Source organism: Amphiura filiformis, unplaced genomic scaffold, assembly GCF_039555335.1.
Source record: "Amphiura filiformis unplaced genomic scaffold, Afil_fr2py scaffold_29, whole genome shotgun sequence".
Classification (NCBI taxonomy): Eukaryota; Metazoa; Echinodermata; class Ophiuroidea; order Amphilepidida; family Amphiuridae; genus Amphiura; species Amphiura filiformis.
In genome coordinates this window covers 361,674-481,920 of record NW_027305493.1, presented here as the reverse complement: position 1 = coordinate 481,920, position 120,247 = coordinate 361,674, and the positions used below count along the sequence as shown (strand labels likewise).

General features: G+C 37.4%; 3 protein-coding genes across 4 annotated transcripts; 2 read left to right on the top strand and 1 right to left on the bottom strand.

The window, feature by feature from the left end:
* Window positions 1–5,517: 5,517 nt before the first annotated feature.
* LOC140143849 (rhodanese domain-containing protein CG4456-like) lies at window positions 5,518–61,692 on the bottom strand. Of its 2 annotated transcripts, none has more exons than XM_072165663.1 (5): window positions 61,604–61,692; window positions 41,238–41,428; window positions 39,322–39,483; window positions 35,542–35,704; window positions 5,518–6,171 (listed from the first exon to the last, which is right to left on the bottom strand). In XM_072165663.1, exons 2-5 carry the CDS (start codon window positions 41,416–41,418, stop codon window positions 6,108–6,110), a joined length of 570 nt encoding a protein of 189 aa, XP_072021764.1. In that variant the 5' UTR covers window positions 41,419–41,428; window positions 61,604–61,692; the 3' UTR covers window positions 5,518–6,107. The 2 variants fall into 2 exon arrangements, with proteins under 2 accessions (XP_072021764.1, XP_072021763.1); XM_072165662.1 differs by lacking the exon at window positions 35,542–35,704 and adding an exon at window positions 36,990–37,152 and having other exon boundaries at window positions 5,521–6,171.
* LOC140143817 (uncharacterized) lies at window positions 50,703–54,936 on the top strand. The gene is made up of 4 exons (XM_072165627.1): window positions 50,703–50,750; window positions 50,939–52,439; window positions 53,460–53,795; window positions 54,503–54,936. Exons 1-4 carry the CDS (start codon window positions 50,703–50,705, stop codon window positions 54,934–54,936), a joined length of 2,319 nt encoding a protein of 772 aa, XP_072021728.1.
* A 363-nt stretch (window positions 61,693–62,055) lies between the features above and the next one.
* On the top strand, window positions 62,056–117,584 carry LOC140143816 (uncharacterized). The gene is given in 19 exon segments (XM_072165626.1): window positions 62,056–62,100; window positions 62,102–62,186; window positions 68,472–68,563; window positions 69,331–69,426; window positions 71,142–71,273; window positions 79,669–79,745; window positions 98,798–98,943; window positions 99,498–99,701; window positions 107,310–107,620; window positions 107,676–108,458; window positions 108,533–108,853; window positions 109,363–109,467; window positions 110,969–111,109; window positions 111,910–112,210; window positions 113,579–113,774; window positions 114,847–115,070; window positions 116,293–116,321; window positions 116,354–117,090; window positions 117,092–117,584. Coding segments are annotated over 19 exon segments (4,203 nt in total). The 3' UTR covers window positions 117,270–117,584.
* The last annotated feature ends 2,663 nt before the right edge of the window (window positions 117,585–120,247 follow it).

Sequence of the window (120,247 nt, the reverse complement as noted above, 5' to 3'; positions counted from 1 at the left end):
ACTGGCCGTCTGAAATGACGGCCAGACGGGTGGCTAGCTAAGACCCTGATTCGCATTATTGTTGATTACAATGTTAAGTCATAATGGTCATTTCAAGAGGATCCAATGTTGCATTTGGAAGAAACAGCCTTTTCAATAAAGATCAAAACTGATGGGTACCAATCATTTTGATACCCATCAAAAATGATGGTACCAATCATTTTGATACAGCTTGAGCTTGTAATGATAAAGCATACAATTGGTTTTGGAATGCATTACAGGCATGATTATGCCCATATATTCAAAACCAATTGCTGCTTTGTCAATACATGCTGTATCAAAATGCTGTATCAACACACAAGTATACCCACATTTTGGTTGCAGTCTCATACGACAGCTATCCCAACAACAAATAACTACTTTTTTAATGCTAAGACCGTTCATTGCTTGATTTTATGAGTGAGATGAAACAAAATATATTTTAGCTGTTTATAATCATGATAATCACTCGGTGAAAGATGTATTGTTCAATTTTCCGGCTCATGAAATGGAACAACCCATCTCACCTTCATAACCTCCGCGTATCACGCCATACGTGCGTCCCAATCACATTGGTCCTTAGATGATTTACGCACACCGCGATGTACCGGCGCGGAGGTTATTGATATCCATCAATGACCTGCGCGTATGTTTACGCGGTACAATGACTTCCGCGTGTGCACATATGTTGCGCCGGAACACTTCACGCGCACGCAACTACCATATTTGCACATGGCGTGATTGCGCAGTGCTGTAATTGGCAAGTCCGTTTTAGCCTGTTCGACTTTTTGAAGGGCGAAATATAAGTTTCGATAAAAATTCTTTATTTCAACAAATTTTGAAGAATAAAATCTTGAGATTTGGTTGAGTGATGAGTTCAAAATGACGGTTATGAATTTGATTAATAACTTTGCATCAGTTATATGTCGGGCATTGTGAAAAATCTAAACATTTTGCTTTGGACCTCGGAATATCGGGATATTCCTCGGTTCCAAAGGCAAAATGTTTAGATTTTTCACAATGTCATCCAAATAACTAATGCGCAGTTATTAACCTATAATTGTAATTACATTTCGACCATAACACAGATAATATTGCCTCTTCCAAACCCACCGGCCACCACTGGATAGTCTACTCTATATGGTGTGTTTGGAGTGGACGGAAGAATTTTCATGACCACCAAAAATAGATGGAGAAGAATAGTTTGTGAACAAACTCTTTTGCTCCCAAAATGCCTTAAAGGGGCATTTCGTGATCCACAGCCTCATTCCCCCACTTTTCTCAAAAGTTGAGATTTTTATATCACTGGAAACCTCTGGCTACATAATGTTTATGTACAAAATATTTCTTGCAGATTTAATTCGTTTTGCAAAGATATCGTGAAATTTGAATTTCGTTCTGGTGCACCAGAACGAAATTACAACGCATTGCCTATGGAGCAGTGTAATACACATAATCATGCATCACTCGCAAACGCAAAATCGGAATCAACTGAAATTTTGGGAATAGGCTTTTTTTCGTGGATATGTACTGAAAAATGTCATAAAAAGAGGATGCTAGGATCACGTAAATCCTCCTTTAACTCCCTATTCCAGAAAAATAGAGCACTAATTTTTTGGGAAAAAAATATTATCCTGTTTTGCCAAATTAAAAAACAGCTAAATCCTACTCCTTTAGTTAGTTTTAATATTTGGCCAATTTTCGGGGTGTTTTTTTGTATGCTATGACAGTCAAGCCCAAAGACTTGTACTAAGACTAATTTCAGTTTATACATTCTAATTTTTGGAAAAGACATGTTTCATTTTAATAACCAATTTAATTATAGTAACACAAAAAAGTGAGAATTAGAGCAAAATTTTGGCAAATATGCTCAATATTGTGAATGCTTAGACTTGTTCCAAGTCCGATTTTTGTGACCCGATTGTCAGAAAACATGCCAAAAATGCATGCTATTGGCTCTTTTTTCAAGAAATTAGTAAAATAGTGAACTTGTTCTATTATCTACAGTTTATACTAAAAATGAATGATTAGGATTGAGCAATGTTTCATTTGGCAGGACCGGACTTGATAATATTTTAAATTTAAATTTTCAATTTAATATTTTAATCCCAAGAAATTAGTGCTGTATTTTTCTGGCCTTGTTTTTGCAGGGCATTTAGTGTTTAAAATACCAGTTCAATATAATAGTTTACAAATCTGAATTTTGAAAACAACTGAGGCCATCTGCACGCATAAACATGAGAACTAACAACTGAAACAGAAAATTCCTGTGTACAAATTCTTTATTTTTAATATAATTTATAATATGAGGCAATTGACATATTGGTACATATTTTCTAAAAAGATATACATATCTTTCACATAAAATACACCCTGAAGTATCACCACTTACTTTTTTTCAAGGTTTTCATGTCAATTTTTTGAAAATTATATTTGTAGAGCTGTGATTTAAAACTACTTGGTACTCCAAAAATCTGTGAAACAGAATATTTAAAAAAAAATGCACAGTATTTTTGTGGGACCAAATTGCATTCTGAATACAAGGAATGTGCTTCTGATATCATTTTTTTTAAATTCATGATATACATGTAATACAAATTTTATGCCAAATAATTAAAAATGTATATATTTTTGATAATTTAAATTTTTTAGGTCTTTAGAGGGAAAAATGTATATCTTCAATACAAACTTTAAGTACAATGTAGGCCTACATATCATTAGATTAATAAAATTTACTTCAAGGACTGTTATGTCAAAAATATCAATTTTTAATAATTTCCCATAAAAGTTGAATTACATGTATATGATGTCTGATGTGCTCTCGTATGTCCCACAAAAAATACTGTGCAAACGTTGCTATCCGATCCCTTAAACACCCAAAAACACATAATTTGCGACAACAAAAAATAATACAATAACATGTTTTTCCCCAGGTACTACGAGATTACGGTTTTGAGACCTTCAAGTCCTTGTGAGATATTGGGAATGTTTCTACTTTAAACATCACTGTAGTAGAATAAGATTATAGAACACAAAATTGACAATGGTGTGAAAAAAAGTGAGAAAATATCTTTAAATGATTTCTTTAATTTACGTTAATTCAGTATCAAAAATAATAATTATGGCTATTCACAAAAAATACAATTAACACTTGTGATCAATCCCAATGGTTGCTATACAAACTCCTCAATAAAAGTTTGGAAAGTTTTTTCAAGTATCTATATCTCGGAATCCGCGGATATTGTGACAAATTCATATTGTATTGCTCAATGGACACCTAATTTATTCCCCTTTGCAATGACACCACTTTTGAAACAATCCCCCTTTTCACGGACGAGTAAACATCACACCTTTTGAATGTAGTGCGTCTCAAACAGAATGTGCCCAACTGACCATTATTCTGTGCTCAAACCACACTAGTCACTATCCACAATAGTGGGTGGAAAAACAATACGCAGCCACAACAGCCTGACACCTTCTCCTCATACTGCTCACCAGCCTGGTCACACGTTGCTGTGGGATGGCATTTCATTCTTCAACCAGGATTTGTCGCAGGTCATTCAATGTACTTGCATTGGGTACTATGGCACGCACAGCACAACCAAGCTGATCTCACAAGTGTTCAATCGGGTTGAGGTCTGGGCTGATGGCAGGCCATTCCATTCTTGCGACTCCCATATTCTATCTGTATGTGGTCATTGATTACCCTGGTTCTATGGGGGCAAGCGTTGTCATCTTGGAGGATTGCATTAGGTCCCAGATTGCAAAGATATGGGATTGCAGATTGCTGCACAGAATAATGGTCAATTTGGCACATTCTGTTTGTAAAGAGGAATTAATTAGCTGTCCATTGCAACACGATATGAACATGTTTTAAATCATCAACTTTTGTTGAGGAATTTATATATCCAACATGTGGCTGTGCATGGTCTTTCAAAATGTGACTGTTGTGCATGCAATTTAATTGCTATCACAATTCAACAGAAAAAAGATCTGCGCTTCAACCAGTACTAACAAGTTTACCCTGGGAAGTTTACATACATTTATTGTGCATTTTACAATCCATTAAGCAAAAATAACTGGAATTCATAACAATTTGATTGTGATTGTGAGAAAATCAGATCTGCCAGCATGAAAGAATTACACTTGAAAAGTACATGTACAACAATTTTACATAAAATTATTTGGGAGTTGATGCTCATTGTCTATTTCATAGATTTTTATTACATCATAACGTAACTGAATTTAAAGTTATGTTAACAACACTACATAATTATATATTTTTTTTCAAAATTGTTTTCTTTATAATATCACCCGCAACCATATTTCATACTTTTTTAATATTATGATATGATTATTATAATTCAAATGATTATTACAGTAATTATTATGCAATATAAAGACTGCAACAACTTTTAGGTTGCATCATATGCTAGTTGTTGCAGCTATGGGGAGACATTACTCAGTTATCAAATGCTGAGCCTGTTAGCAATTATTGTGCAAATGTAATAGAAGTGATATTCTTCTGATTAGCCGATCATAGCCAAATTAAAGTCATTCGTAATCAAGTTGACTTGGATGCCCATATATAATACTAGCAGCTGCAGTAAGAGGCAGAAAAATTGGGATATTCCAGTTGAAATCCACACTACCCCCGTGGAAGATTTTGGAAATATCTTCCACATTGGTATTAGTCTGGGTTAATAATTTTGAAACCGGCCATTTTCCCACCCCCTGTATTATGGCTACCTATAATCTTCTACAACTGGAGTGAGTATTTCAAATGGAAGTTACCCAATCTGCCTATTCTAATCAAAACTCATACTCTCTCTGTGGAAGACCTCAGCTAAATCTTCCACAGGGGTAGTGTGGATTTTAAATGGAATTGCCCAATGGGTTATGGGGTTAGACTAATATACGATGGGTAAAAGGATTTATGACACATACGTAACTCGAGTGAAGTCCACCACTGGGCACTCATTATAAGCTGTTTGGCACATCATGTGAAATCACTTCCTGGACACACAGATTTACAATTATTACAAGTTCATTTTGTATTTCAATTTTACATCCTTCAATTACTATATACACCATTCATATATATTATAACTGGCAGTCAAATATGTTGTATCAAATTCCTAACACACTCTTATGATGTATAATATGTGTTAGTTCCAAATATGTGACACGGTCAAAAGGAATGAATAACATTGAACTTACAATATTGATTTTTGTTCATTAAGCAGTATGCAGACTTTTTATTAGACGTACAATATTGTATGTTACATATCTACGTTATTTAATCTATTGCCATTCTATTACCAGTAATGTTTAAGTTCTAACGAATGTTTGATGACGTAAAATTGATAATATATTTCTACCAGATATTATACGTAACATATTATCAATTTTACATCATCAAGCATTTGTTAGAATTAAACATTACTGGAAATAGTATGGCAATAGATTAAATAACGTAGATATGTTACATACAATATTGTATGTCTAATACTCGGAGTCTGCATACTGCTTTATTCATTACACACTTTAAAAAAAGTATTAGGCCTATTAATAGTTCAAGCCCCATTTAAATTGGAGTTCTGAGTGATTCGAAAAACAAAGTAAATCAAAAACACTGTAAAAATTACCAGAAAACACCTTTTTAACACTTCACCACGTTTATTTCCGTATACATAAGAAGGTATAGAAGGCATATTGCTTACCATTAACACTACAACACGTTTACACAGGTATTTTGCATGTATCAACATGTTTATATTGCTACGGAGAGTACAGAAATCAATGTGTTAAAGTGTTAAAAAAAGGGTTATATGGAAATTTTATATAGTGAATTTTAGTGATTGTATCACCTCCGAGTCTTTTTATTAACAATTCAAATCGATAATTATTATTAGTGACTTTTTGGTTTCATTCCAAATCAATCGCTGCAATCAATATAAAAGAATTTGAACATTTTCTTTGCCAATATCTCAAAATCTATATCAGCGACATCTGACTCATTTCCCTTGATCGTGTTACATAATACCATGCAAATCCAGATTACCAAACTGTGAAACCATGGTGGCATCTTATTCAGCTGCTAAGTTGTTTTCCTTGGCCCATTCTAGCCACCCTCCAGGGAAATGCCTAGCCCTGAAAGAAAAAAAAAGCAAAGAAATATTGACATTGTCATTTAATGACAGCTACGATGTAATTTTCATGAGCATGAATTGAAGTAGTAATGATAAATTACAAGATTTATATTAGGCTAAAAAAAATTGTTTGGTTGCCCTCAACCGACCGAAATTGGAAATCTTGGTGGTTTGTTTTTTTCAAACACTTTTTTAGAAGAAACCTTAAATTTGGACAGAATCAAGGACTTTTATATTTGTTATCCGTTCATTTTATTTATTAAATGCATATTTGACTAAAAACAAGAAGTATTTCCAATTAAATTCAGTCCAAAACTGCACAATTTTCAAACCGTAGGGAAAATGGAGGAAGAGCCCATGAAAAAAAAAAAAAAGATCAACCTACCGACCCTCCTAATTATTGTCTTGGAAGGGCAACCAAGCAATTTATTTTTGTTTTGGCCTATAAGCACTCCTACAAAATGTTTAACAGGGGAGCTAATGGAGATGAGTCTTTGTTGCACTGAACAACCAAGACGGGGGACACCCTCTCCACTTGGTAACCATGGTAACATCCCTTGGATTGGATTAGGCTATTCCAGTTGAAATCCACATACCATCTATGAAAGACATGACCTTTATCTTCCACACAGGGGGTGCAGATTTTAAATGTAGTCGCCCATTCAGGTAACCCCATTTGAAATTCACACTCCCTGTGTGGAAGATTAAGGTCACATCTTCCTGAAGGGGTGTATATATTTCAACTGGAAAAGCCAAATATACATTTGTTTCTACTGACAGAACTCTGGGAGCGATTATCGAATAGGGTGCAACTCTGCTACTAGTCTTATTACAAGACTGTCCTACCCCAACTCTAACCCTACACTCTGTAAATGAGGACTGGACTCAAGTCTAGCAAGTATGTTGCACCCCATTCGGTAATTGTACTGAACTCTGACTGTGATTACATTCAAACAGTGCAGTGTAGGTAAACTTTGTAGGAGTGAAAATGAATAGGCAATATAAATCTTCAAAACCATGAGATCAAAATACTGGGAGTGAAATTGTTCTTGTGGATGAACACCAAGTCAAATGGGAGTGAATCACTCTTGGGGTGAAAACCAACAGTCAAAGGTTAGTGAAATTACTCATGGGGTGAAAACAAACAGTTAAATGGGAGTAAAATCACTCACTTGGGATGAAAAACAACAGTCGGAATGGGAGTGAAATCACTCTCTGGGATGAAAACCAGTAGTCCGATGGAAGTGAAATAACTCGCGGGGATGAAACACAATAGTCAATGGAGTAAAACCACTCTTGGGGATGTACATGTAGACCAACAGTGAAATGGAGTGCTATTACTCTTTTAGTGAAACCAACAGTCAAAGGTTAGTAAAATTACTCTTGGGGTGAAAACAAACAGTTAAATGGGAGTAAAATCACTCACTGGGTATGAAAACCAACAGTAGAATGGGAGTTAAATCACTCTCTGGGATGAAAACCAGTAGCCCAATGGGAGTGAAATAACTCTTGGGGATGAAACACAACAGTCAATGGAGTAAAACCACTCTTGTGGTGCAAACCAATAGTGAAATGGGAGTGACACTACTCTAAAGGGTGAAAACCAATAATCAAATGGGAGTCAACCCACTCTTGAGAATGAAAACCAACAGTGAAATGAGAGTGATATTACTCTTAAGGGTGAAAACCAACAATCAAATGGGAGTAAAGCCACTCTTGGGGATGTAAACCAACAGTGAAATGGGAGTGACATTACTCTTAAGGGTGAAAACCAACAATCAAATGGGAGTAAAAACACTCTTGGGGATGAAAACCAACAGCCAAGTGTGAGTAAACCCACTATTGTGAGTGAGTTTTATGTTGAATAGTCCCACTCACTCAGTCTTCCCTCTACTTCACTCACTTAGCACTTATAAGCTCTTATTCTATGGGATGTACCATACCGTGGAAACTTGGCATGTTGCCCAGGGGATCGACGCTAAGTCAGGTACCGCGTGAGCTAACTCAAAATAATCCAAATAGCGGCGTACACAAAAAGAAACTTCAGCGATGTCGCCAGGTCTGAACGCTGTACAAGGCGTCAGCTGAACTCGAAATACGCGTGAGAGGGCACAGGCATGAAAAATTCCAATCTGTGTATTAATAATCTAAGGGATGTACATTGTGTATGTTTAACTTTTACAAGCTTTTATTTAACCAGTTCAATCATCAGGGTGAAAGGAGAATACCGTAAAATTCTGTCTACAAACATAAATGCCTCTAAATAAGGGGTTTATTTCGACGAAAGCCAGACATCGTCCCCAAAAAACATAACAATAGATTGGTGTACAATAATATATGTTTGTACAACTGCCTGTATCAGTAATATAGTATTGTTGCTCAAACTCCAATTAATGTTTTTGTGGATACGAAGGGTGTCTGCCTTTCATCTCTTTTGACAAAAACCCATTCATTTAGAGGCATGCGTGTAAACAGAATTCTATGGTATGAAGAGTAAAAAAAAAACTTAGAAGAGGTTTTGATCATAACCTGCACTTGAAGTTTTCTTCAAGAGGGTGCAACGGTGCAGGGGAATGTTCTGATGAGGAGCATAAACTAAATTATATGATGACGATACAGGAGAGAAGGGTTGCACAACAAAATACACTATAACCATAGTCGCAACTTTTGGTGATAACCGACTATCTAAGCATTTAAGATCGATATTTATATACGAAAATGTACAGCTAGTTTTACACTACAAATTGTTATCACATCAATGTCAAAGTTGTTGGTCAATACTAATTACTAAACAAAATTTAACAAAAGTATTGTGTTTTGGTTGTTTATACTTGCAGTGCACTTATACATTCTTCAAACCATACCTTATTTATATAGCCTGGATCCAAACCAGCCATTCACATGTCCGTTCCGACCTAGGATTTATTTAAGCTACAAGTGAGTGCACCACCTAGTGGCAGTGTTGCCAAAACTTTTCAACATCAATTCACGGTACATTGGCTTGCCAGGCTGCCGTAAAGGAGTCTCAAGTAGCCCAATTTTTAAGCTTCCAAAAAAAGTGCCCAACACTGGATATTTGGGCGGATTGAACCAAATTAAGAACGCAAATCATCCAATTGGGCAGAAAAGCACTGTCTTGACTTAAAAACTTCCGGTAGTTAATGGGAAGTTACAGACTGATCAATAAATGGTCACAAAAACCTTTGCAATTGAAATTCAGAGCTTCAGAGACTCAAAACCTTTATAAATCGGCAACATTAAAAGGAAAATACATCAAACCACTGACCCAACCTGACTTTTGCAAAGTAGTCCAATTTTAGTATCGGCAAAGTTTTTTGAGTAGCGGCAATGGATCGCCAAGTAGTCCAATTGTGCGCCTAAGGCGCGGTGTTGGCATCACTGCCCAGTGGCATATCTGCGACAACGCAAATTTCGCAATTCAAAACGGCACCTGCTACTTCTACTATAAACATCAGAAATTGCCTTCTTATAGACATTTAGAAGCTGTTGATTGTACAAAAAATTATTTAAGACTGTATTTATATTAAGACTTATTAATATTATTAATATTAAACAAAACTGTACAATACAATTAACTAAAGATTTTTATCAGACAGGTTATGGATAGCCTGGACATTTTTCTGCCCGTCCAAGTTCTCAATTGCCCGGGTCACTAAGCTCAAGTAAGCCCTTGCCTTATAACATAATTATTTAGGGGCTATCATTTTCTTCGGAAGGGGGGTCCCAAATGTATAAAAAGTCGGTGTCAATAAAATTGTGACCCCCCTATTTCGACAACAAAACTATTATGACTCCCCCCCCCACCACCGACACACCTTACCCCTAAACAGGCTAAAATTGTATTGAAATCAGTCTTTTTTGAATAAAATAAACACACTATCTGTGGTCGTCTTGTGACTCCCTACATTTTGGTCATCAAAAATTTTATGACCCCCCAACAATCAAAATTTACCACTTTTGCAGCAATTTTGTGAAAATTTCAAGATTTTGATCCCTCTGAAATTCACTTTGCCCACCACCATAGAAATTTGATCTGGTGCCACCACTATGGGGGTATTGTGTGGGTACATTGGCAGAAGTGACTTCTTAACATCTCTATGTTGGAACATAGGCCTATACAAAAATATTTACTATATCATTCAATAGATAGTTTTAATAGACAACATCGAATATGTTTTATTACACGTTTTGCAGCTTAAAATATATACATTACTATTACATGTACACTAATTAGAATTTTTATCAAAAGATAATGAAGAGAGTGTTCAGAAATACTGGGGTCAAAGAAAATATTCAATTCAATTTTTTTAAAATTCAAAGTAGATTATTCACATAAGTTTTTCCATCTAAAATATGGAGGGGGGGGGGAGTCAGAAAATTATTACAGAAAAAAAAAATTTGGCCTATTTTTAACAAACCAAAGAGGTGATATGGCAAGAAAAGTTTCCAATCTGCATTACTTGAGTCCACCTTGTTAAAGTTTGAATCAAGCCCCATACCAGTCCGGAAGATCAGAAGCATTTGGGTCCATTTTACATTTCACTGGACATTTTGGCCCACTTTGCAAACACATTTGGAAGCAGGTCATTGGATGAATTTGCCATTTTGCTCCCCTTGTACATGTTGCCTCGTACGTCACAGAGGCCAAGTCCTTTAAAGGCTGAACCCTGACTGAGGCCAAATACATCAGAGCCTGATCGAGTTCATGTCGGCAAAAAAGTGGAGTTTCCGGAAAGGGGGAGCACTCCCATACATTATATTGGTACGCATCATGTGCCTATCAATTAGACCCCCTTTTTTGAGGAAAACTCTACACCCAATGACCCCTTTTTTAAATAGAAATTTATACCAAATCTGTACACCAAAATTGTAATTGCTTTAATCTGGCTAACCAGTATTGGAGCTATATAGGGAAGGTGTTTGCTATCTTTGAGCACTGTCGTAGGTTCGCTGATGAAGGTCTGCCTAAAAATAAGCGAACACAGTCATTAATCCCTCCTACGAGGCATGGTCGCAATTTACCTAACTCCTCAATTTTTCCAAATTCCGCGCCAGGAACGAGTGCTTTCGGCTGAGCCCTATCCCATATTTTGTTGATCTTTTTTAACCAGTAATCTCCTCTTGGAATTGTTCTTCAGTGCCATGAATGCCTTTTTTTTATAGTGGTGCAGCAGCAGAAATTTAATATATATTTTGATGTTTTTCAATACCTGCATATGTGCAATATTTGGTCATAGTTAATATTTTGTGTGTGCAATTTGGTGCTTTTCTATTTTTTATAGTATTAACCTAAAAAAATTAAGCAGGAATTTTTTTCCTGCTTTCCTGAACAATACCTTCCTGCCAAGATCCTGCAGAATCTGCTCAAAATTTGTGTCAAAATCCAAGAAAAGTTGGAACAAATTCACATATAAGCAGGAAAAAACCCAGGAGAGGAAAAAAGCAGTGAACATCTTTTCTGTCCAGGGTATAATATTTTCATTTGTTAGGCAAAATACAATTATTTGCTCACATCAATCTTTATAATACAGAGATTAGATAATGCAATTAAAGAAAGCCATCACATATTACATATAAGCTACAAAGCATTCAAATTTTGTTTTTGGTTTGTTTGTCTTTTGTCATACCAGTCTGATATAATAGTTGTCAATGTATACAGAAACGGGTTTACAGAAGAATTGATTGGCAAAATTAAACCAACTGTCCAGGCATACATCTCCGGTCCAACTGTGAACACACCACACTGCACAAATAGACATATTAAAGCTAACGGCACCCAACACACAAAATCAGTTAAAACCACAGTCGATATTTTAATAGCCATTCGCGTTTCTCTCTCAGAGGCTGAACTTCGAACTTTTTTGGATGATGTTTGCGCAATTTGAAATATTCTGAGATAGAATACGCCTATTGCAATGAAACATATCAAGTTTAAGCCTATAAACACGATGATTGACAGGTAGCTAGCGACTCTATGACCAATCAGCTTTGAGGTTGTATAAGGAATGTCCCGTGTATGACTATAGGTCGTTATGTTAAAAACCAGATGATAGTCTACACTAGGCCTATGCAGATCTATTGCCTGTTGGATTTCTATATCATAGGAGTTGAGTACAATAGGGTGTGACACACTCTTTTCCACAGTGAGTTTTCTTTTGACAATCGGTAATCCAACGCACACTTCGGAAATATCATACGAAATAATTCCCGGATAGAATACGTCTAATACAATAGGCCCAACGGAAAGGAAAATACACAACAACCAAGAAATTGAAACGCAGACTTTCATGCGTAATTTGCCAAGTCCTCGATGAATACCCAACGGATATCTAACTGCCACATATCTATCTAAACCAATAAGTGCGATTAGACCTATTGAAGCTTCACTCGCAAGGGTTGATAGCGTAGCGGCTATTTTACATAGTGGTCCCTTTATCCAATTTTCTGAGTAACTAGGAAAGTAACCCGCATAATAAACATCTGCAGATGTCAATGTGAGCATATTAACACCCATTAAGAAATCAGATAGCGCAAGATGAAATATTAGTTCATTCTGTACTTTATTTTTACCCATATCCATGGCTATTCGACTGAGGATTACACCAGCATTAAAGAGGACTGCGGCTAAGCCTACAACCCACATTGTCAGTCGCAACATCAGATTATGCAACATACGTTTGCACGTTAAGTAAGCTGGGCGAGCATCTATCGATATGCAAGTGATGTTAGCATTCATAAAGCAACACGCCGAATACTCATCTACCAAAAGGGTCAAATTACTGATGGTATTTAAAGATTGTGTCTGAAGCAAATGAAGCGGGTTGCCAGTCAGGTCAAAGGTCGCATTTTCCGAGGTCATGTCGATGTCATGGATGTCAATTACTTGAATGAGATTGTACGATAGATTCAATATTTTCAAATGAGCAAACTGCTGTACGAGCTCTTTATCCAATCGCGTAAGTTTGTTATGTTGAAGGTCCAACAAAAGAAGACTTTGCAAACCATGGAAACTTTTGCTTGATATGTATGAAATATTATTGTCCGAGATGTATAGAATTTGTAGACTGATCAGAGTTTTGAAAACATTGTCTTCAACACGAGTGATGTTGTTTGAATTTAGAAACAGAATTTGCAAGTTACTAAGTCCTAGGAACGCATCATCTGGCATCAGTACGATATTGTTGAAATTTAGTGTTAACTGCTTTAAATTGTCAAACTTTCCGATCCTGTCAAAACTGGTTCCAGGCAAAACATTTACGTAGAGCACAATATATATCAAATTAGTACAAGACAGAAGAGACGGCAACTCTATTAACATATTATATGCCAAATCCAAGTATTCTAACCAAATTAATGGTGTAAATATTTCCAACGGCAATAAACTTAACTCGTTACGATAAAGGGATAAATGTCGCATGTCTACTGTTGCACCATACATGTTGTTGTGAAGGTCAGAAAGTTGATTAGCTTGGAGATCACAAGTACTCAAATGGATATTAAAATCTAGGAGACCATATGGCAGCTCTTGTAAAATGTTTCCGTTTAGCCATAATATCTTTAAAACAACAAGTGTGTCGAAAATCCCCGCAGGTAATAAATAAAGTTTATTGTATGATAAAACGAGATATTCCAATTTTCTGTTTGCCACAAAAATGTCATGTGGAAGCACTGTGAGGTTGTTATACTCTATTTGTAGAATATTTAAAAGTGGCAAGGATTGAAATATCGTATTGTTTAGTTGCTTGAAATTTGGTTCGAGAGAGAGTAAGAGAGGTGAGACCTTTCGTAAATTCAAATATTCCATATGGTATTTCTGATAGCCTGTTGTTATCAAGCTTCAATATCTTTATATTATCCGAATAAAATGTGGACACATGAATCAAAAGAAGTCGGTTGCCTTCGATAAAAAGGTATTTCAAATTAACATTTTTATGAAACAGATCACTGGTTAGAGTAGTTAAAAGATTTTTCGAGATATCCAAAATCCTCAAATTTATATTTTTATAGAATATGTTGTCTTCAAATGATGATATTCTGTTATTGCCAAGAATTAAGATTTCTAAATGCATGGAAATGATTGAAGTTGATCGTAAGTTATCGACATTGTTATGTCCAATGTGCAACAAATACAAGTTTGTTAACGATAAAGTGATGGGAAATTCCATGATACCATTGCCAGTTAAAACAAGAAGTTGCAGGTTTGTTAAACCATCGAATACACCTTCTGGTAAACTTGTAATTTGATTGTACTCCATGTATAGTCTAGTAAGTTGTGTTAAATTATTGAAAGCATTTGAAGACAACATATTTATCTTATTATGATTAAGGCGTATATCTTCAAGGTTCAAAGTCAAGCTAAAATGTTTACTAGTCACTGAATTTATGTCATTCCCGTCTAAATCTAAATAAATTATGTTAAACTGATATTTCATCGTTGGTATCTGTTTCAAATTATTATCAGCCAAATCAAGAATGTTCAAATTTGCAAGATTGTTGAAAATGTTTTTCGGTAAATCTATAATACCATTGTTTTTTAACTTGAGTGAATACAATTTGGTCAGATTGGTGAAAATATTGGGTGGTAATAAAACAAGACTGTTGTCGTTGAAATTCAATGAAGAGAGTTCCAAATTGGAGCCAAAAATTCCATCTGGTATTGCACGTAATCTATTGTACGCAAAGTCAATAACTTGTAAATTTTCAAGTCCTTCAAATATTCCATGGGGCACCGCTGAGATTAGATTCCTATTCAGATACACCGCGATTAACAGGGTCATGTGTCTGAACAGACCAGAAGGTAAAGAATACAAACTGAGATGTGTCAAATATAACCCTTGGAGATCAACGTTTGAGCTGAAAACTAGATCTGTCAGAGTACTGAATGGGTTGTCAGTGAGGTCAAGAGTCTCTAAATGTACAAGATTGTTGAAGATACCACTTGGCAGCTCGGTTATCTGATTTGAAGCAACAGTTAACATCGCCAGGTTAGTTGTGTTACTGAACAGACCTACCGGCAAGTAAACAATTTTATTTTCATCTAAAGCCAAAAGGTTTAGATTCTGAGTCGAGAGAAAAATATCATCTGTCAGAGAGCTTATCAGGTTGCCCGACAAGAGGAGACCTGACAAATCGGCCAGCCCGTCAAAACTTGCATGATTTAATTCCGTGATCTCGTTATAACCCAATCTGATGAGCGTCAATTGACTTTGGTTGCTGAGAGCACTTGACGGCACATGATTGAATCGATTACTCATGAGATCAATATACGATAACTTTTACAATTATCAAAAATATTATCTGACAAACTCGTCAGCTCGTTATGCGCCATTTTGATGGTATTTAATTGCAATAAAGTACTAAATAGTTCCGATGGTATATGGTTAATATGATTGCTGCTTAGGTTAAGAACGCTTAGATTCAATGTTGAATCAAACACTTTGGCTGGAAGCGAAGTCAAGTTATTATGCGACAAATCAAGATATGTTAACTGTCCAAGTTCATCGAAAATGTTAGTTGCCAAATCTGTAATTTGATTAAATTTCAGACTAAGACGCGATAATAATGAAAGACCATTGAACACGCCTGGTGGTATTACTTTTAATTTGTTATACTGCAAATGAAGCAAGTTAAGCTTCCTGCTTGATCGGAACATGCTAGGTGATAGAGAACTTATTTTGTTGCCTACCATGTTTATTTCTAACAAATTTACAAGACCAACAAAAATACCAGGTGGTAGTTCTATAATGTGGTTACCATTTAAGAAAATAAACTGCAATTGCGGAAGGTTGACAAAAAGGTCGGACATTAGTTCAGTCAGATTATTTCGGCCTAAATTCAATATCTTGAGATCTGCGAGGTTGAATTGGAAGTTTCAAAAGACCGAGAATTCAATCTGTTATCATCTAGATCAAGGATATTTAAATTTACAAGCCCGATAAAGATACCATCGGGTAATTCGGTAATATTATTGGAATTCAAATAAAGTTCCAACAATTGTTCTTGGTTACTGAACAGTAGGGCGGGTCATAAATAGGAAGGTTTTTATTTCAAATCGGCCATGGCCAAAAGGTGTTCCACTTGACCCCACTTGAACAAATATGCACTTTAAAAATAATTGAAGTGGGTCTTCAGACCCCACCACCACCCTTATTCCCCTATATACTGAAATATGCACATTTTGTCAGATATTCAAAGAACAGATACATAATGAGAGGACATGTTGCTTAAAAACGTACATTTTATCCACCTAGAAGCACTTTTCAAACACAAATTAATCATCTACTATAGAAAATAGTCTATATACGATACTTTTCTCTGGATTTCGTTAAACACTTTGTATGCTAAGATGTCCAATATTCACCAATATCGCATAAATATTACACATACAAAACTCGGTAACTTCTAATAACATAGTCATGACAAAATTAAATTGATGTATTATTACCGGACTTGCTTAAAAAGGAATTAAATGAATCTGTAGCTGCTTATATGTGACCCATCATGACAAAACCCGTCATACGTTGCCACTTTTGAAGATACATCCCAATAAACATTACATTAAAAATAAGAAATTTTGACGGGAAAATTTTATATTTTCATGGACAAAAAATTTAGCAAATTTGACAAATGATATTCCACTCATATTAGCGGTTTACTGTTTACCTTCAGGAAATCAAGTCTTTTCAACCATTTTTGTGTATATATACTGGACCTTATAAATCATCCTTGTATATTTACCTTTCAACACGTTAATGTCACTTGTGATGCAAATTATTGTCACCTAACACTACATTTGAAAGTCTTTCTTTGATTCAAATACTGGCATTAACCCTAACAGAACGGGTACTACAAAATACTACTTGATATATGCGCTGTTAATGCGTGCATCCCACGTGGTGGACTTAATCGCCCTAAGTGATATATAGGCACGGTTTAGCTGGCCAGCGAAGCCCAACACCCGTGGCAAAGTGTCGCCGACCCAGCGCTTGGCATGCGAGGGGTCGCGGGTTCGAATCCCACCCAGAGCAAACACCCTCTTTCCTTGTTTTCTCTCTTTATTCCTTCCTTCTTTCCCTTCCGTCGCCAAAAAGCCCTTAGGCGGTTAGGGTTAAAGCACGTGATCGGCAGATTTGACGAATGTAACCATCCCTTGCCTTCTGCCCATATACCTTCTCACTGGCTTCAGACACCAACTTTATCGCTCTTTCCACTGATTGTGTGTGGCATGGATATTTGGGTACATTTATTGGGACATTTACTATATCTTTAACCTGCTCATCAGTTACGTGCTTTGTCAGAGGTGGCTCAGTGACAGACTCTTTGCGCCAATCAATCATTTTGCTGTAAGCCGATGCTCCAAACTTGATCTGAGGGACTTTGAAAAAGCGTACCGTCTCATCTGTTGGGTAGACTTCATCAGGAAACGTGTCTCCTTCTGCTTCATCATCACTATATCCCTCTACTGCTACATTGGCAAGCTCGTCTTGTACATCTTCACCTGTGCCGTCAAAATGCTCTGCAACATTGACCGCGTGTTTCCGTGCAGAAAGTATCCATCTAACAGCCTCTTTACGAATGATGTGAGTGCTGTCAGCTGCCATTGCAAGGAGGAGGTTTTCTGGGTGAGCAGAAAAGGCATTTCTTGCATTGCCCTCTTGGCTATGTTCTTCTCAGTGGTTGTCAAGTGTCGCAAAAGTTTTATCATCTAAAAGAAGTTTCTAGGTGCATCTGTGATAGGATTGCTTTTGATTGTGAACCACATAGGGGCGTAGAATTTGACAACAATATTTGCCAATCTTGTCAGTCCAACAGAAGGCTCAGGTGTTCTGATATACAAGCACAGAATTAGTTCTGCAGTTGTTAGCCAACATGAATGATTTAGACCACCTGGTTCATTGAGTAGATCTTCTGGCCAGTTACCTGAGATCACTGCCATACAAAATTTGTACAAGAGTTTTTGATCCTAACTTGGGGGATAGGGAAGTCTGGATTGCGGATTGGTTTGAAATCAACAATGTCTCTTGAAGATAGGTGCTCTTTGAGTTGACTACCGATTTTCCACCAAATGAGGTTGGGCCTGTGGTAGGCCCATCATAGTGAGTAAACAAGTGGTCTACCAAGGAACATCTGTAGGTAGTGGGTTGCACCTGCTCGCCAACCAACAAATGTTCCTTGGTAGACCACTCCAATGGCAATTTTTTTCTTTTGCATGGCAATGAGTTACCATTCAGAGACTGACAAGATTGTTGGACTGACAAAATTGGCAAATATTGTTGTCAAATTCTACGCCCTATGTAGTTCACAATATATATGGGCAGAAGGCAAGGGATGGTTACATACGTCAAATCTGCCGATCACATGCCTTAATGCCAGTATTTGAATCAAAGAAAGACTTTCAAGTGTAGTGTCAGGTGACAATAATTTGCATCACCAGTGACATTTAAACGTGTTGAAAGGTAAGTATACAAGGATGATTTATAAGGTCCAGTATATATACACAAAAATGGTTGAAAAGACTTTTTGATTTCCTGAAGGTAAACAGTAAACCGCTAATATGAGTGGAATATCATTTGTCATATTTGTTAAATTTTTTGTCCATGAAAATATAAAATGTAATGTTTATTGGGATGTATCTTCAAAAGTGGCGACGTATGACGGATTTTGTCATGATGGGTCACATATAAACAGCTCCAGATTCATTTAATTCCTTTTTAAGCAAGTCCGATAATAATACATCAACCTAATTTTGTCATGGCTATGTTATTAGAAGTTACCCAGTTTTGTATGTGTAATATTTATGCGATATTGGTGAATATTGGACATCTTAGCATACAAAGTGTTACGAAATTCAGAGAAAAGTTTTGTATATAGACTATTTTCTGTAGTAGATGATTAATTTGTGTTTGAAAAGTGCTTCTGGGTGGATAAAATGTACGTTTTGAAGCAACATGTCCTCTCATTATGTATCTGTTCTTTGAATATCTGACAAAATGTGCATATTTCAGTATATAGCGGAATAAGGGTGGTGGTGGGGTCTGAAGACCCACTTCAATTATTTTTTAAAGTGCATATTTGTTCAAGTGGGGTCAAGTGGAACACCTTTTGGCCATGGCCGATTTGAAATAAAAACCTTCCCTATTTATGACCCGCCCTACTGAACAGGGTGTCTGGTAAAATATGCAAATTGTTATTATCTAAATTAAGAATCAAAAGATTCCGAAGAGGATGAAAAACTAAGTCCGGCAGTAACACCAGATCATTTTTTGACAAAAACAAGGTATTAAGATTTACCAGATGAGCAAAGATACTATTTGATAGCTCAGCAATATGATTTGAATTTAAATAGATATGCTGTAGATAGTTTAAGCTATTGGTGAGACGTGGTAGAACGGTGAGAGTATTACGTTCAAATGTTACATATCTGAGATTCAAATTAGAACTGAAAATATCATGAGGTATAGAGGTCAACTTATTGTCCGTTACCATAAGATTTTCTAAATTTATGAGATCTTCAGCAAAGTCGTGGGGCAAAGTTGTCACAAGGTTGAAATTTAAACGGAGAATAGTCAATCGTACTAAATTTCTAAACACCTCTGGCAGTAACATCGTCAACTTGTTATGACTCAAGTCAAGTTGTGCCAAATTTAAAGTTTGCTGAAAAACTTGATTATTTAGGACCTCCAAACTGTTGAAAGACAAATCAAGGACGTTCAAATCAATCAGACCATGAAAAGTATCATCTTTTAATTTGTTAATGTTATTATGGTCCAATTTGAGGTCCAATATTTGGGTACTGATGTTAAAAATACTTGACGGTAAATGTTTGAGATGGTTAAAATCTAACCACAGGCGCTGAATAATCATGTTATAACTAAATATGTTATCTAGTAAAGAAGTCAAGATATTCTTTGTTAGATAAAGTCGTGATAATGACATAAGACTGCATGTCAAATATACCAGCAGGTAAATCTGATATTTGATTATGATCTAGAAACAGAGTAATCAATTGTCGTTGATGATTGAACAGGTCTGGCGGTAAATCGATCAAGCTGTTACGTCCCAAGTCTAGTGCTTGAAGATGCACGATGTTAGCAAAAACATCAGAATTTAAGCGGGTCAACATGTTGTCTGATAAAATAAGGATTGCCAAGTTTGTATGCTCGGAGAAAATATCGCTAGGTAGATGTTCAAAATTATTATAATCTAGGGAAACATACACCAATTCCCGCAGGTTACTGAATAATCCCGATGGTAAAATAGTCAGATCGTTATTGGTCAGAGTGAGAGAGTAAAGTTTTGACGTCAAATTAAAGACCCCGTCAGGGAGAGTGGTTAAACTATTGTATGACAAGTCCAGGCGTTCTAAATTGACTAGGCTATCAAAAATGTTACCTGGTATCTTTTTGATGTTATTTATCTTTAAATTTAAGGTAGACAACTCAGTAAGGTTTCTGAAAATAACTCCAGGCAAGATTGATATAGAATTATCTGCCAAATCTAAGCCCTGCAATTTGCGTAAAGAAAAGAACACGTTACTTGGCAACGTACTAAGACGGTTACTACTGATCGAAAAAAATTTCAAATTCACTACAGAGCCAAACAGAAGATTTGGGAGTGTCCGTAATTTATTATGATCCAATACCAAAGTCTCCAAACTTCGTAACTGAATAAAAGAACTTTCAAGAAGGGAGGGTATTGTATTGATGTCTAACGACAAGGTTATTAGTCGAAAGAGCGAAGCAAATATATTATGCGGTAATCCGGCAAGGTCATTGTCCTTTAACAGCAGAGAGTCTAGTTTATTCAGTCTGTCAAACACCCCCACAGGTAAAGAGTCAAGGTTGTTATTACTTAAATCTAAATATCTCAAATTGTCAAGTTCGTGAAATATCCCCGCAGGCAGCGAGTCAATTTTGTTCGAGTTCATTATCAGTTTCCTCAAAGATGGAAAACACCGAAATGCCCCGGGTTCTATGTGTTTTAGATTTCGTTCCACGAAAGAAACCCCCGCTATATTGGGATTGCAGACTAGTAATAAGGTTGTGCTATTACGTATACCCACTGATGATGCGCACTTTGTATCCCACTTTTTATGACTTAATGTACAAGTACATTTATCTGGGCAAACCGTATCGTATGTATAAGTCGATATTCGAACAGGAAACTCCATATTTCTTATAGTAACATACGAGAATATATGGTTTTCCTTATAATACCATCTTACATCTTGATATTCGGTAACATTACATGAACTTAAACCAGAATTATCATTACCATTTACCTTAATCATACTACTTATCTTAAAATCAACATATGTCATCATCAAGTTTATTACTAATATTTTCCCCGCAAGTTCAGTCGAGCAAGGATTGAATGGCAATGATACAACTTTATCCACAATTGCTGGATTCGTATCATCACCATCATCATCGGTGTACTGTTCAGCGAAAAATAACGAGAAATCGTCATTTCCTTCAATGTGCTTTACTTCAATTTTAAACCGCGCAAATGCGTGTGATATAAGATGAATTTGACAGTCCGTTTCAGCGACTGCACGTAAGGCAAGTGACGTGTTTGACGACAAGAAGTAGCTTTTCGAACACGAATTTTCAGTGGTTGGAGGCAAAGTGTAACTTGTTTCGTAGTTGTCAAACAGATCTACATCCCAAGACGGCCCCAATCCAGGTTGGGATGCGACTGATGATAAAAATAAAAGTGGTAGCAAACACCATGAAAGGTGAATGCTGGAGAAGTCGCGCAACATATTAAATCGTACTCCGCTCAGCGCGGCATGATGTTATGAAAAACTCTAAGTTGATTAGCCGGGGGATTTTCTTTGCTTGTTAGTTGGTGTCTTTGCAAGGTAGCATCCAATTAGTGCCGTACTATTACGCTGACTTTGCTATTCGGCGAGGATGACAATTTCGACCTCCTCGTCTGTTTACAAACAGAGAGGTAGACAAAAGACGTTCCGCTTGTCCAAACACTCAACTATCAGAAGGATGGTCCACAATAGCTTGATTCACGTAACATGAATAGGGATTAAAAAGCTGTCAAGTAGAACCATGTGCTTCTTTTGTCCAATTTGCCATCAATATTTCATATGGAAACAGTTCAGACCCAGAACACGATCATGTCAGAAATTAATAATTTGTTCTGGGACTGATTATTCGGACTAGCATCCAATTTCATGTGGAATTACAAAAATGTATAATTGCCTGTGTAATATTCACTTCTGATGTTTAACCATGTTTTAGAACATCTGCATTATCTGTAATGACGACGATATAAGAAAAATTATAATAATTATTATACCATCATCATCATGTTATTCATAAAATTAAAGGGGCATTTCGTGATCCACAGCCGCATTCCACACTTTTCTAAAAAATACCCTGAAATTTGTATACCACAAGAAACCTCTAGTTACATAATTCTTGTGTGCAAAATATTTCTTGCAGATTCATTCACTTGTCATATATTTGTGTTCTGTTAAGGGATCTGGAATGAGCGTTTCGACAGTATTTTTTGTGGGACATGAGAGCACATCAGACATATCGAATTGCATTCTGAATACAAAGAATGTCTTTCTGATATCAAATAATTTTCATTTTTGGAAATTCACGATGTAAATACAAATTTTATGACAAATTATTATTAAAATTTGATATTTTTCACATTTTTGATATAACAGTCCTCAAAGTAAATTTTATAAATCTAATGATATATTCTTAAAGTGTATGTAGCTGGGAAGAAAAGCCGATGATCAATTGAAAATTTTGACCTTTCATATCGAAGATATGGATTTTTTTTCCCAAAAGACTTAATTTTTTTGGTGTTTTGGGGGAAAAAAATCCATATCTTCAATAGAAAAGGTCAAAATTTTCAATTGATCGTCGGCATTTCATCCCACCTACATACACTTTAAAGGAGTGTTTCGTGATCCTAGCATTCTCTTTTTATGACATTTTTCAGTACATCCACGAAAAAAGCCTATTCCCAAAATTTCAGTTGATTCCGATTTTGCGTTTGCGAGTTATGCATGAGTATGTGTATTACACTGCTCCATAGACAATGCGTTGTAATTTCGTTCTGGTGCACCAGAACAAAATTCAAATTTCACTATATCTTTGCAAAACGAATTAATCTGGAAGAAATATTTTGTACATAAACATTATGTAGCCAGAGATTTCCAGTGATATAAAAATCTCAACTTTTTTTGAGAAAAGTGGGGGGATGAGGCTGTGGATCACGAAATCCCCCTTTAAGCTGCATGGAAGCCGCTCATAGAGAATGGAACAATTTACCTCAGCATGTCAGGCTTGCCTCAGATCATCAATTGACGTTTTTAAAACAAAACTGATAACCTTTCTTTTTAATCAATGATTGCCTTTTGTATATATGTATGGCATCTTTTATATCAATTTTTGTGTGTCATCGCCAGCCCTCGAATTAAGGATCTCAAGGGGAATAGCAACTTTTTTAGGGCAACTTGATAATTGCCTTGGATTTTCACTGAAAAGACAAGGCAGCACGGCAGTTTGTAATATTTCAAGAGGGCATCATGGCAACTGTTGAAAATTTGAGAAGGGCACCAAGGCAATTTCTCAAAAGTGAAAAAACACACACAAACATATAGATAGAAGATTTTATAATGAAGGGGCAGGGCTGGGGCACCGACGGCAACTTCATTAGAGGGCACGACAAGTGACTGCCTTGGGTAAAGGACATATTTTGAGGGCATTACGGCGGTGGGGTGGGCACCCACGGCAAAATGCCATGGGTGCCGTGGGTTAATTCGAGGGCTGGTCATCGCTTCCGTGCAATTTGACATTATTTTCTTAGTGTTTCACAGCTGGTTCTGTGTACGGTTCTAAATTTAATATGTTTTAATATGCATGCATCTTACTAGTTATTTGATTAATCCTCATTGCTTGTATGTAATATGTAATAGGGATGCTGGAGCGAGGGTTCCTGCCATTCCGTGATGCACTCTCTTTTTTTTTTCTGCGTTGGCGCTGCGGTCTGGCGAAATCAGTCCCTCCGGTATTTCTGTTTCTTGGAAAATATTTTTGTGTAGTTTTTAAGACTGTATTTTAAGTACCGGTAGTAATTTGTAGTTTTAAGATTGTATTTTTCATGGTTTGTAAAGCGCCTTGAGACCCTGTTTGGGTTAAAGGCGCTTAATAAGTGCGGCTTATTATTATTATTATTATAAATCATCAGATTTATAAATTTACTTCACTACTGTTAAATATAAAAAATATCAATTTTTAATCATTTGCCATAAAATGTGTATTACATTGCGAATTTCAAAAAAAATCAAAATTATTTGATATCAGAAGGACATTCTTCGTATTCAGAATGCAATTAGATATGTCTGACGTGCGCTCATGTCCCACAAAAAATACTGTCGAAATGCCATAAACGCTCATTCTAGATCCCTTAACAGATCGAAATTACAACACAAAAATGTAATATACATAATCATGAATAACTTGCAAACACATCAACTGAAATTTTGGAATACACATTTTTGTGGATATCTACACATACCATAAAACGAGGATGAATCACAAAATACTCCTTTAAGGTGGTACTACACGCCTGGCCAATTTTGTGCCTATTTTTATATTTTTCTCAAAAATTATAGTGTATTGATGGTGGCAAGTACGATATGTATATTTTAGGGGCAAGGACTACAATTACTGCAATGGAAATTTTATTTCAGCACAGACAACAGTTGTGGAGTTACAGTCAAAAATGAGGGAAAACCAATATTTGATCAATAAATGTCTTGAATCACTGAAATTCCAGTGTAGTAACTGGATCCCTTGCCCCTATATACATAACTTTTGTTACCAGTGGGTTATTAGTTTTTGAGACAAATGCAAAAAAAATCACAAATTTATCAAGGGGTGTAGTACCACCATAAGTGGGTATAAAACACAGCAAATTGAGTGTTATATACTCAAATTGATTATTGAATTCAAATTTTTAAATTTTGTTCCAACACGCTACAAGAAATGTATTAATAGAAATAACATTGATTTTGGTGATTGTTAATTGCTTTGTAGATTGAGATGTTTTGTTCAAACAATGCATTAAGCTGGAGGAAATTGATTACTTTTACAGAATTGGTATTTTGCTTTTAAAAAAAATCTCGAGTGCACGTACAATGCTTATGCCATCACTCGGGCTAAATGATTTTTTTTGTATTGTAATACTTATGCTATGCCTGAACTACTTATATTATAATGGGATTTTAGTTATTTACAACCCATTTACACTTACTGTGTAAAGTTTGGTTGTTATTTTCACCATCATTACTTGATGATGAGTTTATACCTAACCCACAAGGCACATACATTGTATCTTACAAATGTATATATTATTATTCTATAATTTTGTTCATCATATAATAGGGGCTGTGCAATAATTATGAGCCCCCCGGGCAGTAAAATTTCCAAACGGCTTGCCAAAATTGCTTGCCCCCCCCTCTCGGCCGGCCAAAACCCCCCCTTTGCACATGCTAACATGCAAAATTTTTTTGGATCCCAATTTGTAAACTTTAAATGGTCTAGATACATGTTGCATATTTAAGCCTTTCCATACTGTAAGCGTTTCCGTACTGTTTTCCTCAGCCTTTTTAGGGGTGGTGCAATAATTATGTGTACCCCCGGGTGGTGAATTCTCAAAATGGACTGCCAAAATCGCTTGCCTGCCCCCTTTGGCGGTGCCAAAAAATCTTTGCCCCCCCTTTTGACGTGCCAAAAAACCTTTGCCACCCGTTTTGATGTGCCAAAAAATCTTTGACCCCCCTCCTTTCACATGCAAGATTTTTGGGAACCTGACTTTAAAACATTAAATTGTCTTATCATATAATGCGAGCGCAGTGAGCGAGCAGGAAATTTTGCATATTTGAACGTTTTCCTACACCTTTTTAGGGGGTAATAAAGAAACGGTGCCCAAAATATCTGTGCCAAAAATCGGTTTCCCTCCCTTTCGACCTGCCATGGACAGTTATTACTAAATATTTTTTTTGTAATTTTTGGTAAAGAATAACAAAATTAACATGTCAAAGATCGTATATTATGGCTTTAAATAAAAACAACAATCCAACCATGGTGTAACATTTCTTTTGTGCCATAATTTCTCAATATACTTGATACTCAATGAAACGCATCTATTACCAGTACTTACATATATACACATGTACTATCCAGACTTTTCAATCATTAAATTAAAATTAAAATCCTATCTATAGGGTCTAAAACTTATAAGTTCCCCTATACAAATATTTTACGAAATGTAATTTAATGTTTACGAAATGTAAAAGGGTATGTATAGCTATTTGTTTTACACATGTGGACCAATTTATAGCCTCACACATCATTGGGTTAAGGGGTGGGGTATGAACGTTTGGACAGTATTTATTGTGGGACATTAGAGCACATTAGACATATCAATTGCATTCTGAATACTGAAGAATGTCCTTCTGATATCAAATAATTTTGATTTTTGAAATTGCAATGTAATACACATTTTATGGCAAATGATTAAAATTGATATTTTTGATATTTAACAGTACTTGAAGTAAACTTTATAAATCTGATGATCTATACTTAAAGTGTATGTAGGTGGGATGAAAAGCCGACGATCAATTGAAAATTTTGACCTTTCAGTATTGAAGATATGGATTTTTCCCAAAAACACACAAAAAAATAGGTCTTTTGGGAAAAAAACCCATATCTTCAATATGAAAGGTCAAAATTTTCAATTGATCGTCGGCTTTTCCTCCCAGCTACATACACTTTAAGAATATGTCATTAGATTTATAAAATTTACTTCGAGGACTGTTATATATCAAAATGTGAAAAATATCAAATTTTAATAATTTGTCATAAAATTTGTATTATATCGTGAATTTCAAAAATGAAAAATATTTGATATCAGAAAGACATTCTTCGTATTCAGAATGCAATTCGATATTTCTGATGTGCTCTCATGTCCCACAAAAAATACTGTTGAAACGCTCAAAACGCTCATTCCAGATCCCTTAAGTCACAACGGTTAATTGTGTTAAGGTAAGTGGTCGTTTTAAAAGTTGCACCCGAGTCCATGTAGCAGTCAGGTTTTAATAACAAACACATGAATAACAGACCTGGTCTACTGTATTTTTGATATGGACTCAGATGCAACTTTTAACATTGTTTAAAATGGTTTTTTTTTACAAAATGAACCATTGTGACTGAATGTAATGATGTGTGACGCTATAATTTGGTTCATAAGTGTAAAACAAATAAGGCTACCATACCATTTTTACATCTTTGCATTTTTTCAAATATTTTTCAATTTATTTAAAAAAGTATTGAGAGGGGAACTTATAAGGAGTGGAATATATTATATTTGATATTGAGCATGAAGCTAATACAAAGAGATTTTATATTTTAATATCATGAATTACTTACTGAGCATCAGTTCCCCTATCCTTATAACAACAGTTTCTCCCTTTTCCGTCAAATTACGTGATACGTCAAATTATAATGTCACTTTCAACAAAAGTTAAGATATTGTGTCCACTTTGGTCCATAGAAGGAACTTTAATTTGTGAACCCTCTAAGTTTAAGTTCAATGCAACCGTATAGGCTGTAAATCCTTTACATGTATATATCATCTGAAACTATTTGACTACCATAAAATGTCTTTAGTATGTATGTTATATATTGAGCTATGAGCTTCCAAGTGATATATGCAGTGTTGCCAAAACTTTTCATCGACAAGGCGCGGCACATTGGCTCGCCAGGCCGTGGTAAAGGAGTCTCAAGTAGCCCAAGTAGATCCTTTTAAGGTTCCAAAAAAAGCGCCCAATACTAGATATTCGGGCAGGTTTGGGCGGAAAAGCACTTGACTTAAAAACGTCCAGTAGTTAATGGGAAGTTATGGACCAATCAATAAATGGTCACAAAACCCTTTGTAATGGTAATTCGGAGCTTCAGAGACTCAAAACATTTATAAATCGGCTAAATTGAAAGGAAAATACATCAAACTACTGCCACAACCTGACTTTTTGCAAAGTAGCCCAATTTTAGGCAAGTAGCGGCACAGTTTTTTGAGTAGCGGCAAGTGATTGGCAAGCAGCCCAATTGTGCTCCTAAGGCACGGCATTGGCATCACTGGATTTGGTGAAATGAATTTGTCTATTGATTGAAACTTGGCATATGAGCTCTTCCATTTAATATCCACACTACTCCTGTGGACAATTTTTGAAATATTTTCCACAGAGGGAGTATGATTTTCAAATGGAATAAACACATTGGGCAATCCCATTAGAATTTCATACACCATCTTAGATTCAACCTCAATCATCCACAGTGCATGAGTTTCAAATAGAGTTGGTTATGTGCTACATGAAATTCATACTCCCCATGCATGTGCAAGATATTTCCAAATCTTCCACAGGGGTAGTGTGGATTTTGAATGGAATAGCCCAGTATTTACAATGCGCAGAGACAAGTTTGTGTGTGTAAATTCTACTCTCACGTTTACACAGCACATGTAATCTAGATCAAGACGGATTGTGAATGAGATTGCATGTGCAGCGCCCACCATTTATAATCTCATTCTGAGTGCCACAATCAATGAATGTCAATATGCATTGATTCACATTGATGCACATATCTGAGACTTGTATGGATGGATATCTCCATTATACACTTGATACAAAGATAATTTCTTTTAATAGTAGGCATATCAATGAAAATTTGGAGTTGCAGATAGGTTGAATTTCTCTACTGAATTGAACTGATCTTTACTTCTTGCGTAAAATGACACCAAGATCATCAAATTTGGTCAAGCGGATCTGGAGAAATGATTTTTTTTCGATGCAAAATCATTACCAATTTTCTGTAGAATTATATGGGAAAATTTGGAAAAATTACAAATTTGTATATTTTAAAGTGTATAAAATGGTAATTATGTCCTTTGTTCAATTTTACCAAATGGATCAAGCTTTTTTTCTTCCGAAAAATGACTCATTAATATGCATAAATGGAGAAACAATTTTTTTTATAAATTTAAGTTAATTTTATACTATAACTATACAAGCTTCACCATTTCATGTATCAACTTTAAATTATGCAAATGAGATGCATAATTAATTTCCTTAAATACAATGACTATGGGGAATATTAAGCTTGTTTTGCTCTGAGTTTGATGAGTTCTATTTGAACTTGTCTTCAGTTTTTGACTTGAATTTGTTTTTAAACTACAACATGTAGTTTTGTTGTTTGCTTTTACATTTTGTTGTCTGTCCCTGAAGAAGAGCGGTTTATCTGCTCGAAATGTCAGTGTTTATTTGTCTGTTTAGATTTGTTGGTCTGCTATGTGCACAGTGATTTTCACCCCTTGCCGTGTACTTTTGTACTGTTTTCCTGACACTTAGGCTCTGGAATTGGCAATTTTTGGCCATCAAACTTTGCCTGTTTGGGGCCTACATTGGTTGTTTGGTTTATGTGCACAGTGATTTTCATCACTTGCTCTAGTGTACTTAGTATTCCCATTGATTCATGTTGTTTCTACAGATTTAACAGTTCTGTGGGCCTTGGAACTGGTGATTTTTGGCTATCAAACTTTACCTACTTCTAATGCCTACATTTTGCTGTTTTTGTCCCCCTCTGCATACCGTCTAGTCTGTATTTTACTTGTTTCCCCACATCAAGTTGGTATACCTTGCTCTTTTTCTCTCTAAGTATATATATATATACTTTGATATACTTTAGACAAACAATTTAGCAGTTATGAGGCCCGAAGGTTTCCGTAATTCCAGGGTTAACATTAAGACCACCCTTAATTGAATATTCCAGACAATATTGAGTGCAGTATTGACATCCCTATTAATAGTTTGCTGATGTTTTAAGAAAATTCATAGATAAGTAAACACAACTAAACGGTTCCAATTACTCAGTAAAAGGTGATATTGATTTCTGCATTTCATGTTTTATCGGCATCGCTAAAAGACAACTGTGACCACTAGACTAATAATAGAATGATAAATATTTCTCTTTCTTTCTTTATTTTCTCTCCATCATCCTCTCTGTATCTATAGCAATATGGCTAAAAAATTTGTTGTCTCAAAACCCACGCCCACGTTCCTTTTTTCTTAGCGCATCCACATGTCAGCTGAAACAGCAAATTCATTTTTTATTTCCCTTTTTTTTCTAATTTTTTGCTGTGAAATCATGAAATTATGTGACAAATTTGGAAGAAAGTATCAAAATAAGTATTTTGATAATACGATAGTCGCATTTGTTTCAATTGTGTAAATCAACCTCAATTTTAGGCAGTGTACTTTTGAACACTCGAAAATGACATCTTAATTCAAAATTAAGTTTTAAAAAAATCTTTAAAAAAAAAAATTAAAATCTGTAAAAAAAAACCTCATTCCGCATTTGCCTTTGAAACTGCAATGGGCTTTGAGACATAGCATTATTTTATTTTAGCCTAATAAACTGGCCTCAAGAAGAAACTTATAATTTTTAACAAGGTTATATTTTAAAATCCTCTCCATAAAAATGAACAAACATGACACACAGGATTACTTCAATACTCTACTCTAAGAACAGCTTCAGAGACCACATTCACCCAGCAAAAGAAATCTGTGAGAATGCATACAAGATCCTTACACAGGTGATTTTTTCAAAAGAGTAAGTGGAATAGTGTGGAACGGGGCTGCACTATTCCATTTACTCATAGCCTTGATCAAGTCTTTCTCCTTACTTTTTCTCTATTCATGCTATTCTTAGGACCCATGGTTGAAGTATCATAATACTGTAACTGGATTCCCTCAGATTTTTAGTCCAGTCAGAATTTTTGTGTAGGACGAAAGCCTTGACGGGTTTGTAATTGGATTAAATCTGGCCCTACACAAATGAATGGGAGAGCAAATAATCTGCAACACAGATCAGAAGAAACCAATCACAGGCTTCCCTTGTTTAAGTCACTGCTATTTGGGAATCATAACTTTTAAAAAGGACCAACTTTGAATTTCATTTAAAAAAATTAATGGTTTTGTTAAGAAATGTTCAACTATAGGAAGAACTATATCCCATTCTCAGGAAATCAAGCTTAACCATCATTAAGGAAGTGACAATAATTGTATAAATATTATATATTTCTTTTTACATTTTGTGAATAATTTGCAGTACAACCCTACTAAAATAAATGGACTTTCCCAGATTTTGAAAAATAACTGAAAGCCTCCCATGGTGTATTATGTAATCAATTACCAACTCTACAAGTCCTTGGCGCTGGCAACATGAGCTAGGGAGGAAGTATACCTTGTGGGCGTGTGTATTTTACTCAAACACTACCCCTGCAGTGCACAGTATGCCTGGGGTAAAGTATGATAAGAAAGTCCACTCCCGGAGTCCACTATCTAGCAATTCAAATGTCAAATAGATTTTCACAAAGTTATGATGGTAAATAATTATTTTGAAAGAATAGATATTAACTTCAAAACTTTGGAAAGAAATAGTAAGATGTGGCCGGGGATGTGGCAAAGCTTCCATGAATTTTACATTCACTAACTATGGACGCCAAAGGACTTGAAACAAGTCTATTTACTCACAGATTTCTTGTGTTGGGTGCCAATTATTGGGCTGTGAATGTGGTCCAGGAAGCTGTTCCATGTCAGTGCATTTTGCTGTTGTGTCAGTTGGACAACTGTTTGATACTGACCAGTGTTCCTCTCATCACTAGGAACTTTTAAAAAAGCAATTATCATTATTGCATCAGAGTTATTATCAGCAACATATAGCACTGGGTCTGAATAACTATTTTCACAAGTTGTTCCTGCTGATTTCTATATCGAGTTTAAAACACTAAGAAATAGTAGTATGCATTTTGTGACTATCTACTGCCTGGTCGAAAAAAACTTTGGATCAATACGGATATTTCAGCACAATAGTGGTATTGTAAAAGTGGAATATTGCAATTCATCGTACCCTAGACTTCCAAGTCGATTAAAGAAAAAAAGTGTTTTTGTCCTCCCCCATGCAAAATTTAAATCTACCACATTTAAAAGCAATCAATTTCCTCCCACTTCGATGCACTTTTTGTACAAAACGTTGAAATCTTGAAGCAATTAAAGATCACAAAAATCAATGTTTATATCTATAAATATATATATTTCTTATAGTGTTAGAACAAAATTGTAATTTCTTTAAAAATTTTAAATTTTAAATAATCAATTTGAAGTACATTAAATATTACAGGCACCTTGACATGTTTTATAACCACTTAATTTCATGATGATGATGAATCTTGGCCAAAATTGGCCAAAATCAGGGTCAGCCTTTTAATTTTTTTAGTTTTTAGTTCATAATTTTAGTTTTTAGTTCATAATTTTTTTTACTTCTTCTGGGTGTAAGTTTTGTTTCAAAGCTAAATTTGGCCAACAACATTTTCTTAAGAAGAAAATCATTACTCTAAACTTATATAACATTTCATAACTGTCATTAATTGCTGCATCCATATTCCAATAAACTTTGCATCTTAAGTATTCAGTCACCCTAATTGAATCTATTTCTATGGTGTGCCATACGTATTGACGGTCTGAAGTAGGCCTATTGATTTATCTTTCTACATGGCCAATGTTCATTGCCTAGACCTACATATATACAGTAGGGAGTCATTATCATTAAAAAAATATTTTTCCAACCTACCGACCCACCCCAAAAATCTCACTGGAGGGCAAGCAAACAATATTTTTTTAGGCCTGATAATTAGTTTAATATCATCATCATTGCAGATCATGCTGACGTTCTATGAGATGGATATGTACATCATTTAGGGATTCAATCATGTTTCACCGTTGTTCATCACCGATTAACAACGATGCGTCCGCGTCGTCTGCGTGGTTTACTTCGCGAGGACAGCTTTAGCTGCCCGAGCGAAGTAAACCACGCAGACGCGCGCGGACGCGAGTTGTTAATCGGTGATGAACAACGGTGAAACATGATTGAATCCTTTCAACAACGAAAAGAAGCTAAAGATCGTACCGGTGATCGTATAATTCACGATTATTTTACAAGGAATGTCAGTTAATCATTGTCACTCAGCCTTACAAAAACTTCGATGATTTCTCTGTTGATATCAGCAATAAAACTACAGAATAAAACGGCAATGTTTAGCCGCTACCTGTAAAATACTGAATTCAAATTGTAAGCTTGCATACGCACAAAGGTTCCAGTCATGATGAATTTTACACGCTCTCGCGTAACGCGTAGTCTCGCTCGCGTTCGCGTATACGCTACAGTAAAAGTGTGGGTTCATCACGGATTAACAACGGTTGGCTCCTGTACAAAGGTATAGGAAGAGTTGTTGAAAGTATAATGAATATAACATAGGGCACCTATTATGCCATGACATTGGATACTACTACCTTATGCTTAGCAAATTTGTACTGATTTAAGATCATGCAACTTTCCTAGCTATACTCAACTCTGTTTGAGAACTAAGAAGTTACGCTTAACATCTTACATCCAAATTTGTGTTTGAAAAGCTCCTTTGAGTCCTCGAACATGTTATTTGTGTTGCGTGCAGTCGCTGAATGGATTGTAGAATTTGCCTTTTGTCACACACATTTGCAGAGTTAAACATTGGGGGACTTCGACAACTTTTTACTGCCAGATGCCATAACCGATTTGGCTTCAAATTGTAGTACATGGAGAAACTTTGTTGTTGCCTGCTTTGCAGCCGAATGAATGAAAGCACATTGAAGGAAATGAGGATTTCTTGTTATTTTCTGATGATAATGGCAATGATACGAATCCAGCATTGTGAATAAAGTTGTATCATTGCCATTTGATCCTTGCTCGACTGAAATCACTAGTGATTAAACTTGTGAAGACGTATGTTGATTTTAAAGGCCAACTTTGTTATAAAGCCTGGCAAAAAGTGGGAAAGTTATAACCATGTACCTACCATACTGCAAGAAATCTAAATCCCGATGATCCAATCTGTCATTCAGTTGGACATTGCACATATTCTGCAAAGTGTAAACACCACCTACACCTGCAGATCACCTGTTAGTCTCCTCCGCAGCCAGTTTGGTTACGCTCCCTCCACACAAACAGTCTGCCAATGATAACAAACTGGTCCATTTTGATCGGCTAACGGTTTTCTGACGACGTCATCCAGCTTGACGTCAAACAAGGCTTTCAATTGGTCGATCGGCTACTTCAATATTCATGAGCAATTTTGACCCGCCATCTTGCCAGCTGACTGAGGTTAATCAAGCTCCCGTATGTACAGCTCTATGTGTACATACGTGTAGCCATCAGAAACGGCGTTATAAGTGGCCATTGGCAGATTGTTTGTGTGGAGGGAGCGTTAACCAAACTGGCTGCGGAGGAGACTGATCACCTGTATCAACTTGCATTGTGCGATATGGTGTAATCAATCCCATGTTTAACCTATAATCTAATAATTAATATGAATAAGGTAAACGATAATGATAACAAGTATGTATAGTCTGTCCACATTGAAGTACAAAGTAAATAGACCTCGGAAACTGGAGGTATGAGAATGATTATTTCAGTGCAATGCTTCTATGGCGCGCCAACTGTTGCGCGATTTGTGCACCACGCTCTCTACGCGTCGCGTCGCGCTCGCGTGTGACGCAAAGCATCAACCTCCGATGCCACAGATTTGGTTTGTACTTCTAAGTGGACAGACTGTAGGCCTACATGTATGAGATAAGAGGTTAATGGATGGAGTTATGTACGTCAAATTGGACGAGTATACTCAACTACAAAAAAGTTGTACAACCCTACAAGAGTATACTCAACTACAAAAAAGTTGTGCAATCCTACAAGAGTATATTCATCTACAACAAAAGTTGTGCAACCCTACAAGAGTATACTCAACTACAAAAAAGTTGTGCAACTCTACAAGAAAAGTGTCATGCAATGATGATCAGGTAGGGAAAGGCAGAGAACATAGGAATGAACAGCTAAAGGTCATATTGTAAAGCTTAAACCTAACACTGAACACTGCTTTTTGCTATCGGGAGTTAAAGAAGAAACTAAAAGGAGAGCAGATGAACAAATGATGACTTCCGGTAGAGAAACCCCAGGATCCGCATATTGTATCATCTCAATAACTAAAATCGGTGTTAGGTACGTTGAAGAAGATTTATGGTAGGGGTATATAATGGTAGGGTTGGCAACTATACAGTTCATGGATGGTTCCATCAAAATGAGTAAAGGTTGATAACGTTATTAGTAGAACACAAATGCGTTAGAAGGTGATGAAACTTGACAAATCACAACAGGTGCTATCCACTCACAAACTATAGCCTTGCGCTCTGGCAGCTTCTAAAGCTGTCAAGCTCCGCTTTCCACTCCGGCAATGAAATACAATGTTGCTGTCTGATGTGGAGGGTTTAGGTCGACCAAATCTTGCTTCAAATTTATCATCTGAGAGTCCAAATGCTTCTTCAACTTGACCCACTGAAAGTGTTAAAAGGGACACATATGTACCAATTTAAAATGAGAAATTGATATTTCTCCCGATTTTCTCCTGTACTTTTGGCATCATCAATAGATGTCAGCCTTGGCCTTGAAGGCATTACTACCCACAGGAAAAAGTCTCGGCTAGTTGCCTTCCTATAAAAGCAAAACTGAAAGAATAGTTGTTATTTTCATTCACCTAATTCTCTAGGTTGTTGCAAGAAGGTAGTACAGTTCAGAGCTGCCATATATGCCAATATTTGCTGCATTTACAACAAAACTTGTTGTTGAAATATTATTTCACAAATATTTTGCATCCATCTTAGTTTAATCGTTTATCTCAAAGCCCTTCAAAAGTTGAAAACCTAATGTAGAATGCTGTTTTAACAAACTGTTGGACAAGCTTTTGACAAGAATGCGCCAGGGTCCTGTACACACAAGCATATAGTATGAAGCATTTTATTGAGATTTATAACCTAGGCTACTTTTACATCTGCCGGTATCATACGTGAGCTTTTTGTGTGGTGGGTTTTTGGTGAAAAAAAAATAGCGTCAAAAAACAAAATTTACTCAATCCAGTGGGAATAATGCGCAAAAAGTGGACAAGTTTACTAATATGCGTGGGGGCTTTGAGACAAACTATTAAATTAAGATGGCCTTATATCATGCAAGAAATAGTTTCCATCACATAGCTTTACTCAGATGGGGTACCACGACTCGTCCATATCACGCTCATAAGGAGGTTACACAACAGTGCAGGTGCATGCAATTACGAGCAGATGCATGCAATTACATGTTACGCACATGTCTTAATTGGTGCATTTATTTCAACTGCCCATCAAAGTATGATGAAATGCAAAATAAATGTCAAACTTATAATACTGCAACGTGGAAATTTTCACACTTCATTTATTTTCACGCTTTTTGCGTTCCAAGCTGCTACAGCGAAAATAACAATGCCCGAATATATTCCTTTTGTGTTTAGGTCAATGTAAGGATACTTAGAATCGCAAATTCAAAAACAAGGTTAACAGTTCAAAATTGGCTAAGCGTGGAAAATCAATTGTGCGAAAATTTCCACTTTTACAGAGTATACCAAGGTATGCATGGTGCATTGATGTGTCTGCACTGATACAATCCACCGTATTCTACCAATCTATCAAGCAAGCTACAAACCAGTATTATCACAGCGCTTTAAAATCATCAAGAAAAAAATCGACATATATGGCAACAGATTCCACTTTCCACCTCCTTGCATTCACCCACTGAATTACTCAACACTTACATTGGGTAACCTTCAGAACGTGCCATTTGCAAAGCTTCCAGACTTCGGACACCCCCTCTGCAGTGGAACACAATATTGTTATCACCTTTTGACGGTTTGGGCCGGCCATATTTTGCCGTAAATGCCGTCTCTTCCATGGTGAGTGCGTCACGCACCTGCCCCACTGAGAATGGAATTATGGTAAGGAAATGATGTATTTTGTGTGACTTATGCTGGGTTTCATACTTTTCTGCCGCTTTGATGATGAGTCATTTTCGATTCGCTGCACAGTCGCACCAGAAACGCTAGCGTTGACCATCAGCGGCAAACCAAGATATCAATCACTCTACCGCTTTGTCCAAAGCGGCAAATCACTTGGAGCTCCAGAGCAGTGTCGCTCTGACATATGAGAACAAGATACAATTTTTGGCCAATGAGAACATATAGAGCGTATCTGAGCAGCGACATTGGCTTTTAGAGTCATGCTGCTGTCGTTCAGCTGCATGCTGCTCCGCTTGCAGAAAAGTTCAAGCGGTGGTATGATGATGTGTCACCTTGCTCAGCAGCAAGCGACAGAAAGTATGAAACCAGCATTAAAAGGATTATTTATTTATTATTCATCAGAAACTTGTCATTTTTGGGACAAGTTTAGATCTGCTATGTCGATTTCTTTATGCATTGCTTACTGTATTGTTTGTATTAAACACCTGGGGGCGTTGCATTTTTCCAAATGGGGGTGGGGGCATTTATTTTAGTGAATTTTTAGTAAAATTGAGTGGTGGCTCAACACATACATGTAGCATGTATGTGTATTATTGAATCATTGGATCAGTAAAGTATAAACTGTTTACATATTACTATTCGTCTTGACGTATAAACTGTGTGCATATAGCTATTCCTTTACGTCTTGTTTGTTCGTCCTAGTTGTGTGAAGCTACGCTGATATTCATGATAATAATATGATTGGAGAGCTAATACATGCATTGTAGGCGCTGGTATGAAATAGCAATTTACTTTGTTTTACCTCATTTGTTAGGCTTGAAAGGGGACAATGTGAGCAGTGAAAACTAACATTTAAATACGAATCGGCAAGGCGATATGTTGATCACTCCACCGCTTTGCCCAAGCAGCAGCTGGAAGTTGAATTCAAGTCAACTCGGAGCAGTGCCGCTCTGACATTATGAGAACCAAATTCGATTTTGGAGTGGTGCTTAGCGGCAACAGGGGCTTTCAGAGTCATGCCGCTGCCGCACAGCGGTGTGCCGTTCTGATTGCAGACAAGTGCAAGCGGCATGATGAGGCATCACGCCACTCAGTGGCAAGCAGCAGAAAGTATGAAACCAGCATAACATGGGAAGAATCAGTTGTATCTGAGAGTACTAAATTAAGAGAGGCACTACTTCGATCGCTAAAATGAGGACAGCATGAGCTCAGTGTCTGCGTAAGAGTCTGTTCAACAAAGGTGATTGTGAATATGTAATGATATGAATGAGTAGCTACGAAAAGGATGATTGACAGCACCGTATATATGGTTCATTGGGCGGAGCCATTAGGCCTATGCTCATATTAGGCTGTTGTTGTGCAGACATCATGCTCTGCGAACGGTACAAAAAGGTGACTGATATATCTATTACGGTTTGGCAGCAGACAGATTGCGCTGTTCTCTGACCCTGAGTGTTTGTCACGTAGACAGACCATGACCTGGGTAAACACGTACAAAGCAGGGGATGCGACTGTGCCACAGGTCTTGTCTTCGGAATCGGTATAGGCAATTTGTACAGAGTGCCGCTAGACTGGCTGTACAGCTGAAGAGGATTGAGCTTAAATGTATAGAAGGCAAGGCAATCAGATGAATACCGTAAAAACTTGATAGTTAGCATATGTGCTTACTATAGAGCGCTTTTAAAACATGCAAACATGAAGAGCCCCATCCACAAAAGTGTAAAAGGTTTTGAGCAAGTCACCGATACAAATAGTTATATGCGAACAAGTAAAACTGCAAATGTGTGTCAAAACCCTAGCTCAGTTGGTAAAAGGCCGGACATTTCGGTACAATTTCATGTTTTCAAAAGCGCTCGATAGTAAACACATATATAACCATCGAGCTTTTAGGGTATATTGCATAATCATAAATGATGTAAGAAAGGCAGTATGTGTCGTCGTTGGACAGGAAAACCTCATGTGTCATTGGCCCCTGGACATGTTTAAAGCAAAACTTCCTATTCATTTAACCCCTTTTTTTTATTTTAAACATGTTCAAGGGCCACAAGTGCATAGAGGTTTTTCCTGCCCAATGATGACATGTAGTTCTCATCAAAGGGTTATAAGGTGTGCCATACTAAATTGTACTTACGTGGTACATTAAATGAATTTGTGATTTGTCCCCATTGCTGCAATTCTTCTGGTTCTCGTACATCTATCAGTTGTATATCCCCTGATTCTATCCTATTTACAAGACCTGGATAGAACACATTCATGTCGTCCTCCACGGGGGCGCTACTCAACCAACGAACGGCTGCATAATAGAAAATGAATGAAGCAATAAGGGGTGGTGCAATAATTATGTGTACCCCGGGGTGGTGAATTATAGGGGGGGCAAAGATTTTTTGGCAGGCCAAAAGTGGGGGGGGCAAGCATTTTATGGCAGGTCGAAAGGGGGGGTCAAGCAATTTTTGGCAGGTCGAAGGGGGGGCAAGCAATTTTTGGCACAGATATTTTGGGCACCGTTTCTATATTACGCCCTAAAAAGGAGTAGGAATCATTAAGAACATGGTCAAATAATTTTTTATGCAAAATTTCCTGCTCACTGCGCTCGCATTATATGATAAGACAATGTAAGGTTTTTAATTTGTGTTCCCCAAAATCTTGCATGTGTAAGGGGGGGGCAAAGATTTTTTGGCACGTCGACAGGGGGGGCAAAGGTTTTTTTGGCACGTCGAAGGGGGGGCAAATATTTTTGGCACGGCCAAAGGGGGGCAAGCGATTTTGGCAGACCATTTTGAGAATTCACCACCCGGGATACACATAATTATTGCACCACCCCTAATATTGTAATAAGGCAACACTTGCTTTGATATCAAGTTATATTAATTAATTTACAGTGATTTGAGTCGAATGTGTCATTGATTAAAATTTTTTGGGGTCTTTTGACACAATGAGCTAATCTGGTAGAAATCCATGCACGCCCTATGGAAGATAGCCTTAATCTCCCGTTAATCTCATTCAGGTAGCCCAATTTGAAATTCACACTCCCTGTGTGGGAGATTAAGGTAATGCAGGGCTGTCAACTCTCACGCATTGGCTGTGAGTCTCACGCATTGGGTCACTTTCTCACGCCAAGGTAGTATAATCTCACGCCAAGGTAGTATAATCTCACGCCTAGGTAATAAATCTCACGCAAAAAGCTAGAAAATGAGTAAAATCTCACGCATCATCAAAATAATTTGTTGTACCTACCCCCCCTCCCCCGCTTTTCAGATTCTCGAGGGCTGTGGCTCAAATTTAACGTCAAAATTAACATTGTAGTCGGCAAATCCCGGTATGCCTCCGTCTCACGCCAAGCAATTCCAAAAGGTTGACAGCCCTGGGTAATGTCTTCCACAGGGGGTGTATGGATATAAACTGGAACAGCCCAATAAAACTGTACATGTATATAGCAGACCCTAATTTTGCTCAATTTTTATACCAAAATCCTTAATGACCCTTATTTTTATTTGTTTATACCCAATGACTACCTTTTTTTTAAAAAACAACATTTGTAGGTGATAGGCCCTACTTCCCAAAGCTGGTAGGCACACACCCATCACTTTTAAAGTGACCTCCAGCCCCCAGCCTTACCCAGCTTGGCTCCTTCCATCTAGGGAATTAAGTACAAATGATGCAGCTACATTAACTCAGTCAGGCTGGGGAGAACTGCACTTTTGCAAGTAGGTATGGAATAAACTTTTGCACCCATCAGGAGCCACTATTCTGCCAAAAAGTGCTCCTGGTTCAGGTTGGTTGTCAGCCTGAACCAGCCATAGTTCCAAATGGCCCCTATAATTTGGTTCATCTCAAGTTTGGTAATGACGTCAATGCTTCTTCATGGTTGTGCTGCAAGTGTACCAACAAAACGCCCATGTACGCGTGCGTGTACACTTAGGGCGTTTAAATTTACTCGCGCGATTTGACACTGCGGCACAGAAAATATGCACATATATGTCACTACCAAACTTGAGATGAACCAAATTATAGTTCCCATTTATTTAATTTTCTCCCTCGTTTACTTACATTTCACCAAACTTTGTTGCCTATTGACTGACCCATACACTGGTGGATTCACACAGCCTCCATGATAGGCTTGGTGTCTTGCTGCCACACTAATAGCTGCCCCATGACGAATAGCTGCCCTGGACGTCTGATAGACAGTCTGCCTTGATAGCAACAGTAGGAGTGGTGTTACACGATTCATTTTTGTGGTTCTGGAAAACAATTTAAATAACAACAGTTCTCTCAATTAAATGTTTGACATAATTCATCCCACAGCCATGCGATTTCATTAGAAAGTGAGGTGGGGGGGCACTCAACTTAAATTTTGGTAGGGGTGTGCGGTGCGGAACGCCAAAATTAGGGAACTAAGAACTGATTTGCAGGCAAAATAAGGGCCAAATTATAGGCTGTTGAGCTAAAAATTTCTAAATTTGAGCTTAAGGGGGTACTACACCCATTGGATTTTTTTGCGGGTTTTCTGCATTTTGTGGAGAAATGAGAAAAAAAAATTGGTCAAAGTGGTATGCAAAATGAAGGGGCAAATCTTCTCGTTCTATTGGTGGCATCGGTATCAATGTAGCTTACATGCTTTTAAAGGTAGAAGCTCGGAAGAGGTACATAGACCTAGATTCACAAAATCGAGTTTCTTTAGAATTTCAGAATTGATACCGTTAATCCAATCACTCACACTTGTTAAGCATTTGTGACAGACGCTAAAAGTATAAAAATTATTTTTTGGGGGAAATTAATTAATTATGCACAGCTTTGAAAACATTAATATGCATCAATTTCATGTTATCAATGAAATTAAACTTATTTCCCCCCTTTTAGTTGACAATGATATGCAAAATTTGTGTTCGCAAGGCAGCATATTTGTTTCAGGTTTGATAAGGTTGAAATTAAAGAACAGTAAATGCCTTGGTTTTCAGTATTAGGTGAATTTTTGCTCAGTTTTCTGAGGACATACGGGAAGCTTACAAAACATGATTTATAATGCATTTGTAATGTGAATCGGTATGTTCACAATGATAACAGCTAAATGGGACACCCTACTAGTTCACATGTATTAACAGTTTCGTCACTTACCTGTACCGCATGCTGAAATCATTCCACTTTAAGAAAATCCATTATATCCAGTATAAATCCATGAAACTCACTGTATTCGCTTGCCGAAAGACTTCCGCATACATTTTTGTACAGGCGGTGGCGATTCGATACCATTTGGTATCGGTCAATTTCCGATACAATACTTTTATTTTTATGGAGCGTAGGCCTATTGAAAACAAAAATAATTATTCGAAAATTGAAAACAAATATTAAATAAAAAATCTTTCATTCTCTATTAGCGACTTCAGGTAGCGAATAAATTGTGTGTGGTAGGCATATAGGGACCGTCGACCGTTCACAAACACTTGCTGGGGGGGGCTGAAGCAAAAAAAATTCATCACAAAAATTTTTCGGGGCCCCCTTTAGCCTACAGACCTCCTATCATTCACATTTAAAAGTGTATAGAAACTAGTTTACGCTAGGAATCCTCATTTCATACAATTTTTAACAATGTTTCACACACCCGAAGTTTTCGTGTTTTGAGCATTGTATAGTTGCAATGTTCGAATCCAATCAAAGTAGGCCTAATTGCAAATCTTTTACAAAATATTTTACAAACACCACGGTTATATGTTATGAAAGATTTGAAACTATAGCCAATGTATTGGTTTTGTTTAATGTTTACAATTAATTTCAACACAAAAATTGTGTTAATAATGTTTTAAACTTAAATTGTCAACAGAAAGAGTCAGCTGATCATCAGGTTTTATGTCTTCTTTTAACAAGAGTGGAAACAAAGGAACCCGAAGAATGTGCAAAGTTATTGACTTGCTAGCATCTTAAATTTAAACTCTGAGTCAAAAATAAGCTTTGTTTCATTAATTAAAAAGAAAGTTGTAAAGTTGTTGTATCTTGTTGGTAAAGTGAAGTTTGCTACTGGTTTTATTATTACCTGTGTTGCGATTCGACATCCCACAAAGAGTAAGTAAGTTCGTTATTAAATGTGGTAGGCCTCAGTACCCCCCTCCAATCCCCAACATAGGCCTACACATGGACTCAATTAAAGCTGGATTCAGGTGGCTGGCGCCCCCAAATAAATAAATAAAGAGAAGAGAAGGGAAGAAAGGAGAAAAGAGAAGAGAAAATGGAGGAAAGGAGGAGAGAAACTAAATTGCACGTAATTGAGTAGGCCCATGTGTAAATAACCGCATAGTCGGGACGATTGGAAGTAGGTCCTATAGAGGCCTGCGACTAGGCATTGCTTGAAGGCGGGTCCTCGTCCTAAAAGCACGTGAAAATTACTGCGGGTCCGCCGATATGCAGGGCCCCTCACATTTTGCCACCAGAGTCAAAAATTAAGACGGACTCCATAACGACTTCATCGATTTATGCATGCTTTAGTAATTGCCAATCTCAAGTTTTGCAAATTGATTTCGGGCCCTTTTTCTGTTTAAAGCAATTGATTCAAATAGTAGTGTAAAAACAATGCACCGAATGGCTTCAATTCGACCTTCATTTTGCAAATTTTTTAAACTTATCAGGGGGGAACATCCCCCTCAGACTCCCCCTTGCGTAGTGGATAAACATATGATCATTTTCGCTCTTCTTCCAACATTTGCAAATTTAAGCCCAATTTGCGGTATAGGCTTACAGGGAAAACTTGTCCAAGGAAGGTTTCATGGACCATCATTTTACAAATTTCACTGATATTCAAAAGTATCTCATTTTGGAAAATGGATCTCATATTTGTAATCGTCTCAAATTGAATAAATTTGAGAAGCAATTTGAGATCCAATATGAGATCCAATTTGAGTGACAAATTGAGATATAATCCACCCAATTAGGTTTTATTGGGTGCTATGTTGCTAACTATTATAGTTGATGAAGTATGGTACTGTATGGAACCAGTGTCTAGACTTCTCATGGTCAAGTATGGGTTTAATTGCTGTTCATGGTCTTTTTTGAGTATACACAAGGTGACCATATGGTAAAGTTGATCTAAAATGTTTTTCTTGTTCCTTTCCAAAGCAACAAAAAAAAATCAAGAGAATGTTTTTCAAATTATTTAAAACATCAGAATATCTCACAAACTTAAAATCTGAATACTCATAAAATCGCTTGGAGAATTGCAAACTCAATCAGTAACAAAGGACTTATAATTTCCAGGAGGATAGTTGGTTTCAGGTTATTTGCTACAAAAAATTAAAAGAACAACAGCTATACAATGTAAGTAATGCAGAAATAATTCATGCATGTAGTGAAAACTGAAGCAAACCCCTGACGTTTAATTTTTAAAGTGGGATACAAACATTTGAAGTACCGGTATGTATTTTAAATAATAAGATATGTTTCATAGTATAATTGACCTTGTCTTCTTGGCAGAGAAACCTGATCTGCAAGCAACGTGAGAATTCCCAATACTATTTCAGCTATTAAATTGGAGTATTAGGCCTTGCTCTTTCAAAAATACAATTTTGATGATCCCCAACTTCTTTGACCATGAAATGACAAACATTTGGTAGCACCAATGTATTAAGCACCAATTGGGTGATTATGGATCTCATATTGGTACTCAAATTCATTCTCAAATTGGGTCTCAATTCTATCCAATTTGAGATGATTTTCAAAATGAGATCCATTTTCCAAAATGAGATAGTTGTGCACAACAGTGTTTGCGGCTTTTTCAAACTAAAATTTTACACACTAGTACCAAAATGGTCCACCAAATCACTTCAATTTAGTCTTCATTTTACCCTCCCCTGCGTAATCGATATACAAGTGGCCATTTTCGCTTCTGCTTTAGCCGATTTATGTTTAAAACAATTTATAGGCCTACGATAATAGGGAATGCGAAACTTGTCCACGAAAGGCTCTCACAAATTTTCGGCCGCCAAACTAAAATTTTACACTAGTATATAGGCCTTGGCATAATAGTGCCAAAATTGTCCACCAAATCGCTTCAATTAGATCTTCATTTTGCACACGTTTTTTTTTTTATTTCTGAGGGGGGAACACCCTCCCTCAGACAACCCCCTGCGTCGCGCAAGCGCGCTCCGCGGCCATTTTTTTTTTTTTCATTTTTTTTTTTTTTTCTACAAATTCGACCCAAACCCCCTGACTGCTCTAGTTCGACAATGGGTACCAAAAGCTGGTATCGCCCATCCCTATGAAGATTGACTACGTACTCTCGCTAAATAAAAAATCCCTTAAAAGGGATGAATAAGCGTCCTTATCAACCAATCAACTTTTAAGACAAATAGGTGAAAACGATGTTTTTTCATAATTTTTAATTTCACATGATCCGTGCATATATCGCCTAGCTATAAATGAAAAAATATTTTTTTAGACCAATCAAACCAATATATGGGTGTAGTACGCCCTTAAAGAGCTACAATTGTTAGAGTTTGAGGCTCAAAGGACTGCACTGGAGCAGATACAAATGTGGGGCTTAAGGAACTGCGGGAGAGCCTGAAAAAGGGACCCTTGACCGCCGCACATACCCGAACCACCTTAACATGTGAGTGCCCCCCGGGACAGTCTAGCCATGTGACACACAGAGTAACATCTATAGGGAGTTTTTATCACCCCACTAAGTCTGGTATTTAGCCTGCAAACCGGGTGTTTGACAGTGTAGTCAAGAGTACAAATGTATGAGAATTGATACCAAGAAACACACCAACATATTGCTATGTTGTGACCTCAACTTTCCAGACATAAACCTGGACATTGGCCAAACTTAAGCAGTTATTTACAAAAGCCGGCGATCAAGGTAAAATTATAAAAGGAGCAGTACCAGATATCAATGTTAAATCCCAGTACGCTTAAAAACGCAGCAAAAACGCCAAAATGCAGTCACAAATTTTATAATATTACTAAATCACCAAAAGCAATTGTAACGTAGGTATATGCAGAAAAGAGTTATATTAGCAATAACAAAGCATACATGTGCAAAAAGATTTGTCTTTGGCATGTCGCCTTCTTGAAATATCACCATATCAAATTTCTGAAAAAACGCCCCAAAATTTAAAACAAACATGAACCTTCCAAAATAAATGCACACATTTGCACAAGTTGGTTACCCGGTCATTACCTGGCTTACCAGTACTTTTAATTTGCCCTTACCCCAGGCCTTAATAATGGTCCTTAAAATATCTAGTGCATTAAGGGAGTGTTCAGAAATACTTGGGGCTGGACATTTCTGGTGTGTGTGTGGAAATTTTTTAACCCCCCCCCTCTTTTTGAACCCAAAACTTTTTGACCCCCCCCCCTTTGGACCAAAAACTTTTTTGACCCCGCCCCTCATATTAATTAGGTACAAAATATTCTGACCCTCCCCCTCCATAAATACTGTTCTATTCTTCATCTAAGGGAAACATATTAACAAGTGCACATTTTCGCCTTTGGACTTTCAACATTTGCCAGTTTAAGGCCCTATGTTTAACAGAATTTATAGGCCTACAAATAATACCAGGGAAAACTACTTCAAGTACTTGTCCGCGAAAGGCTTCATGGACCGTCATTTCACAAATTTCCGGCTTTTTCAAACTAAAATTTTCTCACAGTGCTAAAATCGCTTCAATTAGGTCTTCAATTTGCACAAGTTTCTTACTTCTGAAGGGGAACATCCCCCTCAGACACCCCCCTGCGTAGTGGACTCGCTTCTCCTTTCGACATTTGTCAATTAATGTTTTAACACAATTTATAGGCCTACAATAATGAGGAAAACTTGTCCGCGAAATTCGCCCGAAAGGCTTCAAGGAACGCCCATTTCACAAATTTTTGGCCTTTTCAAACTAAATGGTCCAACAAATCGCTTCAATTGGGTCTTCCTTTTGCAAAAGTTTCTAACTTCTCAGGGGGGCACATCCACCCTCATCAGACACCCCCTGCGTCAAGCGCAAGCGCTGGGCGCTATGGCCATCATGGCTATTTTTTAATAGATTTTTCTATGCCACATTGGGTCCGTCTATTGGGCGCCCACTTTTATATGCCTTGCTACGCGCCTGCTTTGGCTCACTTGCCTCACCAGAGTAGACCAGAAGGAACTGAGGTATTGAGGACACGGTGGCTCAGTGCACGTGGTCTTATGTCCTTGCACTCATAATCTGAAAGCTTGCTCGATGTGCGTGGGTTCGAGTCCCCATCCCACCACCGTGTTGCGCCCTTGAGCAAGGCACTTTGCTGTTACGGGTAGTCACAGTCGTTGTACTGATGAACCATGCGCCATTTGTAGGCAGCAAACGTGGCTCCGGCATATTCTAATGACGGCGGAATAAATGTAAAGCGCTTTGAGGCTGTTTACGGCATAAACGCTATAAAAATAGTTACATTTTTTTATTTCTTTTATTAACTGACACAATTTTAAAGGCTCAAAATTAAGTTATAAATAAGACAATTTTAACACTAGATATCTGACAGTGGAGTATTGAACTATGACCATGTACATTTGTTCTGGTTTTACTGGAACATTTGCGTGTGCAGCACGCGAACAAAAAATTTACCCCCCCCCCTATGCGCCAAATAACTTTTTACCCCCCCCCCCCCTGCTCACACACCCAAAACTTTTTTACCCCCCTGCGCCCTATTCAGAACTTCCCCACATATTTTCCAGCCCCCACCAAGGTATTTCTGAACACTCCCTAATTCAGCCTACATTGTACAGTATTGAGTTCTTTATTGATTTCTATTGCCAATTTGCCATACATCTTGAAGTGTAACAAAAATAACATGTATCATCCCCGCCCTCACCGATTTTTGGAGATTTTCAAATATTTTTGTTATTTTTCCTATTTGCTCCCTTACTTTATTTCTAAAATTGTTGTGATGAAAAGACATGTTCAGAAGTTCTTGGTTATCATTTATAAACACATTGCAAACACTTTCTTCAAGCTACATGCCCGCTACATGTAGGGGTAGGGCTTTGGGGGAAATAACAAAAATATCTGGGGGCCTCCCCAATTTGATGATTTTACAGGGGTGGAATTTCGACGCGAGTCCGCGAGTCGACTCGCGCCGAGACTCCCGTAAAAGTCCTATTGCGCGAGTCCACATGGACTCGCGCAGGAAATCCCTTCAGTCAACTTGCATGCTTGATCGGCTCATTCACTCGGCAAATTTTCATTCAACACACTGACTCGCCATCGCGAAAACACAACGCTGATTTTTAACAACAAAGCCAATTAGTAATCAATACTACCGATTAATTAATAAAAGTTTCTAACCAATGCAGTGATTGGATATCTAACCATCAACAACAGGATAATCAGCCAATCATAACTGGTTTCTACACACGACGGCACTGTGACCCGAGTCTGCAAAGCCAGCCCCTCGCCCATTTTACCCATAATTCTTTTTATAAGAAATAAAAAGCCAAAATCGTGCGCTCACTTCCGGGTATATCGGATCTTGTGGTAAATGTTTACGACTGTCAAAATTGCACTCTGCGCTCTCACGCTGTCATCGCCAATCACACGTGTTTGGAAGGTTACCGCACGTTGGAATGTGTTAAATTAAACGATTTTGGGTCTGATTTTTTATCATTTCTGAGCGAGTGACAATGGCAAGCAGGACGGGTACCGGTAAAGCAACTAATGAAGTGGGAGGATGATTTAAGAGAAAACTATTTATTTGAGTACAATGAACATGACAAAGATGGCTCGAATGCAATTAAAGCTTATTGCAAGGTGTGTAAATCGCATTGCCAGAAAATAGCATCAAAATATAAATGTAAAGTTGCAAGGGACGCGATGACTTATGGTAGTGAAGGGACAACATACATTTTAAAAACCAACTTTGTTAGTGTTATTTGACAATCATTTAATTGCATTCTCTACTCTACACCCTTATAGTAATACAAAGTACAAACTGAATGCATTTTACATAATGCATGTACCTTGCCTGCCCAAAATGATCTACATTGTATAAGCAAGCACAAATTTGCCAATTTATTTTGGACTCCTGCAAGATTGTACTATGAGAATCCGTTTGCGGGAATCCATGGACCTCGCAAAAATCTCCTGCGAGAATCCACTTGGATTCCCGTGGCACTGAACGAAATTCCACCCCTGATTTTATGATGTGTTGACAAACACTTTGCAATTGCAATTTTTAATAGACAGAAATGAATGGTAAAAAAATAACACAATAACAAATAATAAGGACCTCCCTCACCGATTTTTGAAAAAGTCCGGACGATATACATGTAAAAATATAATGTTATTTTTGTTACTTAAAAGGAGTAGGCCTATTTCGTGATTGTAACGAGATGTTATAGTATATGGATTTATGTAATACCGCCCAGCCATATACACCGCGATGTTACTTAGCTAATAAAGTACCGCCCATCCGGGCTTCTACAACATGGCCGATTTAGATAAAACCACGTTGACTTTATAGCCTGATTATTCTTATATATTATGCGACTCATAGCCTCCTGATTACTCTAATATGTTATGCATTAGAGCGGACATATTACATGGTGTCATCAGATCGAACTCATTCGCCAAGATCAGAGTTATAATCGCTAATTTGGGTGTGTATGAGCTCTCGCGATTTTCAGCGACTACGAATTCGGCACACTCGACCACTCGACGCTCAGTCAGTCACTCGTTGTATTTCATGTATTCATTGTATTACACGATAAATTATAAATGCTAGTTGATCGAACGACTATCAAGATCGTTGATCTGTTTGCATAGGCTAGTGTATGCGTCCAAGGGTATTGTATTTTAGGAACTATAAGCTTTGTAACTTGTATTAAGTGTTCAAAGATCGTTCAAAAGTTTGGATCAGGCAAAATTTGTGGAAAAAAAATAAGATGTGTTTGCTAGTGTCACTAGTGTCAGAAAGGTTTCTTAGGCTTCTTTCATGAAAGCTTTAATGGTGTACCTTCATTAAGACATTGATTTAGCTGAAATAAAGTGAATTTGTTTGCAAACTATCGAGCTTAAATATTTAAATTAAGCGTGCACCACCTGCAGTATTGGTAAAACACTATTCATGCTTTGAAACTGTAGTACTGTAGGTAGCCAATCTCATGCTTGATGTAATGTAACAAGCATGTTTTAAGACTTTTTTTTCAGGAAGTGTCTTGCAAACGTTTTCGTATTCAAGGTTTTTTACGTCCATTGAGAGCGTATAGAAAACAGTTGCACAAATATTTGATTTGATATTGCTGTGTTGTATACAATGTAAGACTGCGTACCATTGTGAGTACCATATCATATGTATCAGTGTATGTTATGTATCATTATACGTATGAATTTAAACCATAAAAGCTGTGCACTTTTGTAATATTTGAAAACATATGCCAGCAGTTCGTGTAAATTTGAACAGGTAAAGCGCCCTAATATTGGAAGTTTATGCAATTTGGTGATTTTCAAGGCCTTAAATTTTAGTGTGTTGTATTTAATATTAGCAAGGTAACCAAATTTGTGGAACATGCCACCACCAGAAAATCAAGAGCAAGCTCAAGCTGCTCGTATTTCGGTACAATAAAAAAAAAATCTCAACATACAGGGTGATTTGAAAATAACTGGAAAAAATTTCACCAACTTTGGACAAGCTATGAAATCTTGACTGGGTTAAAGAATAAACAGCAAGAGTACAGGGTTGCTACCTTTATCACAGCCATAGGGCTGGAAGCCCTTGATATTCATAATAACCTCCCATATCAGAATGAGGGGGATAGAAAAGACTTGGATAAAATACTAAAACTGTGGCAGGACTACTGTGTGGGAAAGACTAATCCAATATATGAGAGATACAAATTTAATAGCTCCATTCAAGGAGATGATTCCTTTGATGCATATCTTGTCAAATTACGAGCCCTAGCAGCGACATGTGAATATGGTGAGTTACTAAACGAACTCATTAGGGACCGTATAGTATGCGGTATCAAAGACAACGCCCTAAGAAAACGCCTTTTACAAGAGGCCGACCTCTCGTTAGACAAGTGCGTCACAATGTGTCAGGCCGCAGAGGCCACAAGTGACCAGATGAAAGTCATGAAAGGGTATCAACAAGAGCCACAGGCAGAGGTACATGCTACTTTTCACAATAAGCATAGGCAACGTGCTGCACCACGTGCATCCGAAATTGACAACTGCAAATGGTGTGGGCGTAAACACGAATTGCAAAGAGCAAAGTGCCCTGCTTATGGCAAGACTTGTACTAGTTGTGGTAGGTTGAATCACTTCAAAGAAAAGTGCACCAATACTGAAAGACACAACTATAAAGGTCAAAAACCCCGTACATGTAGGTCATACCACAGGAAAAAGAAGCATACTGCGCATGCTTTAGATAGTGCTTCAGATCAGAGTAGTGACAGTGACTCTGAATATGATTATGTTGAGGCCCTCAGTATAGATGAAGTTGATGTACATTTCGTCTCTCAGGATAGCTCAGACAAAATAATGGCCGCTTTTAAGGTCAAAGGGGGCACAGAAATCCAAGCCCAAGTGGATTGCGGGGCTACGTGTAATGTAATCCCAAAGAAATTCATCCCCAGGAGTGTAAAAATCAAAAAGTGCAAAACAAAACTCTCCATGTATAATAAGACGGTGGTACCCGTATTGGGAAAATGTCGGTTGCCCATAACAAATGTAAAGAATGGACGCAAATATTTGCTTAGATTTTTAGTGGTCAAAGAATCTAGATTCATACCATTGATTGGTAAACGAAACGCGGAGCAAATGAAGCTCATCACTGTCCATTATGAGAACATTGCAACAGTTGGAATCTCTGGTACAAATCTAGATTCAAAACAAAATGTAAAAACAGCCTATGCAGACGTTTTCACCTGCAGTATTGGTAAAATGCCAGGTAAAATACATCTGGAAACAGATAGTGAGGTAACACCTGTAGTAACACCACCACGCAGGGTCCCTATTGCCGTAAAACCCAAGCTCAAAGCCGAGCTAGACCGACTGACTGAACAACAGGTAATACAGAAAGTCACGGACCCAACGGGATGGGTCTCCGCACTAGTTTGCGTGGAGAAGCCAAACGGAAAAATTCGCTTGTGCATAGACCCCAAACCACTTAACACAGCGTTAAAGCGCCCTCACTACCCTATGCCAACCATAGAGGAAATATTACCAGAACTAAACGATGTCAAAATCTTCACAAAAGCGGATCTGAAGGAAGGGTTTCTACAATGTGAGCTAGACGACAGTCGTCAGTATTAACACATTTCAGACCCCATGGGGTAGATATAAATGGAACCGCCTACCCTTTGGTGTCAGCCCAGCTCCAGAGGTATTCCAACAAACTTTAGACCAAAATCTTGAAGGCCTACAGGGTCTGTACAAGATCGCCGATGACATTCTAATCACAGGAAAAGGGAGACACTAGAACAAGCTCAGAGAGATCATGACGCCAACCTTGAGTGTTTCCTAAATCGCTGTCGCATGAACGCCACATAACTCTGAACTATGACAAACTTGAACTTAGATGCCAAGAGGTCAGCTTCATGGGTCATACCCTGACAAGCAACGGACTTAAGCCAGACCCCAAAAAGCTGACTGCCATAAATGAGATGCCAAAGCCACAAGCTGTGGCCTGGGTACAACGGTTCATAGGCATGGTGAAATATCTTGCCAAATTTGTACCGGACTTATCAAACATTAGCGCTCCCATTAGAGAACTTACCCACAAAGACACCCCTTGGAACTGGACTTCAGAGCATGACGCTGCCTTCGAGCAGATCAAACGACTTGTGACAGAAGCACCGGTTCTTAGTTACTCGACCCGACAGTCGCTACAGAAGCACAAGGTGATGCTTCTGAAAAAGGACTAGGCTTCGTTCTTCTGCAAAATGGACACCCAGTTTCTTATGCCAGTCGCGGCGCTCACTGATGCTGAAACCAGATACTCACAGATAGAAAAAGAGCTGCTAGCACAGGTATTTGGACTGGAAAGAAATAACCAATATACATATGGACGCCATACATCATACTCTGGACTGACCACAAGCCCCTTGTATCCATAACAAAGAAACCATTGACCGCTGCACCCAAACGCCTACAGAATCTTCTGCTGAGAATGAACAAGTATGACTTTGAAATCCGCTACATGCCAGGAAAAGAGCTCATACTGCAGACACCCTCTCGCGTGCATATTTGGAGAACACTGACCGTTCACAAACAGAGACTAATATTGAGAGTATTCATACCACTGACTATCTACACTTGACAGAGAGCACACGCAAGGAACTGCAAGATGCCACCGCACAGGATACAGAACTCTCGCATGTAATCAGATACATCCAGCACGGTTGGCCTGAGAAACCTCATGAATGCACTCCTGAAGCAAGACCGTATTTCAATATTCGTGATGAGCTGTCATATCACGACGAGATCATTGTCAAAGGATTACGCTGCTTCATTCCTACATCCATGAGACCCAAGATTCGCAACAAGCTCCACGCTGCACATACAGGGATTCAGAGCACCATAAGATACGCAAGAGAGACTGTATACTGGCCAGGGATGACTAGTGAACTCAAAGACATAGTCAGCAAATGCGAGACATGTAACACTTACCCCAAAATCAGCAGAAAGAACCTATGATAAGACATAAAATCCCAGAGTATCCATGGGAAGAAATTGCTTGTGATATATTCACCTCAACGGACAAGACTATCTCTGCACCGTAGATTACTTCTCCGACTACTTTGAGATAGACAGATTGACAGGCAAGAAAGACGCAACAGCCATCATAAGACTCTTAAAGAAACATTTCGCAAGCCATGGTATTACGGCGCGATTCTTTAGTGACAATGGTCCTCCATTTAATTCCCAACAGTTTGCTGAGTTTGCTTCAGAATTAGTGCCGTCGTCGACATGCATTATGTCGACATAATGTCGACGTCGGCACGTATCCCGACATGTCGACATCAAAAAAAAATGTCTAAAAAAAAAAAAAAAAAAAATTTTTTTTTTTTTTTTCTTCTTAATTTTCAAAAAATATTTTTGGCCAGAAAAGTAAGTTATAGGCCCAAAATTACTTGTTATTCAAGGTTGGAAACCAGAGAAATGCTGCTACTCAAAAAAACAAAAAAAAAAAAATGCCAATTTTTTTTTTTTTTACAAAGTTGGATAAATTTGTTTATTTTGATTACCTTTGCTTCTATTAAACAGTCAGGGACACATTGAATTTAGTATGCATTGCTAGCTGTTCAATAGAAGCAAAAGTAATTAAAATATACAAATGTATCCAACTTTGTTTCTACAATTTAGGGTTTCTACAATGTGAGCTAGACGACGAGTCGTCAGTATTAACCACATTTCAGACCCCATGGGGTAGATATAAATGGAACCGCCTACCCTTTGGTGTCAGCCCAGCTCCAGAGGTATTCCAACAAACTTTAGACCAAAATCTTGAAGGCCTACAGGGTCTGTACAAGATCGCCGATGACATTCTAATCACAGGAAAAGGGGAGACACTAGAACAAGCTCAGAGAGATCATGACGCCAACCTTGAGTGTTTCCTAAATCGCTGTCGCGAACGCCACATAACTCTGAACTATGACAAACTTGAACTTAGATGCCAAGAGGTCAGCTTCATGGGTCATATCCTGACAAGCAACGGACTTAAGCCAGACCCCAAAAAGCTGACTGCCATAAATGAGATGCCAAAGCCACAAGATGTGCCCGGGTACAACGGTTCATAGGCATGGTGAAATATCTTGCCAAATTTGTACCGGACTTATCAAACATTAGCGCTCCCATTAGAGAACTTACCCACAAAGACACCCCTTGAACTGGACTTCAGAGCATGACGCTGCCTTCGAGCAGATCAAAGCGACTTGTGACAGAAGCACCGGTTCTTAGTTACTTCGACCGACAGTCGCTACAGAAGCACAAGGTGATGCTTCTGAAAAAGGACTAGGCTTCGTTCTTCTGCAAAATGGACACCCAGTTTCTTATGCCAGTCGCAGCGCTCACTGATGCTGAAACCAGATACTCACAGATAGAAAAAGAGCTGCTAGCACAGGTATTTGGACTGGAAAGAAATAACCAATATACATATGGACGCCACATCATACTCTGGACTGACCACAAGCCCCTTGTATCCATAACAAAGAAACCATTGACCGCTGCACCCAAACGCCTACAGAATCTTCTGCTGAGAATGAACAAGTATGACTTTGAAATCCGCTACATGCAAGGAAAAGAGCTCATACTCGCAGACACCCTCTCGCGTGCATATTTGGAGAACACTGACCGTTCACAAACAGAGACTAATATTGAGAGTATTCATACCACTGACTATCTACACTTGACAGAGAGCACACGTAAGGAACTGCAAGATGCCACCGCACAGGATACAGAACTCTCGCATGTAATCAGATACATCCAGCACGGTTGGCCTGAGAAACCTCATGAATGCACTCCTGAAGCAAGACCGTATTTCAATATTCGTGATGAGCTGTCATATCACGACGAGATCATTGTCAAAGGATTACGCTGCTTCATTCCTACATCCATGAGACCCAAGATTCGCAACAAGCTCCACGCTGCACATACAGGGATTCAGAGCACCATAAGATACGCAAGAGAGACTGTATACTGGCCAGGGATGACTAGTGAACTCAAAGACATAGTCAGCAAATGCGAGACATGTAACACTTACCCCCAAAATCAGCAGAAAGAACCTATGATAAGACATAAAATCCCAGAGTATCCATGGGAAGAAATTGCTTGTGATATATTCACCCTCAACGGACAAGACTATCTCTGCACCGTAGATTACTTCTCCGACTACTTTGAGATAGACAGATTGACAGGCAAGAAAGACGCAACAGCCATCATAAGACTCTTAAAGAAACATTTCGCAAGCCATGGTATTCGGCGCGATTCTTTAGTGACAATGGTCCTCCATTTAATTCCCAACAGTTTGCTGAGTTTGCTTCAGAATTAGTGCCGTCGTCGACATGCCTTATGTCGACATAATGTCGACGTCGGCACGTATCCCGACATGTCGACATCAAAAAAAAATGTCTAAAAAAAAAATAAAAAAATAAATTTTTTTTTTTTCTTAATTTTCAAAAAATATTTTTGGCCAGAAAAGTAAGTTATAGGCACAAAATTACTTGTTATTCAAGGTTGGAAACCAGAGAAATGCTGCTACTAAAAAAAAAAAAAAAATGCCAATTTTTTTTTACAAAGTTGGATAAATTTGTACATTTTGATTACCTTTGCTTCTATTGAACAGTCAGGGACACATTGAATTTAGTATGCATTGCTAGCTGTTCAATAGAAGCAAAAGTAATTAAATTATACAAATGTATCCATGGGTCTACACCACACTGTCGGGATACGTGCCGACGTCGACATTATGTATCCAACTTTGTCCATGGGTCTACACCACACTGTCGGGATACGTGCCGACGTCGACATTATGTATCCAACTTTGTAAAAAAAAATTGGCATTTTTTTTTTTTTTGAGTAGCAGTATTTCTCTGGTTTCCAACCTTGAATAACAAGTCTTTTTGGGCCTATAACTTGCTTTTCTGGCCAAAAATATTTTTTGAAAATTTAAACAAAATAATTTTTTTTTTTTTTTTTAGAATTTTTTTTATGTCGACACACTGTCGATGTCGGTATACGAATTTTATCGACATGTCGACATTAAAAAACGGTGCCGACGACGGCACTATTCAGAATACGGTTTTTCACATTCTACCAGCTCACCGACATATGCCCAAAGTAATGGCAAAGCAGAAAACGCGGTGAAGATCGCTAAGCAGCTACTCAAGAAAGCGAAGAAGGACAATGGAGATATCTACTTAAGGGGTACTACACCTGCCCAATTTTGTGCCTATTTTTGCATTTTTCTCAAAATTATAGCACATTGGTGACAAAGTAAGATATGTATATTATAGGGGCAAGGACTACGACTATACTGCACTGAAAATTCAGCAACTCAAGGCAATCAGTTATTGATTTATTGATCAAATATTGGTTTTCCCTCATTTTTGAGTGTAACTCCACAACTGTTGTATGTGCTGAAATAAAATTTCCAGTGCAGTAGTTGTAGTCCTTGCCCCTAGAATATACATATCTTACTTGTCACAAATGCGCTATAATTTGTGAGAAAAATGCAAAAATAGGCACAAAATTGGGCAGGGGTGTAGTACCCCCTTAAGTCTACTAATTTGGAGGAATACTCCATCTGAAGGGCTAGAAAGCTCATCGCCCAGAGACTTTTTTGGTCGCCCGTACTAAAACAAACCTACCCACACGCAAAGAACTTTTGCAACCCAAAATAGTGGAGAATGTAGTAGACAAGAAAGCTAAGCAGAAAGCCAAGCAAGAACACTACTACAATAGAGGTAGCAAAGAATTAGCACCTTTTAAAGGTGAACCTCATTGAAAATAAAGTTATATATCAATGAAAAGCTTATGATGTCAGGATACTAAAATTATTTTTTCCGATTTTTTTGATGGCCAATAAAGCTGAAAAATTAAAAAAATTAATGAATTTTTGGTCTTTTTGAAGGCGCCCAAAAAGCACCCAAATCAATCGTCTATGACCTTGGGAATGCTCGTGACGTAAGCTCAGGGTTCGTGAGTCACGTGATCCTACTCGGAAACACGTAAACAAGACTTGCTTCCTGTACTTTGCAAGCTGCCCGGCAAGTCTGATTTTCACAATAAACATGATAAAGCTTGAAATTAGAGGAATCTTCAAGTTGCTGGTTCCTTCTATATATATTAGAAATAATAGAATTATTGTCAACACATAAATTTTCCGTAAATTTTTGACAAAATCAGTCATAACTGGCTAGGTATAACTGGGTAATTTGAATTTCGCGCTGGGATCAATCCCATGCGCAAATACTTGCTACTACCGAGTACCGTTCATGTCATGGACTGAATAAACATGATCGAATAACAAATTAAATACTTGTTTGTGACATTCCCTAGTCTTGATTCATTTTAAAATATATCTGATTAAAAAAAATATCGTCTTGCAGTAATCAAAAAATTAATAAAGAACCGCCGATCGTCAAATCCAGCCCATATGAAGGTTTTCATATTTAGCGCATTGCGGTAATACATTCTTTCCACACAATCACGATTGAAAGAAACAGATACTCGGGCAGATACTTTATGATAAAATAAATAGCCTACAATTAAGGCTTAGTAGACCGTTATTAAATGGAATTCTGAAATCTGAATAAAATTAAAATATTGTCACATGTGTCACGATTCTTTAATGATAGTACAATCAGTGTACGGTACTGAAAAAATTAAACATTCATGTTTTAAGGATTACCGAACACGATGCGTAAATTGCAGGGACGGATATGCACAAACACAGCGACTCGCTTCGGGGCTTCGTCCGCCGGCAGCACTTGCGTTGTGTGTTCCATATATCTGTGGTTTCATGGGGTGTTTCAGCAGATTTGATCAATCGTTCCCTTATATTTGGAACATTTACAGGAATAAATTTTGCTGATGAAGTAGCAATAAGTTGGAAATATCAGAATGTGAATATCAAATCGGTCATTTTGTCTGCAAGTACAGTACAGTCGCGGATACTGAACACTCGGCGTTGTGAGACTCAGTGAGCGCATCCCGTATGTATCTATATACAAGTTCGCCTATCAGACATGACCGGCTATGACCGGTTGTAAAGCTAAGAAATAATTAAAAATCCTGTACATGTACCTTATTCTATTCCTTCATTTTCTCATTGTGATAAGTTCATCTCAACTTGGTGTGACGATCTGAACTGGTAGCACTAGCAGTTATTTTGTGCAATCTGTTTTCATTCGGCGAATCTTCGCTCTTCGTGCTTTACTGTAATATTCCCTGTGCATATCGTGGATGGCTTGGCCTATCCCAAATCACCCCGGCCAGCACTTTTCCCATTTTAAATCCACACACTTTATTCAGGAACTTCATTCTTGATTTGATCATGATATTTCCTTCATGTAATTCTTATTTTATTGAAGATATTTTTCATGTAAAGTTGACAATGACTGAATTGGCCCGATGCATGCCACAGTAATACACGGACATTGTGTTTACAATCAAACCCGGAAGTAACTGTGTGTCCCTGGGCTGTCGTCTTCAACTAAAGCGCCCACTTTGAGCGATTTCGTTTTGTAATTTTGGGGGGGTGCCAATATCCAATCTTTGCATGGAGATTATGTCTAGCCTGGTACGCTATGCAAATAAAAAATATTCTTTTCTGCTTCCTGACATCATAAGCTTTCCATTGATATATAACTTTATTTTCAATGAGGTTCACCTTTAAAGCAGGTGATACAGTGAGAATCAGACCCACTACTGGAAATACTGAGTAGGAGAAAGCCAAAGTACAATCCCAAGTGAATATCAGGTCATACGAGGTCATCACAGAAGACAGTCGCGTATACCGCAGAAACCGCAAGCAACAGAAAAAAACGCAAGAATCATTCTGTAAAGCCCCAGAACCTGACTTCCCATTCAGCAACGCGCATGATTCGCTAGACAACGCGCAGAGTAACCCAGCTGAAATGCAAGCTAAACCTACAAAATGTACAGTGAAAATGAAACAACCATCAGAACCACTGAGGCGTAGTAGCAGAACGCATAGAGCACCTAAGCATCTAGAGGAGTATGTGTGCAACTAAAAAGGAGAGACAAGGACATTATAGACAATTAAAAGCACACTTGTTAGTTTGTTAAACTTTGTTTATTGTTAACTGTTGAACAGTTTATTGTTGCTAAAAAAAACAATTGGTCAAAAAATGACACAGGTCTAGAATTCACACTGGTTCATAATATCAAGTGCCATAATACCTTTTGTGTATTACACTCTTCCAGTATTATAATATTATGGTTTTGATACTGAGAACACAGGAGGATTCTCTTCTTTTCATTATGAAAGGAAAGGTGTAACGAGATGTTATAGTATATGGATTTATGTAATACCGCCCAGCCATATACCGCGATGTTACTTAGCTAATAAAGTACCGCCCATCCGGGCTTCTACAACATGGCCGATTTAGATAAAACCACGTTGACTTTATAGCCTGATTATTCTTATATATTATGCGACTCATAGCCTCCTGATTACTCTAATATGTTATGCATTAGAGCGGACATATTACAGTGATCCTAGCATCCTCTATTTTTAGTATTTATGTCATTTTTCATTAGATATCCACGAAAAAAACCTATTCCCAAAATTTCAGTTGATTCCGATTTTGCGTTCGCGAGTTATGCATTCATGATTATGTGTATTACACTGCTCCATAGACAATGCGTTGTAATTTCGTTAATCGTTCTGCACCAGAACGAAATTCAAATTTCACGATATCTTTGCTAAACTAATTAATCTGCAAGAAATATTTTGTACATAAACATTATGTAGCCCGAGGTTTCCAGTGATATAAAAATCTCAACTTTTTTTGAGAAAAGTGGGGGGATGAGGCTGTGGATCACAAAATGCCCTTTTAATACTTGGGCTTGGCCTATCATCAGTGCCGTACTATTACGCTGACTTTCGTATTCGGCGAGGAGGACTATTTTGACCTCCTGGTTTGTTTACAAACAGAGAGGTAGTCAAAAGACCGCTCCGCTTGTCCAAACACTCAAGTATCAGAAGGATGGTCCACAATAGCGTGATTCACGTAAGGCCAAATAAAAAAATAAACATGTTTCACGTCCCCTCCCGCTTCCTTTTTTGAGGTTTCTTCATTTATTTTTTTATTTTTTGAAATTCAGTTATAACTTTTCAAAAAACATGTCTAGGAAGTAGAGATGCTTTCTATAGCCTTGCTAATATACAGGAAACACTTTTGGAAGGTTTTGTGGTCATGAGAGGGGGCCTACCTCTCAGAACAACAAATAAAAAAGAGGCCTCCTCCTTTTTCCAGGCATTATTGTATGCGCTAAAACAGCTCTAATTATGGGTATTTACACCGATTTTGCAATAAAAAATAGAAAATAAAAAGCCCCCTCTTCCTCCTTTTTTTCAAAACCCCGGACGTGAAACGTGTTTTTTATTTTACTTGGGCCTTACTAACATGAATAGGGATTAAAAAGCTGTCACATAGACCCATGTGCTTCTATTGTCCAATTTGCCATCAAGATTTCATATGGAAACAGTTCAGACCCAGAACAGGATCATGTCAGAAATTAATATTTTGTTCTGGGTCTGATTATTCGAACTAGCATATCATGCCTATTCATGCCATAGTATATGTTTAATTTCAATACAAAAGTAACAAAATAACAGTACTTTTATTGTGTGTTTTAAGGTTTGCCTTTTGTACCTCAATACTGCAATGGTTGCCCAATTAAACATAACAAATATCACTAATTATCAACACCATTTACCTGCAAAATCAGACAATTTTAATGTCATTCCACCTGCATGAAGCTTCCTGATAACGAAGCGCATGCATGAGTTGTGCAGTGTTGACTGTTTTGATTATGGACTGGGAGTTGCATAGTCTATATCCCAGTCATCTTCGACGCCTTTGTCACTGCCCTAAATAAACGTTAGCGACGAAAGACCACAAGCAGGCTGGAACCAAGACTACCAACACCCAATCCATGACCCAATTAAGCGTTTGAGAAGTTAAAATAATTATGCATTAAATTTATAACTATCAATGTTAATTTCAACATACTAATGATATATATAGAATAAAAACACGGAATGAATATTATTTCAATATTTCCTTTTTATCCTGAAATTTTGAAAGGAATTAAAACGTTACAAAAATAAATATATTTTCATCAAAAAGTATTCATAGAAACACCGACAGAAAGAAGCTTATCAAAATATGGCGTCCGTGTACAAGATTCCAAATTTCGCTGTTTTGTGCTCATTTTTTTGAGCGTTATGGCGAGCGACTGAAGCTCCCAGACCTCACAATTCCCGAGCTACAAATTGCATTGGAGCACGAGGTTGTTGGTAAGAATATGCGAGTAAAAATATGGCTTGGAATTGTATTTTAGCTGCATACGATCATGTTACAATCTATTTTATTATCACATTTTTTTTTTCAATCATATTTTGCATGCAGTCCAAGTTTGTTGTTTAAGCTTACATGCTTAGCTTTAGCATGTTTCAGACTTCTCGTTAAGGCTTAAAAAATGTGCGTCCGTGTGGACGCAAGTTAGCCGACAAGGTTGCAAAAACTTGCGTCCAGACGGATAATCATGATTTAATCATTACCGTGATCGCGGGAAAGGCTGCGTCCCTGCGACGTGCCAGAACGCGAACAGCAATCCCTCGTTGGCTAAATGCTACACATACCAGGACCAGGTCTACACCTCATCAAATGTCGAATGTTCAAATAAAATAAAGGGGCATTTACGCTGTGATATTCCATCTCCAGTAGCTATGAAAATTGACAAAATGTTCTCATTTCACATAAAAGTTTTGGTCTGAAAATCAATGGTCAGAAACAGGTGCAAAATTTTTAGGAAATTTTCATACTTTCTGCACTTCTTAAAATTAAATTAACATGTTGTTGATGCTAAAACATATGCTGCCGCAATAATACAAAAAAAAGGTATCATTTTGATTTTGTCTTAAAATTGCTTTTATGCCTTCATTTTTGAAAATTGCAGGAGCTCTGTTTTAAATCACTCTCCTGAGTTTACTAAGGTGCTCAACAAGGAGCTCAATATTTCAATATCTGTATTAAAACATCTAGGGATCCAAGTAGCGAGGAGCTCAGTAAATCATACTCCTGAAAATGATGTTGTTAAAAGGAGAGCTGTGGAGCTCTTTTGCAATTGAGCTCCTCAAAAACGAAGGTCTGTGACGTTCATCGTTGTTAATTATAATGTAATATTTACTGATTTTTTAAACAGATTATTTATTAGGTTGTTGTGATGAATAATTAAAAATAAAAATTACCGGTACTGTACAAACAAGCAAGTAAATGCATCATTTTTTACCACGGCGATCAGTTTTACACAAAAGCTATTTTACTTGATGAAATCTATCACAGCATGGCAACTTCTTATCAACAGGGACAATTCAACAGATGGTTCCCTTGACTACCCTCTCTGAATTTTTTAAGGGGTACTACACCCTCGATATAATTTGTGTCTATTTTTTGCATTTTTCTCAAAACTAATAATTAGTGGTAACAAAAGTTATGTATACAGTCTGTAGGGGCAAGGAATCCAATTACTACACTGTAATTTCAGTGACCCAAGACAAGCGGTTTGTTATTTATGATCAGAAATAAGGTACCGCTAGGATGTACCTCGTTTCCTGTCATATATACTGAACCGCTTGTCTTGAGTCACTGAAATTTCAGTGTAGTAATTGGATTCCTTGCCCCAATAATACATAACTTTTGTTACCAGTGTGTAATTATTTTTGAGAAAAATGCAAAAATAGTCACAAATTTATCACATGGTGTGTAATACCCCTTAAATTTCACTCAAATGTTACACCTATAGCCATTAGAAAAACCCACAAGTTTTAGATCCCTAGCCCTTATCGGTTTCCTGTGGGGGCCGATCAAAAATTGGGGTGGGGGGCCTATTTTTACCATCAAATCTGACTTTTGAAATAAATGGAGGTTTTAATGGTGTCCAAATTTCAATTTCAAGAAAAAAAAGGCACTCTCTGTGAGCTACTGTGGTCGCAACTTTTGAGTTGAAGAAAGCCCTCTATAATATATGCAATGTGGACATTGCAAACAAAGTGTTAATTTCATCAACTGGATTTCTCCATCAAACCATTGTTAAAAGTAGTAGATTTGCATGCTCCAAAACTTACCGCATATTTTTTCATTACCGTATTTTGTCAAATAGTCGCCTCAAATAAACGCCCCACCACTTTTTTTCAACCAAGATGTTTCAAAAATGCAGATATTTCCATGCTATCTTGTGTAGTAAGCTTACCAAGTTGCGCACATGGTCGACAATAGCGTCAATAATTGGCGAAAATCTGGATCAGAAACCCGGAAGTGAGCCAGAAGTCAGTATTTCTAGTTCATAGTTTGTCATTTTAGCGTGTGTTTTTAGTTTACCTAATGATTTTAACGGGAATTATCGGGAAAAACCCTTGGGAAAATGTAACGCCCCCGGGGGCGTTTATTTGACGAAATACGGTATTTGCCAAAAAATTTCATAAATTCACTGGCCAGAAACATAAAAAATGGCTTTCAAAGTCAGCAAGTTTGAAGTTTGTAAAACAGTCTTAAAAACGTGAAAAATGAGTCTGCAATGATGTTGTTCACAACAAGCATGACAAGCGCAAGCCGTCGTCTTCAGCAAGGCACCGCCAGCAGGTGTATCCACGATGTCATTAGATCCTGAATTACTGTGGATACGTATGGCACTTGTTTCAATTTTTATATTTATTAAAAGGGCATTTCGTGATCCACAGCCTCATCCCCCCATTTTTCTCAAAAAAAGTTGAGATTTTTATATCACTGGAAACCTCTGGCTACATAATGTTTATGTACAAAATATTTCTTGCAGATTAATTTGTTCAGCTTTGATATCGTGAAATTTGAATTTAGTTGTGGTGCACCAGAACGAAATTACAACGCATTGTCTATGGAGCAGTGTAATACACATAATCATGCATAACTCGCGAACGCAAAATCGGAATCAACTGAAATTTTGGGAATAGGTTTTTTTCGTGGATATCTAATGAAAAATGACATAAATAGAGGATGCTAGGATCACAAAATACTCCTTTAACTAAGTAAGGTGTATATGTGGTCATGTGTCATATGGTGGGGCACATTTGCGTTACAAGCACTGATTTTGATCATTTGTCTTCTTTGTCACTAAAATTGATACATATATCTAATACTATACATCTCACACCAGCAAAACTATACATTTTTGGAAAGCTTATGTTCCAAGGAATCCAACTATGCAAAATTGAAGTTGGTATACAGGTTGCGTAAGAAAATATATAGGGTGATATCATGAAAAAATTAAATTTTACTAGTAAATTGATTATTTATTGCATTTGCTACTGATATGATTGACCAAAGTGGTGATACAGGGTGCGAAAATATACGTAACTTCATGCACAAAATGTTGATTACATTTTGGAAAATATTTTCTTTAGAGTGTATCCTACATTTATTTTAACTGCATATTTAGATACCTGGGGTAAAAAGCTTTCCAAAATGTATACTTTTCCTATCTTAGGGTGTATAATTCTCAAGATACAACAATTGAAAGCCAAAACGCATGTTGTGACTGAAAATTTTGGCATTTGTGTGTAAGTGAATAGGAAAAAAATGTGGTTCTTGTGACTTGCAGTTCTCAGTGAATACTTGTAAACACGATTAGATAAAATTAATAGCTGAATATGAATAATGAAAAAACAAGCTTTCATTTGAGGTATGATTTGCATGTACATGTATAGCACACAATTTGACAATGATACTTTAATTAAAATTCAAAAAGATATCATGTCTTCAAAGCATTTGCCATAGAGATTGTACATACTCCTCTACCACTTATCCTCTACCACTTATCCACCAGGTTTACCTTCGTTAACATTTTAATATTTTTCACTAATTAAACAAATTTGAATTCCAAATTGTGAAACATTTGAAAATTAGAATAATCAAGCTGTACAATGAGCCCAAACTTGATGCAATTGGACCAAGAATAGCTTTGTGACAACAAGTTAAATCAGAAAGGGGAGAGAAAAATGTAACGCCACCAGGTATTTTGTGGTCCCACCATAAGACATGACCAAGTACAAAATAAAACAATTGAAATATAAGTGCTCAAGGAATCCTTGTATTTTGTTTCCAATCATTTGTATACCCATGAAAAAACGTCAAAATAGTTAAGAAATCTTGTAGTTTTCACAAGAAAATTTTATTTTATGAAAGAATAGATATGAATGACTGAATGTTACATAAAATGTACTGTAACTTCATTTCTCAGAACGAAGTTTCAAAATTAAGCAAGTTGGTGACCAATTATCATGTCGGACGGAATCTAGCATGTCTGATGGAATTTGTCAATTTTTCCATTATTACATCTGTAATAAATAGAGGTCAATACTTTAAAAGTATACACAGCAAAAATGCATTAATACATGACTGAATCTTTATAATGTACAGGTAAAAAATATTGGATTTTGAGAATTTGCCAAAATAGTTAACATTTCATTTCGTCCGACATGATGCATTCCGTCCGACATGGCCCATTTTTGAGATGTTGCCCTTTCCATGACAATGATTGTTGAATAAAAATTGTTTGAGAAATTTAATTTATGAGTGTTCCTTTGCATGGACTGCCTTTTGAAAATCAGGTTAAGAGCTGTAAAATGCTCTTCTGGTTTCTTCAAGAAGAGCTGTTTGCACCTGTGACCATTAAATCGTAAAGAATTAAATGAGTTATTTAGGGGAGCTATTAATCACTCTTGCAAATGCAACTTAAAGGTCCGTAACCCGATCGACAGCATCATCCCCCCGGTTTTTTTTTCATTGTTGATGAGGTTTTGGTATCACATAATAGATACTATTTTTCTCATTACTATCCTGAAATTTGACGCTCCAAGTCGATGTATTTCGGAGAAATCATGAATCACAGCGGTTTTTACAGGTTACCAGTTTGTAAACAACATTTGGTAAATACTTTGGATTTCTGGGAGGGAATTATGAACGAAATATCAGTCACCGCAACAGCTACTTTGGATTCGCGTCATACACATTCTGTGAAAAAGCGAACCACACTAACTGCTGAGGAGACGGTGCGCCGTATATAGTTATGAAAATGGCAACAATTATCGTGGTGTGCTAAATAGCTCAATTGATTAGCGCGTTTGTTTTTTACTCCGAGAGGTACCGGTTCAAAACCCGTATCGGAAGGTTTTTTCCTCTCCATTTTACCCATTCTTTTTTTATTTTCATTTGAAATGTACATATTGCAAGGGGAAATATATTTTGTTTCCTTTTTTTCTGAAAGGTACTAAAAAAAAAAAAATTTCCGTTCAATACGGGCCGGGCATTGTACAGCATGTCAGCATTCGTCATTGCTCTGCCCAGAATGCAATTCACGATACCAAGGTATTGGATTGCAAATTTGGCTATTTATTCACATTTACGCTGAAAATGCTCTCGTTTTTTCACAAAGCAGTATAAAGGAGGCGATATTTGATATTATTATGTAATTTTAAAGACAATCCATATCCAAAACCAATAGGGTTACCCCCCTTTAAGAGGAGCTGTAGAAGAGCGATAGCTCTAGCTCCTCTCAAAAGGCAGTCCCTGCCTTTGCTTATTTGGCAGTGACTTTGTAAGATATTGTTGTAACTTTCGATACCGATTTGAATGTCAAAAGCCTGGGAACCCCATTTGTATCAATTCCGTCCGACGTGGTCACTTTTTCCCGTCCTCCACGAAGCCATCAAAGGTTTTTCAGACGATACTGACATAGCATGATAGCTATGTATCATATCCATACCCATGTAAGGGAGGACAGTTTTTATGGTCTACTGAGCTCAGCAATGCTTTGCTGTCTTCGATAGCGCATTGTATCGGAGAGGTACCTGGCTTTTATCAAAGCCCAAACCCATTAAAGCCTGTAGCAAACTCATTTAGGCTCCGCTCAATTGACAACTCTGCTCCGATACAACGCATTGACCGAAATATCGATTGAATCAATTTTACGACCATGCTTGAATTAACAACCCCTTGAAACCTAATTACAGCACTTTATGCAAACATAAACTTACACACATTATTTACTTTCTATTGACCGCAGAAACGACCCGAGACATGCGTATTTAATGACCACTTGAGTAGTTGATGAGTGGGTCGTTATGTACTTACTGAACACAAAGGAAATTGATTTTGGTTTTACCATCGACCGTGTTTATAATCCTGCTGCTCTGCTGAACGCTCCGATAGATATCAGCAAACTCGTATACTGTTCGCTTGTTCCTATCGAACGCTCTAGCGTACATGAACCATTATCGAAGACAGCAAAGCATTGCTGAGCTAAGTAGACCATAAAAACTGTCCTCCCTAAAATAAAACCAGTCTAGTACGTCAGTCTTCTGGAACAAAAATGACAGCCATATTTGCTATCAAATTCCATGCGAAATGATTACGACAATTTTGAAGCAGGCCCAATTTGTGTTCACAGACTGTGTGGAATGGAGGCAAGAAACTCTCAAGGCGATTTCTCAAAATCTCTTTAAATTTCACAGTAACCACTCATTTTATCTGAATTTTTGTTTTTTTAGTGGTTCCGGAACTGAGGCAGATTATTTTCCAGTTGTTGCAGAGAATTGTCAAAAGCATCAACAAGGAGAAATGGGAACGCAAACTTGTACAGGTAAATACATTTCTGCCCAAAATGGGCTATTCCAGTTGAAATCCATACACCCCTTATCACACAAGTACATTTAAAATGGGATTACCTGAATGGGTGACACCATTTAAAATCTATTCTGCTGCCTCAGTGGTCAACCGTCATGTCATATCGTCCATAGGGGGTGATGGAATTTCACCCAATTTTGTTACCTCAAAAGTCAAATACTCTTGGGTGAAAGGGTATTTGACTCTTGGGTACCGGTACCTAATATTTCCAAGAAAAAATCATTAACTGTCAAGAGTCAAGATTCTTATACATGTCATGGGTTTTACACTATTTTGCTCTAGATATTATAATGTTTAAATATTTGTCCATTTTTTGATTATTGAAATAAAGTTGGAAGAAGTTGGAAGAAGTTGAAGTTGATATTTTCTTCCCATTTCCCATCAAAATGTAGTCAATTCAAGTGCTCTATTTAGGTGAACCCTTGAGGCCCAAAGCTAGAAAAAATCACTGCTGATCCACCGTTACGCTACATGAAATTTTGATGAACTCCCGATCAATACTTGAGCTTCAACCTATGTCATCACCTGTTGTTGATTTACGAGTCTAGAGTCTTACAAAGTGTCTCAAAATGTGGACCAGTGTAACATAAACATTTTACAATTCTGTGGCCCCATGCATGAACCTGATGGCATAGGTGGTGTGAATTGTTTATCTTGTTTATGTTTATCTAAAAGGAACTGCAAAGCAGTCTATTAATGTGTTTGGATTTGTTTTTCTTACAGTTGATTGGGGACCACTATTCCGAAATGGATGCATGGGAGATAGAGAGAGTTGGCTTTGTCAAATGCAGACTGGAGACTAAGATAGATGTCCTCAAGGTAAATGTTGATGTTTATTGAAAAGCCTGCCTCTTCCAAATACAACATTGGAAACTCTTGAACTGTCCAGAATGTATAACGGTAGTTTTTGACTTTTTATGGTAATTAGTCTACAAATTATTTGTCTAGTGCTTATATTAAAATCATGAAATGTCAAAAATGTGATTTGTTCCTGGGTCACATTTGTGACACGATCAAGGGGAATGAGTCGGATGTCACTAATATTGATTTTGAGATATTAGCAAAGAAAGTGTTAAAATTCTTTTGTTTTATATTGTTTTCAGCGATTGATAAATTGACGTAACTTTGTAAAGAAAAGTCGTATCAACATGGGGTTTTCAGTTTCTGAAAGCTCTAAATGTTCTCTTTAGAACCCTCATTTTCGACCAGGGTCGACATGTGACTCATTCCCCTTGATCATGTCACATACTGTATATCCATATCAAAAGAATGCACTTGTCGGCTGCCTTTTTCAGGGAAGTTTTCAGGCTTTTGCCTGATGAATTCAGGCTTTTTTGTTGTCCAGATTTGCGCAATTTCTTTTATTTCCAGCCTGTTTTAGGGCCATTCTGGTCATTTCCGTGCTGTTTTTCAGGCTTTTGGTCAAAAGTGGACTTTCATCCCTGCTTTTTACATAAATAGCTAGGAATAAATACCAGACTACATGTACTAAATCTCAAGTGGAGGTCACTTGAAATCATCCCTAGGTCACATGGTTAATAGGAATGTATTCCTAAACCATGTGACTTGGGATGATTGATGATTTGAATTGATCTCCACTTGAGGTGAATCTGGTATTTATAATAATAATAATAATAATTTATTCCTAGTCATTATGTAAAAAGAGACCCATGTAGCAGCCAACAAATGCATTCTTTTGATATGGATGTACACATGTGTGCTGTTAAGGTGGTAATACACCCCCTGATTTTTAGCTTTTAAATAGAGTGACAAAATGGCTTTTTTCACATGTTTTTTTCAATATTTCGAAAAAAGAGACAAATTTAAAAAAAAATTTAAAAAAACCTTCCCTAAGTTCATGTCTCTTCTTCATGAAAAGCTAACTGATTTTTTTTTTTTTTACTCCGAACGGATTTTTTTCTAAGTTGTCACAAAAAATTGGGGTAAAAAAGTGAATTTTTGTGATTTTTTCAAAAACTCAAAGATTTTTGAACAAATCTGACGTCACCTTGGGATTCCTTGACTCATTTTCTTTCCAAAAATGTACAGTTTATACTTTGGACATACAATTCAGAAATAATGATGCTCGAAAAGGTCCATGTTCTCTCCCATTACTCTGGCCTTAATTCATTTTTGTAAACGTTTTTATGATCCAAAATATTATTAACAACTTTTTGACAAATTTTGTCTTTAAGACAGGAAAAAAAAAAGAAATATTCTTAAAAAATGCAGTGATTACAGTGCACTACACATCTATAGGCAGTAGGCACAACACCTAGACATTGATGGGTGTGGATAATGTGCGAGTTCGAGTTGCGAGATGCGAGTTGAAATCTGCGAGGTGCGAGTTGAAATTTGCGAGTTGTCAAAGGAAGTTTTGAGTTGGTACCCGACATTGATCCACAAGCCTCAGCACACTTTACAGTGTTAGCTAGGATGGTGTACCATACTCAGAATTTTACCATTTTTTCTTATGACTTTGAATTTTACCGTATAATGACCGATATTGTTACTTACGTTTCTCTTGTCACCAGTATCTCTGCGAATGTCAATTTGATAACAATGTCAAATTCAAAAGTAAGGTCAACGATGAAGAAGACCCTGAACAGATGAGAGTGAAGCCTATTGGCAGGGACAAGACGGGACTTGTCTATTGGTTTCAAAAGGTATATTATATCACTGATATTCATTTTATTGGTTGATGGGCATTCAATGTTTTTATGCTTGCTAGTTTTTGCCATCCAATCGACACTTACCGTATTTCGTCAAATAGTCGCCCCCCCCCCCAAATAAACGCCCCACCACTTTTTTCAACCAAGATGTATCAAAAATGCTGATACAGTAAAACCTCATTATAACGAAATCTGATACAAGAAAAACCCTGTTATAAAGAAGTATTTTTCCAGAACCAAGATACAAAATTCTTTTGTTATTCATTGTTTTTACAACCCTGATATAACGGAATTTGGATATAAAGAACTAATTTCTCTGTCCCTGACAACTTCGTTATAATGAGTTTCCACTGTATTTCCATGCTATCTTGTGTAATAAGCTTACCAAGTTGCGCACATGGTCGATAATAGCGTCAATAATTAGCGAAAATCTGGATCAGAAACCCGGAAGTGAGCCAGAAGTCAGTGTTTCTAGTTCATAGTTCGTCATTTTAGCGTGTGTTTTTAGTTTACCTAATGATTTTAACAGGAATTATCGTTCTAAAATTGACCTTGAATAAATGCCCCCCCTTGGGAAAATGTAACGCCCCCGGTTGACGAAATACGGTATGCAGTGCATTGTGCATTATTATTGTTGCTTTTCTGTATAAACCTGCCATGTTTTGATAAATGCGTAACAAAAATTAAAAATCTTAAATAAAAAGTTATAGACTTTTTATGAGTGATATAAAACAATAGTCTTAGATTTTTGTATTGTGAGAAAATACTCACTTGGTGAAAGCTGATGGCTTGTGAAATGGAACAGTCCATCTTTCACCTTGCAATTCATGACAGAAACAAACTCACAGATTTTATAAATGGATTTGCCAAAAAAGGCGTACCACTGGGAATTCCACTTGCCCATGTCGGTACTGTCAAGCTAATTGTGTTGACATCTTGATAAATGTTATTGGTAACCCCAATTACCCTATCTGCTGCCCCAGTTCCCTAAATTGACAACTTGATAAATGATACTAATGCTAACCCCAGTGACCCTACAAACTGGATAGAGGCTATTTGGAGAATGATCTACTCACCATAATACAGGTAAATATTGGAAACAGATGTCTAGGCTCATTTCCTTTGCAAAGTTTAATAACCTGTATTTATCAGTATGCAAAGAAAATTAACCCACTTGTTTCTGGGGAATATTTTGCATGCATGAATACACAGGGCAAGCAAAGTTGGCTAAATAGTTCACATAGACTAGTGCAGCCAAGAGGGGCCACTGAACTGTGCATGCCCAATTTGAGTTGAACTTGAAAACTAAAAATATTTGTCATACTACATATTTGTTATTCATTAATTTGCCATTTTACAAATCATTCATAAATTCGTCATTAAAAAATGAATATTTTATAAGTCATGAAAATATTTGTAATGATGAAACTTAATTTAAAATGCTATAAATTGTTTCCTTAACATCCAAAGCACATTTTCTACATTTTTTTAATTTGTCAAATTCATAGACCCTTTTTTGACAAATTAATCTTTTCAGTGTACGTGCACATGTTATGTCACTTTGAACAATTAAGTGTTCTCAGAAAAGTGTATGCAGATCAGAACTACCAAGCAGCAATTATATCACATTCACACAGGCTTTTTATGTGATATAAGTCTATTAATAATAATCAGTGAAGTTTAGGCCTACTACTTTCTTTGAGGATGGCATTAAATTAATTAATCCCTGCTGCCATAATGTAATTTTTTTTACATCTACACCAGGCACAAAAAGAAACTCATCAGTTATATTCATCCTTGCTGTTCAATAACTTGATAATTTTGGATTATTCTTAAATATACATTTTGTTAATTTGACTTTTCTTTCTCATTTGACACCCTGTTCGTGAACATTGAGCAATAATTGACCAAGATATGCGCCTCCAAACTCTCAAACCCCAAAATGAAATGTTGCAATTTTAACGATTCAATTGTGGCTGTTACACTGTGTGCTTTATTGATTGGCCCGTGGTGCTTGTGTGCAATATACAACGATAGCGTTCCCATTAAGCTACTTGCAGTTCCGCCATTATGCACTATGTGTGGGAGAGCCTCGAACTGGCAGCATACATGAATGGGAATTGAACTAGTCATAACGTTCTGTGTAAGGTTACATAATTCTTCCTTTCATGTATGGTGCCAGTTCGAGGCTCTCCCCGCACATAGTGCATAATGGCGGAACCGTGCAAGTAGCGAATTGAAAATCGTTGAAAATGCAACTTTTGATTTTGGGATTTGAGGCTTTGGAGGCGCATATCTTGGTCAATTCTTGTTCGTTTTTCACTAACAGGGTGTCAAATGAGAAAGCAAAGTCCAATTAACAAAATGTATATTTCAGAATAATCCAAAATTATCAAGTTATTGAACAGCAAGGATGAATATAACTGACGAGTTTCTTTTTGTGCCTGGTGTATATCTTCAATTTTATTCACACTATGCAAAATGCTTCCTGACCCTCAACCCCATGTCAAACTTGGTGTGGGTGTGGGGGTCATTTGAGCCTCAAAACCATGTCTATTTTCAAATTTATATGTGATTGAGAAAAATAAGCTGCAATGAAGTCTTAGGGGTGGTGCAATAATTATATGTACCCCCAGGGTGATGAATTATAGGGGGGTAAAGATTTTTTGGCAGGCCAAAAGCGGGGGAAGCATTTTTGGCAGATCGAAAAGTCGGAGTCAAGCGATTTTTGGCAGGTCGAAAGGGGGGTGGGTCAAGCAATTTTTGGGCACCGTTTCTATATTACGCCCTAAAAAGGTGTAGGAAAACATTAGGAACACGTTCAAACATGCAACATTTCCTGCTCGCTGCGGTCGCTTAAATAAGATAAGACAAAGGTTTTAAATTGGGGTTCCCAAAAATCTTAGTGTGTAGGACTAGGGGGGCAAAGAATTGTTGGCACATCAAAAGGGGGAAAAGGGTTTTTGGCACGTCAAGGGGGGGGGGGGGCAAAACATTTTGGCACGCCTAAAGGGTGGGGCAAGCAAGTTTAGGCAGACCACTTTAATTATTATTGCACAGCCCCTTAGTAATGCTGATTGGTACAAACAATTCTTTTATTATTACGTTTAACTGCTCAAGGAACCATGCAAATCCATTCAATATGACTCCATTATACTTATAGGAGGAGTGCTAGGAACATCCCTATGAAACTACTTTCCTGTATTGTACAAATATATTGTAGGCTGTTGGGGCAAAAATTGATCTTCTTGAGAATATTTCAAAATTGTTACATATAATGGTTTCCCTGTGTTCTTTGTCATCAATCCACCTGAAAAAATATTCTATTAAATTAAGGGCGTACTACACCCATATATTGGTTTGATTGGTCTAAATAAATATTTTTTCATTTATAGCTAGGCGATATATGCACGGATCATGTGAAATAAAAAAAATATGAAAAAAGAAGAATAAAAGTGCTTTTAAACAATTGTAGTAAGTCATTTTAGCCCTATATATATTTTGTTTACTGTATCCTAGTTACTCAGATGCTTGTTTCATAACATACCATGATTTATTCTATTCAGCATGTTCAAGTAGGGTACATGAATAGAATACATTAAATCCTTTGTTATACTCTCTATAGAAAATCTAGTGGTGCATGCAAAATATATAAACACTTACACAATGGATGTATAGTCATTAGTCAATAATATTATAATGTGTTGTTAGGAGAAGAAAAGGCTATTAGGTCACCGTATGTCAGGTTATAGTTCAATTGGTTCAGGTCAAATTTAAGCATCAATTTTGAATACACATGTGAGAGTTTGTGATATCATAATGAGGAATAATTTTGATATTCTGTCTTTAACTGGATATATATCGAGAAGTGCAAGGTGGATATACTAATATACCTTGGGATGTAAATGGTGAGTACAATTAAAAATGCCTAGTTAAGATGGATTTCACAAATAAATATAAAATAGTTACCAAAATCACAAAAGCTAAGCTTACGGAAAACTACCCAATATGGTGGTATAGGTGACAAGAAATACAATTTTTTTCAACATTGCTTTAGTATGGTTGTGGTAACCTGTTACCTGTGGCTTAATTAAGTTTCAGTGAAATAATGTCGCAAGTTAAAAATACAAAATATAGCTCAACATTGAAAATAGAAGCATTTTAACCAGTTTCTTTTTTTTTTTTTTTTTAGCACCAAGTTCATGAAGTCATAAAAGAAATCAGGAACCACTTATTCCCATTTTACATATCAACTTTATTTCCCTAACGTGTTAGCAACACATATCCAAAATTTTAACGAAATCCGTTGATAGTAAGCTTTCCAAAATGAAGTGAATTTAAATCATCAGTGATGTACCACCTTTTGGCTTCTACTTTTAAAAGCATGTAAGCTACGTTGATACCGATGCCACCAATAAAACGAGAAGATTTGCCCTTCATTTTGCATACCACTTTGTCCAATTTTTTTTTTTTATTTCTTCACAAAATGCATAAAAATACAAAAAATAATCAATGGGTGTAGTACCCCCTTAAGGTCTGAAATACACAGTATGCCTACACATAAATTGTATTTGGGGGGGGGGGGGATAGGTGTTTACTATCTATGGTGTAATTTCTCCAAACAATAGTTCATACAGGATGTTGGTACATACCCTAGGGATACATATTGGCAGATACAGAATACCAATGGCACACTCTGTACTATATTTAAAATCTATGGTACTATATAGGTATGTACCTATTTCAAAATCAGATTTTTTAGGCCTATACTCCGGTAGGAATAGGCTCCTACCCATTTTTAAGTGTAAGAAGAATAGAGAATTTAACTTCTTTGCAGTTCAGGGAATCAGGTTATGCTTTTTAATTTGCCACATAGTGGATTGACAATAGACATATTTATAACTGTCAAAATAGAAATAAATGGATTATACAGTGGAAACTCACTATAAGTTGTCAGGGACAGAGAAGGGGGGGGGCAAAACATTTTGGCACGCCCAAAGGGGTGGGGCAAGCAAGTTTAGGCAGACCACTTTAATTATTATTGCACAGCCCCTTAGTAATGCTGATTGGTACAAACAATTCTTTTATTATTACGTTTAACTGCTCAAGGAACCATGCAAATCCATTCAATATGACTCCATTATACTTATAGGAGGAGTGCTAGGAACATCCCTATGAAACTACTTTCCTGTATTGTACAAATATATTGTAGGCTGTTGGGGCAAAAATTGATCTTCTTGAGAATATTTCAAAATTGTTACATATAATGGTTTCCCTGTGTTCTTTGTCATCAATCCACCTGAAAAAATATTCTATTAAATTAAGGGCGTACTACACCCATATATTGGTTTGATTGGTCTAAATAAATATTTTTTCATTTATAGCTAGGCGATATATGCACGGATCATGTGAAATAAAAAAAAATATGAAAAAAAGAAGAATAAAAGTGCTTTTAAACAATTGTAGTAAGTCATTTTAGCCCTATATATATTTTGTTTACTGTATCCTAGTTACTCAGATGCTTGTTTCATAACATACCATGATTTATTCTATTCAGCATGTTCAAGTAGGGTACATGAATAGAATACATTAAATCCTTTGTTATACTCTCTATAGAAAATCTAGTGGTGCATGCAAAATATATAAACACTTACACAATGGATGTATAGTCATTAGTCAATAATATTATAATGTGTTGTTAGGAGAAGAAAAGGCTATTAGGTCACCGTATGTCAGGTTATAGTTCAATTGGTTCAGGTCAAATTTAAGCATCAATTTTGAATACACATGTGAGAGTTTGTGATATCATAATGAGGAATAATTTTGATATTCTGTCTTTAACTGGATATATATCGAGAAGTGCAAGGTGGATATACTAATATACCTTGGGATGTAAATGGTGAGTACAATTAAAAATGCCTAGTTGAGATGGATTTCACAAATAAATATAAAATAGTTACCAAAATCACAAAAGCTAAGCTTACGGAAAACTACCCAATATGGTGGTATAGGTGACAAGAAATACAATTTTTTCAACATTGCTTTAGTATGGTTGTGGTAACCTGTTACCTGTGGCTTAATTAAGTTTCAGTGAAATAATGTCGCAAGTTAAAAATACAAAATATAGCTCAACATTGAAAATAGAAGCATTTTAACCAGTTTCTTTTTTGATAGTTGTGGAGCACCAAGTTCATGAAGTCATAAAAGAAATCAGGAACCACTTATTCCCATTTTACATATCAACTTTATTTCCCTAACGTGTTAGCAACACATATCCAAAATTTTAACGAAATCCGTTGATAGTAAGCTTTCCAAAATGAAGTGAATTTAAATCATCAGTGATGTACCACCTTTTGGCTTCTACTTTTAAAAGCATGTAAGCTACGTTGATACCGATGCCACCAATAAAACGAGAAGATTTGCCCCTTCATTTTGCATACCACTTTGTCCAATTTTTTTTTGTAATTTCTTCACAAAATGCATAAAAATACAAAAAAAAATCAATGGGTGTAGTACCCCCTTAAGGTCTGAAATACACAGTATGCCTACACATAAATTGTATTTTGGGGGGGGGGGGATAGGTGTTTACTATCTATGGTGTAATTTCTCCAAACAATAGTTCATACAGGATGTTGGTACATACCCTAGGGATACATATTGGCAGATACAGAATACCAATGGCACACTCTGTACTATATTTAAAATCTATGGTACTATATAGGTATGTACCTATTTCAAAATCACATTTTTTAGGCCTATACTCCGGTAGGAATAGGCTCCTACCCATTTTTAAGTGTAAGAAGAATAGAGAATTTAACTTCTTTGCAGTTCAGGGAATCAGGTTATGCTTTTTAATTTGCCACATAGTGGATTGACAATAGACATATTTATAACTGTCAAAATAGAAATAAATGGATTATACAGTGGAAACTCACTATAAGTTGTCAGGGACAGAGAAATTAGTTCTTTATATCCAAATTTCATTATATCTGGGTTGTAAAAACAATAAATAACAAAAGAATTTTGTATCTTGGTTCTGGAAAAATACTTCTTTAAAACAGCCTGTTTTTCTTGTATCGGATTTCGTTATAATGAGGTTTTACTGTACATCTTGATCTTAACAACATAATTCAGTCAAATAATGCAGTTTCAAATAATATTATTTCGGTGACATCTTTTAAAATAATTGGTCTGTGCAAAGTTTACACAAAATTTAACAAGTGAAAAGATAACCAAGGCAATGCATGTACAGGAACAGTTGAACCACAAACCCTAGAAAGAATTGCATTCTGTATAGTAGAGGGCAAAAAGGTTATTCAAAATTGGTCCAACGCCATACCCCTAATGGGCCGTAAATAGATTTCACATCTTGCATAAAGCTGCGATCACATAGAAGTATACTATTCGGGTATACGGTGCACGTTTTACAGGTGCACGCGTATATAGTTAAATCGAGCAAGGCAATTTCATAGTACCGGGTCACATAAGGCTACGATCGCATAGAAGTATACTATTCGGGTATACGATGCACGTTTTGCAGGTGCACGCGTATAGATTAAATCGAGCAAGGTAATTTCATAGTACCGGGTCACATAAGAGCTATTCGAAAAGGCCGTATACCTGCGTATAGTATAGTATAGTGGGAATCGCGCATGTTCGATTTTAGTGCAGCGTATACCGTCCAAATTTTAAAAACCTAAACCATATGTGGGCAAATTCATTTTTTTAATAGATGCGCTATCTAATTCTGCACATTATGACACCTCATTGAATGCAATGTGACCTCAAGAAGTAAAGTTACAAGCATTTGATAAGACGAAGAAAATGGGTAAACTGACAACTCGCTATTCGCTGTAAGAAATACGCTCATTCGATCAGGCTGAGTTCACATAGTATACTCCTATATGAACTCAGCCTGAATGAATGAGTGTATTTCGTATAGCGAATACCGTATACCGTATACTTCTATGTGAACTCAGCCTAAAGGGCACAGGTCTATCACAGATGATCGATCTTGGTATTAAGGTAATTGACATTTGACAGGTATCAATTCCCATGGTGAGCCCTGTTAGCTTCTGTTACCTTGGTAACCATTCAGGAATCTAAATTTTGTATTTCTAAAATCTGTGAGTATGTACTTGGCATGTATATATTATATTAACAGTCATTTGAACAAATTTATTTGAATTAATAATCCTTCTAAGTAAGTGCATTTGTATCACTTACTTTGTGGGACGTTTCATCTGAATGAAACACCTCATGAATGTTGTTGACCATGATTGATGACCTAACCCCGATTTCAAGACCCACTGGTGGTGCATTTAAGTTCAAATGTAACAAATCATTTAGTTCAAATGTTGTTTTTTTTGTTGCTTTTATTATTATTTAGGATCAAGACACTAATCTACGGGTTTACAGAGAAGAACAAGATGATGAAGATGGGGAAACTTGGGAAATGGTGTCCACGTAAGTACAACTTTTTAAACATTTTCAGTTTATTTATTTATTTATTTATTTATTTATTTCTTATTTAACCTGGGGTGACCAATCAATGCACTGGCACTGTTCTCCCTTGGTTCCCAGTTAAGTTACATTTGTAGCTCAATTGATGTGGAAAGGCACTCATTTGGGGTTTTTTTTAAATGCCATTTCATAGGTAAACCGTGGAGACTGAAATTCTCTGTTTTGTAAATGTTAAATTCTGTGTTGTTTTCCATTTTCTAAAAATAACCATAAAAATTACCCACTCTAGGGAAATTCAAAATGTCAAAAATGTTTCTATCTGGAAACACTGAATCCAACATGGCACTGCATGTTAATGACAAATGAAACTGCAACTATCAGTACGACGGCAACTTCATCTACTTCCGGTTTATTTTACCGTACGTGACCTTTGAATGACGTCATATTTTATTTTTTTTTTTAATTTAAAGGGCCCGTATTTTCGTGCGAAGCGCCGCACCAAAACATTGGCTATTTTACCATGAAAGAATTTGATTTATTCAAATTCACATATTTTTTTAAAGAGATAAACATATGATTAGAAGTTCCATTATACTGAAACAAATCAAATGTTTTCACTTGATGGAGAAAAAAAGGTTTAATCTCCGTAAAAATTTGAAAATTCTGACTACGCATTCACCGACGCGTTTTACAAAATCCTTCAAAACACCTTTTTTCTGAGCTCGCCGCCGTTGATATTTTCCCATGTGTTAGACGCTTCCTAAATGAAATTTGTATCCCAAACCTTATACAAATTGGTTGTTTTATACGGCAAATTCACACCCTAAGTTTGTTGTTTTTTCTGAGCTGTGCGTAATGCGTATACGCACAATCAGCCATGATCAATAATATTACCTTCAATTATTAAAAACAATTAAATATATTGCCTTTCTTTTATGAATTTGAATTCGTTAACATAAAATGCTTGTAATTATATATTTTTCAAATCACTGACGATAATCGGCGTATTTTCTATTTCAAATCAAAGTTGGAATTAATAATCTTTATGACTGACGGAAATTCCCGGCCTGGTTGGTCATTGAGCTCGCCAGGCCCAGACCAGAGCTGCCCAGGACACGGCCACGGGTGTTGTCTTACTGTGCTGGCGGCGGTCGCTGCTGGTCTGGTTCTTTACCTGCCCGTATAACATGTATAATAAGCTTAGGCCTATTTGATATTAAGATATTGAGATCCAAAGCTAAGCTCGGACACGATCTGGGCTGATGCCTCTCTGCACAGTCTGTGGCATGTGAATGATCATCACTCGATAAGCTTACTGAAAATTCATGAACTGAAACTGCATGGTGTGATAATTTAAATTTTCTTTTCGTGTATTGGGCACTTGTAGACTAGGAGCCCAGACAATTTATTCAGCTCAGAAGAGACAAAAGGTTTGATGGTCTGATTATGTTAGTATAGGCCCAAGATTCAATATTCCATATTGCTGCCGGGTCACAGCCTGTACGTTCAGCCTGGGGGTCACAAAATAGGGGGCCAAAAATGCATTTATTCAGCTCAAGAGAGACATGGACAAAACTTGTTGGATATCACTCCCAGGAGGATACTTTTCATGCCTATAGCAATGACAGCAACTTTGGCCTGTCACGGGGCCCAGACAGTAGCCCCAAAGGGCCCGCCCATATGGTGTTATTCAGCTGAAGAGAGACAAGGATGAATCTTTTTGCTTTGGAACTATTACACATTGGGGTGCACAAAAATACCAATGACAGCAATTTTTTCCTGTAGGGGGGCCCAGACAGTAGCCTCAAAGGGCCCAATGTCTCATAACTGATTTATTCAGCTGAAGAGAGACATGGATGAATCTTTTTGCATTGGAACTATTACCCATTGGGGTTTACAAAAATACCAATGACAGCAACATTTTCCTGTACGGGGCCCAGACAGTAGCCTGAAAGGGCCCGATGCCCCATAACAGGTTATTCAGCTGAAGGAAGACATGTGTAAATCTTTTAGCATTGGAACTATTACACATTGGGTTGCACAAAAATACCAATGACAGCAACTTTTTTCCTGTACTGGGGCCCAGACAGTAGCTTCAAAGGGCCCGATGCCCCATAACTGGTTATTCAGCTGAAGAGACATGTGGATGAATTTTTCTGAATTGGAACTATTACCCATTGTGGATTACAAAAATACAAAGGACTGCAACTTTTTCCTGTACGGGGCCCAGGCAGTAGCCTCAATGGGCCCAATATCCCATAACTTGTTATTCAGCTGAGGAGACATGTGGGTGGATTTTGAATTGGAACTATTACCCATTGGGGTTTGCAAAAATACAAATGCCAGCAACTTTTTTCCTGTCACGGGAGCCCACACAGTAGCCTCAAAGGGCCTGATATCCCATACATTTTAGCACCCGTCTGGTAAGTTCAGAGTTTATATATACCAGTGCTGCAGAATGGGCGTCAAGTCTACACTACATCAAAAGTCAGAGCTGAAACATTTTGCCAGACCTTTGCCGCTAAATGTTAGCTTAAAAGAACAGAAAAATCTGCTCCTGAAGTGAATTTTAGCATTCTTTTTATTTATTTATTTATTTATTTATTTATTTATTTATAACATTTGGCACAAGGCCAGGCAGATCCAATATTGATTACACAATAAATTGAAGGATTGCCCTTACATTAAAATCAAAACATTACTAGAAAATACATAATCAATACAGAATAAAGTAAAAACAAAAAATAAATTATGTGAACTGGAAGAAGCATTGACAATAGCCTCAGGGAGATAATTCCAGATGGAGGAGGCAAACGGACAAAATGATCTCTGGGACAATGAAAGCCGGCGGAAAGGAACTTGAACAGCGGGGAATTGAGGTTTCTTAGACCGGGTCTGGGATGAGGCTGGAAAGGGTCGGAGAGGAACAAAGATTGGCAAAGATTTTAAATAAGTGACACAGAGAAGCAACATCACGACGCTTACTAAGAAGAGGTAGGTCGGAATCCAAGAGAAGGTCCTCATGGGAGTAGAATCAAGACGGTTGGTAAGGGTTATGTTCAGAGGATGCCAAGTAGTACAGCCATACTCCAGAATGGGGCGAACCAAGGCCAAGTACAAAGAACGACGGATGCTGAAGGGGGCTGATTGGAAAGATCTATGGATGAAGCCGATGATTTTGCGAGCCTTTTTGCATATGTGATCGATGTGAAGATTCCAAGAAAGCTTGTCAGACAGCCAGACACCGAGAAATTTGACGGATGGTGACCTTGAGACATCAAACGTAAGGCAATGGCAATATCAAGAAAGAGAAATCTAGCCAAGATATATATTCTGTTTGGTACCACCAAACTGGCTGAGAAGGAGGAGCTGGAGATCCCGGGACTCACAGTCGACAGCAAGCTGACCTGGACAAAGCATATTTCTAACGTCTCATACAGAGCAAGACAGGAGTTGGGCGCTCTGAAGAGAGTTGCAAATAAACTTGATGTCAGAGACAGAGCAACTGTTTACAAGGCTAAAGTTTGCATTGTGATGGAATACCGTATACCTCACTGTCTAAGATGAGGGCCAGCACACCCACTCTAGGATTACTAGACTCTATCCAGAGTTCTTGAATGTGTCACTCCTCATGGGCTATTGTTCACTTTAGTATTTAAAAAGCAGTAAAAATGTTTTTCAGCCAAAAAGACACACAGATCTTTTGAATTGGAACTCTTGCATATTGGGGTTTACAAAAATACCAATGACAGCAACTTTGTTCCTATACCATGATACGAGGGCCCAAAAAGTACCCTCAAAGGGCTCGATGTCCCATAACTGGTCAATCAGCCAAATGTAATGTGCATGTTAAAATGCAGTGGGGACACCATGAAGGAAGAAAGTGTTAATTTTTAAATGCTCTCTTTTTCCAAACAAAATTGGTTTAACATGAGGGAATAAAGTCGCATTGTGCCGAATGAGGCTTTAAAATTGGCTACTGAAGAAGCTATCAATTGCTGATATTGATATCGATGAAGTAGTACCTTTCTCCTGCTGATATTGGTATTGATGAAGTAGCTATTTTTACTACTGGTGATATCAGTATTGATTAAGTAATTACCTACTTCTGATATTGGTTTTGATGAAGTAGCTATATCTACTGTTGATATTGGTATTAATGAAGTATAATAGCTGTCTACTGCTGACATTGGTATTGATGAAGTAGTTATCTATTGTTGATACTGGTGATACTATCTTATGCTAGCTGAATAAACCAGTTATGGGACATCGGGCCTTTTGAGGCTACTGTCGTGGCACCCTATACAGGAAAAAGTTGTTGCCATTGATTAGTATTATTTTGTAGACCCCAATATGCAATAGTTCCAATTCAAAAAGATCCATCCATGTGTTTATTTGGCTGAATAACCAGTTATGGGATATCTGGCCCATTGAGGCTACTGTCTGGGCCCCATTACAGGAAAAAGTTGATATCCTTAGTATTTTTGTAGACCCCAATGTGCAATAGTTCCAATTCAACAAGATCCATCCATATGTCCTTCAGCTGAATAACCAGTTATGGGATATCTGGCCCATTGAGGCTACTGTCTGGGCCCCCGCACAGGAAAAAGTTGGTGTCATTGGTATTTTTGTATATACAATGGGGAATAGTTCCAATTCAAAAAGATTCATCCATGTGTCTCTTCAGCTGAATGGGTAGGTCATTGGTAGATCACCAGCGTGGCCATCTTCGGAGTCTAATTTCACCCTTCTTAAGATGAGCACTCCTGGTGTAATTTTCTCTTGCAAGATGACAAAATTGGATAAATCAGTTAAGGGACATTAGGCCCTTTGGACAATTTGAAAAATCGGTTATGGGATATTGGGCCCTTTAAGGCTACTGTCTAGGCCCCGTACAGGAAAAAAGTTGCTGTCATTGGTATTTTTGTGCACCCCAATGTGTAATAGTTCCAATGCACAAATATTTATGCATGTCTTCCTTCAGCTGAATAACCTGTTATGGGGCATCGGGGTCTTTGAGGCTACTGTCTGGGCCCCTGTACAGCAAACAATTGCTGTCATTGGTATTTTTGTGCACTCCAATGTGTAATAGTTCCAATGCAAAAATATTTATGCATGCCTCTTCTCAGCTGAATAAATCAGTTATGGGACATTGGGCCCTTTGAGGCTACTGTCTGGGCCCCGTACAGAAAAAAAACGTTTCCGTCATTGGTATTTTTGTGCACCACAATGTCTAATAGTACCAATGCATATAGATTCATCCATGCCTTCCTTCAGCTGAATAACCTGTTATGGGGCATCGGGCCCTTTGAGGCTACTGTCTGGGCCCCTGTACAAGAAAAAGTTGCTGTCATTGGTATTTTTGTGCAACCCAATGTGTAATAGTTCCAATGCAAAAGATTTACGCTTGTCTTCCTTCAGCTGAATAACCTGTTATGGAGCATCGGGCCCGTTGAGGCTACTGTATGGGCCCCCGTACAGGAAAAAGTTGCTGTCATTAATATTTTTGTAAACCCCAATGGGTAATAATTCCAATGCAAAAAGATTCATCCATGTCTCTCTTCAGCTGAATAAGTCAGTTATGGGACATTGGGCCCTTTGAGGCTACTGTCTGGGCCCCCGTACAGGAAAAAGTTGCTGTCATTGGTATTTTTGTGCACCCCAATGTGTAATAGTTCCAATGCAAAAAGATTCATCCTTGTCTCTCTTCAGCTGAATAACACCATATGGGCGGGCCCCTTTGGGGCTACTGTCTGGGCCCCGTGACAGGCCAAAGTTGCTGTCATTGCTATAGGCATGAAAAGTATCCTCCTGGGAGTGATATCCAACAAGTTTTGTCCATGTCTCTCTTGAGCTGAATAAATGCATTTTTTGGCCTCCTATTTTGTGACCCCCAGGCTGAACGTACAGGCTGTGACCCGGCAGCAATATGGAATATTGAATCTTGGGCCTATACGAACATAATCAGACCATCAAACCTTTTGTCTCTTCTGAGCTGAATAAATTGTCTGGGCTCCTAGTCTATTGGGCAGATCTATTATGATTTATGGGCTGGCAAACTAGGAGTTTGTCAAAAATCTAGGCCTAAGCCCTATAAGGCCACACTGAACAATTTATGCATCCAACATGTCCAACTCCAGGGACGCACAATGATTGTTTAGTGCGGCCTTAGGCCTAGACATGCTAGATTTACAAACTCCCTATTATTTTGCTGGAAGTAAACCATTGATGATCGAGAGCGTATATGACTTCTGCGGTGTAGCCGGTGTTAACAAAGTGCACGCTTTGTATGTTCACAGCAATTTACTATACATTGATTCACTTCCAAGTTCGGTAGTGGCGTCAATAATTTTAAGCGATTGCGTGACCGCAAGTGTGCCGACAAACCGCCCTTGTACGTGTGTATGCTGTGCGCGATTAACTTTATGTACACAATTAACTTTTATAGTGCATGATTTAATATTGCGATCAGTAAAACATGCTCACTGAAAATGACAAGGGGGCCTAAGCGGACCCCACGACGTTAGACGCTGCACTCGAATTGGATTGTATATTGCGAGCACCGCACCAGTATTAAATTCCATGCATCGGGCCCGTAAATTGACACAATTCATTCATAATAAATTGACACAATGCAGTGGCGTACCGTGGCCGCCCCAACCCCGGGGGGCTGAAGAAGAAACAATTTTGCCGCCCCTTAACAGCCCGAAAAGGTTGACCCAATTTTTTTCTCGGTCGTTTGAAAAAGTGAAGAGCAAAAAAAAAAAAAAAAAAAAGGATTTTAGGCGCTAGCGCCCTAAAAGTAACCATTTAAAAAAAATTGTTTATGCTTTTTCAATTTTTATCGCCCTTTTTTCATTGCTAATTGTTTTGCCGCCCACTTCGCTTTTTTTGCCGCCCTTCTTCTTCCGCCGCTCCTTCGCTTTTTTTGCCGCCTCTACTTTGACCCCGGGCTGGCGCCACCAAAGCCCCCCCCCCCAAAAATACGCGCCTGCAATGCGGGACACAATGCTTGACAGAAGCAGTCAAGTTAATCGATAAGGCGTTAGACTAGTGCAAGAGGTTGCGGTTTCAAACCCTGGCGGTGGTTAGTACACTTTAGGTTAGCTTGAAATTCCAATGGACAAGGAACTCACTGCTAATGGTCTCATTGTATTAAACCCATACAAAACTTGGGGAGCTGATCCTGGCTGTGAAGGATAATTGTGGAATGTCTAGTGTGTGCTTCTTAGCTGCAACCGGGAGCTGTAAGTCCCTGTGTTAAATGGTTTATGAAATGATATGGGCCGAAGTGGTCATCGACAACCTATAAAGGTTGAGACTTGTGGATCAACGTCTAAGCGCTGGGCCTGTGCGTAGCGCACTATTAATCACTGCGCTTTTTGTGTCCAATTAATGTGTCAAGTCGCAAATAAGTGAATCAAGTCAAGTATGCAAGACTCCAATTCTACAACTCACGGCCATAGGCATAGGAACAGGCCAGTAAGGGGACAAAAAAAGAAAACCCTGTTCTGCGGGCCCAACCGACCCAGATTTTGAACAAATTGGAAAATAAATTTTTCCTCTGCCAACCCAAATTTTAGGAACAAATCTTTTTTTGTATTTTCTCAAATTGCAAATTATTTACAGATTTTGGTAAAAAAAAGGCCGACCGACCAACCCTACTTCGTCCACCCGTAGAACAGGGTTTCTTTTATTCGTTGCCTATTAACCATGATTTATTTGGGGGGGGGGGCTGATTTTGAAAATGTGGACCTTTTTTTCAAAATTTTGACTGGAGGGCGGCAGATTTTGAAAAAGTGACTTTTTCCCCAAAATTTGGACCTTTTTGACCTTCCCATTTTTTCGCTTCATAACACGAGCAAATGGGACATTTTGGGCATGGGGGCTGCTGCCCTCCTGGTTCTGGTCTGCATAGGAAACAGTACTGTATTTACAGTATTACTGTAAGATTATTTGCATCTCAACAGAAAGGAAGTATTATTAGCAGGGGAACAAGCCATTTTTGAGTATACAACTATACACATACTGTGGGGTAGGCCTATACCGTATTTGTTCCATTAATTGCCCATGCCATAAGCACCCACCTACAAGCCTGGAAATAAGCAGGTCTGGACCAGGAGCCACACAGTTGGAAAAAGCGGCTCCTGGACCTGTGATTATCCCCGGGTGATTACCTAGTGAACCAGGGTCCTATTTCATAAAACTGCTGCCACTGCTGCACCTTTGTAAAGTGGAACCTCTTCAACACGGAATCTATGGGGCACAGGTTTTGGGGTTTGTATTATCAGGATTTTTTGTTATCATCAAGTACTTTTAACGTACATACAAAAGCAATGCCAGTATTCAAAATCTTGTCATTATAAATATGGTAAACAAAGTAGTAGATCTATAGCATTCATTGGGGACATTCATGTGTACCATGCACAAATTTTGATTGTAACTGCCAAATTTTGACAAATTTTGAATATCACTTTAGTTGCAAGCTCCAGTTGAAAATTTATGACTCCCCTTCCAAACTGACAGCCCCTAATTATATTGACATCAGTAATGTTGATTTAACAATGCAACCAAACTGTCTTTGTTGGAAAACTAATGTAGCCCCTTTATGACGATCTGATTAGAAGTTACATCATTCCACAGACCAGGATCTGTGATCATTCCAATTTTATTCAAAATACTCACACAAAACATTGAAAAGGAAAACAGCCAGACAGGATGGTTAAGGAGGTGACCAGGCTCAAACATGATTCATTGGTTTTTTAAAACAATTTTAAGACAAAGGGGTCAAATTACAGGTAAGTAACACAGCATTTATAATGCGCCTAATGCCAGAGGATACAAAACACAGAAAACAAAACAAAACAAACAAAAGCAACATCATGAGAAAAGGTATGTTTTGAGAAGGGATTTGTGTTTGTTTTTTACATGCAAGTTCCATGCATGTTTCAGAATCTTTTTATTCCGAGTAATAATTTTTACTTTCTAATGGCTCTATATCCAGGAACACTCCAAATTTTTAATTTTTTTTTTATCCGCCCGCCTGCACCTCCTCTTTCCTGTGAAGGAAAAACAAACAATTATCTTTTTGGCCTTAAAATTAATGGCGAGTGAAAAATGGGCGAGCTAGAGCGAGAGAAAATGGCGAGTTAGATAAGTTACCCCCTGGCCCCTGCAGAGATTAAAGAGTGACCCCTGCTGAGAATACGGCAAGTCTCACCGGTGAGTTAAGATTTTTACTGCAAGTCGTGCCTGCGAGTTAAGATTTTCATGCCAAGTCCAGCAGACAAGTTACGGCAAGTCCAATCGGCAAATTAATTTACGGCAAGTCCCATCAGCAAGTTATTAGTTATGGCAAGTCTTATCAGCGGGTTAAGATTTTTACAGCAAGTCCCATTGGCGAGTTAAGATTACAATCTGATAAAGAGTAAAGTGGATTTTTTTTTTTTTTCATGAACCTCAACTGGTGAACAGGACTTGAATCACTTGATAGTGTTGTCATAACTCGCCGGTGGGACTTGATGGTGTTGTCGTAACTTGCCGGTGGGACTTAATGGCCTTGTCGTAACTCGTAACTCACCGATGGGACTTGATAGCTTTGTCGTAACTCGCCTTTAGCTTACTTTGTGTAGGGTAATTGACAAAAAAACCTAATCTCTGTGGGGGTGGTAACTCGCCTTTTCTTTAACTCACCTTTCTTAAAACTTGCCCTTTGTTTAACTTGCATAGTTACCACTGTGTCCGGTATTAATTTTTTGACTTAATTGCAGTCCACAAACATATTATCATAATTTTAAATTACGAGTTTCACTGTTGTAAAATATCAAATTAACAGTAGGTGATGGCTAGGCTACCAGCTAGTCCACTAAGCCTATAGATAGGTAGGCCTACATGTAAGCCCTACCAGCCATTTTGACAAGATGTCTTTTTCTGTCAATAATTTTCCCCTCAAAGTTTAATTCGCTTGAACTTAGTTGAATTGCTGACATGATATATGGCACAGGTGATTGGAGCATCATCATCACTGTATCATCATCTCAATCTGTCTCTTGCTTTATTAGCTTATTGCTGCAGGTGGTTCGGCCAGTAGAAGTTCAAAATTCATCTGTAAAGAAATAAACCAAAATATCAATTAAAAATGACAGGGAAAAAAAAAAATATCTTGGGGCCTGACTTAATAGCTTGGGCCCGACAATAAATTAGGGCCTGCGCTTCAAAATCAGAGCACTAAAAAACTAAAATACTACCTCTGGGCTTCAAGTGAAGTTACTATCATGTGGACCCCAAGTTACTAAGTCTGTGCCCCAAGTTACCAAGATGGGCCCCGAGTTACCAAGTTAAGGATAGTATGTCGGGCCACAAGATTATTCGGGGCTCTGTAGACTGTAATAATCTGGGATTGCAGTTGTGAAAAGGAATGATGGCAAGAAATTTGAATTCTTTTACGATTCTCAATTGATTTATCCAGTACCGTATTCATTCCAATAAGCACCCAGGGCGCTTAACGAAGTCATTTTGGGTGGGCACTTATTTTTTACCTGGTTTACCTAATTTTTTGTGAGGGGCGATTATTAGAGATGAATTTACGTATGTTATAAAAGGGTCCTGAGACGTTCTTGTAGCTTTTCTGACTTAGAAAATGTATTGCAAGTTTACACCGGATGTGTAGTCCTCCAGCTATTTCACTATCAACATCTATCTGTCACTTCAACATTAATGGTACCCTTTAGCAAATTGAATATGGCTCTGTTTTTTTAACATGTATCAAAAGTGTGAACTGAGAGGGTAAAAATGAAATTGAAAGAAGACACTTAAAATATGTCATTTCTCAAAGCAGATGACCTGAATTTTATGAAAATACAAAACTTTGAGCTTAATTCTGTTCATTTGGTCTGTAAACTTTGTAGACCCTTTGGCCAAATGAGATTTTTTCATAAAAAAGCAACTTGTTGCCAAAGCTAGATACTGCTTACTGTAATGCCCATTAGTTACCAAATTAGTTGACATAGGAAAATAATGAGTCCAAGTTACTATTGACCAAATATGGCCATTCTGCGATCACTTTTAGGTAACTTTTCAGGCATATGAAACTGAAAAATGGGCAAAATAGCAGGTTTTGTGGTCAAAAATATGCTCTAAATGTAATTAATTTCATCCACATATATTGCTAATCCATATGTGAACAGGGTAATGATAACCAAGTACTGACATATCAAAATAAGTTTGATAATGCCTTTATAGTAAAAATGTAACTCTAGATACTCGTGGGTTTCGGATGTTACATTATTTTGTTAACATGCATTATTTGCAGGTATCTGGCCCTATTTCTAAGCACATACATTGTGTATTAGTTCAAAAATGTAAATGATAATCACTGTCAGATGATTAAACCTATCACTTGACAATCTAATCATCATTAAATGATATTTTCATCTTACTGAAGAAATTTTTTAATTTAGATGTATATACATGTACTGATATGGCATTTATTCATATACATTGTTACCCACATCCTTATTGTAAATGTGCACTGGACATCATAATAAACCAAATTAATTAGCTCCCTGAAGCATTAAGTTGATGATACAAAGGGCTAAACCTTTCTTACAATCATAATCAGGCTTTCTTTTACGTCTTCCCAACTTAAGAGTGTTTCGGATGTTACATTACGTTAACATGCAATTGCAATCTAATTGAACTTATTGAGGGAAACATTTGGGACATTTCATTATTTTAGCATAATTATTATTAATATCAATCACTTTGAATCAGAAAACCTGTTGAAATTATTCAAATGATTCAAAATATGTACAAATATGTGTATAATTAAAGGCAGTGATTCGGATGTTACATGATGTTAACATTTTTACAAAGTTTGATGGTTGGAAGTTGAATTAACAAACATGAGATCATTGCATTTACAACAGGTATGTTGCCATGATGAACACTCAGAAATTGTTTAATGCAAGGCACAATCATTTATCATTTGCACACATATAAAATATGCAAAAACTGATCGTATTAAAACAACTCATAAGTCTGTGTTAACAAATAATTCCCATGAAACTTGTTCTGTTGTAAGAGTATTTTTCTTAGTGGTTAATTTGTTTCCATTGATAATTTATTGTTTTATCGGACATAATGAAGCTGTATGAAGCATAGTAAGTATTTCTCCTGCTTCGTTTCTGGTATATGTGCATAGTGACTCCAATATAGGCCTAACACATGTACATACTTATATATTTTATGTTAAAATGGTCACTTTTTCATGAAAATGCAGCTTTTTTCAATTTTGAAATAAATGATTATGACAAAACTGCTACTTAATTATTTTCAATAAGTTTTAGATATCATCTAATGCTAAAATATTATAAATTTTTTTGAAATTACAACTTCATTTTGGACTTGTTAACAAAAAATGGGTAACATCCGAAACACATTTTAAATCAAAGTATTTTGCTAGTGTAATGGAGAAATATTCAGTGTAAGTTGCTTTTCAAATTTAAAATAAATTTCTTAGGACATGTGTATATGTCAGTAATGAAATTAATTTGAAAGGAGTGAACCAAATTAATTATGTTGCTTTTTATCTTATGTGTTATGCATAGAGACAATAGATATTGTAGAGCTAACAACTTGTAATTTTTTCCACTAGCAAGGTTTACAAAGGTGAAATGGAGTCAGCAATATTTGGAAAATGAGGATGTACACCATATTTACTAGAAATTCACATTCATTTAAGTGTATATTCTAAAATCTTCTTACAATACCCTGTTATTGGCCTCACTTTCCGTTAACATTTTGCCTTGTAACATCCGAAACAAACTTGACATGTTAACGGTTTGCACACTCAAAGAACAAACTTGGGTATGGTAAAAAATATTTCTACTATGGCATTCCCATGATTTCCAATCCATTTGACCTTTTTATTTCCCCTCTAATTAAATTTCTTCAACAAAATGTCACTCTTTCTGTCTCGGACGTTACATTTGATTCGGATGTTACCATTGTTAACGGAAATGTTGTGTGGCCAACATTTTACATAAAGTCAAGAGGAAGTGAAATCATTTTTCATTTAGATACTTGTTGTCATGTCTACTTCAACTTAATAATGAAAATTCAAAGCTAGTATTATTCTTCACATAATTATAAGACAATATGTATTCTTTCGGATGTTACAAAACTGTTAACGGAAAATGAAACCCATTTAAGTAATGCTTCACCATAATTTGAAAACATTCAACCGATACAAAATTTGCACTTGCAATTATTTATATTGCCCTGAGGCAAACATTTAAAGTATTTGTGTATGTTTTACATGATAAAACAATCACTTAGACCATGTTAAAAATAGAGCAAGATTGTTAACGGAAAATGTAACGTCCGAAACATAATTTTCAAGTGCTCAAAATTTTTTCATGTTAGAAATTATTTAGGTAAATCTTGGATTTCTTGGATCTTATACTAACATGTGTTCATAAAATATTGAACAGAATACTCAGAGCTGATCTGGTTTTATTTTGTAAACAAAACAAATTAGTCACTTTTGTTAGGTTGACAAATTTCCGTTAACAATTGGACATTTGGTCTTGTCACAAGTAAAGAAAGAAAACTGGGACAAATTTTGTTAAGCTATGGGAGATTAGCCTAGGTCTACACTACATAAAAATATAAAAAGTTATCCAGAAATAGGTCATGTGTTTCTGCTGGGGTCTCCCAAAGTGTCATTTAGCCTTTTGATACATGTTAAAAAAACCAGAGCCATATACCCTGGGTGGGCGCTTATTGGAATACATGTATGGTACATTAATTAAAATTCACATTGTACATGTAGTTGATTTGCAGAGCTACAATCCAGCTGTAAGTAGGTAGCTGCAAAAACTATGACTAATTCTGGACCATTGTTTGAGGTATCAATCATTCTGGACAATTTTATTGAGGTATACATTTATTCGCATTTTAAGCCATATGACCTAATCCTTTTATCACCCAATAAAGCAGTTACTCATTGTACATACCAGCGTTTTGTACTGTTGAGTTCATCAAGATATACATTCTGATTTGGAAGCCACACAGCTAACATCTCCTGAAAGCAGTTGCTGAGCCTACAACTGTACAATTCACTTTAAGTAGCGAGGACACTATCACTGTAAAGAGCATTAAGAAACTTAGACAATGGTACCAAAAACAGCTCTATAGCTCAAAGTATGGGGGAGTTATACCTATTTGAAGTTGTGAAGGGTAGCGGAATTTGTCTGTCATTTTTTGTTTATGGTACTACCCTGGATTTATTTGTCTAGCACTTGAATATTTTTACAAGTAACACTTACAAATCTGGTATCAATGTAAAGGGCATTAAAAAAGAAAGACAATGGTGCCAGAATCAGCTCTATAACTTAAAAATATGGGGAGGTTATGCCTATTTAAAGTCATGCAAAGTTTACTGGGTTTTTTTGTGAGTCAATTTTTTGCGTACAATAAATACAGCATTATTTTAGAGACGATGATATTGCCTCCAAGAAATAAATAAATAAAATAAATATTGTAAGTAAATAAACAAGTAAATTTAGGAATGAATGAATAAAAGAATAAATAAATAAAAATAAACAAATGAATATATGTAATCATAATCTAATATGACCCATGCAACACATGAACATGTTCTGCCAGTGCCATTATTTACTTGTCAACCTCATCTGACACTGCACTACTCAACTTTAGTATTGAAAAAAAAAATACAAAGGAAGTGAAAAAAAATTGAAAAAAAAATTACACAGATTCTTAAAGTATCATAGAGTTGATAAAAAGCAGTAACAAAAATAATATCACTTGAATTAAGTGTGCATTTTGCATTTTACCACATACGACATGACCCGATATGCGCTACATCTCCCACCCCGGCGTCAGCCCGATCAGGAACAGCACGTGCACCGCCACCTCACCACTTCTCCCCGTATTGTCGTATTTTCACGGCCAATAAGCCCAATCGCCATTGTGACTTCCGGTTTTTGAGAGCACTTTTAGGACACTTTGACCTCTGACATATCGGGAAAATTTCTCTAATTATTATTTATTTATCTATTATTGTAAAAATGTTATCATTAAAAATATTTAAATAATTAATTTATACAACAAATATATTTTTTGGATTTGTTTTTATTCTAGTAAAACTTTTTCAGTTATATTTTATACGCACAAAAACCAATATATCTGATAGGTCAAAGGACAAAGTGTCCTAAAAATGCAAAAACTGTCCCACAATGCATTGCAAACTTCTAATGCCGATTTGGCTTATTGCAAATACGGGTCATCACAGTAATTCCCTTTGCGCATCTATGCGCGATGGATTTCTGCAGAAGAATGACCACAAACATCTTTAAAATACTCTAAAATTTCATATTATATGGGTGAAATATAGGTGTAATGACCTCCTGCTGCTCCATTTCAACAACTTTTTACGCCAAAAACCATGAAAATCTTACCTAAAAAATAGACCTCAAAAAACTGAAAAATTAGGGGCTTTCCCCAAAACAAACCCCGTCGTGTTTGGTATGAGTGCAAAGGTCACAAAATTACCCACAAAATGATGACATCATCCAGGTAAGTCTCGTGGAGTCTCGTGGATAAATCCAAATCGAGATTTCGTGAATTTCAAGCAGACGAAAAAATGGCGTCCCGTCGATCGAGTCGCTACGGTCGTAACTCCTGAACTTCAACAAGTTCATGACATTAAAAAACATGCTTAATGTTCTTTTTTTGTGGAAAACTTTACATAATTGGAAAATTCCATCTTTCAACTCTGTAAAAATAATTTCCTATTGTATTTTGAGTTTTGAAAGGATGAGAAATGGTGAGTTGTTTTCACTAAGTTTCACACACAAACAGATACAAATGCGTAAATCATCGTATGCGCTGATCTCGCTACTTTAAGTTGACATCACTGCTATCACCTAGTTGAGGAAATTCAAGAAATAATATCTTAAAATGGAGAAACATTTTACAAGAACAAACATGTTTTTCTCAGTAAAGCTTTATGAGGCCTAAAATCTATATAAAATTTTTAATTTCAATTATGTCAAGATTTTAGGCTTAGCAAATAAAATTCTCAATTTTCAATGTTCCGTAAAAAGTTACGGAACATTGAAATCAAGGATTTTATCAAGATTTTAGGCCTCATAAAGCTTTGCATAAAAGCTACGGAACATTAAAATCAATTTAAAATTCTCAATTTCAATTTTGACGAGATTTTAGGCCTGGTAAAGCTTTACAAGGCCTAAAATCTTGATAAAATACTTGATTTCAATGTTCTGTAAAAGCTACGGCAGTAACGGCACATTGAAATCAAGGGTTTTATCAGGATTTTAGGCATCGTAAAGCTTTGCATAAAAGCTACGGAACATTAAAATCAAGTAAAATTCTCAATTTCAATTTTATTGAATTTTAGGCCTAGTAAAGCTTTACGAGGCCTAAAATCTTGATAAAATTCTCAATTTTAATGTTCCGTAAAAGCTACGACACATTGAAATGAAGGATTTTATTGAGATTTTAGGCCTCGTAAAGATTTGCATACAAGCTACGGAACATTGAAATCAATTCAAATTCTCAATTTTAATTTTACTGAGATTTTAGGCCTTGTAAAGCTTTACGATGCCTAAAATCCTGATTAAAATTCTTGATTTCAATGTTCCGTAAAAGCTACGGCACATTGAAATCAATGATTTTTCAAGATTTTAGGCATCATAAAGCTTTGCGTAAAAGCTACGGGTAATTGAAATCAATTATAATTCTCAATTTCAATTTTATCGAGATTTACGAAAGCTTTATGCCTAAAATCTCAATAAAATTCTCAATTTCAATGTTCCGTAAAAGAATGATATGGCACATTGAAATGAAGGATTTTATCAAGATTTCAGGCATCGTAAAGCTTTGCATGAAAGCTATGGAACATTAAAATCAATTAAAATTCTCAATTTCAATTTTATCGAGATTTACGATGCCTAAAATCCTGATTAAAATTCTTGATTTCAATGTTCCGTAAAAGCTACGGCACATTGAAATCAATGATTTTTTCAAGATTTTAGGCATCGTAAAGCTTTGCGTAAAAGCTACGGGTAATTGAAATCAATTATAATTCTCAATTTCAATTTTATCGAGATTTTAGGTTTAGTAAAGCTTTATAAGGCCTAAAATCTCAATAAAATTCTCAATTTCAATGTTCCGTAAAAAGAATGATATGGCACATTGAAATGAAGGATTTTATCAAGATTTCAGGCATCGTAAAGCTTTGCATGAAAGCTATGGAACATTAAAATCAATTAAAATTCTCAATTTCAATTTTATCGAGATTTACGATGCCTAAAATCCTGATTAAATTCTTGATTTCAATGTTCCGTAAAAGCTACAGCACATTGAAATCAATGATTTTTGCAAGATTTTGGGCATCGTAAAGCTTTGCGTAAAAGCTACGGGTAATTGCAATATTTCTCAATTTTATCAAGATTTTAGGCCTAGTAAAGCTTTTAAGGCCTAAAATCTCAATAAATTCTCAATTTCAATGATCCGTAAAAGCTACGGCACATTGAAATGAAGGATTTTGTCGAGATTCCAGGCATCGTAAAGCTTTGCATAAAAGCTATGGAACATTAAAATCAATTTAATTCTCAATTTCAATTTTATCAAGATTTTGGGCCTTAAAGCTTTAGTTTACGAGGCCTAAAATCTTGATAAAATTCTTGATTTCAATGTTCTGTAACCAAAAGCTACGGCACATTGAAATCAAGGGTTTTATCAAGATTTTAGGCATCGTAAAGCTCAAGCGTAAATTAAAATTGATTGGGTAGCTGATTGGGCAGCTGATTGGGGGGGGGGGGGAGGGACAATATATTACTTTGATGTGTGAGGTTTTACTCATTTTCCAGCTTTTTGTGTGAGATTTATTACCTAGGGCTAGGCGTGAGATTATACTACCTGCGACTGCGTGAGACCGCGAGAAAGTGACCCAGTGCATGAGACTCGCGCGGCACGCCAATGCATGAGAGTTGACAGCCCTGATGACCATTATTAATACTGCAGAGATCATTCCAGAAGGGAAAGCAGTAAATATGTCATGCATGCTTCGTTTTGTTTGTTGTCAATTTATCATGACAAATTGACATGCAATAAAAATGCATGACAAAACTTTATAAAAAAATTTAATTTCAATTAACAATAATTTGATAATATAAACAAAAACACCGACGCTATTTAACACATGGAAATGAACATGTGTTTAATTTGCACAAAATCAGCACTGTTCTACCGATTTTTCTCGATTTTTTATAGTACGCCGGGAGTAGTTCAGTCGGGCAGTTCAGTGTACGCTGTGCATACACGGCGCAGAATTCGCAACCTTTACGTTGACCGATGTCGACGAAGGTCCGCATGGAGCCTCGATTATAATTCCAATTTATTGCAAATAAAAGAGTCCGCCGCTCACAAATTTCACCTCAACATAAAATTAACATATTATAGTTTTATATTTTATTATTCTCTAACTGTTATTTTGTTTTATACGGCAAATTCACACCTCTTGAATAATGTAAACATGACGAGAACATTACTTACCGTGACCCAAGCAGTGAACACATCAAAATGACTTCCGGCGATGATGGCATTTCAGATTTGTAAATTTGGTATCAAAAGTTAAACAAAGTCAACATCCATGTAATTTTTACGATTAACAGTCGATTGATGATTTTTATTTTCTGTAATGAACTGTCAAAAAGTTGTTTAAAATCAGCGGGAAAAATATCATTCCTCATACCCACGGGGCAAATGTCGCCCACCAAAGTCCTTACCGGTAAAATTTGACCTTTTTTAACGGTCGTATGCGAAAGTTGCCGTCGTACTGTATATGGCCCCTGAAGGCAGTTAATGATGAATTTGAAGTAAATTTCAGTGAAATAGTTAATCGGTTTGTGCATTCTGTTGAATGTACATTGGAAATTAGACCCCAAAAAGCTTAAATTTTGCCAATGCAGTACGGACAATGCAGTATGTATTTTATCTTATTGCAGAGAACGTGATGAGCTAGCCAACCTGATAGCTACACTGAAGGCTGACCAGCCGAAAACAGACGATGGTCGTGAGGATTCAGAGTCGACGTCAGACTCATTAGGTGCTATTGAAAAAGCTGTCAAAGCAACTCTGGGGGAAAATGGAGGTAAGGCCAAAAAAAGTTTTGTTCATCCTTTCCTGGCCGACCCGAACAAAAAGAAATATAATGAAGAAATAATTCCCAAATTTCTTGAGGGTGTGTCACATGTGATCATCATCATACTTACGTTATTATTTGGATGTAAAAGGAGCATTTTGAGAAAACAACAAATCAATTACATGCAAATTAATGCCAACTTTAACAGAATCAGGCATATAATATTAAATGATTGTTAATGAAAATATTGATTTTCTGACCCCCCTCCAAATACTGGTTTTTGACCAGCACTTTTTAGGCAGATTTGGATGAAAAGGGTGTCAAAATGCTCAGGAGATAATACCGTATCAAGTAAGCTGGTTCCCTAAGAAATTTGGCTGTTTAAACTACCCCTGATAATAGCAGATAATTCTGATCAGACTTAGTTGGAAAATTAAGTGTCACATTTTGTGTAGATCTATGGGGTGCTGGATTTTGCAGTGTTCTGCAACTTCTGTAACCATCTGTATTCTTTCATGTTCTGTTTATGTAGTCTTTGCATCCTTTTATTTTGTAACCCTTAGATTCCAAGGAAGGCAGTGAATTTGCAGACGAGGACAAGAGATCACAAGACGCGGCTGATAAAATGGACTCCCAGACAGGCTCTCCAGCTGTAGATAAAGAAGATTCCAAAACACCAGGTGGTGAGAGCCAAGACAAAGAACAAACATCAACCAAAGGGGAAAAGGAAGACGAGAAAGAGGACAACAGTACAAAGGACACAAAAGGTAAGAATAAATAGGTGTGTAATAATTATGATATGATTCAAGGATAAACCATTAATACCAACTCATATTCAGTGTGATAGCAATTTAACTTACCATCACTGTCACAATACTTTTGCATTCATTAGAGGTAGTGAGGAGTGTGACAATGCAGACTTATATATAGATCCTGATTATTAGGCCACATAAAATGTGTTTCACATCCCTTTTTGTAAAAGTGAGGGGGGAGGGAGGTGGTTTTTTTTGCTTAATTGTGACCGTCCACGGCGAATGAGCCGTCAATTCCTCCCCGGTCAATTTTGTTTTATTTCGCGTTTAAAAATAAACATCATAAACTTAAAAATGGTATATCATTTGACTTCAAACGATATCCAGAAGCGGGTTATGGTTTGTTAAACTTTGCTCCTTCAACAAAATTATAGCTTTTACGCTTTTTACATGTGTCTCTTTTTCCACATTGTTGGCAATAAATATCAAACAGTCATAATTGGCGGTCATTTCAAATCATCCCTAAGTCAACGCGGTTTAAGAAAGTTCTCTCATTGTTAATTGTTGGTTATGCATACCCACCACTTGAACAGGATTTAGCAATATAAGCAAACAAAGACCAGAGCTATTAAAAGTTTTATAGCCATCTAAGGTAGAAGCTTATTATCCACTTCAACAATAGGATTATTGATTAGTTTTTGACTATCGAAATGAGATGGATGTCGGGCCAGCTTAAGTTACCGATGAATATGACCTTCGACGCATTTTACAATCGTAACTCAGAATACAATTTAGGGAATTTACGGCTCATTTGTGCTGCCGGGTCACAATTGACAAAGGGGAAAAATGATTGTGCAAAGATTTGTTGTTGCAACTTTGAATTTCTCTACATTTTCCTTGTTTTTGAATATTAACATTCATTTACCAATGTATTACAAACTCTTTAGACTGATGCCTACAGTTAGTCAATGTTATGGTTGACGACCGAAATGTGTATGTAATTTGTGTCGGACTTTAGACGGTAAGACCCCAGAATCTGATGAGAGCTGATTCTGCTCAGTTGTGTCCAAGTTAACATTTGTGATGCGATCAAGCAAAATCAGTTGGAACTCGGAAATGTGAAATTTTCAGTTTCTTATAGGATAGTAAGCAGCATTTACAAAGCTGCATTTTGCAGAAAATGCCATTGAAATTGAACAACTAGTTCTAAAGATATGAGCAATTAAAGAGTTTCCAAAGCAAGAGGAAACAAAGGGAAATATTTTCTTTGTTTGACTATATCTCAAAATCAATATTTCCGAGTTCCGACTGATTTTGCTTGATCGCATCACATTTAAGCCTTTCCCCACCCAGACCCACAAAATCCTACACTCTGGGTGTCTTGTTTGTTTGTTTGTTTTATTTCTTCTTTTGCCTGGGTGTCTCCCATGTTGTGTCGACACCCAATTTCATTCAGGTCTGTACATGTTCAAATGTCTGCTTTTCACTTAGGTATAGATGATGGTGATGGAAAATCAATAAAAGAAGACACAGATAATAATGAGAAAGGTACACAAGGAGGTCCTCCTGGTGCACCCGACAAGGTGCAGAGTGCACCCGACCAGGTGCAGAGTGGAGATGATGTCAAGGAACATGATGGTGAGAGTCAAAAAGAAGATACAAAACTGGATAAAACAAAAATTACGCAAAGTACAGATAAATCTTCATCTCAGAGTGATGGGAAGAAAGAGACTTCAGACAATGATGCAAATCAGTTACAAAATAAAGGGGCCGGTTCAGAACCAAAAGATTTGAAAAACGATGAGGGGAGGAAATCTCCCGAGAGACAAGAAGGGAGGATGGAAGTTCCAGAGGACAAACCAGTTGATAGAGGAATTAGTGAAGAACAAAGTAGCGATTTACAAGATGCCAGACCCGAATCTTCCAACCAAGCAGAAGTTCCATCCAAATCTAACGTCAAACTAAAAGAACAAAGAGCTGTTGCTGATGCAAAAGAAAGTGACGAAAAGAAATCAGTTAAAAGTGGTCAAGAAGTGGAAACAAAAAGTAGTGAATCGGAGGAGCATATAGGATTAAGAAAAAGTGATGATAATTCTACCAAGAAGGATGAGAAGAAACTAGAGTGTAGTGGTGTAAAAGAGAAAGAAAAACAAGAGACTGTTTTAGACAGGAAAAGAGATTGTGGTGAGATGGAAGAAGGTGTAGTAGAAGGCAAACCAGCAGAGAAACGAAGTCGCACAGAGTCAGTGATAAAATTTACTGGCGAAGTAAGGCACACAGCCAAAGAGACGGTGATACAAAATAAGGATGCCTGCAAAGAGTTTGATGACAAAGAAGATGAAAAGGAAAAAGGAGGTTCAATGTCAAGTGTATGTAAAGAAACTGTTGTAAAAGAATCTACAAGTGGGAAGACTGCAGATGACACCAATATGCTTGCCGAAGATGGATGTGTACAGAACTCAGGAGATTCGGAGAAAAAGACTGATGCTACCGGTAAAGAGCAATTGACAACTAAAACGTGTGGGGTAATAGAATCTTTGAAAGAAAAAACATCTGGTGATGGTGAGGTTGCAAAGGATGCAGCTGTACCTAAAGAAGACTTGGACAAAAGTGATTTAAATGAGGGTGCCAACAAAGTATCAGTGATACAAGATGATTCTGGGGATCGGAAGTCCGATGAGGATGAAAAAATTGATGATGGGAAAGTGGTTGTGGAAAAACAAGATGTCAAGGAGGAAAGAGCAAAACAAGAATATGCAAAGACTAAAGAATTGGTAGAAGAGAAGGCTGATGTCAACAAGGATAATGAGAGTAAAGTTGTGGACAAAGATGCAGTGGAAGAGGAGAAACCAAAGATTACAGAACATATGAAAACTGATGCTGATATGGATAAGGAAAGCAAAGATGTTCTGGCAAATGCCCAAGATAAAGAGACAGAACATGAAAAGACTGCTATTGATAAGGGAAGCAAAGATGGAGCAGCAGAAGAAACAGAACAAGGAGATAAGACGGTTGATGCTGATAAGGATGCGGGAAGCAGAGTTGGTGCCGCAGATGGCCGAGATAAGGAGATAGATGATGACGAGAAGACAGATGCTGAAAGGGATGCGGGAAGCAAAGATGGTGTGGCTGATGTCCGAGATAAAGAGACAGAACTGGAGGGTGAGAAGACAGATGATGATAAGGATAAGGAAAGCAAAGATGGTACAGCAGTTTCCCATGATACAGAGACAGAACACAAAGATGGGACGGCTGATGCTGATAAGGATGCGGGAATCAAAAATGGTGCGGCTGATGTCCAAGATAAAAAGACAGAACATGAGGATGATAAGATGGATGATGTTAAGGATAAGAAAAGCAAAGATGGTGCGGCTGATGTCCAAGACAAAGAGACGGAACTGGAGGGTGAGAAGGCAGATGATGTTAAGGATAAGAAAAGCAAAGATGGTACAGCAGTTGCCCATGATACAGACACAGAACATAAAGATAAGAAGACTGATGCTAATAAGGATGCGGGAATCAAAAATGGTGCGGCTGATGTCCAAGATAAAAAGACAGAACAGGAGGGTGAGAAGACAGATGATGATAAGGATAAGAAAAGCAAAGATGTTGCAGCAGATTTACATGTACAAGATAAAGAGACAGAACAAGTAGACGAGAAGACTGATGCTGATAAGGATGCTGGAAGCAAAGATGGTGCGGCTGATGTCCAAGATAAAGAGAAAGAACCGGAGGATAAGAAGACGGATGCTGATAAGGATGCTGGAAGCAAAGATGGTGCGACTGATGTCCAAGATAAAGAGAAAGAACCGGAGGATAAGAAGACGGATGCTGATAAAGATAAGAAAAGCAAAGATGGTGCGGCTGATGTCCAAGATAAAAAGACAGAACAGGAGGCTGAGAAGGCCAATGCTGATAAGGATAAGAAAAGCAAAGATGTTGCTGCAGACACACAAGATAAAGAGACAGAACAACATGATAAGAAGACCAATGATGATAAGGATGCAGGAAGCAAAGATGGTGCGGCTGATGTCCAAGATAAAGAGAAAGAACTGGAGGATAAGAAGACGGATGCTGATAAGGATAAGAAAAGCAAAGATGGTTTGGCTGATGTCCAAGATAAAGAGAAAGAACAGGAGGCTGAGAAAACTGACGATGATAAGGATGCGGGAAGCAAAGATGGTGCCCCAGATGCACACAATAAAGAACAAGAATCTGCTGACAAGAAACCACTCGAAAACACATTTGATTTGAAGGAGGAGAAAGTTGTCGCCAAAAAGGAAGAGTATGTTGTCAAGGAGGAACATGTTGTCAAGGAGGCGGAGGAGGATGGTACGGACAAAGCATCAGGTATGCACTGATGATGTCTTGTGCATGCTCCCTGCTCTAGATGTATTGAATTTAGCATGAAAGTAGTGATAATATCTAATCTAGTCTTGTGTTTGACATAAAAAAGCAAGTTGTTCTGTGTTTCAGTATTTTTTTGTGTATTAATGTCAACATTCTTGATCTACAGTATACTTAGGAGAATATCTGATGACATTCTCTGATGACATTTTGCATGTTATTAGAAGTGGTGTTGGATGGAGCCAAGGTTGAAATAAATATACAAGCACAATTTTTGCCAGGCAGTATAAGCAAGGACTATGAAAGCAATTTTGATTCATGGTCAAAACATAAAGATTGTTTTTATATCTGCCATGTTTTTATTTACTACACTGAAGGATAGAAACTTGATTATGTTGGACACTAGATGTAGGAATTAATATTCATAGCATATCATGCATTTTTGTATCCGCACATTATATACATGTAGTTTACCCACATCCAATTTGCAGTAGCTTGTACAGACCCTACATGTGTCTCATACAGGGTGGCTTCACTTTGCACAACATGTGTGCCGATTTCTGGCTCGTATAAAAAAAGTGCAGTGATTTTTAGTGCTCTATAAGCCCACAAGCCTCGGCACACTTTACAAGAATTCACTATTAAAGCACTGTTGCACAACATGCATCGTATTTCCAATTGTGGCAACAACCAGGGATTTTGCAGATAAGAAGCACATACCTTATACAAACCACAATGAACCATCGCAGCAGGGATAAGCTCCCCGAAGTAAGCAACACAAATAAGTAGTCAGTTCCTTGCCATGTAAGGATTTCAAAAGCTCAATTAGTATAGATTGAACAAACAGAGACTGTGTCAAACTTGATTCAAGATTGATTCTCTCCTCGGTCAACCACCTTGTAGTGCAATTAAACCTAATACATTTGTTCTATGGCTGACATCATCCATGCTTTTTCCCACCATAAACATAGATCACATCATGTAGTTTACTGTCAACTTCATACAAAGCAAATATGCAAGTTATCAGCTTTTAATTTAGTCAAACTTCATCCAGATATTTACATGCTAGAAGACATGCATTTACTGTAGGCTATACTGCAATTTTGGTGTAGCCAGCCTTTTCATATGCCTTTTATTTATTTCACTTTCTACAGTCAGTCTACTCTGAAGTGCAAAGTACCAACCCAGACGTACACATTGTGCCGACTTTGAAGGCACACATACCTGCAGCAGAGACGTAGCACTACGCACTGTTAACGCGCTGTATATGCGCGAGTTGTCACTTTGTACTTCAGAGTGGACAAACTGTAGCTATGAACTTTCAAGTATAATAATGCATAAATGTAATAATTGTATGGCTTTGAGTGTGGTACAAGAATATGGCAGGCCTTGTGAGTATTTTCATGGTCAATGTTGTATATTCTAGTATCACACAAGAAAAACCAACTAATATTATTGGTATTATAATATTTTATATGAAGCTATTTGAAAGTCGGTCGTTAATTTTATTAATGTCATGGCCCCCTCTGGCTCGGTGGATGCTGTACGTCCCTGTATAATCGCAGTTTATTTATGATAGAGGGCTCTCACCTAATCAGGGTGCACCTTCAACCAACTTGGCTTGATGTAAGTGGGAGTCTGTACACATTTCTCAGTCAAGCTGTTGTATTTATTCCCCCTGGTGAATATTAAAAATTGCACGTCCATAATGCAGACCTTGCCGTTTGAGGCAAGCGATCGCTCTCGCTCACCACTGCTTGCCCAAACTCAATTTCTAATGAGCGATTTTCCACTCGCCATAGGCACTAATTGTGACTAAATATCACTCGCTGCGAATCTTTCAAAATCAGCCATCGAATCAGCCAATTCAGCATTTGATCGATTCTGTGTCCACTCCAAGCAGAGAAAGTCACTTACAAATTTCCACAGACACTTAATATACATGTATGCATGTACGATGCATGCAAAGTGCTTTATTTTAGTTATGAAACTGTTCTTTTGGTTGGGAAATATTTGTGGCATGCTTATTTGTGAGTGTGTATTTAATTACTTTGTTATTTCATATTTGATAAATTACAACCCTGGCTTAGATGGGGACACGATGGCTCAGTGGTTACGGCCTTGGACTCATAATCTTAGAGCTTGCTCGACGTGCATGGGTTCGAGTCCCCGTCCCATGACTGTGTTGCGCCCTTGGGCAAGGCGCTTTGCCTCGCTTGCCTCACCCCACCCAGGTGCAATGGGAAGCTGTTAGGGGTAGTCACAGTCGTTGTACTGATGAACCCTGCACCATTTGTAGGCAGCAAACGTGGTTCCGACATATTCTAATGACGGCGGAATAAATGTAAAGCGCTTTGAGGCTATTCACAGCATAAAGCGCTATATAAATCCTTACATTTATTTATTTATTTATTTTCAAATCTTATGCATCAAAAAATTTTTGACTTTTACATTCATGATTGAAACTTAGCATTATGTAAGTTGTGGTATGGTGTGCATGAGCATTAACCATTTGAATCTGGACATTGTTCAAAAGAGAAAACATTTTTATTCTCTTGAAACAATCATCATTTATGTTGCACAAGTTCATATCACATGCATGCAAAAAATCATAAATTGTCAAATTGAATGGCTGCTTTTTGTCAGTTTTACAATTTGCATTTGATTAGTGATATTGAAACTTGAATGTCTTGTATGTTTCCTCTTCTAAATGAAACAGTTTTGAACTGACTACTCAAAAGGCAGCTATTAAAACAGTTGTTCCATGAATTATTTTTTAACAGAAATAATTTTAACAGGCAAATGTTATATCATCGAGCTACTAATAGAGTATTAGTAGCTCTATGGTGACCTTTGACGAATTGTAACAATTTAATTTCTTTAATTTAATTTAATTTAAATTTAATTTAATTGGCCGCTGAGACACAATGAGAGAGTTATCATGGGGACTTAAGTTGTGATTGCCTGAGTACCGACTGTAAACTCAGGTAGTACAGTGGTAAAACTCTGGACCGGTAATCCAGCGACCGGGGTTCAATCCCCGCTTAGTCCTGATATTTTCTCTCTCAATATTTTCATATGTCAGTTTGCTCGAGCCCCAAACACGTCATTTAAATCATAATTTCTTGAGCATGCATCGTTTATTTCCGATCCTCGCATATATTAATTTGCGTCTCGCATTGTCGCATCGCACCCCGCTAGGGTGAAGCATATAGGCCGCCTCCTTCTTCATTAATTTAATTTCTAATACATTTATGCATTATATTTAATCCACAGAAGCAAAGGGTGGTGATACAACAGAGAGCAAAGAGTTACTCAAGACAGAAAAGACGCATAAAGAAGAAACAACTCCCAAAGAAAGCAACAACATTGACAAAAAGACCAACAACATCAAAACAGAAAGCAGCTCAACTGGTGATGATAAACTATGTAAAGATGATGTTGATACAAAAGGGGATGATGTTGCTACCAGTAACAGTACGCAAAATGACAGTATGAATAAAACTGAAATAAAAAGTGAGATAAAAGTGATCACTTCTGAGAGTGATAGTAAAAAACAAAGATGTACCAGAGGACTCGAAGGAGAATGAATGTCAAAACGGAGAGACAGTCGAACACAAAAAAGATGAAAAGACTATAAAGGAACAAGTCAAGCAAGAAGCCAAGGATGAAATACAGGAAGAAGTCAAACAGGAAGCCAAGGATGAAACTAATGCAAAGGATGATCACAAGGATGTAGTTACAAAAAGTGAGGAAGTCAAAAAGGAGATGAAGGAAGTAAAGGAAGAAATCAAAAAGGAGGCAAAGAAAGTAAAGGAAGAAATCAAAGATTCCAAGAAAGAAGTAAAGGAAGATGAGAAGGAACAAAAAGAAGATGCGAAAGAAGAAAAAGATCCCAAAACGACGACAAAACCAGCGAGAAAGGATGATGGAGATGAAAAAAGCCAAGATGCTGCAGTGGAAGAGGATGGCGATGGAGAGTCTAGCAAAGCAGACAAAGAGGACAATAAGAGAAAGATTGATGATGTTGAAAGTGACTCGTCTGAATCCAGTCGGAAGAAAGTGAAAAGCAAAGAGGAAGACAGTGGTAAAGAAGATGATACTGGTGCTAAAAGCGATGATGTGGTGGATGAGAAGAAAGATGATGAGGTAGGGGGAAAAGGTGCCAGCAAAAAGCAAACAAAGAAAGGAAAGAAAGCGAAAGCACCAAGTGCCCCTCCAGTGAGGGTTATGCCTCGTAGATCAACACGGGCAAAGTCGCTTGAAGAGGAGGTTTGTGAAATTGAGGATGAGGAAAAGAGCACCAAAAAGAAGGGAAGGCCTAAAAAGGGGAAGGCAAAGAAATCAGATGACTCAGATGAAGACGAGGAGGAAGAGGAGGAGGAAAAGAGCACAAAAAAGAGGGGTAGACCTAAAAAGGGGAAGGCAAAGAAATCAAGTGATTCAGATGAGGAAGAAGAAGAGGAAAAGAGCACAAAAAAGAAGGGTAGACCTAAAAGGGGAAAGCAAAGAAATCAAGTGACTCGGACGAGGAAGAAGAGGATACAGAAGAAGAGGAAGAAGAAGAGACGGAGGAGGAAGAAGAAGAGGAGAGTGAGGAGGAGGAGGAGGAGGATGATAACAAGAAGAAAACAAAGACTCCAACAAAGAAAGGGAGGAAGCAAGGGAAAGCGAAAAAGACACCAAAGCGTAAAGCATCTTCCAAAGCAGCTGCAAAAGTAGAGGAGGTGATGCTAGAGGAGGAGGAGAGTGAGTGGGAGGCGGAGGATGAAAATGACCAGCCGTGCATCAAGTGTGGATTGTACAACCATCCTGAATGGGTAAGTACTGTTCAAAATACTATCAACTAGGGCTGTAGTCGACAAGACTGTTGTCAATCGACAATTATGTCGACAATGCAATTTTCCCGATTGTCGACAAACGTGGACTATTGTCGATATTGTCATTAAATATATTGCATTGACTTTTCCCTAGATGCATGCAGATATTGATCACAGCAGAGTGATCATTCATCCGCTAGGCTTGATTGAACCCGTAACGAAAAGTAACAGAAATCACCTTGGAGGAGGAAATACCTAAATTAGTGGAATAAAACTGCATCGTGCCAAATAAGGTATCAAAGTACGCAGAACAAAATTCTCCATCTATCGACTACTGTATTTTGCAATTGAGATTTAGTGTCTTTAAGATATGGCTTTTTTTTAAATATTCGGATACTTTTATGGTGCAGTATAGATATATGCTGTTAATGCCTAGATTCTCAGCCTTGACATTACAAAAATGATTTGTAATTATTCACATTATTTTCTTTTTCTCTACTGTATGATAGATCCTTTTATGTGACAAATGTGACGCTGGATACCACACAGCCTGTCTGAGGCCGCCCCTCATGATCATACCAGATGGCAATTGGTATTGCCCTACATGTGAACATGTGAGTTTATATCAAATTGAAAATTATAATCTATCTAACTGGACTTACTATTTTGAACTGGCGACAGTTTCACATCCTATGGTGTTTCCTCAGACCATCTGTTTGTTCGACAGCGATTGGTTATTGTCCTGTGATACTAAAAAATCAGACGGCGTGAGGAAACATCCAGGATAGGATGTGAAACTGTCGCGGGTTCAAAATAATTCATGTTCAATCGAGAATAAACATAAAATATATGTGAGTTTATGTCAACCATTGAGCTATTCCAGTTGGCTTGTGATGCTGAAAAATTAGACGGCGTGAGGAAACATCCAGGATAGGATGTGAAACTGTCGCCAGTTCAAAATAATTCAAGTTCAATCGAGAATAAACATAAAAATATATGTGAGTTTATGTCAACCATTGAGCTATTCCAGTTGGCTTGTGAGATGCTAAAAAATTAGACGGCGTGAGGAAACATCCAGGATAGGATGTGAAACTGTCGCCGGTTCAAAATAATTCAAGTTCAATCGAGAATAAACATAAAATATATGTGATTTTATGTGAGATGCTAAAAATTAGGCGGCGTGAGGAAACATCCAGGATAGGATGTGAAACTGTCGCCAGTTCAAAATAATTAAAGTGAAGTTCAATCGAGAATAAACATAAATATATATATGTTAGTTTATGTCAACCATTGAGCTATTCCAGTTGAAATTCATAACCCCTATGGAAAACATGGCCTTAAACTTCAAATGGAGTCACCAATTCAGGTAAATCTATTTGAAATTCACACTCCCTGTGTGGGAGATTCAGGTTATGTCTTTCATAGGGGGTGTGTGGATCCCAACTGGAAAAGCCCATTTTGGGCTCATGATGTGTGATGCAATCTTATCCAATTGGGCAGAGAATAAGTATGGTTGGGAATGTTTCATATTTGGACGTAAAACAGCCATTTTAAGAAAACGACAACTCCAATTTTTATGCAACATTCATAAATGGAATTCTAGACATCAATTACATACAAATCAGCACCAACTTTAACAGAATTAGGCATATAATAATGATTGTTGTTGAAAATATTACTTTCAGACCCGACCCCCACAGAGCCCCCTGTCCAAATACTTAGCCGGCACCAACTCATTTTTTTGGCCGATTTGGATGAAAATGGTGTCAAAATGCTCAGGAGATCATACTGCATCAAATAAGTATGTACCCAAATACTTGTTTTGGCCGGCACCAACTCATTTTTTGGCCGATTTGGATGAAAATAGTGTCAAAATGCTCAGGAGATCATACTGCATCAAATAAGCCTGTTCCCTTAAGAAATATGAAACATCACCCTTTTTGAAAGGCTGTTTAACCTAAGCCTAGTAGTAAAGCAATGGAAGCTGCTTATTACCCTGCCATTTTATATACACCACTAAAGCTATGTACGCGATGAGTGCATACTTGTTGTTAAGTTCTGATGAACCACTGTCCAACTGTTCTAATTTAATGCCTGCAATGATCTGTTTTTTAGGCTCAGCTTATTCTGAAGTTGGAAAAAGTCCTGGAGGAAATAGATGCCCAGCTAAAGAAGAGAGCCCATAAAGACAATAGGAAGAAGAGGTCAACCAAATGGGCCTATACAGACCTATGTATGGACAACATATTACCAGAGGTAAGGGAAGAGGTTTACCTAATGGGCCTATACAGACCTATGGACAACATTACCAGATGTCAGGGAAGAGGTCAACCAAATAATAGTGAAATAAATTTCTTTTTGAAATGGAGGGAGGGGGGTGGTGCAAAAAAATCTTGGAAGTACAGTGAATCCAACACCTTTTTAGTCATAAGCAAGCTTGCTTACCATATGATTCTGTTCTAATGATTCTTATCTAATCGCATGATACATCCTGCATCCACATAAATGGAGTATAAAATATGAAAAGAGATCAGAAAGGATGAGATACAAAAATTAAGTAACTCCATTTGGCCTCCAAACACCATAATGAAAAGTAAATAATTATGTTTACCCAAGGGAAAAGTACATAATGCTTTCTTTGTTACTATTGATCCTGCTTGTATCGGCCCACGGTCAGTGAAGCCGATATGGCTCTGCTAAATAGGCTACCAAAAACATGTTTTATAACATATATAGAATCTGGTCATCTGTAGCTTATGTCGACCAAGAGCTATCGACCTCCATTGTTACAGGTCGGTCGATATATGGGCAACATTTGCGCCGGTCCCCTAAATTGGTCCAAGAAAATTATAAAAAAATGCAGTTGATTCATCTGATGGTGCAAGTGTTGGACCCCACAAATTTGTTGAATTTTGCAGATCAAAACACATTGGGCCCCCATAAGTTTTGCAGGCCAGGACATTTTGGACCCCAATCATGTCCTTAGTGCTATGTACCCTGGTGTTTATAGATGTGCAACTTTAAATGTTTTTGTGACTTTTTATTTGTTCAAACAGGAGCAGGTCGTAGTGCGCAGGCATAAACATCATAAAAAGCACCCATACTCATCCTCTCGCCGCGATTCGCGTTCACCACGCCGATCCCATCGAGAATATGAACGTGAATCACGAACACAATCATCCAGGAGGTCTGCAAGGCAGAAGCATTACGAGGAAGAATATGCGGAGGACTTTGAAGATTACGAGCTGGTGACAAAACGATCCACAAGACAGCGCAAGCAGATCAGCTACAAATTCGAAGATTTTGACGAGGCCATCAATTCTGCCATTAATGAAGAGGTGGAGGAACATAAAAAATGTAAGGCCAGACTCTTTAATTCGAGGTTTATATGACTGGTCATTAGTTGTTTTGAACTATAGTTTGATCAGCTCATAATAGGCGGGAAATGTTGGGCTTTTACCACAACGCCGAAAAGTAGACCCACGTTAAGAGTGCTGTTATTTGACCTGTCCCGTCTATATTTTATATATTAAAGGAAAGTAGACAAAGTATAGGACTTGAATTAATAGTTTGTGATGCTTCTGGCGAGATGCCACAAGACAGTTCACAAAATAAAATATTTTCATATCAATCCGTGTTGTAAGGCCCGCCGATTATGCGCTGATCAAAGTATAGGGTATTGTACCATTCTATACCATTCTATAAACTATTAAACAACAACTCGGGAACATTGCCTCATCAGTTGACCTTAGCAGCCAGGATCGGCTACCTGGGTTTCGTACGGGTTACAGCAAGACAATAAGTTCCGTGTCCAGGGGAATTTTAAGCTAACTCAATTTTCACAAGAGTGTACTATACCATCGCCAGGGTTCAAACCCGCAACCTCTTGCACCATAGTCGAACGCCTTATCGATTGAGCTAGCATGACTGCTGAAACAGTCTAAACTTGTACAGCATGTGTGGTTTAGGGCTAAATTGATCCCTGGGTATCTTCTATGACACAATTGAAGATACCGGCAGTGGAAAGTGTGTTGTGTCATTATGGAACATGGCAACATGCTTGTCGTGTGTGTCATGTAGCATGTTGTAAGTGCCGTACGTAATACACACAGAATTGTAAACATGTTTTGTGACAGATTTGTTCATTTAAGTGCTCGTTGTGTTTCATGGGGTCAATTCTGCTGTACACAAGGTTGAATTGGGATTAACCTAGTTTAAAGGTGTTATCGACAAATGATTTCTAATTCAATGCTTCGTCGGGGAAAAAATATAACAATCGACACATGTCAACACTCGTAGTGAGATACAAAAAATGCTGACAAAAGTCAATAAATGAGCTTAAAATCATGCCGATATGAGTTATAATCGCCGACTTCAGTGTTAACATACTTTCTGGTTCTCCTACTTCCGGGTTCTGGTCAATAGGGAGGTAATTTTTGACTTTCCGATGAAAACATGATCGTACGATAAGCTTATTTGGACAAAATAGCATGGAAATTTCTTTTTCTTTTTTGATATGTGTTGTTAAGTGACGACACATACATGTACGACAATCGCTAACACCTTTAACATAGTTATTGATTACATAATCTGTCTGATAAGTACTTTGACGGATTTGAAAGTCCACCTAGTCCCTCATTTCAATTTCAAAAAGTAAAACATATTTTAAGGAAATGCTGTAGCTAATAACTCAAAAAATGTTATTTTGTAATTCTACTTTTCTAGCTATTGAGGAGGCCAAGAATACATTTGGCATAAGTCGAGGCAAGGACATGTCCAACATCCTGGGTGCGGTGCCAGAAGAGGAGGAGGAGGAGGATGAAGAGGAGAAGAGGGCAAGGAAAGTGAGGAGGAAGCTGAACGATTTAGACGCTGATGCTTCCAGTGAGGAGGATAGTGATGACTTCAAATTGGAGGGAAGGTAGGTGAAAAAAGTGATGATTTATAGTGCACTATGCACAGGCACAATGCTTAGATGTTGATCCACAAGCCTCAGCACACTTTACAGGTTGTTGCTGACTAGTACCATCCCTACATCATTCCATAAACCATTTAACAATAACACAGGAATTGCTGCTTGGAAGCGCACATCCTAGACATTCCACAATTGACCCTCACTGCCAGGATCAGCTCCCCAAGTTTTGATTTGTACAGGTTATGAGCAGAAAGTTCCTTGTCCAGTGGTTTTCAAGCTAACTCAATTTTTCCACACTAAACTACCAGGATTTGAATCCGGAACCTCTTGCACCATAGCCGAACGCCTTAACGATTGAGCTAACTTGACGCTAACTTGACTATTGTGTATTTTATTGATTAATTGTTTACATCATGATAATGGTAGCATTGCTTTTTATATGGTCCATCTCTTTTCATCCTGGTTTCATCCACGATCCAGTGGGAACTAGTATCTTTAAAGGAAGGGGACCCTATATATTTGGAAAATCAAATTCTTTAAAACTTACATATAACATCAAATGTGGTCCCTTTCAAGCATTCATGCAAAAAGAACACTTAAATATTTCTTGTAAATGTGACTGATTACTGGCGGAGTTACTGACATTTATACAGTGTGTTACTTGTAGTCTACAGTGTTTTTATCATTGATAATCATCACGATTATGTAATATATTGATATCAAATGAAAACCTGTATTTTTTTCATTAACATATTGAAATAAGGAGTTCCAATCGGTGTATTTCCGAAGATATTATCAAAAAAACTGTTGAGTTAGTGGTATACCACAGTCGAGACTAATTCAACAGGTTTTTTTTGATGATTTCTTCAGAAATATACCAATTTGAAATGCGTAATTTCAATATGTTAATGGGAAAAATATAAGCTTTCATCTGATACCAAAATCTGCATTTTGATGGGGTAAAGGATGATGAGGCAGTGGATCGGGTTACCCACCTTTAATTCCAACTTATATACATTTCTGGCTCTTTAAAAAAAATTTTTTTTTTAATTTAAACATGTTTCTTATCATTTTACAGTGAAGCTGAAAGTGAAGAAGCCGAAGAAGAGGAACCGTCCGAAGACAGTGACGCAAGCGGAGACAGCGGCGTAGTTAGACCGAGGAGGCGATCAAAGAGAGGCAGTAAATGGAGCGATCTCCCACGGCGAAAGAGCGAGCGTAATCGAAGCGGTGGGCGCAGGAAAAAATACAATTATGATTCAGATTCAACAATTCCGTCATCAATTGCAGATGATGAATCGGGTAAGAGTCAAAGCTTGATATGTTTGATTCAAATAAAGTATGTCATGCAGTGTGTATGTGGCAGAGAAATGGGCCAATTTAAGTTTTTTTTCCAAATTTTTTATTCAAAAACTTGGCTAAAATTCTGTTTTAAAAGCATTTGTTGATAGAATTACATGATCAAGTTAACACCCTGAGCACTACCTGCCGATCTAACATTGCCTCTGACTGGTCGATGGTCAATTACATGATATCTTCACTTTAATCACCAATCAGAATGGAGCTTTGCAAATAATTCACACAATTTTTTTGGCGTAGTGAAATTATTCTAACAACATCGGCAGGTAGTTCTCATGGGGTTAAAATTAGTGTCAATATTTCATTCATTACTTGTATTAGAGTGTTATAGTTTTGAATGTTTTTTTATTTATTTATTTATTTATAACATTCGGCCGAAGCCAGGCTAATCCCAATAGTGCTCAGAGGCTACTAAATTTAAGGGGACGCCATCCGGATATGTGGGACAGGGATATGGGAAGAGGTTCGATTTTAGAGCATCGCAGGCCTATTTTCACTTGACTTTGAGTCAGGTGGGGGATTGTGTGATTTAAGTTTAAATTACTGACAATTTTTCATTATTAGTATAAGAATGGAAGTTTGGAGCATCTCAATCTTATCTTATCTTGGGTTTTAGTCAGGGGATGGAGGGGGTGCATCCACATTGGATTTTAAAGTGTTTGCAAGCTCTGAGATATACTGTTATTTTACTATTCATGTATTGTAACAAGTGGAATCTGCATAATGTTATTAACAAGGATCATTCAACATGTTCTACTTATATCTAATAATTTCAGGTTTGCACATTTTCTATGATGGACTTTGGAATGTTTTGTATGTTTCACTGATTTAACAGATTTGGTACCCTTGAAACTATTCACTTTTGCATGAAAATGGGCTGTTTCAGTTGATATCCATACACTCGTACAGTAGATGTGGCCATAATCTTCCACACATGGAGTGGGAATTTCAAATGTGGTTACATGAATGGATGATTCCATTTGAAATCTTGTCACCCATTCAGGTAGCTGAATTTTGAAATCTGTACACCATGAGTGGGAGATTTTAAGGTCATGTCTTTCATAGGGGGTGTGTGGATTTCAACTGGAATTGCCTGTTTAGAGCATCTCTGTTCTTCAACAGTCAACACTTTTTGAATCTTTCCCAATTTCACCCATTTTTACAGGGAGTGACTACAGTGATGAAAGCGGACCTGCAGGCGGCGTAAAGGCTGCCAGCGTCCCGTCAGGTATCGTGAAAAGTCTGACAGTGAGACCGAAAGCGAGACGCAGGCAGACTCCAGATACTCAGAAGAATCCGAATCCGATGAAAAACCAAAGAGACCAAAGAAAGATTACGAAACCTCATCAGAGGATGAAGCAGCTGAAGAGGAGGAAACTTATTCAAGAAAGAGAAAATTTGTGTTAGAAAGTGACGAGGAGGAGGAGGAGCAGGAGGAGGTGGTGGAAAAAAGAACTGTTGCTAAGGACAAGAAACAGAAGAAAAGAAATAAATCGGGTGAAAACAGCGATCATGAAAATAAGGACAAGAAACAAAAGAAAAGAAAGAAATCTGGTGAAAACAGTGATCATGAAAATAGGAAGGACAAGAAACAGAAGAAACAAAAGAAATCTGTTGAAAACAGCGATGAAAAGAAGAAATCTGTTGAAAACAGCGACGACGACAAAGAGGTCGGTGTAGAAAAGTTAAAGACACGGACAAGATCGAAACGAGTAGATTACAAAAAGATGGCTGAAGGAAACAGCTCGGAAGAAGAAGGGGAGGAGAAAAAGGAGGGACAAAGTGATGAGGAGGAGGGAAGTGCAAGTAAGCAGAACCATAAGAAACTGAAAACTGTCATTCCCGCAAAGGATGCGGCATTAGCTGGGAAACCGGCTAAGGACACATTAAAGAATAGACTTATTGATCCTGATAGGACGTCTACGTCAACCAAAGTTGGTGCTATTATACAAGGGTCCTCAAATGCCGGTAAACGGCGGGCAAACTGTGTTCAATGGTAACGAGGACATTGAGGACAATATCGAAGACATGGAGAGCGAAGAAGAGGAGATTGATGTTGCCGCCGCCGCCGCCACCACTGGAGGGGATGTTGAAGATGAGGATTTACTGAGCGTGACGGATCTCATTGATTTTGTAACATAAGACAGTTGAAGTTTGTTTGTGGCTCGTCGTCAGCATGGTAAATGCAACGAATGGCAATTTTGTTTATTGTCGGTTGTCATTTATGTGTTTGTATTCAAAAGTGGTGAACACTCTAAGGTTGTTTTTTAATGGTAGACGCTGTAAGCTGAGGGTCCTGACGAACAGCTTGTACTTGCGACTGCTCTGTGCCAGAATTGGGCAAGTAATAGCTGCCATGTGTAGATCAGTACAAGTTACTGTGTGTAAATTGCCAATTGTTAACTGTGCAGCTATTGCACCTGCCCACTTCTGGCACTGAGCAGTCGCCTTTATAGCCAGGGTTTTTTTTATTTTTATTATTTTCACTTAAGTTGCAGGCATGAAAATTTTCAGCATTTCAGAAAATGGTTAAAAAAAACCCACCAGTTTTCATGCCTGCACTTCATTACAGAATGAAGACAATGTTTTTAGCCTGTGTCGCATATCTGGAGTCTCATAAAACTTAGGCAATGCCATTTTATTTATTACGCACTGAGGTCAAAAGCTAGAGCGGTACTTGCGTTATTAATCTTTTGATGGGATGTGCTTCAAAAGTTTCCAAATCCTACCCCATTGATAGGGGTAACTTTTTACTCACAAAACAGCCCAATGTTGCTCCTTTAAAGTGATTTATTTTGAGATATTGACCCATGTCCAAGGATTTTCTGCACAAGAACTACTCTAGTTTGTCATTTTTTTAAATGATTTTTGAAAACATGGACCCATGTCTAAGGATTTTCTGTTGTGAAAAACAGAACCATTTTGGCGTCACACCCCTGTGTAATTCAACATGGGAGTAGCACCCTCAGCAGGGTCAAAGGCCAAGTTGTTTTGTGTTACAGTTAATGGTACAAATGTGTTATATGAGACGATGGATGCATGGCAGATGCTAATAATATTAATAACATCTTTATTTGCATACTTGGACACTTTTATTAAAATAAGCGTATATCTAAACAATAAAAAAATAGATAAGGATGATGTAAATTATAGATTTTTTACAGGGCCTTTAAATCGATTAGTAATTCGTCTCACATCAGAGTGTATTGGGCAGCTTATTCGTACATGTATACGTAGCATAGCACCGTCACATTGTTGTGCAGCTGGCGTGGTATTGAGCCTTACCATGGTTGCTCCAAAACCAGGTTCAAAACCTTTGCAGTGTCATCTCAAAACAAGCTTTTAAGCTTTGCAAAAGCTTAAGTGTGCGTTGTGTTCTTTATGCCGTCCATACGAGCGCATGCTTTAATTAATCCGTACACTTTGTACATAAAGCATTCTCGAAGTGTAGCATTATAGCATGCAAGAAAGGGCAAAAAACAAACACTTTCATGCTTTCTTTTGTACAGGGAACCTTGTTTGGTAGCAAGATGGCGGATCCGCGCAAAGGGTCAATATGTCATATAACACGACCAGGAACCAGTAAAATTGCACAAACGTTAAATTTGAGCGACAGGTGACTGGCCTTGTTCGACTAAGGAACATCATCGTGATTAGTTACAGCATAGTGACGGATAGTAGATGACTATAAACCGTCTACATGTACACCCCTTTGTCTGTCGAGGGCGACATCCAAATTTTTACATTTTAAACGTGTGGACAAAGCTGTTATTACCTTCATGTAAGCATACTCAAGAATTAGCCTAGTATCAAGATGGGGATTATACAGCTTACAGAATAAAGCTGTCTGTTCCCTCAAATGAAGTCTTGGCAGTAGGCTAATTTTGTTTCAATAACTCTTCCTATACCTTTGTAAAGTAGCCAAATGTTGTTAATCCATGATGAATCCACACTTTACAATATAGCTTATATAAAATTTGTCATGCCTGGAACCTGTGTGCATATACACGCTTACATTACAAGTTGAATTCAGTATTTTGGAGCTAAATATTGCCATTTTATTCTGTAGTTTTATTCCTAATATCAACAGAGAAATAACCATTCTTTTTGTACGGCTGAGTGGCAATGATTAACTGACATTCCTCATGAAATAAACATGAATTATACGATTTTTAACTTGTTTTCGTTGTTGAAAGTGATTCAATCATGTTTCACTGTTGTTTATCACTGTTTAACAACTCGTGTCTGCGTAGTTTACTTCGCTCAGACATCTAAAGCTGCTTTCGTGAGGGCAGCTTAAACCATGCAGACGACACGGATGCATCGTTGTTAAACGGTGATGAACAACGGCGAAATATAATTGAACCTTAAGTATGCTTACATGAAGAATAGCCCTGTTTTAGGCACCCAATGGATTGGTATGGTTTATAGTAACAGGTTGTTCGTCCCTATGCAGTGCTCACAACGGCATATGAATAAAAAGCACACAGGTCTGGTGGCTGTATCAGGACTCTCGCAAGTACTTAGCACTCGAGCACATGGTGGTAAAAGATTGTGTAATAATAATGTACAGTTTATTTTTGTATTATAATAATGACCTACAATTGTACAAGCACAAACTCGTGGTAGCTATTTGCATGTGTTTCACAACTCCAAGTTGTTTCTGACAAATACAGGGTGGCTCAAAATGATTAGCACTGGTAGTTCATGGCAAGGGGTCTAGCCAGAGAAGACATATTAAACTTCCCATAATGCATGTCTCCCATTTCAAAAATCTGTGCTGATTTGCTATCTAGTGCAACATAGGTTGCTAGTGACGAAATGTACTTCAACGAACAGAGCACATCCAGATCTTGCAAAATGTGTTTATTTCTTGACTATTGACCCATTCTCTCGGTCGGGCTGACGTCACACAGTGGAAAAAGCCTTGTAGAACCAGTGTGCGCATGTGCAGTTCCCCTCCCTCGAGCTGGTTGCTATGAGCGCGCTTGTGCAAAGGGGACAATGTACCCGGATGTGTGATCGAGAGAATGTTTAGCCTGTCTACTCTCAAAATGAAAACACTACACTAAGTAGCAAATCAGTACTGTCAGTAAATGGAAGAAATGCATTGTGGGAAG

What these genes read in the sequence shown, in the direction of transcription:
- LOC140143817 (XM_072165627.1), top strand. Translation starts at nt 50,703, where the DNA reads ATGCCACCACCAGAAAATCAAGAGCAAGCTCAAGCTGCTCGTATTTCG. An exon ending in CTCAAGCTGCTCGTATTTCG is followed by an intron (nt 50,751 to 50,938) that starts GTACAATAAAAA and finishes CTCCCATATCAG; the next exon opens with AATGAGGGGGATAGAAAAGA. An exon ending in ATGTGAGCTAGACGACAGTC is followed by an intron (nt 52,440 to 53,459) that starts GTCAGTATTAAC and finishes TACACTTGACAG; the next exon opens with AGAGCACACGCAAGGAACTG.
- LOC140143849 (XM_072165663.1), bottom strand. Translation starts at nt 41,418, where the DNA reads ATGAATCGTGTAACACCACTCCTACTGTTGCTATCAAGGCAGACTGTC. An exon ending in AAATTCATTTAATGTACCAC is followed by an intron (nt 35,705 to 39,321) that starts GTAAGTACAATT and finishes TAACACTTTCAG; the next exon opens with TGGGTCAAGTTGAAGAAGCA. An exon ending in AGAGCGCAAGGCTATAGTTT is followed by an intron (nt 6,172 to 35,541) that starts GTGAGTGGATAG and finishes TTTTTCTTTCAG; the next exon opens with GGCTAGGCATTTCCCTGGAG.